Here is a 121,896-nt window from a genome sequence, read left to right as displayed (position 1 = left end):
GCCTTTGTTTCCAGAAAGTCTCACAAATATATTTCCTCAGATGAACTGCTAAGAGAAATGGAAAAATATAGGAGAGGAATTGCTGGATGGCAACTACATTAAAGCTGCTCCCAAAAAATAAACTTTCTCTGAAAAATACTAAGAGCAACATGAAATCAGTTCAAAAAAACCTTTTATTGCTTTCAGCCAATGGCTATTGCAACTTTCCAGAAAATAAAAATAATGTTCAGAGATACAACTCCCAAAGATTCAATTCCAAGATGAAAGCCTGAAATTTATAATTTAAAACAGTACATAGCATATTAACCAGATATCCCAATGGATTTGTTAGATTAAACCATCACCATGGCCATTAACTGCTGAGGTGGAAATAATTTTTGCACAAATTCTTGAGGCTACCAAAGCATAAAGAGAAACCTTATGGACCATATAAGCATCACCATAAGATAATGATAATTAAGTTTTCTGGAAGAGAACTCAATTGTAAATGGGCTAAAATAGCAACCAAGACATTTAGAATGTGGCTCAGACGATAAAGGGTGAATAAAATATAATGTTTGTGAACCTCAAACTTGGAAACTTCACAGATTTGCTGTGTTTGCAGAATCCAGTTGTATCTGCCAACAATCATGGTCGTTAGCATGGTTTGAAAGCAAACAGCCATAAAGAGTTTGTGAAAAGTAACAGTAGTCCAATAGGGGGTTCTGTTATGAGCATTTTGATATTTCTTATATTGATATTTCCTATTCCAGCTGGAGGAAAATGAATGTAAAGTAATTTGCCTATTGAATAGGTTGTCTTGAACAAAAAGCCAATCTCATAGTTTAATACCAGTTTGGGGAAGAGCCTGGAGATCTATTGGAACACAGTCCAGTCAAAGTAACTTGGAAAGCCCATGTGGAAATAACAAAGTGAAATGTTCCTAGAACTTTGGTGCTATACTAAGAGCAACATAGAGAAGTGGGAAGTGATGATGATTAAAATAAGGGCAATTTTATTTTTGTCTTGCAAGATGACAGATCAAAGAATATATGTTATTAAACAAATTTACACAGTAGACTAGTTCATACAATGCACTTTTGTTTCATTGGGAAATGGAATTGTAACCAAAACATATAGTGGGATCCTTTGGAGAAGGAAGTTTAGCAAAGCTCCTTGTTTTAGTTTTATTTACCATTCATACAAAAGAATGCGAAGGGTTAAAAAATGTTATTTATTTCAACTTTTATACAACCAGAGATAAGATCTTTTAAAATAAATAAACTCAGCTATAAATCTTAGCTGTTCCCAAAGTTTAAAATTCCCTTACCAGTGGCTTTTTGACCTCTTTGTTTGATTTCAGACAGATGGATACATGCTAGAGCTGTTGATGGGTCACATTAAACAGAATTCAGTACATGGAGCAGGAAAAAAACCTTTGTGTAAAGATTATTTCACATCATATATTACTGGTCACATGGCATGTTTTTATTTGGCAGCTATGTCTATACATTTGAAATCACAGTGACAGGTAAACATGGGATGAGCCTGGTTGGCTAACTTACAGCACCTATGTATGGGATGGGATGGGATGGGATGGGATGGGGGGGGCATGTAAACATTCATAACTTATTTTACAAATGTATTGGACAATACAGCTAAATTATGCCATTCTCTCTGATGCTGCAATACAGCACAATATGAACAGGGGGAAAGGGTTAAGAATAGTATTTGGGAAGAAGTCTTCTAAAGAATTACACAGCTGCCTTTCGCCACAATAACAAGGAAAAGCCATCTGGTATCACTTTGTAAGCACCATTTTTAAAAAATATTTGGTTGCCGTGTACTGTTTATACAAGTTGGAGAATGGGACAACCAGTGCATTTTAAGTCTGTCAAGCCTTTGATAGGATTCTCTGTGTTTTTTACAGTATGTTTCTCCTCTGCGATTTTTTCTCCGTTGTTAGATGTACATGCAGATAGTACATTGTTTCCAATAACTCGTGTCGTGGACTTTTGCACTTTTCACGGCCCTTTCACATTGTCAGCTCTCAGTCCGGCTTGCACAGTACAAGCTGATGGTTCACAATATCCGGAAGGGCCTGGAGGACCAGGAGGACCTGGAACCCCTGGCTGACCAGCTATTCCAGGTGGGCCTCGATCACCATCTCGCCCATTCGTGCCATAACTGGGCTTGCCTGGTTCTCCTGCAAAGGCAGATACAGTGTGCGGGTCATGAGAGTTCAGCACACTTTGGAGGAGAATCGTGAAAAACTGTTCCTCCAAAGGATCTCAATCTGACATTCAGGTCTTCCCTTCTCTACCATCAATGTAAATGAAGGCAGTCAACATGAACATAAAAAAAGTTGCCTTATACCAAGTCAGACTATTGGTCTATTGAACCCAGGGGGGTAGTACCCAATGTTTGTCCTACACAGAGTAGCCCCATTGAAATGAGTGAGACTTACGTTAGTCGCAACTAATGCCCCATTCATTCCAAATATTTTATGCACAGAAATGTGCGGTCATACAGTCTTTAGAACCTACAGTCAAACTAGCTTTTTAATACAGCAAATTATTTGTCCCAGAATAACCACTAGAGGGCACTTGTGCTGCATTTATAAGTAAGGATTTCTGTCTGTAGCGCTTCACATTGGCACAGCAATAAAGTGGATTTTAAAGTGCTGTGCAGCCAAAATCAGATTTCAAGCATTTGCAAATCCTCACACGTATCACATATTCTGGTGTTAAGTGGGAAAGGCACTTGCTATTTTTAATTTACTCACTGTGTGCTTTATCCTGACCTGATGCAAGTTTGCCATACCATGCAGTGATGACGTATTACTTCTTTTGGAGATGACTTCTTTCCTTTTTTTTATGTTTTGATTTTTTAAATTTATTATTTAACAACACATTTTTTAAAAATATTATTTAATATTTAAAAAAACCACATAATAAATAATATACATAAATAACAATAAGGTTCCTCTTCATTTTTTTGCTATACATTCTACTTCTTGAACTAACTCACATTAATAAGTGCCCCCCACCCTCGGGATCTTATTCTAGTTTCCAAAATTGCATTGAGTCTTCTGGAGGTGTTCTTCCTCTCCCTTTTGACAATACATGTTCTAGGAACAATTTCAATAGGAGATGACTTATAATAACTTTCTTTCATGGCTTCTTGAGTTGCAAACTGGCTGTTATTAATATGTAAACCCACATAGTTTTGAAGATGTAAAATAAAAAGCACTGGGACAAAATAATGCTTAGATAAATGCATGGGACTACTAGTCCTAGTTTGGAATCGGAGTTGGCAGTCTTAAGAGGTATATACTGCCTGTAGCATATACAGTACACAGTACAGCAAAAGAGAAGAATGAAACTAACAGGGGACCTGGGCAGATCATACGTTCAAAAAAATGCAACACAGAAAACTTCTAGTAAAACTGGAAGTTTTGTATTTATGAAACATTCACCTCCTAGCGAGCACCTATATTTCCAGGATTGTTGTTTAATATAGTTTTTCATGCACAACTGCATAAGCACGTATTGGATGTCCTAGAGGCAATATTCAATATTTACCTGGGAGTCCTGTTGTTCCTGGTAAGCCTTTGGGGCCTCGGCCTGGGAGTCCTCTCTCCCCCTTTTCACCTGTTTCACCTAAAACAGATTCAAGAAAACTTATTTATTTTATTTTTGATTTGCCTATTTAAAACATTTACAGACTGCCTTTCACCCTATTTAGGATTTCAGGGGAATATACAACCAAAATCTTTAACACAACTAAAAGTACATCAAGTACAAATGTTTGCATGAATCGAGATGTTTTTGCCTGGCTCTGAAAAGTCTGTAATGTGGGCACTAGGTACCTTTTTAGATCCCATTGCTGAGAAAGACCTTACCTTTGTTGTTAAATAGGGTACCTCTGATCAAGGAGGCATCCGGCGAAAGTCCTCAGCAAAAGATCTTAAAAGCATGAGCAGAATGATCTGGGAAGAGCAGATATTTGACCCCCACAAGATATATAGGGTGAATACCAACAGCTTGAATTGAGCCTGGAATCCGGTGAAGTCATGTTAAAATTGTTGTGATGTGCATAAATGTGGCCATACCAGTCAAACTTCTGCACCAATTGAAGCTTCTATGTTATCCTAAAGGGCACCCCCACATATACACATTGCAATAATCCAGCCAGGAGTTTTCTAAAGCATGGATTACCACAGTCATACCATCCTTGTTCAGAAGTAACTAAAGTTTGTGAAAAGCACACTGTGACAAGGCCCTAGAAGTACCACCAGACTGCACACCTGATTTTTCCGAGGAACTGCAATCCCATTCAAATCGAGCTGAACACCAATTACCCAAACCCTAGAACCATCAGACCACAGTGCTTCCATCATCTAGGGATTCAATTTCAATTTATTGGCCCTCATCCAGCCCATTACCACATCCAGGCACAAGTTCATCAGTCTGCATAAAGAAACGTTCTGTACCCACAATTATTCAAAATCAGTTGGCGCTATTAATGATCTCCACCTCAAACAATAAAGGAGATACGCACTGCTGATGCCCTCCGTGGGTAAACTGACAGCTATCTCCATGATCACAGGAGTACTTTCCCCAGAATTACAGACATGTACGGCCCAGATCACAAGAACGTTTCTCCCAAGTCATGCTTATCCACATGCTCAGATGGACAGGTGTGGTCATGCAGATTATCCCAAGATATGAAAATAATTTAAATGTACATAGACCTATCCTCCAGTCTCAGGACTTTGCCTTTCTATAGCTAGTGTTCCCTTTCCATTAATCTCTCCCCTTCTTCCTTTACTTTTCTACAATACATCACTGCACAGAGCGGACAATATATCTTTCATGGCAGTAAGTAAATATGGATAGTTAGTACTGCTCACCTTCTGAAACATAAAATATGCTTAGAATATTATCAGGAACAATTAAGTAGTAACAGATCAATCGGTCTGGCTCTGTAACAGCTGATTTTACAGATCACCTGCACTATGCAACCTTGACAAGCCAGAAAAGGCATGTTCAATTAGCCATACCAGAATATTTTTGTCTAGCTTTTGGGCACACTGTCATCTTTGTAGGAAATGAAATTGAAGCCACTATGCTGTTCTCAGAGCCTCCTCCCTCCCCAGTTCCCAGTGTGGGATTTGTCCTAATTGAACCTGAGCACATTCCCTGAGGCAGTTCCCTTGGTTTCCTACCTCTGTTAGAATTTCCTTCGTCATGGGCTGATTTGGGAAATTGGCAGTAATGTAGCCGCAATGCCATATTTTGTGCTGTGATGTGGGCATGATTCTTGCTACGCCACATCCTAATGCAGGACTGATGAACCTTGTTCAGTCCCAGGGCCAAATTCCATTTTGAAGAATTCCCCATTCCTGTGCTGGCTGGGGCAGGGTGAAAATACCAACAATTCCAGTGTTGTCTTTAGCTCTGAGCTCTAATTGCCAATAACTACACCTTAGGAGAGGCAGTTAAACCTTTCAAAATGAGGGAATAGCTGGGGGAGCGAGAAGCTGGAAAATCATTCAACAATTATTAGTTGGGGAAAGGGGTGTGTGGCCATCAGAAAAACTGGATTGTGTGCTGGCCCTAAAAGCCTTAAATTCTGATTGTTACCTATTCCTGCTTTTTGTAGTATTGGAGCACAGACTAGAGACTTTGCGTTCTCCCTTTGCACAGGCTAATTAGCCGCTGCTATCATTTATTTTATTTTTATTTTTATTTATTACATTTCTATACCGCCCAATAGCCGGAGCTCTTTTTCGTTCTGTACCCTTTTTCCTTTCTCGTTCCTTCTTCGTTCTGTACCCTTATTCACCATGTGACTGCATTTAGATATAGTGTGCTTTCAGGTACTGATTACCATATGCCAGAGTAATTATCTCGTTAGCTTGTCAGAGAGCAAGTTATTTTCCTTTAAGCTTTGTTAATTTTCACTTCCTTTATACTCTTTCAGCTGCCTCTTTTCTTAAGAGTATGAAAGCCAATTCACACGATTACTCTGTCAAACAGTTCTATATTCATGTTGAGCCAGTAGCCTGAACTACTCATTCCATTTCCAGATATCAGTTTCTCACATGACACTGTTACTGTCAGTTTAGAAAAAAAGTTTACACTAATAAGTCTTTCAGGCTGGACCAACCTAACGGTTTACCAGCCCTACAGAGGCAAAGGGATGCTGTCTGTCAAAACCACATCAAATGGTCTGACCATAGAATCATAGAATCATAGAATAGCAGAGTTGGAAGGGCCATCGAGGCCCTTCCAAGGCCATCGAGTCCAACCCCCTGCTCAATGCAGGAATCCACCCTAAAGCATCCCCGACAGATGGTTGTCCAGGTGCCTCTTGAATGCCTCTAGTGTGGGAGAGCCCACAACCTCCCTAGGTAACTGATTCCACCGTCGCACTGCTCTAACAGTTAGGAAGTTTTTCCTGATGTCCAGGAAACAGGGCCACAGAAATCCAGGGATGCCCTGAGCGCCCAACTGGCTCCAGCAGACCCACCCCCACATCCAGCCCCCTGGACCCAGTTGGGCTGCTACCTACCATGCACCAAAATCATGCACTTCCCCTTCCTGCATCAATGGTGGCCACCACTGATGCACAGGGGAAATTGCGCAGTTTTGGGAGCCTCTGTAAATTGCACACTTCCCCCCACCCCACACCAATGGTGGCCTTAAAGGCCACACTGATGCCAAGGGTAAAGGCAGCGCATGGGCTCGCCAAGCTGAGCCCCAAAAAAGCACAGGCGAGTTCGCCCCACCCTCGCACGAAATCCAAATCGTTTCCCTCCATGGCTTAATTATAATCCAAAAATTTAGTATTATTAGTCTTTTTCATAAAAGTCTTATTACATAGTTTTTAGAAATAATTTGGGGTTAAATAATTGGGGGTGTGTGTGTGAAAACTGTCCTTGGAAAAAAATGAAAAAAGCTTGGGTGTCCCCCACACACAATTTTTCCATTCCCCACCCCCACCCCAGGCCTTCACATCTCTAATCTGTACCCTCATGTGCTGTCCTTGATTGTAACTGGAATACGCAAGAGGTTAAAAGAAGGGGGGATTTCATTGGGGCTGTTTGCATGACAGAACAGCCCACTGTGGGCTACTATTTAATGCAGTGTGCGTGCAGCTGCCATTTTGAATACCCAATCCCTGCTTGGGGTTGTCATATCATACCAACCCTCCGAGCGTGGGTTATGTGAGGGTTAAATAACCATGGTCTATTTTAGGGTTATGCAAAAGTTGTTTAAGCCTCATATAACCCATAATCACAGGTTTCACATGACAGGACAACACCTGAGTAGGGTTGGATGTGCAACTTGGCATCTGCAGGCGCTGAACTTCATCATGGGTAAAATAACTCATAACGAGCCATGACATGTCATCTGAACCGGATCATTGACTCCAACAGAACTTACTCAGAAGTGTGTATAGAATCACAACATGAGTTTCTTACCTTTGGGGCCTTTCCGCCCAATTTCACCAGGAGGGCCCTTAAGGCCAGGCAGACCTCGAGATCCAAGCTGCCCTGGGAAGCCATTTTCTCCAGGAGATCCAGGGGAACCAGGTGGCCCAGGACGGCCGGGGAGGCCTGGAGCACCAAATTCCGGCCTCCGAAGGCTGGCAGCCAACTGAGCCAGTTGTTCTATTCAAGGAGAAAAATGATGAAGAGCCACAAATTAAGTTGACTCTAAATTATTTATTAATTGCAAAGCTTATCACCTGTTTCTTATCCTCCAGCAGTGGCCAACATATTTTCAAACTCACCTTTGCAGCCATTAGGACTGTGTATCTCTTTTCTTTCCTATTTCAATTTTTAAAAATGGGGTTCTTATTATTCTGGAGACCCAGTGGTCTACTCAGATGTTCCAAAGACTCTCTCTCTCTCTCTCTCTCTCTCTCTCTCTCTCTCTCTCTCTGTGTGTGTGTGTGTGTGTGTGTGTGTGTTTTAAATGCTACCACCCCCTAGCTTAGGTATTTTCCGGAAATTATGCGTAGACAATTTCCATGATGGAAGGTGTGAAAGATAGCTGTTAGCATGCATTTTTAACAGTTGCCTCCAGGTGAAAGGGATACAATATTCAAATGGATAATAGTAAGGGAACGGCATTACTTGGTGCACTTGTTTTTCAATTCCCATTTAAAACATTCTGTGAGAATGCTGTAATGGCTGCATACTGGCATTTGTGAAGGATGCACATTTTACTTGGGATAATGTTGAGATGAGTACAGATTATTCCAATACAATTTCCTCCTTCCTTCACTAGTTTAAGGGCCTGCAACTACATCCCTTCAAATGCTGTATCCCCAAACCACATTCAAAGCCAGTACAATCGGTCTTGCACAATTTATCATTCCTGTGTCCCCTTTCTTTAGGAACATAGGAAGGTTCCCAAGAGCCGTGCTGGTTCAGACCAAAGGCCTATAGACCATCTTTCTGTTCCCACAGTGTTAAACACAGCAGGATATGAATGATATGGGACCCCCAGCCCACTCTCATTTCTGTCCCCCATCTACTGGTGTATACTGCATTTGATACTGGTAATATAAAACCTTATCTTCCATGAATTTGTCTAATCCTCCTTAGAAGTTTTCCAAATTAGTGGCCATCATTACATCTTGTGATAGACAATTCCATAGTTCGACTGCACTGAGTGAAGAAGTACTTCCTTTTACCTGTCCAGAATCTCTCATCATTAAGCTTCACGGGATGACCCCGGGTTCTAGTATTATGACAGAGAGAACATTCTCCCTATCCACTTTCTCCATGCCATGCATAATTTTACCTACCTTTATCATGAGGTGTGCATTCCCCTACCCCAGCGTACGTGCCTTTTTACTAAGCTCAAGGGACCAAATGTTGTAGTCTTTCCTCATAAGGGAGCTGCTTCAGCCCCTTGATACTCTGAGTTACTCTTTTCTGCATCTTTTCCAGCTCTATAGTGTCATTTTTGAGGTATGGCAATCAAAACTGTAAACAGTCACACCATAGATTTGTTGAAAGGCAGTATCACATTGGCAATTTTATTTTTTATTTCTTTCCTAATGATCCTCAACACGGCATTTGTCTTTTTCGCAGCAGTCATACAAATGGGTTGACGTTTTCATCAAACTATCCACTACAATCGCAAGATCCTTTTCTTGGTCAGTTGCCACCAGCTCAGACCCCATAAGGATATATGTGAACTTAAGATTTTTTTTGCCCCAGTGTACATCACTTTACACTTACTTACATTGAACCACATTTGCCATTTTAATGCTCATTTCCCAAGTTTGGAGAGATTCTTTTGGAACTCTTCACATGCTTTTCTACTTTAATTACCCTCAATGATTTGGTGTGGTCAGCAAACAAGGCCATCTCACCACTCCCTCTCCCTCAATACTAGAACCCGGGTTCATCCCATGAAGCTGACTGGTGGGAGATTCAGGACAGATAAAAGAAGTATTTCTTCACACAGAGCATAGTTAAACTATGAAATTCACTACTCCAAAATGTGGTGATGGCCACCAATTTGGATGGCTTTAAAAGGGTGTTGGATAAATTCTTGGAGGAGAAGGCTAGCAATGGCAACTATTCCTGATGGCTATGTGCTACCTCCAGGATCAGAGGTAGAAAGCCTGTGTACACCAGTGGCTGGAGAATATGGCTGGGAGGGTGCTGTTTTACCATGCCCTGCTTATGGGTCCCTGGTCTACAGCTGGTTGGCCACTGTGTGAACAGAGTGCTGGACTAGATGGACCCTTGGTCTGATCCAGCATGGCTCTTCTTATGTACTTACTCATCCTCAACTCCAGATCATTTAGGAACAAGTTGAAAAACATTGATCCATCTACTGCATTATTGTCTATACCGATTGACAGTAGGTCTCCAGAGCTTTAAGCAGGAGTCTTCCCCAGCCATAACAGCCAATGCCAGAGATCAATTCTGGGACGTTCTGCATGCAAAACAGGTGCTCTACTCCTAAGCTATGGCCTTTCCCTTTAGGAGCACTTTATACTGATAAAGGCAGAAAGAAACATTTATCTTGATAGTGACGGTAAATCTGAAGTGGAAAGCAATGTTGCGGCCTGTTGGGCAGTTTAAAATATAGTAGTTGCACTGAGAAGATCTCAAATTAAATCAGAGAGCAATAAAGCTGCTTAATCTCCTGAAATACAACAGTGTAACATCCCAGAGGCTCTCAGCAGCAAACACCAGCAGAGTGTGTGTGTGTGTGTGTGTCCCCAACACAATAAATCTCAAACCAGAAATATAATGTATACAGCAAGAATAAAGTCAGTATTAGTAAAATGTTCACATGTACTGTATTACTAAATGAAAGAACAAAGTTCTCATTAGCTGCCCATCATCTATAGTTTATCATAGCCTTTTCCAAACTAGTGCCCTCCAGATGTTCTGGACTACAACTCCTAGGATTCCTCCCCATTGGCTTTGCTGGTTGGGCTGATGGGACTTGAAGTCTGAAACTTCTAGGGTCATAGGAAGCTGCTTTATACTAACTCAGTCCCATGGTCTATTAAGCCCAGTATGGTCAACACTGACTGGCAGCAGCTCTCCAGGGTTTCAGGTAGTTTTTTCCAGCCCTACCAGGAGATGCTAGGGATTGAAGTTGCAACCTTCTGTGTGCAAAGCAGGTGCTCTAGTACTGAGCTACGGTCCCATTCTGTAGGGCACTAGGATGAGGAAGACTACTTTAGCATGTTTTATCTTATCTTAAAATCAGCTATTCTGGGGCTGAGCCCTGCCACCCTCTGTGAATTTCTGTTTTTGACAAAACTATACTTTGAATTATTCAACTATACTTTGAATAATTTTCTAAACCTTTACAAAAGGAACTTCTTGAGCACCACAACATGCAACCACAACATGCACCACAACATTGCAACATGCAATGATTTGCTAAACTAATTTGTGATCGTTAACTGTTGTGGTCATTTTGGACTACACCTCCCACCATTCCTGTCCATTGGTCATGCTGGCTGGGGCACATGCAAGTTGAAGTCCAAAACATCTGGAGAGCACCAGGTTGGGGAAAGCTGGCCTACATGTTACAGGGGAGAAATAGCACAGAGAGCACAGGTGTCTCTTCCTCCCCTGTCTGGCTGTCCACTGGGTGCTGTGCCAAAAGTCTGCTGCCAGGAGCTGGGGCAAAAATTATACTCAAGAATTTCTTTCCTGTGAAAAAGGAAAGCTGTTACTGATCCATTGTTTGGAATCTATCTCTTTCTGAAAAGAAAATGTGAGTAGGGACAACAACAATGAAATGCAAAGTTTCTCATTTCAATTGTTTTGTGCCATTTTTTTAAAAAAAATTAACACTTGACATAAGAAAAGAGCAGACCACACATATGCAGTTAATTTCCCAACTGTAAATGACCCCTGTGGCCCTCAAGCTGCTCACATGAAATTCAGTGTTTTGTTTTTTTAAAGGGGAAAACTCACATCCAAAGTTACAAAATATGAATGTGTAAAAATGTACCTTGCATTACTCTCATGCAAACCTGCTTGATGTGTGCATCAGTTGGCTCTCTGCCCTGAAACAAATAGAGTATTAAAGCATTTTGATCAGCATTTAGTCACATTATGAGGGTACTGCAGATAGGACTGTGCTGATGGATCAAGAAAGCCAAGACAGAAAGTGAAGGTGGGGCAATCATTCCCATGCTCAGACATACAATCTTGAAGCACCTCCTCCCTGTGTTTTCTAGCGCTCTACATCAAAACGGAAGCCACAGATATAATGGAGGGAAGAAGCAGCCACACAGGAGGCATGGGGTGGGGGTGGGGGTAGGGGTGAAAGGAAGCGTGAGAAAAGAAGCTGAACGTTGGGCTAAGCCTCTCTTCAGACCCTGCCATTTTGGGTCCTTCCAAGTATGTCTAATACAAATACTGAAAAGACTCTGAAGTGGAAGTGGGCAATAGGACCTTCTGCTAGCACAACAGGAACTAGCAGTTCCTGAAACAACCAGAAATGAGCAGAAATGTGAGTTTCACAGAAGGGAGCTCCGCTGACCTATCCCAATCCAGAAATGAGTGTTTCCACGAATTTCTGGAACTGTTTCAGTAGCTGCTAATTCCTGTTCTACTGGCGCAACAGAACAGGTGGAGGCACAGCAGCTGCATCGGATACTGCCCAAGGACAATAACCAAGCTGACACCATGATCTTCAACATAGTTACCAGAAGCTTGAATTCTTCGGAGGATGCATAAGAATTCAAGACAGAAATGGACACACTTCCTGTTTTGGCTGAGGCATCTAAACTGAAATTTTGGGGGTTAGAACAAAACCCACAAGATTTATGTAGAACTAGTGAAAAAGCCTGTCATATGACAGATGTATTTATTTTGTTAGCACTTCTTTGAATACAATATTTTTGGTATACACTTTTTAAAAAATTTGAATCTACTTCCCCTGTTCTTTCCCATCAATAATTTTTAACTTTATGTCCTCAGACCATCGGACTCTGGACATTGCCACATACAGTTGTCCATGGGTAAATACCAGTCACGATGGCGAAGGCAGTCACGTTCTCTTTGTATATCAGACCAATTTGCACGTTGGGCTTTGTTTCGCTCTGCCTTTTGCCTTTTAGCCATTTCCCTCATTGCTGCATCTTCCACAACAGTTTGTTTACGTTTTGGGGGCATATTCACAATTTTCTAATTGTGAGGAGGAGCAGTCTGGTGAGGGGTTTAGTGGGTTTTGGCCCTTCTGCTAGGCTGGAAGTTACTGGCAGTTATTTTTCTTGAAACTTCCATAGAAGGCCGCAGTTCTGAGAAACATCGCTAGATGGCTCCAGAGGGCAAAACCTAGAAGTGGCTTGGAGGAGCCCTCTGGCCTTCTATCTTGGAACTTCCCTAGATGGCAGTTATTTTTTTGGTAGATGGCAGTTATTTTTCTTGGAACTTCTATAGAAGGCCCTGTGAGCTCAGAATTTTTAAACATGCAAATAGGAGAGAAGGCAGAGGCAGTGGATTGGCCTACTGGTTGGCAATGTCATTGTGACATCACCGACAAGTAGGCCAATCCACTGCCTCTGCCTTCTCTCCTATTTGCATAAGTGGCTTGGAGGAGGCCTCTAGGCTTTTATATATAGATAGATTAAACAGGGACAAAGGATTCCCTACCCAAAACTACCAGTTTCAGCACATACTGAAATCATTATACAGGCTGTAATTTATGAGTTTGGCTTTTATAATAGTCTTTAATTACCTCTCTAGATTAGGTTGTTGTTTATAGGACACACTTAGAAAGAAGTGGGCAAGCAGATCATAGACACTCCAGGCTCCACTGAGGTAGCAGCTCATGGGGTTACAAGGAAGGGTCACATGGCCAGTACAAATGTTTTATGTGCTTTGGGACGCGGCTTTAGTCTGGTAATGATACATTGCCAGCTGAACCCTGACAAAATTTCAAACCTTGGCAGGGAGCGGGCTTGTCCACAGCACCTTGCATGGGATACAGAAGGCCCCTGGAGACAGTTTCTGTGCTTTGGGGACACAACGGCTGGTAAGCATCCAAATTAGACCCCCAAAGGAGAGTAACATCTCAGGATGCAAGCTTGTATTTGTGAAAGCCCACAATAATAATAATAATAATAATAATAATAATAATAATAATAATAATAATAATAATAATAAAAAAAATCTTTGCTTCCTGAGACATTTCTCCTCTTGGGATTTTGTGCTACATCAAGGATTTGTAAGAGGGCAAGATGTCTCAGCCTCACTTGCCTTTTGTAAGTTGCTGCTTTAGCAACAACAGCATAGATACTCAGCTAAAGCCAAGGGATCAAGCTGTAAACATCCTGCAAACAGGATAAAATGAGGAGCATTACACCCTACAGCAAAGATACCAAACTTTATTGCTCATGGGCCACAGTGGCAGCACAGGAAGCATCAGAGGTAGCCTTCCAGTTCTAATACAATCATAAACCCTGCCACGGACAAAAATATGTGTGTAACTATTACTTACAGCTGGACCCTCACTACCAGGCAGACCTGGAGATCCTTGTTCACCTTGCAAACCACGTGGACCAGGTGGTCCCCGTAATCCTTCTATTCCAGGCAAACCACGGCTTCCTTCAGGCCCACGTGAGCCATGTTCACCTGGATTCCCAACCTAAAAAAAATGGCATGATGTGAGCATACTACTTTTTGCAGAGCAAGATACTCTTCCACATTGTTCCACATACCCCCATACAATAACACTCTTCTGCATACAATATGCTTGGGTTTCCACCTCATTCTTTATGGAATTCATTATGGAGAACTATGATTTGGCATTTGCAGACTTGCACCTTGCTGGATGTTAACATGATGCTTGGAAAATGGAAAAGCTGTTCAGTAAATAACAGTGCAATCTCATATGGGGCTACTCAGTTCTGAGATATTCTCAGACGTAAGCGCCCAGAAGTAATAACGGTTCCAGGCTTTTGAAGGCTCCTGGGCAAAGCCTCCTCCCTCAGTGAGCCTACCTTTTCACTGCCTTTGTCACCAGTTTCTATTGCTCCTCATCCACTTTCTCAGCATTGCTACCATGTAAGCAAGTAAGAACGGGCACCTACTGCTCGTCTTTCTCACCACCACCACCACCACCACTGTCTGAGTTAGAGGGAGAGGGAGGTGAACAAGCAGGTTGCCATGGTTATGAGGAACGTCAAGACCAGGAGGCTCTTGTCAGTGGGCCCCTGCTGAAGTGTGGGCCCTTTGCATGGTGCCTGGCCATGCCCACCTTGACCAGGTATATAGGTATATAGGCTTGGAGCCAGAAGGTATGGAGCCAGATATGCCTTTTCCTAATATGGATGCTATGACACCACAGCACTCCAAATGGATTCTGATCTCAGGCCCTGGCTAGAACTTCTACTGGAGAGGAGAGGACACAGAAATAGCACTTCCAATGTCTCATGTAAGACTGTAGATTTGGGGTTCCCTTTGTTTTGGTCAAAGAGACTGAGGTTTTATTCTAGGGGGGCTCTATTTACGCATCACAGTAAATAAACAGATAGGGAACAGGCTGCTGCACAGCAAGAGCCATTTTGCTGTCTCGTGTCCCCACAGGCACTTCCACAGTGATACATTACTTAAGCAAGATGAATCCCTGAAGCAATTCTAAACTTTTTCCCTTTGCACAAATCCTATGAATATATTAAATATTTAAAAACAGCTTAACTACCAAGAAGGCCATAAACCATGAGAGCTTTTAAGCTCCCCGTTTTTATATTCTATAAATATAACTGCAGAGGAAATAAATATTAGATAAGCTAGAAATTGGTAATACAAGCATTTGCAAACTGCTGCTTTGAAACCACTGAGGGAGGGAGGGGAACTAACTTCAACTATTTCTCTTCCTACAGAAACAGGGAAACTATGAGGCCAATGTTTCTAGACACAGCACTTTTCATTGCTGGATTTTTTTTTAAAAAATGGGGTGGGGGTAATATTTAGGGTCTGAAACCGAAGAAGTTGACAATGAACTTTCCTAGTGTCCTACATCTTCTCCTGAAGCTGCATTTTCTGCATCATATGGGGATCCTGACAGTGTATTATGGGCTGTCAGATTTCTTTTCTGGATGCTGTTCTGTGATACTTCATAGAGAGGAGAAGTCATGGGGACAGTGGCAAACTTACACTATTAATTTGAAATGCTAAAACCAGGTGTATTTATGTTCAATGTCTACATATCCAATAAAATGTAAAGTTAATCCACATTTTCAGAATAATCCATTGTATGTAACCTTCAGGTATTCAATAGCAGACGATGTTCAATAGCAGGGATACCCATTTTTAGTTTTCTGTTTTAGGGTAGCCCTTCTAATCTTTGTGGTCCACAGAAACACATAGATAAGCTCCTTTTTCCTTTCTAAGCCATCAAGCACACAGTGGCCACGTTTAGACAATCATTAAGCTAAAACATGAACAAGCCTCACCTTGCTCCTCCCTTTGTGTGAGGGAACAAGCCAGGAAGTCTTCAGTTAACTATACCTTCCCATTACATCTTAAGCCATGATTAATGGCTTCCAAACAAGCCAGGTTATTAAGCCAGCTTTAACACTGGTTTTATTTCCTGGCTTGTTTGGAAGTCAATAAATATGGTTTCCCACTGCAGATGCTATGAAGCTCAGATATAATTGTCCATATACATCCAATCCATATCTCTGCATGTATGAAAGCTTGAAAGTGCTTATGTGTGTGTTTAAAGGAAAATAATTTGAGATACTTGGGGATCAAAGTACACATTATTTTAAAAGAGTAGCTAGCAGTAAAATCTTAATATTGTCCTACTCAAACTAGATCAAATTCTGCATCCTGATTAACACCTCAATATTATACATTCGACACAGGAATAAGTTCAATTGAGCTCAATGGGACTTACTGCCTCATAAGTATGAAAAGGACTGCAACTTCAGAGTCTGTGCTATGTGACATGCATAGAAGATGCTCAGCCTTGTATGTGACCTGTATAAAAATTCAGTTCACAGGGACTTTTTTGCTACTCTGTTGTGAAGTCTCTATTCCCTTCTCACACTGACTCATTAATTTACCTCTCTCATCACCCATACACAAAACCTCTCCATTCGCCACACACCAAGAGGTCACATTTCTCACTTTAAGAAACCCTCTAGGTAATCTACAACTTTAAAATAAAAATGATGAATGATGGCTTACATTTGCCTTAAACTTCCTTGCTTAGGGAACTAAATGTTTAAACTCTGTTTGTGAAGCTAAACCAGCCCTCTCTTATTTGAAATATTCTGATGATTTATTATGCTTTTGATTTTCTGTAACAATGCAGTTCATCATACTTACAGATCCTTTAGGGCCTGGCAAACCCATGTCACCCTAACAAAACAAGATGAATTATGTCAGCATGGTATATGCCTGTGCATTTTAAAATATAATGGATTTCATACTATTCTCTAAATGTTTCCAAATTATACTGCTATTAGGGAAAATGAGACTTTTTGGTATACTTAGGGATAAGCTTAAAGCAACAATATAACATAGAAATGAAAAGTTTTACAAGCTTGAAGATACTAGTAGGATTAGGAGTTTTTGTTTGCGATAAGGTTTCTCCTAGAAAGCATTTATATGCCACATTCAAGATTCACCTCTGGAGCATCCCTGCATTCATTCATATTGTCTTTCCCAATAAATATGTTTATAAAAATTTAGTGTCAAGTTTTTGCATTGAAATAACTAGGATTGATCTGGGTAAAATTTTCAATGGAAAAACCAAGCTAAATATTGTACACCAGTAATCATGATCACCGGAACCAGTCTTTACAAGCAGAGTGACTCCCCAATCACAATATGTATGCCTCTCAACACAGAATTCAGAGTACAATGGAACTGGCCCACAAACTTTCCTGAAATGTATTTTGTAATCTAGCACACAACAGAAAAACTGTGAATGCTAAATGAGTTATCCTTGCTCTCCTCCATTGCAAAGCCGCTTCATGAATTGTTCGCAAGTGAGGAAGAAGAGGAGTATCCACTTTTGTGCATTGCCAGAAATAACACTTCCAGTCCAGCTGACAAAGTGAGCAAGTGAGCTACTGTTATGTGGATTGCAGCTTTTAGAGCCATTTGTCCCTAATCAGCAATCTGCTGCAACATACAGAACTGCTGCATTGGCAATAGTTATTCCCAGCCTGTGATATGGTACAGCAATGTCATACTGCTAGTCTTGAGAACACAATGGTGTACTATTCTCAGAGATTTATTGGCCTACCCAATTCTGGGAAGACCGGTGCAATCAGTGAAATGTGGAGACATTTGCTTTGTGAATGTCCAATATCTAGAGGTTGGCAAAAGACCTGAATTTTAGAATCCTTCCTAACCGTTCATAATATTACGCAAATGTCTCCTTTTCAGTCATGTTAAATGTGCATCTCTTGCACTAGCAAGTTCCATGATCTATATGTCCATGTTACAGGAAACAAAAACTAGCTTTGTCAGTTTTAGATCTGAGTGTGTGAAAGTGAGTGAATTGAAAAACAGATCTTACAAGGTCGCCTCTTTGTCCAGACTCTCCCTCTCCACCGGCAGCTCCCTGTGTTATGACAAGACACATATTATAAATAGGCATCATACATTTTCCAGAGTTTTAAAAATGTTGACAATTTAAGAGGCAATGTGAATATGTTTACTCACTTGTTCTCCCTTAGGCCCTGGTTCACCAACTGAACCCTAGATGCAAATCAAAAATGATGGTTAAAAACTAACAACCCTCCAAATTGGTGAGTGTAGAAACAGTTAAACATGGCCTAAACAATTAACCAGTGAACCATAAGCTTCCATTTAGAAACCATGCAATACATGATTTTAAAATGTAAGATGCCCTCCTTGTATATCTTAATGAATTAAATTAACATTAATTAATGAAACATTCAAACAACTAAATGTACCCATGTGATTAATACACAGAATTCCCTCATCTAAATCTGGATCCCCATATGTGAAAGTTCTAATGCACACTGGGAGTTCCTCTGAAAGCAACCTCCCCATTCAATTAAATGTGAAGAAGCAGTTCCAAGGAGGTGTCCTTTGTGCACCCGGAGCTGTCCCCTTTACAGCAGTGACATGGAAAACCACTGATGGGGCTGCTCTGTGAATTTTAGAATTCCTGCATCTGCAAAGAGTCACTGGTTTGAGCTAATATCATTACACCAACATCTTAAGCACTATTGATTTTCTCTTTTGGCGAGTTGTGATATGGCTGCATTGCAATTTTCATTATTCATTTATAAAATGCTTAACCCCTCTTTTTCTTTAAGAATATCTGAAGATAAAAAAACAACAGTATTTTGAAACAATTTTAACCATATAGAAAGAAAACCCAATTATAGCAGTGGAGCAATGCTTCGGGCTTGAGGAAATCCCGTGTTTCAGTCAAGGAGTCTTATGGCTGCTAGTAAGACAGACCTTTACACTGCTGCTGCTGCTGCTACTTTCCTTTCTGTTTACAATAGTAGATCCATCAGACCATTTCAATTCTCATTGCTGATGGTGTTCCATTTAAGCATAAACCAGTGAAGGCATAACATCACAGAGAGAGCAAAGGTGGGTAATTAATGCACTCAAAATCTGCCTTGCCCATCCATTGTGCACCCTTAGTTGGCAGAGAACTAATATCTGTTTCCTCCACTGCAATATTCCCTCCTCTGACTTCAATTTATTGCTCTCATGGCCTGCCTTCTAATCTGGGATGTTATGAAATCCCTAGCTCTACAGCAATTCAGGATCTTCAAAGGTTTGACTGCAGGACTGAGAGCAAAATGTGCATCTCTAACAGGGTAGTTAGGTCTTCTAGGTTGAATTCTGAGTAAAACAATGTGAACTTGTGTACAAATGATTTTTTCCCTGCCTTTTCAATGCAAATGTTAACCCTCACTCCTCATTCCATCATCTTCATTTTCATGTCGAGGCTCTCTCTCTCTCCCCCCCTCCTTCCCTCCCTTTTTAATAAATTGTATCCGAAATACCCTTATGTCTTCACTTGTCCTGCTGACCTGGGGTGCACTGATTGGGCCATTTACTGTGGTCTAAACCAGTGGTCATCAACTGGTCCACCTCAGACTCCCAACCTACAGTATGGGACCCACTTTCACAATTGGCCAAAATGGCAGCAACAACTTTGCCATGACCCACCTGGACTGATCTCATGACTCAGTTTGGGTTGTGACCCACCGGTTTAAGACCACTGTATGGAACCACCTCTAATGAAACATGTTATTTGTGAATGCTTTGTTTCTTCTTTCAGGACTCCCAACACCTTTAACAGTTTCATAGTAGACATGAAATTCACACGGAGACAAGATTCTCCTGTTAAATTTCTGCCATGCTTTTCATTAAAGGGAAGCCTTTCCACCTGTACAAGATCTATTTCTACAAGAATGATCAGGAAGGCTTCCCATTATTGCACTCTATTTAAAAAAAAAAGTGGAAGGGGGAGGAGAAAGATTTGGATTTTAACATCACCTAGAGCTTACCACTAAATCAAACAGCAAAACTTAAATTAGGATTTTAATTAAGGCTGCACTTCTAAATATACTTCTTGGTTGTAAATCTGGTTAAAATAGCATAACTTAATTCTGAGTAAATATGCTGAAAATCAGAGCACTAATGTGTGACAAGACATGTTTCTTTATGGGAAGGATTAATAGGCAGTGAGGCAGAGTTTTCTCTCTCACAGTGACTTTACCCTGTCTTTGCCACCTCCACACTGGCTGGTGTTTGTTTGTTTGTTTCAATATATCAAAGCATTTTGGAGTCCTTTATAGTAAAGACATACACGGATGTACAATACTCTTTCATCTACCCTTCTTACTTTCATACACAGCAACACACCTGCTGATCCACAAGAAGATACAAAGACAGGGGACAGTGGGGAAATAACGACAGAAGCAAACCAAATGGAAATATTCAGTACTTGCTACGAGATAAGATCTCTGAAAGGTACATTTTGTATTGCATTTAAAAATAAAGTAACAGTGGCAATGCTTTCATATAACACATTGCTCTTTAGCCAAAAGAAGACGCCTACTGCAACAAGGTGGGCATGAATGCCATTGCAACAGTAGGCTACGCTGAGACTTTTATGTCAAAAAACTGAGCAGGCCCCATTTCCGAAGGCGAGCCCTGGATGCTGATGCATCACAGTATCCTGCACAGCTTGTTCTTCACGTACAGGGAAATAGTCTGCTGTGGCTACTTTTATGCTCCTATTGTATAACTACAATATTGTGTGTTTGTGCTTTATTCTCGGAACATCTGGCTTGTCCTGGTTGCGGACAGGGCTAGGGAGGCGGGTTGCCTGGGAGTTTGGGACGCTTGGTCCAGGATCCTACCTTGCAGGGATGTCAGGTGGACCCTGACTTCCATTACAAGGGCGTTGAATCGCCCCTGAAGAAACAGGAAATGTGTCGCCAAAGAAGAGGGTAATGATTTACATAAAATTGGCATGAGCTGATTTATATGCATAAATGCACATTTAGAATAATTATTATAATGGAAATAGAAACACAGTATATCTTACCACAGTATGGAATACTGTGACCACGTAACCTGTGCTGTTCTGTATGCTGTCCAGTCAGCTAACTGTTGATGGGGAAAAGTTCTTATGGATCTTTATCTTTAAACCAAAAATGGACAGAGCAGCTTTTCAAATAGAGGCCACCTTCAAATAGAGGATGGTCCTCTGGGAGCTCTTCAAACAGAGAACCGTCCTCTGTAAAAGAGGACACCTGACCCCCTACAAGAAGTGCAGGAAGTATTCCTGGAAAAGGCAGGTATTTCCTCACCCTCACACAGAATGGCTCTGCAGGCATGCTAGTCCCAGGTTGGTCATGGACCAGAATGGGTGGAAACCCCTAGCCTATGCAGACTGTGGGGATCAGATCAGATATACTGAATTAGCAGATCTGGTCCTAGATGTAAGCAACATCCAGGTCACATGTCCATTACAAATCTATATTGGTTCTATGCCAGTTGGAGGTGACATGGCTACCCACCCCCATCCCAAAGAACCCTGGACATTGCAATTCGGTACAGTTGCCAAGAATTCTCTTTTAGAAATCCTTAGCCCATCTCTTACAGAACTATGTAACCAGAGTTTCTAGGAGAAGAGATTAACTATTAAGCCACCTTAATCCTGAAATATAGATACACCCCTAGATACAGCTACTATCTGTAATTAATGTACTATCCATTACAGCTGGTATGACTTCTACGGAATATGTAGGTCCATTGTCCATTATAGCCATGCTGTGCAAGGGTTGAGAGTGGGGACTTTGGAATAGTGACATCAGTGGCAACTGCAACAATGTTCAGGTCCAGAAGAAATGCAACAGGTCAACTCTACAGCCTTCAAACTGGATTCGAGACACTGCATGCTAGTCATCACTCCCAATCAAGAGAAAATGCGACAAATGCAGGGAGAGCACAACTGGTGTCCAACCAAGCTAAGTCACATATCACTGTCTGCTTAGGGTTCAGTAAAACTTTTGCTTGTCCCACCTGACTGGAACTGCAAAAAAGGAGCACCAATCAAACCCTCGGCATGCAGCAACAACCTATAGATGCGCTGTATCTGGCTTAGTGGTGAGTTACAAAAGCTTCCAGGCATTTTATGAAATGTAAAAGGACATCAGCATTTGTACCTCTGTAGCCATTCCCTCTTCCAGCAATGATCCTTCTCCAGTCCCATGCTGCTATTGCCATCATAAGTACTTCCTGCTTCCACATTTTAGATATAATTATCCTACGAATTTAAGTGGAGAAAACAGGACTTAAAAAGGGAACAAGCAACATTTTCTCCATATTATTTAATGGGCCATGGGCAGCTTGCCTTTAATGTGGAGATAGGAAGAATTCATGACTTGGAAAGCAGGCTCAAAAAGTCTTTGCATGGTCATTGCTGGAAAAAGAGAAAGGACTCGGCCTAATTATGAATCTCCATCAGAATGGAATGTATTATCTAGAATTTAAGCAGGGGTGAGCAACTGGTAGCCCTCCAGATGTTTTGGCCTATAATTCCCCTCAGCCTTAGCCAGCATAGTGAGGGATCATTAAAGTTGTGGGATCTCTGGAGGGCCATAAGTTGCCCATCCCTGCCTTAAGTAAAGCATGCATGACACTACTATGCTAGGCACACTGCAACAATGCACGCACCCATTCACATGGAATGGAGGCCCTTGTGTGCCTCACATTGCTGCACTCACTGGCTGACTCATCTCCAACTCTCCACTGTAGAGATCACTAGCAAGAGGAGTACAAAATAACGAGAGCGCTGAGGACTTGGGGGGAAAGCCAGCCACTGGATGCAACAAGGTGAAGTTTGGGAGGGTTGGGCACAGTGCACACTCCAGCAAGTTTAACGCATTTATGCTGATCTCCATCAGCAAAAGCATGGAGAATTGCATCCTTCATGTTGTCCAGGAACGTATTTTCATTCACGGGAATAAACACTGAAGGCAAAGGATCCCTGGAGGAATTCCAAAACTGTAAGCATATAAGAAGAGCTATGCTGGGTCTAACCAAAGATCCATCTAGTCCAGCATTCTGTTCACACAATGGCCAACCAGTCTACAAGTAGGATATGAGTGCAATAACACCCACCCACCTATGTTCCCCAGCAACCGGGTGTACATAGGCATACCACCTCTAACACTGGAAGTAATATCTAACCATCATGTCTAGCAGCCATTGATAGCCTTCTCTTCCATGAATTTGTCTAATCATCTTTTTAAGCCACCCAAAGCAGATGACCCGCACTACATCTTGAGAAAGTTAATTCCGTAGTTTAAATGTGTGGTGTGAAGAAGGATGTCTCCTTTTATCTGTCCTGAATCTCCCATCATTCAGCTGCATGAGATGGCCCCAGGTTCTAGTATTATGAGAGAAGGAGAAAAACATTTCTCTATTCACTTTCTCCACACCATGTATAATTTTGTACACCTCTATCACGTCTCCCTTTACTCTACTTTTTTCTAAGCTAAGCCTGAGGTTTAGTTGCAAAATATTGCAAGAATAATTTCCATGAATGATTGTTATTTGAACTTGGGAGAGTATATCAATAGGTAAGCACCTCAAAAGTTGAAGAGGAAATATAGATTCTGCTTTAAACGTAGAGAAGAAGTTGCAGAAAAGGGCAACTGGAGTGTCCCCCCTATGAGGAAAGGTTACAACAGCTGGGTTGTTTACCTTGCGGTGTGGGGTGGATAAGGGGAGACATGATAGAGGTGTACACAATTATGCATGGTGTGGAGAATTTGGATAGGGAGTCATTTCCCACCCTCTCTCATAGTACTAGAACCAGGGGTCAAGCAGATTCGCAGGAGATTCAGGACAGATAAAAGGAAGTTCTTATTCACACAGCACACAGTTAAACTATGGAATTTACTATCACAAGTTGTGGTGATGGCCACCAATTTAGATGGCTTTAAAAGGGGGTTGGATAAATTCCTGTTAGAGAAGGCTAGCAATGGCTACTAGTGCTGAGGGCTATGTGTTACCTCCAGTATCAGAGGCAGTAAGCCTGTGTGCACCAGTTGCTGGGGAACATGGGTGGGAGGGTGCTGTTGCACCATGTCCTGCTTGTTCATACCTGGCCAATGACTGGTTGGCCACTGTGTGAACAGAGTGCTGGACTAGATGGATCCTTGGTCTGATCCAGCATGGCTCTTCTTATGTTCTTCATAGCATGCTCCAGATGCCATTGTTACAGTGAAAAGTCCTAGCCAGCACTCGCAAATAGCAAAGACTAGCTATTATTTGTCTTCCCTTGGGAACAAACCATTTCCAAATTAATTCCTTGGAACTGATTGCTACAGCACTCTGCCAACTAAGCTAAAGCCGTAATGATCAACACTGCTTGTCAGAGCATCAAATCTCCCCCAGCACAGATGAGGCAAAGAGTGTTAAGAAAGCAAGCTCTGAAGTTAAGAAGCCTTTTCAGAGAGAGGAATTCTCTTTGACTATCAATTCAGAGCTAGGATCTTTTCTAAAGTTGCTGACAAAGCAACCAGCCACTGTGAATTTCAAAACAGTCATCTAAAGTTACTAGGAGTGCAAAAAGAAACTATGTGGCTGCCTTCAGAAGACTGGAAGCCTGGGACAAGGAAGAGAGACCTCCCCCTTGTAAGCAGAAAAGAAAAACAGGACAGTGTCCACATAGAAATTACCTGAAAAAATGTCTGAGCAGCAATCCAAGTGGTAGTAATGCACAAGCAGTACAGAAGATAAAGAGATGTGTCCCAAAGATTCACACTAGTTTGAAACTATCACTTTTCAGGATGGGATGGACCTAAACAAGATCAAAGGATTCTAGTGCTAGGCTAAAAATCTAATCAGGCAGCCAAAGTTTTATGTAGGATGTAGAGCACAGGTGGTTAACCTAGGGGCCTTCAGATTTTGTTGAACAGCAACCTCCATCATCCTTCACTAGTCGCTATGCTGGGTAAAGCTAACTGGAGTTGCAGTCCAACAACATCTGGAGGGGCCCAGGTTGCCCACTCCTGATGTAAGGGGTAGGAAGGGCAAAAAAAAAAGTTATATACAATTACAACTTTAATTGCTGCAAGGATTTCAGTGAAGATACTTGCAGTGACAGCAAGGCAGGATCTACACTACTGCTTTAAAGCGCTTTATAACAGTTTTAACAACTGTTGGGGCCCAGGACACACTCCATATAATGTTTTCAAAACTGTTGCTTTTTATCCGGCCCATTCTCTTGGTCTGGATCAAAACTGTGTAAATCCGGCCCAAGAGAATTATTTTGTGGACATAAGCAAAGGAGAGGTAGAAACGTAAAAACTAAGTGGGGAGGGAGACTTGTGGTTATACAGCACAATAGCTTTCAAGGGCCCTAGAATTATTATTTTTTAAAGGATATGCAATCATTAGCTGGTGGTCACTTTCAGCCTTTTCCCCCTCTTAGTCAGATTCAACAACTTGGTGTGAAGCAAAAAGCTCAAAACTGTTTGTCCTCCATTAAAAGGTGTAGACCAGAACGAAGGTACAGTCATTCCTACCAGTAAACTGAATGCTTACCCTGTCACCTCTTGGACCAAGGAATCCTGGAGGCCCAGGTACACCCGGGAGGCCTATGTCACCCTCAGCACCCTGTGGAAACAATCAAAGATGGCAACAATCAAAGATGGCAGAACGTTAGAGCTACTTCAGGACTAATGAAAGGTGATAGTTGGAAAGACAACCAAACTTTGAGAAGCGGGTTGCACCTTCCTTATGGAGAGTAATAAGCAAGGCTGATTGTGTATCTTCCTTCTAAACTGTAGATTGCTGTTGCTGACAGTTTTGTATAATCTATTGCAGTCAGAAAACAGCAGTTCCTAGGTTTTTAAACCTTCTGCTAAAATGTTTGTGCTCCTATAGTGAGGGGAATGCTGCAATCTGTCAACCCTATGGTGTGAGCATTCCATTCCAACAGGGAGCTCTTTCAGACCCTGAGTATTGAGACTGCACTTCTAGCAGGAACCATGTAAATGAAGTATGAATCATTTCAAAGAAGCCATTCATGCTCACTATTTATTAATGCCAGGTAGCTGCTAACATTTTTTTTTAATCTGTCCCTTTAGCATTCCTGCTTCTCGTAAATTAATATCACAAGTAACAGCGAACATCACTATCTTAAGGCAATTCACCAAGAGGGACTTCCGCTTTTCTCCCAAATTGTAATGCATAAAAATGATGTGCTCCCAATAGAGTTCTATGGACTTCAAATAACAAAATGTGTTTTTTAGTAAAGTGACAAGCTGAGATGGGGAAAGCCAACAATGACCCTATTCATGTTTCATTTTTAACTTCTTGTATAAATGAAAAGGTTGCTACAGATCATGAGGGGAGCCATACGCTCTTGGAAAAATAAACATATAAACTGGATAGAAGTAGACATTGGCTGCTTACCATTTTACCTGGTGGACCTGGAGGGCCTGCAGGACCTGGCTCACCTCTGCCACCCTTTTAGGGAACAAGAAGGCATTGTTAAAGCAGAGATGCATTTTCTGAAAGCAAAACTAACTGCTATATGCTTTTTATTAATGTCTAATAATTTTTTTAAAATCAACTAATTTTAACAATCTGCTAATAGCAAAACAAAGAGGGATGCATACAAAACCGCAGTGACTTGCTTTCTGAGAGCCCTTTTCCATGACCGGTGAGTATGCGAATTGCGGGGAATCTGTGCAGAGTTCTCCTGCACTGTCTACAGTGGCTTGCCGTATAGATGGCTGCCATTGCATAGAGTTTCCATAACGTCCTTGGGCATCCCTGGCAGTGCCTAACTGAGGCATGGGAAAACTCCACATGGCAAGATTCATGGTGATCCACCTGGCAAGTTGTTCTACATGTTAGTTACCATGCGAAGCAGCCACTGCACGTTGGGTTGGATCCAGATTTAGTCATACTTAGAGTAGACCCACTGAAATCAATGGGACTAAAATTATTCATAACTTATGTAAGCCCAATTGATTTCAATGGGTCTACTCTAAGTATAATTTAAGTATGACACAACACATAGTTAAACCATGGGATTTGCTGTCACAAGATGTAGCGATATTGCCACCAATTTGGATAGCTTTAAAAGGGGATTAGACCAATTCATGGAGGATAGGGCTATCAATGGCTATGAGTCCTCCAGTGTCAAAGACAGTGGCTCATGTACACCACATGCTGGAGAGTACAACTGGGAGGGTGGAATCATACTCATGTCCTCCTTGTGGGCTTCCCACAGGCAGCTGTTGACCACTGTGTGAACAGAATGCTGAACAGAATGTGGACCTTTGGTTTGATCCAGCATAGCTCTTCTTATGTTCTTCTTATTAAATCTGGATCCAACCCAGAGGCTATTCCATTTGGTTTCCATTTGGGATCCATAATATTTATGAATTAAATAAACGACAGTTTGCTTTACTATTATTCCATAAACGTCATCTGGCCAAAAGGCTGGTTGTCAATTTCTTTCTTCTATCTCAAAAGGACTTTGTGTTTGTCAGCATTTCAAAGAATCACAGAACGCTTTTGAGTACATAGCTTGCATACCCTAACCTGGAAACATTGCCAAGTGTGTTTCTAAGTCTTGTAAAACATTCTTTGCATGGAGACATTAATAGAAGCCTTTAGGAAATTTGAGGAAAGTAAAACCCAACATAAAGCATGTAACAAATCAATAATTTGCTTTTTAATACTGCATTGTATCACTTCTGAAGATAGATTATCAGCCAATTATATAAGGGGTTATATAATCTAATAAGAAAGAAGCATAATAAGAACTGAATTGACATAAAACACAGAAGTTAAGTTTAAGGCTAGCTTTTACTACTTATTCTAGTAAATAAACTGTAACACAACTGGATGTGGAACAATGAACAGAGAAAACATACATATAAAGTATGTTTCATACCACATCTCAAAATTGCGTGAAATCACTTTTCAAGCAAGGCTCAGCCTGGAAATTTACTGAAAATAATTAGGTATCCTGGAGGGATCAAAAGAACTTAGAATGAGGATAAGTTTCCAGTTGTTGCTTTTAGAAAATTCTTATGCTGTTAGCATGAGAAAAGGCTTTCACAGACTGATGCAAATGCTTTTTTTAAAAAAAACTTTTTGTGACCCAGAAAATTCATTAATCTTTTCCATAACTTTAGCTGCTCTTGTAACAGATTCGTAAAAAGCTTGGAAGCCATTTCACAGCACAATTCTACACATGTTTACTCATGTTGTTTACTATGTTAAATGAGGCTGGATATTTTTTTTTGGGGGGGGGGAATAAAGATCTTCAGGTTGTACTAGTTTAAGACGTTTTTTAAAAAGCTCGTTATTTACTAGCACCTTCTAATGTTTCAAAAAGACTGAAATGAAGTAAAGGAGAAATCTGCTTTTATAACGTTGTGCATTATGTGAACTTATTTATTTATTTATATTTTGATGCTCTAAGAAAGAGCCTGTAACTAGTCTGAGGTGTTTACTCTCCTTCCTCTCCTTGCACACTGTAAATCCCTTCTTTCCTGATTTGTGTCAAACAGTAGTTTGCCATTACCTCCAACATAGCAAACCATGGATTGCACTTGCCCTGCAAATCATAATTATAAACCAGTGCAAGCACAAACCATAATTTGCTGTTTCAGAAGCAATGGCAAACTACAGTTTAACACAAACCAGGGAGGGGGGAATCACAGCACTCAAGAGGAGGAGGGAGCATATGAGCCCAAAGTCTATTCTAGCAGGTTTATTCATAGCATCAATCAATCACAAGTTGGCCTTACATCTCAACTAAGTCATTGAATTCTGAGCGACTCTTCTGTTCTTCAGATCATAGAATCATAGAGTTGGAAGGGGCCTATAAGGCCATCATGTCCAACCCCCTGCAGGAATCAATGCAGGAATCCACCCTAAAGCATACCTGACAGATGGTTGTCCAGCTGCCCCTTGAATGCCTCTAGTGTGGGAGAGCCCACAACCTCCCTAGGTAACTGGTTCCATTGTCATACTGCTCTAACAGTCAGGAAGTTTTTCCTGATGTCCAGCCAGAATCTGGCTTCCTGTAACTTGAGCCTGTTATTCCATGTCCTGCACTCTGGGAGGATCGAGAAGAGATCCTGGCCCTGCTCTGTGTGACAACCTTTTAAGTATTTGAAGAGTGCTATCATGTCCCCCCTCAATCTTATCTTCTCCAGGATAAACATGCCCAGTTGTTTCAGTCTCTCTTCATAGGGTTTTGTTTCCAGAGTCCTGATCATCCTGGTTGCCCTCCTCTGAACACGCTCCAGCTTGTCTGCATCCTTCTTGAATTGTGTAGCCCAGAACTGGACACAATACTCTAGATGAGGCCTAACCAGGGCCGAATAGAGAGGAACCAGTACCTCACACAATTTGGAAGCTATACTTCTATTAATACAGCCCAAAATAGCATTTGCCTGTTTTGCAGCCATGTCGCACTGTTGGCTCATATTCAGCTTGTGATCTACAACAATTCCAAGATCCTTCTCGTTTGTAGTATTGCTGAGCCAAGTATCCCCCATCTTGTAACTGTGCATTTGGTTTCTATTTCCTAGGTGTAGAACTTGGCATTTATCCCTATTAAATTTCATTCTGTTGTTTTCAGCCCAGCACTCCAGCCTATCAAGATCACCTTGAAGTTTGTTTCTGTCTTCCAGGGTATTAGCTATCCCACCCAATTTTGTGTCATCTGCAAATTTGATAAGCGTTCCCTGTACCTCCTCGTCCAAATCATTAATAAAAAATACTGAAGAGCACTGGGCCCAGGACTGAGCCCTGCAGTACCCACTCATTACCTCCCCCCAGTTTGAGACGGTTCCATTGATAAGCACTCTTTGAGTCCGATTCTGTAGCCAACTGTGAATCCACCTAATAGTTGTTTCATCTAGCCCACTTTTAGCAAGTTTATTAATCAGAATATCATGGGGCACTTTGTCAAAAGCTTTGCTGAAGTCAAGATATATGACATCCACAGCATTCCCACAGTCCACAAGGGAGGTTACCCAATCAAAAAATGAGATCAAATTAGTCTGGCAAGATTTGTTCCTGACAAATCCATGTTGGCTTCTAGTAATCACTGCATTGTTTTCAAGGTGCTTATAGATTGACTTCTTTATAATCTGCTCCAAAAATTTCCCAGGGATGGATGTCAGATGTTAAAGTCTACATAGTTGCCCTACTGCAGAGAGAAGCAATCTTTTCTTCCCCATCCAATGAGGATATGGATGCACATTTAGATGTGCAGCTGCATCATCAAGCACATCTAGCCACAACTGAAATGGTGGGTTGTATCTTTTTGATACATCAGGAATCTGGGGCTACTAAATAATGCATGAGTAGTTGCATGCAACTCAGGCTGGGTTTTCCTCAGAATCTACTTGAGCCTCAGTCCACATGTGTTTTTGAGGTGGTGGTGAATTCAGCATTTCATTTCCATGGAGAGAGACATTTGTGTGAAATACCTATGAAAATTTTCAAAAATTGCCACCATCTGGAGATGTGTCAAAGTCCAAATTAAAGCACTGTTCCTAAATATTCTAAAATCCCTCCATATTGAGGGAATAGGTATGTTACTTCTTTAGGGAGGGATCATACATCAGTTAGTGCACATACCATGCCCGATATATAGAAATGCAAGATTCAATCGTCTGCATTGCTATTAAAAAAGAGAGAGTGCTATCAGCAGCAGAGCAGGGAACACACCTCTGCTTCAGAAATGCTGTCAGTCAAGACCAGCAGGGATGGACGAAATGGGCCACGGTGTCTGATTCTGTACAGAGCATCCACTTAGAACACTCCATCTTCTAAGAAAGTACATTGATTATGTCTGACCCTTTGAAATTTAAAAATGGATACTTTGGAGCAATTTAGCATGCTGGCAATTCTTAAAAGATTTAAACCACAAATGAAGTATGATAATAATTTAGAGCAATTTCCATAATGTATGTGAAGCAAAGCTTACAGACAACTGGGGAAAGAATTATGAAACAGGTTTTTATTTACAGCATTACGAAATAAATTCCACTGTACTGTTTTGACAAATGGGAACCCATGATTTCCTCCATTTTTCTATTGAAAATGGAAAGAGTTCATACAACAAATGTGTCGTTGTTGTTGTTAATATTATTATTCCTTAGCACAAACAAAAGATTCTTTAAAAGAGTAAATACATGTAATATAATCCTTTTTAATACAATCAAGAGTTTGAATGACTCTGGTGTTAATTAGCAAATAAGGTGATAGGCAGCCCGTTGCTATAGATGCCTGCTCTTACCAAAGCCCCCTCTCTTGCTGCAAAGTTTCCGGCATCCTGTTGACTGTGATAGACTGGTGTTTGCTGTACGGGCCCTTGGGTTACCATGTTTTTCATTCACTGGTTCAGACCTTAAGTTGCTTCTCCATTCATATGCAGAAGCATCTTCTCCATCTGCAGCCTTCTATATCATATCCTATACCTCACTCAAAGGTCCCCCAAGATCCAGGGGCAGATTTTGGGGTGGGGGGCTGCAGAGGGAAACGGAGGTGGAGAAGGCCCTTTCCATGAAAGTGAACTTTGTTCCGTTAACAGAAGGAAAGTTAGGATCCAAGCCACTGTCTTTTGTCTGCCCTCTACTCTTTGTGGTTCATGGACATGAAGATGTCATCAAGAAGATGTGGTAGTGTGTCATGTGGTGTTTGTCCTAAGAACTATCTGTGTTTGTTGGTGTTTGTCCTAAGAACTTGGGACTCGTGCTTTTAAAATAACCTAACACTAATATTTTGCAATCATGTCACACAAGTTGCAATGGTAGTGGATGCTTAGGGTCACCAGTCCTACATCCTGCCCCCCCACCCCCCACCCCCCCACACACACCACCCTCTTCAAAACCCACATCTGACTCATGCAAGACCTTGCAACATGGAAGTGCTCTTCCCAGTGCAGGGCTGAGTGGCTTTGCACACCACCCCTGTCAAGGGTCAAGTCAAAGACTAGCTGCTCGGGGTCAGCTCGAGGTCATCCCTGTGCATCCAAATGATGCACAGGGAATCCTGGGGTCTAGCGGGAATTATATTATTTATTTATTACATTTATATACCGCCCTATAGCCAACCACTCACTTTCCCAAAGATAAAATGGACTACTTTTATCACGATTTCTCCCATGGTCCTGGGATAACCCCAAGGACAATGTATCCTTGGGTATAAGTATGATAAATAAATAAATAAATAAAATAAAATGTAGCGCAGGCTCCCAGGTCCTCCCTCCTCCTCATGAGTAGGGCCTCAGCAAACAGGAATGGAGCTGGGGGAAGGCTCCGTGCCCATCAGGGGTCGGGAGGAGCACTTTCACCATCCCCGGGATGGCTGCCTGTGCTTTTCAGCACAGAGTTATTATTTTGTTATTTATTTTGTACTTACATTTTGCACAGGACCATAGTGTCACACTTCTGAGCAAACAAGCATAAGATTGGGCTGCATGGTTACAATTCTATGCCATCATAGGATGCAATCCTATGCACATTTAGAATGAAAAAGTCATACAACTCCCAATATTCCCCAGCCAGCATGCTGGGAGTTGTAGGACTTTTTTCAGTTTAAAGATGCATAGAATTGCACCCTTAATTATTTGGGAGTTGGTCCCATTGAAATAATGACTTATTTCCAAGGATACATGATTAAGACTGATTTGTAAATCAAGATATACAGGAACAATCTTAAGTTTATCAGACAAGCGTTTTATCACTCGTCTGATGAACCTTTAGATGGCGACATCCACATCCTGTGCACCTCCCATGCCTTCTGCTCGTTTTTCCATCGCAAAATAGACCCCTTTTAATCTTTTTTTTAAAAATGGAATGTGCCATGATCTCCTGCTGTGTGCAGGGAAAGCGGCGCCATAAAAGCAGGCTCTGAATTGGCCACGTGGTCTTTCTTTACTTCCTTTTTCCACCCAGGCCGAGAGAGGAAGTAATGAGGGACAAAAGCAGGGGTGGAGAAGCAACGGTAAAGAAACGTGATTTACCCCCGTATGATAATGCTCTCAGTGTAAAATGGAGTTTTAAAAAATAATAGTAGTGCTTTCCCCACATTTTTCATGAAAAGTACAAGACAGAATTGTAGAATATTTTGCACTTTTGTCAGCTTACACAAAACAAGAGAATTACCTGTTAGATATCTTGCTGGTCACTTGGAAAACAGACCGGGGGTGGGGGGGGAGCTCAAAGCGTAATCTAAATACACTGTTCCCAGCATTTACAGTGGGGGGTTGCTAATAATTAACCCAGCATGACAGCTCTGGTTTCTATGGACTGCTGATTTTTATAAACCTTTTCTTGCATTTTATGGGATTAAAAACATAGTTTAGAAGATTATCTTGCATGATCCAGTCAGGAAACTGCTCAGTTTTTAATTAACCAGCAAACTGTCCAAAAACACACACCCTCTCTCAGTACAGAGAGAGGGATTTGGGGAAAAGTCAATTATATCCAAATGAGTCGTTCGCAAAGCTACTAATGGTTGCTAATTGTTGTAAATAATGTAGAGCATATCTGAAGAAATATCAAGCTGTTGTGCTATTAAACTAGAGCTTGAGGAAGAAAAGAGGAAGCAAATAAATGTTCCCTTGGCGGTATAAGATCGTTTCTACAAAATCCACTTCTGCATGGGTCACTCTGTAAGGCACAGGGCTTTTCAGATGGGTGGCAGGCAAATTCCAGCCTCTAGCTCCCCACAACTTTCTAGCATAGCCTTCCCTAACCTGGAGCCCTCCAGACATGTTGGATTACAAGTCCCATAATCTCCATCAACACAGCTAATGGTTGGAGGTGATGGGAATTGTAGTCTGGAGCACCAGGTTGGGGCAATCTGGCCTAGAAGAATCCCTACTGCAGGCCTGTATTAGGAGTTCTATCTGGGAAAAGCATACAACACTGTTTAATACATCGGTTGTATATTCTAACCTTGGCATGGAGCTTGAATGAGAAACCAAGGCACCCAGAAAGTGTTCTGTTAGTACAACACTGGCGTACTAGGTTGAAAATGTACAAGGCACGGGCTTCTAAGTCAAGGAAATTATCAGAGACACAGATTAGAGAAGCAGAATAAGTAAGAAGAACTGCAACAATGGTTCTCTTTGAAGGACCACGTGCTCCCAACCGAACCTTCTGGTGAGTCCCTTCTCTCCACTTACTGAGAACTGCTGAGTGTGGACTGGAGAATAGGCCTTTTCTGTGGCGACACCCCAGTGGTAGAATCCCCTCCTTAGCTTGGTATGCCTGATGCCTGAGCTCACATTCTTTCAGAGCCAAGCAAAGACAATGCTATTCACCCAGACTTTTAACTTGGTATTTTAAGGTATTTTATTGCTGTAGTTGTACTGGAATTTCATTGATGTTTCAGCCAGTTTTATTGTTTTCTGTTGCTGGGTGTCTTACTTTAAAGGTGGCACATTTTATTACGCATTGTCTAGAGAAGTGGAGAAAGGAAGGGCAGAGCAATCCTAAGTGGAGTGGGAAGTAAACGGACAGACCATCCACCACAGTCAAAGCTCTGCCAGCTTATACTGGCCAAGGTACAAGGGGGTTGGATTTTTTTGTAAAACTGTGAGCTTCTTTAAACTAGCATTTTATAGCACACTCGTTACTGGTCACTCACTGATGTTTGCAGGTCATTCTGATGACACTGTTAGCCTCCTGTGCCTCTCCCACTCCTTTCCCCCATTCTAGAGCTAAAAATAAAACCTCAGAAAACCCGACTCTTCTGGGATAAATCTATATTTGTTGGGGTTTCCTGCCATGTGCAGACAAAGCTGCACTATGAAATGCCCACTAGAGGGTGCTGTCCCATTCAACTGCATTGAGGCTGTACAAGCCACGTGCTCGCTGCTCTCTTCCTTGGGCAATTACAGCTCGTTGCAGAAGCGGAAGAAATGCAGAAAGCAGAGCCACGGTAAAGGAACACAATTTTTCCCCATCTGAAGGAGCTTCATATCTGGCAGATCTTCCATTTTTAGAAACTCCCCTCCCCATAGGGGGAGGTAACTATGCCAACTCCAGGCAGGTGTGCTTACCAGGCATGATCCTCAGGCCCTTCAGAGGAGTGAAGGGCTTTGAACCTAGGAGATCCAAGACTGCCCTTATCTTTTCCCAAGAATGCCTTATTTCGGGGCCTACCATCAATGGAAATGCTGCAGCATTAGGACTAAGCTCATGGAGATTTCCACAGGCGGAGCGCCATTCCACCAGCAAAGAGGATGCCACAATAATCTTTTGTACAGACATTATTTCCTCCATTGTCAGCCTGAAAATCAGAGCCTAAATACCAACAACTGATAGCAGAACAAGTGGACTTACTGGTGGGCCTCTGGGTCCGTTGGGTCCTTGTACTCCCTGTGGCCCTTGATCTCCCTGTTGGCAGGGATAGAAGAACAGGACATACTTGAAACCTGTTTCTGCACAAAATACAGACATTTCAGTAAAAATAAAAAGAGGAAACTTGAAATAGAAATGATCTTACAGGTTTACCCGAATTCCCCATCAAGCCAGGTATCCCAGGAGGACCCCCATTACCCTGTTGTGAGAGAAAGGAGGTTAGCCAAATTAAAGTAGGTACCACTTTCATGCCATTTTAGTAGAGTTACATGAAAATGAACAAGCTAAAATACATTAAAAAGAATACACTACACACTTCAATCTCTCTCTCTCTCTCTCTCTCTCTCTCTCTCACACACACACACACACACACACTACTTCATTCTTCCCTCACCCCTTTTTATCTTTGACAACATCTTGAACACTTTTACCAAACACTGACCCATTTTCTGCTCCCACTCCTGACATCTCCTTCATCTCTGCTCACTAATAGCAATGCTAGCAAATTAATCCTCTGCTTCTGACTTTCCTGAACTCTTTTCCAATCCGTCCACATGATAATAAGTCCTATACTTTCTTTCCAATCCAGTCCTGTGGTAAAATCCAGCAGAACGCACCTTTAAAAATTCCTTTTATTTCTACACGTCCTTCTTTCTTCTTAGATAGACATGACCCATTCTTTTCATTTTTCTTTGTATGTTATACGAGCTGATATACCCAGCATTGCTTGGGCCCCCTAAGATATATGTCTGTGAGGTAATCATCTTAAAGTAGTAGGCCAGTGAGTTAACTTTTAAATGAATTAAATTGCCCAAGGCATGCTGGGAGTGGAATGGTGGGTGGGGTTAATGGCAGTTGGAAAAAATGGGTAGAAGAACAAAGACAGTTAGTGAGAGATCAGGAAAGTGGGAGCAGGGTTAGGATTGAGAGGTAGTGACCTGGTTTGCTAATTCATGCTTTATTTAAAATCAGCCACTATACATGTCAGTACCATACTTTCCAACATGCCTTCGCGGCCCATGGGTGCCCGTGTCCTCTGATAGGGTCTTCGCACCTCTTGCTGCTGATGCTGCTCCTTGATAGAGCATTGAGGAGGAGGCACCACAAATGGACTCCCCCCATTTATGTGGGTTGTTCCCTTTTATGTGGAATTGGGCTGACTACTTAGGAGTCTAGGTAGTGAAAGGCATGCAGCGGCCACCCATCCATGCACTCACAATGGCCGCCAAAGGCCAGTAAGTCTGGCCTCCCATGCAAGGTATGCTAGGAGTTCTGCCCAAGGCATGCTGGGAGTTGTAGGCATAGCCTAGTTGTTTTTTATTAAATTCTTTTTTAAAAAAAGACTTAAACCCCCCAAATTGTGTGTTTTTAGATTTTTCTGGTACATTGTTCAGCCAGACCTATCAGCATGCCAAATATCAAGTTTCTAACTTATCTGGAAGTGGGTAAACATTTCCGGACATACATCCCACACAAATACTTTCAGCTTTATGTGCAGAGATATCTTACGACCCATAAGACATCCTCTGTATCTGTTTCTGAGCAAGTATGCCAAGCTTCTAAGTATGTTGCCTTTTACTTTTGTTGTCCCTACTAGTCAGCATTAAATACAGTTTTCTCAAAGTCTTCTTTCTCCTCACTTTACTTCCATCCCCTTCCCACCATCCCTTTTCCTTCCCAACCAACAGAGGAGAACCTCCTTTGTTTGATATCTATGTTGGCCTCTTATCACTAAATCAGTAAAATTTGCACCTCAAGACAGAGGTAAATTGGTGTCAGGGAGAGCACTATGGCTCAGGAAGGGTTTTATATCACAGCTGGAGTCATGATAACTTCTGATATCTTCATTACATTTGGCCTGTTCTGACATCAGTTCCAAATGGAAGCACAAAATCAGGTACAGGTACTGTTTGTATTGATTGTATTTCTGAGATTATGGCAGCAATAATAATAGTTTGTACTAAGGGTGATCTCAGAAATAGTTCCTTTAATAATGGAAGCAGGATAGTATTGTGTCTAGCATGTTGGATTTGGACATGGAGGCATGGGTCCAAATCTGTGCTCAGACATGGAGCTTCCTGGACTAATCTCTCTCTCTCTCTCTCTCTCAATATCAATCTCTCTCAATATCAATTTCTCTCTCTCTCTCTCTCTCTCTCTCTCTCTCTGTGTGTGTGTGTGTGTGTGTGTGTCTCTCTGTCTCTCTCCTTAACTTTTATCACAGGGTTGTTGTGAGGATAAAATGGGATAAGCTCATGTAGGCTGTTCTCAACTCCATGCAGAAAGAGTGGAATACAAAATCCACCTGAAACAGAGTAGAATATTTCCCATATTGACTGGAACACTTTACCTTTAGCCCAGCAACACCTTTTGGTCCAGGAGAGCCAGGTAAACCCTAAAAAAAAAAACATACACTTTTTAAATGTTTGAAATGTTATACAGACATTTGCAAATATTTCTTGCTGCAAAGGTTTTAAAGCTATTTACACTCTAACCATTTTCGGATACACTACAAAGACTCATTAACAAAGACTCAGAACCCCAACTCACCAGCAGTAAAAGAAAAACGATTCATTACCTCCAATAAAATAAGCAAAAACAGAACAAAAGGTTACATGGGATGTTAACCTGCTTGCCCTAATGTAGCTCTAGCCGCACATACTGATGCCTGACTAACACTGCCAAGGAGAGAATGGGGATGTGCATTCAGATGATATTCAACTAAGATGTGTTGAATCTTGTACTAATGTTGTTCCTCACCTCGATCTAAAGGGAGAGGCAGGTAAGAAATAAAATTATCATCATTATTATTATTATTATTATTATTATTATTATTATTATTAAAGTAATGCTGAGCAGTTAGATGTCACCTGCATCTGCACATGCACAAGAAGTCTATACACACTACGATACTCTCAGTTCGATGTGTATCCATATTCCTGTGCTACAACTAGGACCTGCAACAAACTGCTGCAGTGCATAGTGCTCCTGTTCAGGGCTCCAGCTAGGCAGCCATGCCTTTTTCCAGGATACTCCATTCCAGTCACTGTAATTTTCCATTTTTTAATCCCCAACAGTCACACTCTGTGGGCACTGAGGGTGCTCAGTCCCCATTGGACTAGTGTGTGTGTGTGTGTGTGTGTGTGTGTGTGTGTGTGTAGGGGGTGGGGTGTTTCCTACAGTTTTTTGTACTTCTGCAACTCTTGGACTTCCCCTACCCTTGCTGATACCTCCCTTTTGTGCACTGGTAATGTCATTTTGGGTACATAACAAGAAGCTCTCATACAATGAATTCTGTACTAGTGTAGAGGATTAATCACAAATAAAAGAGTACAACCTTAGCTCCACTACAAAAAGAGGGAGTACGAACTCACTGTTAGGCTATGGTCCTTTACAGCCCTGAATTCCAACAGTTCCTATAAGCACGGTCCCACTCCATCTAATAATTTATTTATTTATTTATTTATTACATTTTTATACTGCCCAATAGCCGAAGCTCTCTGGGCGGTTCACAAAAGTTAAAACCATCATAAAACAACCAACAGGTTAAAAGCACAACCAGGATAAAACCACGCAACAAAATTGATATAAGATTAAAATACAGAGTTAGAACAGTAAAATTTAAATTTAAGTTAAAATTAAGTGTTAAAATACTGAGAGAACAAAAAGGTCTTCAGCTGGCGACGAAAGCAGTACATGTAGGCGCCAGGCGGACCTCTCTGGAATAATTTCAAATATATGCATGCTAAGCAATATACACATATTTCCCCTGTTGAAAGGAATAGGGAAATCCTTATAGATGGGGAGGGGGGTCTCCCGTAGCACTGGGCCCTTTTGTGTGTGCAAAATTATGTCAGAAAAAGGCTCAATAAATCCATGGGGGAGGGAAACCAACCAACACTCATGTCATTAACCACCCCTCTCCCGTTCAAAAAAAAAAGCAATGTGATACACATTCTTAAGTTGATTCCTGATCATAAAATTTCAAAAGCATGTATGAAATTGCATCAGTTTTATTGCATTTTTTTTTCTAGCTAAGCTAGCAGCTACAAGCAGAGGCCAGTTTTGAGTGGCAGCAACTATCACGCGATTTGCAGGCATTGAATCAGCTCAAAGTTGATCTAGAGCTGCCTTCCTCAACCGGGTGCCTTCCAGATGTGTTGGGATGCAACTCCCATTCTTCCCAGCCAGCATGGCCATTGGCCATGTGGGAAAGCATCAGGATCAACAAAAATCCTTGACATGCACTTCACACGTTTTTTGAATCACTGCTGTAATATGTTGGAACTTACCCTCATCATATGCAAGCAACATTATCCTAACAGCATTTAATCACCCTGTCTATGACCTTTTCTACAGGAGGCTGTTAAACTTCTTTCAGTTTCGTCACAGAATTGAGATCCAAGCACTACACAAGGAGCATTTCCTTTCCTGCTTTTCCGCTGCATAACCTCTAAGTGGCACTGTGGCATAGCAGAATAACACAAATACAGAAGAGGAAATAGCACTTCCTTTCGTTCACAATTAAATGCTGCATTTTCCTTGCTCTAAAAAAATCCTCACCGAAAGTACCAATTTGACTCAGATTGGAGGGTCATGGCATCATCTACAGAACTCATAAACAACTGTGAGAAGGGAATGATGAGTGCACAAAAAATGCCTCGTATAGAAAAGCCCTTAAAGATCCCACTCTTCAAGGCTTCCCTGGTCTCTCACTACTATGTACAAGCTCATATTCCTGTCATTACAGAAAATGTAGGCTCAGTCACAAAGCACCTGGCTTCAGCTTGTCCTGCAAATGTAATTATGTTTCAATTTTAAGTTCAGAAGACACTTACCGGCAGTCCCTGAGCTCCTATATCACCTGGAGGGCCTGGTTTGCCTGGTTCACCCTGAAAGAAAATGCTTGTATTAATCCAATGAAAATTGTTTTATAGAAGCTCTTTTTTTCTGAACAGCAAAAGCTAGAATATTTTTAGTAAATACGTAGCCACCTAATACAGAACCATGTAAGGGTTATGCTAGGTGATGGGTGGGTAGCCATCCAATGTGTATAAATGCCACTGATAAGAAAGAAGGGGGCAGCATTAATATAAGTGAGTCCAATATCTATTTGCGGTGCTTGAAATGTGTCAGGCAAAACAAACAATTTAGCATTTTGAGCACCTGTACATATACCTACAATACAGCATTTTTGAGCACCTGTACAGCCCAGGGCTTACCAAAGGGAAGGCAGGGGCTCCAGAGTGTATTATTATTATTATTATTATTATTATTATTATTATTATTATTATTATTATTATTATTTTGCACTTAAGATAGTATTTGGTACCTAAATAAGAGGTTCTAGCCAGAACAGGTGCCCGGATTATGCTGGACAGCCACATGGGTGTCTGTGTTGTTCTTCATGAAGAAGGGGTAGGAGCAGAAGCAGACTGGATCACTGACATGGATGACTCATTGGACAACAGCTGCCCATTAATGTCCTTTTACACCTTGCTTAGTCCAAATCTCATTTCTTTGGTAAATTGCTAGCCAGTTAGGTATCTTGCACAGCACCTGTGGCAGTGTTTGACACTGACCATTGACATTGACTCACCATTTCCCTCCACACTTACAACCCCCCAAAGAATGAAGAAGTGTCATGATTGATTGAGGTAAGAAAAATCAAGGGAAATTAATGTTTGAGTAGAATTAATTGAATGGGAAATGAAAGGGTGGGTTCATTGGTGGAATCTCTGTGGGACTCAAGTGGTCATTCAGCATTTGGCTGTTGCTATAGAACATAAGAAGATCCACGTTGGGTCAGACCCAAGTGCCATCAGGTTCAGCATTCATTTTTCAACAGGGTCAGCCAGATCCTTCCAGAAAAGCCACAAAGTGGTCATGATTGCTCTCCCCTGTTGTCTCTCCCCAGAATCATCTCTTATTCAGCTTACTACCTCTAAAGAGGGCAATTCAATTCAGCTATCATAGCGACTGATCTAAGAAAACCTATTTTCCAGGGACTTATCAAATTCTTTTGATGGCTTTTTAGCAGATAAGGCAGTCTATAATTGTTTAAATAAAATAAATAGTGGGCATCATCACACCTTGTGATATGAGTTGCGCAAGTTAATTGTGTGTTGTGTGATGAAGAAGCCATGTTTGCCGTACTCCTTTATGAGGCTGCTGGAATTCTCTGCATACATGGGAAGTCCGGAGGTGGGGTTACAGAAAGAGCCATTCAGAGCATGGAGCAATTGAGAGGAAGTCCCACCACAATACTGCAGCAACTGTTGAGTCAATGGGTCAACTGCTAATTCTTGGAAGAGGTAATTATTTTGAGTGTGTGCTATCTGTGGCTCAAGGCCCTGCCTCTGCTCCATACTCAGTTTCTGACTCTCATATCCATCTTGTTCAGCATTGTTTCCAACAGTTTCTGGTCAGATGCCTCTAAGAAATTTACAGACATGGAGATAATAATCGTCCCCCATTGCCTGCCCCAGCATCTGGTATTCAGAGGAATACTTTTTCTGAACATGGCAGTTCAAGCCATTCAGCTATCACAGCTGGCAGGAGGGCATTCCATTGGCAGAGCTGGCACGAGGGAGGGAGGGAGGGAGGGAGGGAGGGAGGAAGGAAGGAAGGAAGGAAGGAAGGAAGGAAGGAAGGAAGGAAGGAAGGAGCTCTGGGTGGGTAGGGCCAAGGGAAGGTGACTTTACAAAGTGGATGAGACTTGTAACGTTCTCACTTTTTGGAGACACCACTCATGCCTTTGAATATGGAGGATCTGTTCAACTAATATGCCTAATAATGATTGATCACAGTATTCTCGACAAATTCTTCTAATATACACCCATTCTCCATGGCTTCTTTTCCTAATCCACACAATATGTTGATTTAGAAAAATATGAATTAAACAGCAATGGTAAATTAACTTCAAGTACCTTTTTTCCTGGCATGGCAGGGATCCCTTCACGGCCATTCACTCCAGGTAAGCCCTTGAGGAAGAAATAGCATCTTATGTAACACATTGGTATTATGTAAATCACACCGCTTTCATAATGTCTTTCCCCTAGAAACATGATAGCAATACAAATTACAAATGCTACTCTTAATAATTATAATAATAATTGAACTATACATACACTTTCTCCTTTAGGCCCAGGAAGGCCAGTAATTCCTCTGTCACCTTCAGGACCCTATTAAAATAACAGAGAAAGAAATGAAGTATGCCAGACATATTAATGGATGCACATCTGAAAAAAGCAAGGAAAATGCCTCCGCCCAAATAACTTAAGACAGGATATCATCATTAAACTAAGGGCTCATCTACACCAAGCTGGATATTCCACTATGAAAGTGGTATGAAAGCGATATATACAAAGCACTGCAGTGGCTGCACAGAGACAGGTGATGCGGACAATGACGCATCCTTCCCCAGGAGGTGGATCTTGTCCCCTGACACGTGAGGATACTGTTCCCCAGCCTCTTGCTTCTTCTGCAGCGGTCATGGCATGCGTTACTCCACACACAACCCTGCAGAAGGAACAAGCTGTGGAGCAGTTTTCTTGCATGTCAGGGGACAAGATCCATCTGCCGGCGAAGGACACATCGTTTCCGAGCCATCTGATCCCCTGGCAGGGATGGCATCACTCAGCACTGATGTGCCCTTCCCCATCAAGGCCACAGCAACACGGAAGTGGGCGACTACAGCAACGCTGCAGAAGGCTCTGTCCTGCAGATGTCACGAGATCTTTTACTACGTATAGCGCCATGTACATTGATGGTGGTATATTAATAAATAAATAAATAATCCCTCCCCATGCACCAGAAGAGAAGGGTCATCCTTTGCAGCGGTAGGAGAGATGCTTGTGCAGCCGATTCCCCTTCTCTTCTGGTGAATGGGGGACGGGATGTGCCAAGATCTCTCCTGCTCATGACAGCTGCAGGACAGACTTTGCCCCCTACCCCACCCCAATATTGGCTGAAGGATTTCTCCTACAATTTGATGTTACACGTCCAGTCATAGGAGACATCCTTCACCACCCCCACCCCCACCACCCACTCTGCAATCAATTTGGGGATCGGCTCAAGCCTTCCATCACCTCGAGCCGATCATCAGATGGATTGCAGGGTGAGGGCAACGGACATGCACGTCCCTGGGAACACATGGGGTGCCGCAATTGGCAGCGCCCCACCCAGGGATGGTATGTGCCCATCCTGGGAAGCACGTGGGGAGCCCCCAATCGCTCTGCCCCACCAAGCGACGGCATGATCGGAGGCTGCCCAAGTGCTTCACAGGATGAGATTATTTCCCATGCTGATAGAGGTGCACTGGGCAAGAGCAGCAGGGGTTTCCGTCTGACACTCTTGCCTCATGATTCTGTAAACACAGAAAATAATCCACGTAGCCCGCCACATGACATGATAAGCAACAGTTGTTCAGAGAAACAACGTTGCAAACTGTTGGTTATCTCCATTGGTTATTTCTGGAAAATAACTAACCATGGCTTGATTTCCCCCCGACAGTCGACACATTAGTCAATGGGGGATTATTTAAGCAACTGTTGCTGAAATAGTCCACCGTTAACATGTCCGAACTGACCCAATTACTTGGGAGTAAGCCCCACCGAACACAGTAGGATTTCCTTCCAAGTAAACATGCATAGTATTGGGCTGTTAGCCTTGGGACATTAATGGTACATAATTACTTGGTCAATTATTTTAAAAAATAATAACTTACTCTTTCTCCTTTGGGACCTGCCTCTCCCAGTGAGCCCCGTTGTCCTTGATCACCCTGCAAAGAATTATCATCATCATCATCATCATTTATTACACACTAATCAGCAAAACCCACATGCAATTCCTTACAGCAATGAAATAAAGTGATGTGAGTGATTACTAAAGGCAAGGGAAATTCCCAAAGACTCATTGAAATTGCATATTACCACATAAGCCTCAAAATAATGGCCAGGATGACTGTTTCATAGATAATGGGGAATCAATTGGCTGGGATGCTAACACTGCTCCCGCTAGCAGGAGTACATCTTGAGCACAGGTTGCTTCCACCAGTAGAAGGGGAGAAGTCATGTTTATTGAAGCCCTCTGCAGCCCTCTGAGCCCCCGGAAAATCTGCTCCAGGGGGTTGGGAGATCCTATGGAACAGTTTGGGGAAGCTACAGGAGATGGAAGGAATTGGCAAAAATTGCCTCCACACCCTTCAGCTGGCATGCCCTTCTGCTGGATCTCCTGTGGATAGAAGGAGACCTTCCATTTGTAGAAGGATCCAAGCTATTGTGTGTTGTCATTGCCATTCTTTGAATCTAGGGGAGCCTCAAGAAAAGTCAGTCCTCAGTGTACTGCCAATCGAAGAGTTTACAAATGCATACATGGAAGCAAACTTAAGCCCTCTCCAGGGAAGCTCCCCTGGCACCAAATCTCTTGTACTTTGGGCATCAAGCAAAAACATTTTTATTTGCCCAGGTATTTCAGCATATTTTATAACTGCTTTTAGTTTTATGGTATACCTCTGAACAATTTTACCTATTTTATGGCTGCTGTTTCTGTGCTTTTATCTTTGCTTTGTCTGCTGCTTTATTGTAATTTTATTATCAATGTTATGCTACCCTGGGAGTTTAATACTGAAAGGCAGCCTAGAAATTATCCAATGGCTCTGAAACCCTACGGTTCCTTAGCTATCTGTCAACTGCTCCAGGGATTGTATTGCAGCTTCAGTAAGGATGGCCTGGATCCAATGGGGCTCATCCTATAAAATGCAACTGAAACCACAAGCCTAGTCATGAAATGAAATGGTCATGTTTAATTATTATATGTGCTTCAGGGACAATTTTATCTTAAAATAACAGAATAATCAAACCACTTTATGCAAATATATACATACAATGTATAAAAATCCCTTTGCAAGAGCAGCAACACGGTGTAGGAATGCACATCTTACCAGAGTTAATGATGCCAAAAATTAAGACCAGTAGGGGATGTGGGACATGCTAATGTGTATACCCTTGTGTTTCTCTGTGAGATACTGATCTGAGAGTAACCCCTGATTGAACGGAGATACCCCCGGAGTAGCAGCATTCAGATATGCAACACGCAGTCCTCCTCTGAGGGTGGAAAGTTCTGTTGCATCTCTACATCAGGAATATCTGAATGATCCAACTGCTGCAGCGGGAGCACAACATTAGAGCTCAACAGAGGCTTCCAGGAGAGAGACAAAGCAAAAGTAAGTAACCATACAGAGATGCAGCAGGCAGCCTCATTTGTGGGTGCGCAGTTCTTTAAGCTCCCAGAGGTATATAGATCGTTTGACTAACCATTTTTTCATAGCACCTTAGGGGTGCCTGGGCACAGAGTCCTGGAATTACTGGGCTAGATGGGGATTCTTTAAATGGAGCTCCAGAGCAGCTGGCTTTATGTTTCACTCTGAATCCTACTGTTAGGTTAACAGAAGTCTAAGGGATTTGCTGACATACTTACAGGTGCCCCAGGAAGACCTCGAGGACCTGGCTCTCCATCAAGACCCCGACCACCCTATATTAAAAACAAAAATACGTATAGGATTATTAGGAATTGCAATCTAAAAATACTCTGCATATTTATTAACTGCCACTGAAGTCAATGGGGAAGACAGCAAGTTTGCCCTGACAGTATTTGACTCTGACATCCCTCATCCCAAAGTCCCCGGCTGGATGAGTGGGCCTGGCTGGTTACATTTGGCCCAGGGGTCAGAGGGTCCCCATCCTGGATCTAAGTATCTTTCCTTGTAAGCCAGTGCTGTCTTTAACTAATTCCCTGTGCCCTGTATATACGAGTATGCTATTCTACAGCATAGCAGCCAATTGAACTAAAACATACTGTCCTTTGTTGAACTGTTGCAAAAGTCTTTTACAAATGAGACAATTACAAGCAAAAAGAAACAGCAATGCTATCAAAGAAAATGTAAAGTAATCAAGAAGCTGTACCTTGGAGAAAGTTTATATGCATTTCAACTGATGGGGCAACATGAGTAACTATTTAAGTGTATTGGTAAGTAACCATTCTGATGAGTCAAGAAAATAAGTGTCCCAGCTATAGCAACAGAGTTTCATTCTCGATCAATAAAAGATGCAGAGAGTTCAAGATGAGCCTGGTGAAGCACAGCTTTGCAAATTAGAAGGGTAATTTTGAGTTTAGTTCTGACAATACAGAGGATGAGTGCACATGGCATTAAAAAAAGGGTTAACATCAATAAAGTAAAAGGAACATCAAAAGGTAGCTTGCTCATGCCATGATACCTCCCTGATGTTTAGATTTTAGACAACAAGAGTGCTAATTTCGAACACGTTATGATTCAATGCTACAGAAATTATCAAGAATCTAGGCCCACAACAATTATATGTCAACAACAGTGGTGAGAAACGTATAAGAAATAATAAATCACAGTAGTAGTAAACTTTCTTGGATTTTTCTGCTCAGGAAATAGCGAGTCCTATTCAGAGCCCGCCAATCAATATATACATGACGATAGGGGTGCACAGTCGATTACATGATGCAAAAGCCACTGCGCAGGCATCCCAGGGCTTTCCCCGAAGCTCCAAAGCAAAAAAGTTGGGGATTTCCCCCAGCATTTTTGTCTGACACGCAGCAAGGACAGCACATCTCTGTCTGTTGCTGCTGCTCTGGGGTCATGTTGGAGGTGTGGCCGCGCAGATGGTGACCCCTCATTGGTCACTGTCCGCCTGGGCAGGGAGGAGGGCCCGAGGCGAATGGCCGCTGGAACGCCCCTGTGCTGCCTCCATGGGGGAGGGGGGGAAGGTTCTCCTTTTCCCTGGCTTCAATCCCCACAAGGATAAAAAGCCAAGAAGGGACAGCAGTGGCTCCTCCCTCCTGGATCCATATAAACCCCGCGCTCTCTCCTTTGCGTGGGGATAATGGGGTGCAACCCCGCAGGAGTGAAAATGTGGCATTTGGGGGAACTGTGGTGCCAACTCAGCACAGTGAAGATACACCCCAGGAGGTGAAATTCTCAGAAAGCAGGTAATTCCCCCTCCAACCAGGCTTTACTATTTTTAATCTCAATATAAGACTGCAATCCTATACATGTTTATATAGACGAAAAAGTCCTACAGCTCCCAGCATTCCCCAAGGCTGGCTGGAGAATGCTGGAACTTGTAGGACTTTTTTTCTGTTTAGACATGCATATGATTGCGCCTTTTTAACCTCTTCTACTGAGATTGGTACAAATTCTAGATTTCATTCTAAAAATCTCCTTTCTAGATCCCTGACAATACATTGAAACCAACTGTTAAATAATTTCCCACAATGTTTTTCCCCCATGTCCATTGTCACATAGGAGTCCAAAACAGAGGATAACCTGGCCTCTATTTTCACCATCACAACCCAAAATTTCCCCAGTTCTTTCTGAGCCACAGCCAGATCGCTCCACTGTTCTCTAAAATACTGGGATTTCTTACAGGATATAATCTATTTATATGTTCTCTGAAAATTTTAGAAGGATTGAGGCACCTCAGGTGCACCTACATAGACTGACCAATTTCCCTAGTGCATTCTTTGGTTGTTAGCAGTCTTTATCATACCAGCCATATCTGACTGAAAATAAATTTCTTGAGGTTTGCTCAACACCATGCAAAATTATGACTAGTACAAATATACAGCACAGTGGGCTACTGATAGACAACAGATAAGTAAGGATTTCTTGTAGTCAGTTTTGAAATTGACAAATGAACAAATGAGGATATAGCATGAGTCCTATGTAAACCATCAAGGCTGTGCTAAATGCTTTTATTGATAGCTATTGCAGTGAACATTTACATACACAAGGAAACAAGGTTGTCTCCTTGTTGTGTGATTGTAACGTACTTTGAAGACAACCTAGTTTTCATATGCAAGATCATAATCATTCTATTATTTACATGTCACATGATCCAGCCAAAGTTAAGCACTTTTTAAGTTCTGTTGATTTATTTTGGAGAATTGAGTATATGTTGAAATACTACTGAATTTAAACTACTGAAACAAATGGGACTTAAAAGTGCTTAAACTTTGGCTGGGTCATTCCCACAGTGATTTATTCAAAGATGAAACATAAGCAAGTCAAGAACGAGGAATATTCTCTTCCCATCCAGTCAGTTTCAACCTCTAATTGACTCTTTGAACAAATTAGAGACTGAAATGAATTACGCCTATCAGACTCTGAGGTTAATTCAAAATAGAAATGTGGGAGAAATCAATAGGACACACACAAAATACAGCATTGCATCATCAAGACAAACTTGGTCTCTGCATCTAGAAATGTGGCTCAGAAGACCTGTACTCTCCCTATAAGCTACAAAATGTAAACTCAGAGAGATCCATGTGCTCAAGAGAGTGGAAGTTGAAGAGGAAGTTCTCATATGAACGTTCAAGTATTCTGCATTCCATTCATAAAGACACAGTTCAGATCATTCTTACATATTTATATATATAAAAAACAAGTATCATATGAGTTTTCCCCAACCTGGTGCCCTCCAGATGTTTTTTGGACTTAAATCCCATCAACCCCAGCCAGCTTGGCCAATGGTGAGGAATGTTGGAAGTTGTGGTCAAGAACATCTGGAGTGCACCACCAGGTTGGGGAAGAGTGAATTAGAGGCATACATACATAAAGCCAGAAAGGAAACATGTAAGTAAACAGGGTCTGCCAACTGGCAGAAATGCACGTGTGTAGCCTCAGACAGGTAATCAGCACTCGAACCAAACAGCTGCCCAAGACAGTGTGGAGCAGGGAACTGGACTGTCCCGTCATGGCTCCCCACCATGGTAAGAAAAATGGAGGTACATCTAACAAACAAGCTAAACTACTAGAGAAATGAAGAGGTGCCACGTAAGGAAGACAAGACTGACGAAAGTATCGATTATGCATTGTTCCACAGATATCAGTTCTTCCATGAAATAACTCACCTCATAACCAAACATCAGAAAAATGTTTTAAAATGATAAACATACCATTGCTTTTACTTACTTTATCACCTTTGGGTCCCATTATGCCGGTTATACCTCTTAACCCTGAAGGTCCCTAAAAGGCAAATTTTCCTGTAAGCACATAGTTTATGCACCTGATTTATCGTGTGTGTGTGTGTGTGTGTGTGTGTGTGTGGTTTCGTCCTCATCCATCTCCATCCACTTGTCAGACACTCTGTTCCTACCATGAATGTCATCCTTGACCCTTTTTGGCCCCACTTCCTGGGTTGAGGTTAGGGGAAAATATATGAGATTTCTTTTGGTCCACTTGGTGGTCTTGGTGCTGGTTCCTAAATCCCCAATGGTCCTACTGCTTTAAAGTTAGGTCTTTGAAAGGGTTTTTCGAAATACAGGGTGTGACAAAATCACAATGCTTGGGTTAATTATATGGTATGAGTAAATGGAAGGCGGAAGGGGCCTGTGTGGGGGTGAGGAGACTGAGAGCTTTTCTACATAAGCGATTTATTGGATGCTCATGATTGGCTGCTCATGGAAGTTTGTGGGTTCTTCACATGATGCCGTCAACCTCCAGAACGTCTCCGATATCTTTCCCCGGTAATCTTGCTTTAAAAAACCCAGAGATAATGCACTATTTAAAATTATCATGGGATATCACTGGCCACTAAATGGCACTGCTTCATTTAACTTTACGAATTCAATTACAAATCATGTGGTTGTCGTTGGTCGCCATTTAAAGGAGCAGTAGATAATATGGAAAGACCCCAGAAGAAGAAAACATGTAAACCGCCCAGAGAGCTGTAAACCGCCCAGAGAGCCCCGGCTATGGGAGCAGTATATAAGTGTAATAAAATAAAGAAAGAAAGAAAGAAAGAAAGAAAGAAAGAAAGAAAGAAAGAAAGAAGGAAGGAAGCAGGATTTTCCTTAATGTAAAGATGCTTTGAGTTTATATAAGGGGAGATCAGAGAGTTAGTTGGGGGATAGGGCCTTATGGACTGATGAAGCTACATCTAGGTAGTGGGAGTTAGAAGAGGTAGAGTAGACAGGGTATACCCAAGAACTGAGTGCTTAATTATAAAGATCTAAACAACACCTCTTGTGTTGTTCATCTTTCTGCACGACTAATAGTGTACATATTTCCTGGGTACTTCCCCTATGTGGGTAAAGAGAACCAATTGGGCGTATTGGGTGTCTCTCTTTTACCTAGAGAATATAGGGCCTGAAGCTTTTGGTTAGTGAGGACAGCTGACCCAAAGCGGAGGCAGACGGACCTGGCGGCAGGGTCACACAGGGTCAAAGTCTTAAATCACCAACAGCAAGGCTAGACTGTCACCAGTCTTACAAAAAAATTATTAACAAATTCCAGAAGGAAAATTTAGCAAAAGTTAATTGTGATTAAGTCCTACTGAAAGCAACAGGATTTAACTTTCTTGCAAATGCTGTCTCACATTGCTTTCAGTGGAATGTTACTCACAAGCAATTACAGCTGGGTCTTTTTGAATTGGATGGATGGATGTCTTTTTGAATTGGATGGATGGATATAACTTTATTTCTGACATATGTATATTATATTCACTAGAAATAATAAATGGAAAGCAACTAAAAAGTTAATTAAAAGGAAATACTTTACTGGAGGGCCTTGAGTTCCGATATCACCTAGTCCTCCTTGTTCACCTTCCTCTCCCTAAATAAGCATAATGCACAATACATTAGTTCATAAAACACTCTTAAGCCTGTAAGAGTTGATAGGTATTGTTTATTGGTGTATAGATACATATCATCTGGCGTATATTTGCCACACATTACAGTATACATGCAGTATACATGAAGTTCCCTCTTACAGAAGTGATATCCATGCAGGAACTGTCATGTGTTATTTTTTTAAATGTTTTTATTTAATTTCTGTGTGTAATAAAATATTTAAAACAACAAGAAGTACACTAAACAATACAAACAAAAAACCATGTCTCTTTGTTCTGTTTTGTTTGTGTTGCTCTGGTTTTCAACACACTTGTCAATATCTTCTGTCCATATCAAACCTACTTTTACTTTATAAGATTGCTTCAGAATGATTTGTAGGGTACTAGGGGGTTTGTGGTCAGTTACACCTTTGTTTACAAAAGTGATCATGTATACTCGGCTGTGATGGATTAATCTCACAATTTTCCAGATCTTAGAGATCCAAGCCTTGAATCTAGAAGTTAGGGCATCGGGCAACTATTCACATAAATACAATTTGCTTTCTGTGTGGTAGAAACCCTTGCACATTGTCAGGTATGGAAAGAAGTATAAGCAGAGGTTACTACTATACATGAGACTATGTCTGGTATAATTTCAAAGACCCCTGTCCAAAACGTTTGGACTTGAGGCACAACAAAAGTAAATAATCATCCACCAAGCATTGCCCTTCTAAATAATTTTAACCTAGCAACATTCTGTTTTCTCTTACCTTATGGCCTTGTTTTCCTGGTTCACCAGAGTCTCCTGATACTCCCTTGTGACCCTAAAATGTAACAGCAAGATCCAGAGCATAAGTATTTAAAGTGCACCCTCATTTTACATTTGGGTGCATATCAAGCAAGGGACAAATGCTGTGAATACATGCTTATAGCTTTGAAGGTGCTGTGAAAAACACATGCTTACAACTTAAGAGTTATAGGGTTGTACCCAATGTTAGTCTTACTTTGAATAGCCTCTTTGAAATGAATGAGACTTAAGTCAGACTAACACTGGATACAGCCAGTGCCTGTTCCAGATCTTTGAGCGGCCTTGGGCAACACCCCCCCCAATGGGGTCCCCTCCCTCAGTGGGACTTCCTTCTCACTGCCATTGTCACAAGCTGTTGCTCCTCCTCCTCTTTCTCATCATTGCTACCACCTGCTTGCTTGACAGGCAGAGAGCCACTGACCAAGTAGGCAGTGGCATCTGCTGCTCCTCCATCTCACCACCTTCGTTGTCTGATCTAGAATGAAAAGCAGGTGAACAAGCAGGTTGCCATGGGGAAGAGGAGCAGCAGCTCCTGGGGGCTTTTGTCACTGGGTCCCTGCTGGTGTGTGATCCTCGGGCAGGTGCCCAACAAAGCCTATTATTATTAATTTATATAGCACCATCAGTGTACATGGTGCTGTACAGAGTAAAACAATAAAATAGCAAAACCCTGCCACACAGGCTTACATTCTAGCCTACCCTTGACAATGACCCTGAATATATCCCATAATTCCCCTTCCATTTTTTTTCTTTTCTAATTGGGCAAAGAACAATTATTATTATTATTATTATTATTATTTCTGTCTGTCTGTCTGTCTTTCCATGGCACTTCACAAAGTACAAGAGGATAAGTCCTCCCCACAAGGAACTTACAATCTCAAATTCAACAAAAGGAAAATAACAGAAGAAGTGGAGAGAAGGGAAGGCAAAGATGAACAGGGAAGGGATATGCCATTGTTTCAATTACATCTACTTAGACTTAGGACTCATCTACACCAAGCAGGATATTCCACTATGAAAGCGGTATATAAAAGGCAGGAGCCACACTACTGCTTCATAGCGGTATTGAAGTGCACTGACAACTGTTGGGGCCCATTGACACATACCACATACTGCTTTCATACCGCTATATCCTGCTTGGTGTGGCTCCTGCCTTTTATATAACGCTTTCTTACCACTTTCATACTGCAATATCCTGCTTGGTGTAGATGAGCCCTTAGTTACAGAACTACAAAGAACCAGAGAGATTACTTAACAGCAGCAAATAGAACCCATTTCTCAATCTTCTTGAAATTTTAGCAGCCAATGTGGTAGTTGCTCTGCAGCTTCCTAACACTAATTTAATGTGGGGAAATGCCTGAAGTCATTAAACTCTTTATGAATAGATATAACAAGACACAGCTTGGCAAAGCCATGTTTAAAAAATTGCCTATGGACCTTTAAGTCACTTTCTTAACACTCTACTACATGAGCCACATTCTCTAATAGCCACTTTTTCAACCATAGAAGGAAGGATAAATAGCACTTAAAAGGAATCTTTTGTGGGGTTCACAAGCCACAAAAAGATGGATTCGCAGAGACCTTCAAGTCATAGAGCTTCAATTGTGTTCTGGTCATGATTTCAATATTTTTTCCTACTATGAGGCCCTCTCTGGGATTCATGTTCTAACAATGTGATGGATTACTAAGTACCACTCCTGAGCTGCATCCTCATGCCATTTGATATCCAATCACACCTACAACATATTTAAGCACACTGATCCTCTTACCTTCATGCCCATTAGCCCAGCGTGCCCTGGTCGGCCAGGTGGACAAGCATTGGGACACTGAAAAAGAAGCCACCAGCTAAGTTAAATCAGGATAAGAACCTTTTAAAAGGAAAGGTTTTATCTTTGTCTCCAAAGGGGAAGGTAGATATCTCACCAGTGGATCTCCATCACGAAGCCCAACTGTTCCCTGGAGAAGATTAACAACAGTTTTAAAATGGAGTCACATGACAGCAAAACTATCACAATACAGAATCAACTAAGTTTCCTGCAAACCCCAATTTTCTATTTTCACCAATCCACATTGTTTCCCTTGCCCCAGGAAGCCATCAGTATTTTCTGCTGAAGATGGGAAGAGGAGTGAGGCCGAAGTACAGTCTGCTTGGACTTCATTGACCTGGTTCGCACAACACAATAAGCGTAGTCACCGTGGATTGATTCAGGATAGGTTGTCGTGACATCTGAACCCAGAGCAGTTTTGGTATCATCAGTTGTTTTTCATGAACACACTAACCTGAATACCTATGGCTTGTTGTTGGGCTGTTCAGGGTGGCTTAGCCTGACGTCTTAACCCTGCAGAATGACTTGATCATGGGTTGTCAGGAGCAGCTAGAGACCCTGCTGCTCCTCGCAATCCCTCTCTCTGTCTCATATAAATACACTTATACACACCTAGAGATCTACACTAGTCAAGTTAGCACGTGTCTTACCGTTTTTAAGTGTGCGTTTCGTAGTATTACGCCACATGACGTATAGTTTGTGACGTTTTATTGTTGTCTGTTCTCCGGTTTTTATTTTGAACTTCTCTGAAATAAGTTGTTCTATTTGGTATGATGTGGCCGATTTCATCGTATTAAATGGGTTTCCTGTATATCTTAATTAGCCAATCGCATTTCTGGGGGATGTTTATGTAATTTCCGTGACTAAAGTTGGAGCTGTTTTTTTTCTTTCAAGCTTCTTTTTTGCAGCCACTTCCAGTTTCACTTTTGGGAGGCATCTTGGTGGATTGTTTGTAGGTGGAGGGGCAATTGAAGCAGAGAGAAGAGGAAGTGGGAGGGGAAATTGGCAGATGGGGAAATAGAACAAACGGGTTTATTTTCTTAGTGTGGCCAAAAAGAATGCATTCCCACGGAAAGAGAAAACGTAAGTAAACGATTTAAAACCCGCTACGTTTTAAATTGTTCAAAAACAAAACGTTCAATGATGGTAAAAACAACGTTTCATATACTAGTTTAGATCCCCTCCAGATTTCTTTTTCGCATGCAATACGTCAAATGCACTGTACTTAAAGGAGGACAGGTCTTCATTTGTGTTTCTTTCCTACACTGAAGTGGCACCCTGCAGGGATGCACTTAGAATGTGATCTTATAAAAGAACTCAGCCTATTTCTTTTTTAATCCTTGCCATGAATATTGCCAAGGATGAGACCAACTTTTCTTAATAAGCCTGGGATTCATATGGTTTGCATATCCTATTGAGATTCCAAGCAGACCTGCAAATCCACCCTAAGTAACCTTTACATAGTTAGGGAATTAATCAGCACTTGATGGAAGGTAGAGTGGATGTTGAGGAAGTTGGGACCTTTCCTCAAATGAAATAAGGATTCACCTCAGGAATCCTTTGAAACAGCTCACACAGCTCTGTTCATGTTGGGCATCTGCCATACCAGAAACAGGGCAAGATCCCAGACTTCACTGCTGCTTCCAGCATAAATGACACTAAAAGTGAAAACGGGCATTTTGTATGCCTGCTTATTTATTATTCACAAAGCATGAAAATTCAGTACAGTATCAACTCAACTGGTACCACTTGAGGAAATGCCACAGCCAAATGCATCTAGAACATTGCACAAATTAATGTTACTTCTAAACCACAGAAACATCCCATCACACATAAAGGCACGTTGATACAGTTGAGAGAACAGAACAAATCGCGAGCCATTTCTTATTCTAATTAATTTAATATTAATCTTGCAAACCTACCCTGGGGCCTGGAGGTCCTGGTACTCCCGGAGGGCCTCTCTTCCCAGGGTCACCCTAAACAGTTTAGAGGTGTCATTATTGCATATTAAAGTACTATAAAATACTCATATGTTCATCAGGTCTCTTTTAAGCACGGCTGAAGCAACTACAGAGGAGAACAATAACACTGTAGTTAAGTTCAAAATTCAAGACAATTCTGGTTGCACAGAATATAAAGTCCCTGTTACACAAACATAGAGATGATCACTTGCGACACAACCATGTAATTTAGATCCTCACATGGGGATCAGCTTCATTACAAAATGGAGAACTTTAACCATGTTAAATGTTTCTTTGTCCTATGGGAGAGTTGTGCCAATGTGCTGAGATCCTTCTAAATCACATGAGGGAGACACTCACACAAGCAACTTGCCATGTGGAGTTTACTCCGCATGGTTTTGTTGCAAGCCATCATCCATCTAAGTGTTTGGATTATGAAATAGTCATAATTTGACATGGCTCAATTGAGGACTTCTGTCTGCTATGGTAAGTTGTTGAAACAGGAACATGAGAATAATTTCAAACAAATGTCTTCCTACATAAAAGCGGGAGAAGCACAATGTTTGTATGAGGAATGTACCGACTCGTGAGGGCTGACAATAGGGGTTGGCTTAGTTGGGTAGCTGCTATAGGGCCAAGGGCTCAGAAGGGTCCATCCATTCCCCAACTCTGCCAACGATGCAGCATGGGCAGGTTTCCCTGGCAGGTGGCAGGGTCTTTGTAGAACCCAAGGCACGCCACCTGAGCGCCAAACACGAAGCTGAGCCAAGTGCTGACTCAGGCCCATTCAAAAGTGCTGCTGCTTGTTGCAGTAGCCAGCCATTCATCTCCCCATTTACATCTTTCCTTGGCAGGCAGTGCTTCTAAATGGGAGCCAGGCCGACACTTGGGTCCACTGCCATTTAAAAGCATGATCAGGTTGGGAAGGCTTGTTTGTTAGTGTTGCAACATTGGGCAGGAGCAGACCTTCGGTATTGAGGGGGGAGAAATTTGATTGTGGGCAGCAGGGGCTAATCACCACTGAAGCCTGGCACCAGCCCTACAATTAATGCATAATTCATCCCTAAGAGCATCCATATACAACTATAGCCCTAAAATACCATAATAACAATTAAAACAAAAGGACATTGTGGATTACCCAGCTTGATTGCATCCCAGAAAACAAGTGCAAATTTCACGCCATTTGTAAGAAACTCAACATTGGTGGTTATATGAATTATGAGGAATGTAATATGAAATTATGTAGAAATTAAAACATAAGAAGAGTCTTGTTAAATTAAACCCAGGGTCCCTAAATACAGCAACCTGGTGCCTAAAGTGGCCAACCAGAGGAGTCTTGGAAGACCACAAGCAGGACCATGAAGGAAATGCCGTTCCCCACTACTGCTCCCTATCAGCTGAGTTTCTGAGGACCACAGCTTCTGAGTATGGAGGAGGTTCCATTTAGCCTTCCTAGCTAAGACCTGTTGACCAACCTGTCCTCTATGGATTTGTCTAATCTTCCTTTAAAGCCATTAAAGTTAATGGCCATCAACATATTTTGTAGCAGTGAATTATTTATGCCTTGTGTGAAATGCTTTCTTTGATGTCTCCTGAATCTACAGCCAATCATTTCCCTGGGTGACCCCCATTTCTAATATTAAGGGAGATGGGAAGGGAAATGTTGTCTCTATCCACTTTCTTCACCCCATGCAAAATAATGTCCATAAATGGGGGTGTCCTTCAATAAATCCTTCTATTTTTAATCCTGTGGGGTAAAGCCTGTGGCTTGGATCCTGAAAGTAGTGGATGTATAGAAGGAAATTCATGGAAAGAAAATTTCTCATGTGCTCATCCCCCCCCATAGCTGTTTGAACCTGCTATAATCCTCTCCAGGAAGCTATAGGGCCTTCCTGAACAATGTGGGATAGGGCATGACGAACACTGGGAGAGGGGGAAATGACCAAAAAAACTGGTTTAAGGTCCACCCAACTCTAGGCGATTCTCCCCTCCTGCAGTAGATCTTCCACACCCCATCCCATATTGTTCAGGAGGACCCTGCAACCTTCTGGAGAGGTTTTAGGGAGTCCAGTCAATTGCAGTGGGAGATGAGCAGGGAAAACTTCCTTCCATGAACATCCTTGTATTCACTCATCTTAAGATCCTAGACTTTGAAAAAAGAACTCCAGTAGTATATGCAGCAGCCAATCACAGACATCAACATGCCAAATGATTGTATACAATATAGCCACAGCTAGGATAACTTGCCATGGGCAAACCATAATTGGCAGCACCCACATGATGACTGTAATGACTCATTTCTTGGTAAATGTGCATAGAATCAGTACGTAATTCAATTCATTCATTCCAGTTCTATACTGCCCAATAGCCAAAACTCTCTGGGCAGTTCACAGCATGTGTCAGCCACTGTTGAGGCACATCCATCCTAAACATCTAAAAATATCGCAGACATTTAGCCAACAAGCAAATATAATATAGACCAGTGGTTTATAGGAATGTGCAGTGAAGTACTCACAGGTGGCCCAACTCTGCCCACTTCTCCAGGAAGTCCTGCTATCCCAGGAGGACCCTGCATTAGAAAAGGTATTATCTCATTCAGTGAAACTCCTTATAGTTCAAGGGATAAGTAGTTTTCTAAACAGAGGAGATGGCTCAAGAACCTACTTGACCTGAAGAGTTACATGCTTTAAAAAATGCTACAAATAAAAAGACCCATGGCATGGCGTGAATATAAAGCACATTAGGGGCACAACCTTATTGGGTCGACACCTGCTCCAATCCTGGAGGCTTCTGAGCATCTTATGCTCTGCTGGGCTGCTGCCCACTGGGCCAGAGGAACACCGGAGGTGATGTTTGTCTCTCCGTCCTCTTTTAGATTGCTAGGGGTAGGGCAGGGCGTGAAGAGGCCATAGCATTTTGCATATCTTGACTTCTCCTCCCCTCTCACCACACATAGGACTTCCCCCTTTTCTATACCTGCGAGGCCATCTGGGACTGCTTTTGAGACCTTGGAAAGCAGGCGCTGCAGCTCTTTCCATGCAGCAGGGAGGAGCTGGGGGGAGGGAAGGAAGGAGAGGATACATCTAGAAGTCCCCCTCCCGAAGTCGTAGAAGAGTCAAGAGCTTCAGGAGGGGGATCTGAAAAATCCTGTGGTCCCTGGGACCATAGGGCTGTGCCCTAAGTCATTTCACTGATATGCTTTGATCAATTGTACAATTTAACTATTGGTAGTTGATTAAATTCTACTTACAGGTGATCCAAGAATCCCTTTTCCCTGAAAGAAAAAAGAGAAGAGTTTATTACATTTCTGTGTTTTTGTATACTCAGACTCGATTGCTCGCCAACAATAGGAGCATTTGGAATGGAAAAAGAAACTTCAAGGTGACATTTTTAAAAACCTGCAGATTAATAAAGTATTTTTTCTCGGAGTATTTGAGATGGCTAGCTATTTCAAGCAGGTTTAACTGATTATCTCTGAGGTAGGTGCTGTATGTTTTGGAGCAATCATTATTTAGAGAAACTTTTATTAGCAGAACAGCACAAGCAATTTTCTTTGGAGATTCATCTAACCTTTACAGTACAACTTAACATTTTGAAGTGGAACCTGCAACGCAATTGCCACAATGGTCCTAGAAACTCAAGTGTGTGCAAGTTTTCAGGGGGAGAGACACAAAGAGGAAGAAGCTCACATTCAGGGTTATATGGTTTCAAGTAGATGAGTAAGGGAAACTATAAACCGCTGGGCTGAAAGTAGGGAGGGAGGCCTGATCAAGGGCCTTTGGGTGCCCCCCCCTTGTTTCACCCTGGTGAGGCCCCCCAAAATTTACCAAGGGATTGAGGGCTAAGCGGGGGTGGGGAGGAAGCAGACAGTGACAGAGACAGGCAGTGGCATTGAAAGCCATGCAACTTTAGCCACACAATACCCTGGCACTGTGATGGGAAGTGTCAGGTGAGGGAGCTACAGCTGCCATTTTCATTATCCTCAATGCCTCTGGGCCTTGCCTGACGTAGGGTGTGTTCGCATCATAGCAGTGGGGAAAGAAGCCATCTTGGCTGCTCCCACTCCCCCCAGGCATGCTGCGTGCAGAACCACCATTTGCATTATTCCCTGCACTACAGCGTGGGTTGGCGTGTCATCCGAACCCTGGTGTGCGATGCAGCGGGGAGTGGGGCTTTGTACCCACCCTATAACATCTACTGCAATTCATGAGTTGTAGCATAGATACGAAGCCTTCTCACCGTGCCACCATTTCCAGAATAGCATCCAATGCAAGTAAAGACGACCCAACTGGTTGTGCTCTGCTACATGGCAGTTCTCATATCACTGTAACAGATTCATGCCATATCTTGGGTGTGTCAACACCTGTGTCAACACAGGGGGAGTCAAGCCTCAGTTCATCACACCACATGTTGTTGCTTTTTCCACCATGTTGTGCTTTGTAGCAGCTTTGCTCAAAGGTCACCATGCAACAGTCTGCTAATGGCAACGGTTCCCATCATAATGATGATGATGCATCATGTTGTCTCAACATGAGCCAGGTTGGCTTGAGCTTCCTACACCATACAATGGCGTGAGATGCTGTGCTTCAAGAGCCTCAGAGTTATATTCATCTCCAACGTTTGTTTGTTTTTAACTCTGATACTCCAAATAACACAGTTATGATACTCCAAGTAACACAGTTATGAAACTCAAGGTGACTTTCTTCTATTCAGTCTGCTTAAATTGCAGCTATTGAAAGTTATTCTGAGCAATCATTCACCACATGCGCTGTTAAATCACTCCACTGGGAAACCAGCATCTGCAAAAACCTTCTCATCAGCCATCATAGCTTTTCCTTCTGTCAAACTACAGTAATTTGCTTTCATTATGGATAACGAACATTGTAGGTAAGTACTACTGTGACTGCTCTTAACACTCATTTCCCAGCAACAGCACCGTTTCCTATTTATCCTAAGATCCACATATCTTTTCATTCCTTTTAAGAAAATACAAACAAACAAACAAACAAAGGCCCAGAAGGAATGTTGTAATACCATCTGGAACCATTTTGAGGAAGGAAACTTAAGGTTCTCTGCCATCATCTAGGTTATTTTCTGAGCTTCTGGCTACTTCGGGGGGGAAATATTGCTTATCCTCTTGTAATATTTTATTGTACTAATGTTTTTTGGTAAACCACCTTGAAAATGCTGTTATGTAAATAATAATAATAACAACAACAACAACAACAGTAAGAACAGAACAACAACACAGATAAGTCATACAAAGTCACACGGTTTGGGACTCTGCTGTGATATTTGAGGGCCAAACAAGAGGTGATGTTAAATGCATTATTGCACTTTTTTTCTTATGCAAATACCTTCTGTGGGGGATCATGAGCAGGATCGGTGCTGCATCAGATTGGAAGACAGAGTTTAACCCTTCCACCTGCCATGATCCCCACAAAACTCAGGCACACACTTCTATTTGCATTGAGAAGAAAGATCCCGTGGGTTTGAACAATGAACACGCAGGAAGGCCCTGTGATGTTCAGCTGCCTTATATGATGTATATGTAAATATATATATATAAAGTTATTGTTTATATGCATAAGGTTCAGGAAATAAGTAGGCCTCAAGGTACTTACAATTTTTAGAGGGGGGGGGTTGAATGCCCGAGTGTTGATTGGATGGTTGAGGGGGAATGCAGATTGGCTGAGTAAGAGTGGGAGGAGCTAGAGAAATGTATCTATATATAGTTAAGTGAGTGGTAGAAGTGTCAGTGTGAGATGAGTCAGTAGAATATGAGAGTTTGAGTGTTAGGAGATGTTCTGTGAAGAGAGAGTGAGAGATACAGTGTGTAGGTTAGAATTCTGTGAGGTAGAGAGAAGTAGAAGATTTTAGGATATATAGTGGAACCTAGTAAATAAAGAAGTGACTGGAAACCAATACGCTTTGAACCTTGTAACCATATGCATTTGAACTGAGGAAACCATTAAGCTTATAAACACATTTACTTGAGTTAATAAATTCCAATTATATTTACAAACAACTGGTGTGGTCTGTGGAGGTGTCTGAGGAGAAAACAATTAATAGTGGCAGCAGAATGGGAAACTGAGGGCTAGGTTGCTGGGTTGTGGAGCCTGAAGAATAAAGGCGAGACAGGAGCGGCGGCAGCAGGCCTAAACCTTCACACATGTCATTAGCACCAGTGTGTGTGTGTGTGTGATTGAAGTGGTCCTGTGTGCTAGAGGCGTGGATAGTCCTGTCAGGTGCTTGTGAGTGTCTTAGGTGAAGCCAAGTTGACACAGGTGGGCAGGGTGTCACAGGCCCTCTCATTGGAGGCTGCTAAGCTTCATTAGCTTTTCTCCTGCACACCTTTCAGGGACAATACAAGATCTGCCTGTTTACACAAGAATTCATCTTCTAGAAATACTTTAATGGGTCTTAAGGTAAGAAAAAGAATGTAAAGGATAAGATTTTTAAGTCTCCAGCAAAATCCCTTAAACTGTTAAGAAGCTATTATCAAGCCTTATTTTTAGATTGATAACAAAAGCAACATATTATTATTATTATTATTATTATTATTATTATTATTATTATTATTATTATTATTATTATTATCCCTCACCATAACCCTGTGAGGTAGGTTAGGTTGAGAGATGGTGAATGTCCAAGATCTCATGGCTGGGTAGGGATCTGAACCTGAATCTCCCCATCTGACACCTTAACTACTAGACCGCATTAACTACTAGACCACATCATACAAGGCTGTTCCTTGCCACAGCCTTGTATCTACCATGTACAGCCTTCAAACTGTACATCGAAATCGAAAACTGAAATCGAAAGAGCTCTGTGTGAGCAGAAAGTGCTGCACACAGGAGAAGGGATTGCCAATTTTCCTTTCAAGTGTAGCCCCCTTCAGGCTGAACTGAATCCCCCTCTGGAGGGTTTCCCTGACCTTCAGATACAGTTTTCTGGTGAATGTCAAGGGCTAGAGCAGGGCTGGGACAGAAAAATGTGTAGAGCTTCATATGTGGCCCTTTGGATCCTTTTCAGAAAGTCTTCAATAACATCAGTATAAGCCACCACTTTTTACCATTAAAGAGACTTGTTTTAAGGGCCAGTTTTTACAGTTGAGTTAGAAAGGCTAAGAAGTCTGTGAGAAATCAAATCTGTTCCCTACTGATTTCAAGATAGAAGTCCTATTTTTTTGTGCTCTGCTGTTATTTCAGATTGACTGGAAATTCCCTCATGGATTTATGAAAGAAGAAGGTTTTTTCCTGACTTTTTTTTATATATAGTTCTAGCAAAAAGTAATTTATAGTATTGATTTTGAAATAAATGCCATATAAAAATCTATCACTTACAGGAAGTCCACGGCCTCCAGGCAGCCCAGGTTCACCCTGCAAAAAATAAATTTTATGTTATTTTGAAGAATCAAAAAGATGCAATGAACAACAGAACCTTTTTTTGTTGGGAGTGAGTAAAGAACATAGCGATGGATTTATGTCAGCATTAGATTCTCTAATAATAAAACCATGAATTAAAATCTAGTAGGTATCTTGGATACTTATGATTGTATGAAAGAGCTTTGAAGCCATGAAATGGAAAGACTGTCATTGGTTGCCATTATTATTATTATTTTCAGAAAGGTGAAATATAAAATTAATTAATTAATAAGAAGAACTAATAACAGGGGGAGGGGTTAGTCTTACCTTTTGTCCTTTTGGACCAGCTGGGCCTAGTGATCCATCAGGGCCTGTCAATCCCTTTTGAAACAAAGCAAATAGATTTTTAGTGCAATAGTAATTACCTTTTTGTTCGCCGGAAGGAACTGTTCATAAAATGTTCATAAAATGCTAAAAATATCAAGTAAGATTATCACCTGAGTGTTATAGGAATAGTAAATCAAACCCTGAACAAAAAATTATGTTTGAATCCGAAGATTATTTTTTCTCAAATAGAAATTGTTCTTCACTCAGAGGAAGAGAAACTTTGGATTCAACTCTTAATGAGGAGCATGAAAAAATGTTCCAGAAAAGCAATAAAATATTATCCAAATTCAAGCTTATTTGAAACTTGCACTTGTCCAAAGTCTGGATTTTATGTTTTGTCTCTTTTTACCACAGACTAGGCCACAATTCAACAATTCAAGCATGCTTAAAACTCACTGAAATTAATGGGCTTAAATACACATGTCTTATGTTGGATTGACGCCTCAGTCATTACTGGATTGTGGACTCACAGCAATTAACTTCCAATCATATATAATAGAGCAGTATTTAATTTTAGTTATGCTAGAATACATAGTTCTGTGGTCTGAAGAATATCACTAACAGTGAGTGGAATAAGTTAATAAAATAAAACTTCAGTTCTTTTATAAAATCACTGGCACTGATGAAACAAAAAAATCTTAATGAAAACTATTATTACTATTGCTTGACTCTCACAGATCATCCACGTGCTAGTTCTTTATTGCTTAGCCTCATACTTTTCCGGCTTTTCTGCAGGTGCCTGGAAAAGCAGGTGTGAGCCCAACTGGGAGTCCAGTCATTCCCGCCACTGCTTCACAACTACTCCCCTCTCTCTCTCTCCTAGTCGCTCCCCCCGCACACACACACACTTGCCTGCCCACCGACCTGTGGGATTTACTGGAGGCCCCCACTGCACGAACCGCTTCAGCAATGATATGTTTCAATGTCGCCGCCCCCTCCCCCGCTCCCAGCTGTGTTTACATATCCTGTTGCTTAGCAACACAAAGTTCTTCTCATAGCTCAGAACCTCCAGCATGCTATGCATTCCTCCATGCATAGCTGTGTATTCACTGTTACACCTATGAATACACATGCAAGGTGGTCGTAGTTTGTCTATTGCACTCACATAAGGCCATATTGCAGCTCAATGACCCAAACCAGATCAAGTTCAATGATGGCACAAACAGTAATCCCAAATAAAGACTTTTTGCTGATTATATCTTTAGCATGGCTTATGATGCAAAGAGAGCAAAACCCATGTCTGAGGGATGCACCTACCATTTACTACTACAGACACTGAGCTGAATAGTATCAAAGTAGATATGGAAGAGTGACAATGGAACGAAAGCCAGCAGAGTGTGAGAGCTTGACTATGGGAGACTTCCTTTTATCTCCGCTGGGTCAGCTTGACTTATTGTGTGGCCTTGAGTAAATCAGCATCTCTCTACTTCAGCTCTCTTTCAATAGTGACTCAGCTCACTAGGCTGTTCTGAGGGGGAAAAAACCTTTTCAAAATTATATGTACAAGAGAGGGGGGGAGATTTTTTGCTCATTTGTCAAGTAATATTGCTAAAAAGAAGAGAAAAACACAGTTATTGCAGAGAATGTTATCACCGTAAATCAGGAGAGGGCAATGTGAGGTCTTCCAGATGTTGTTCGACTGCAATTCCCATAATTCCTCACCATTAGCTAGGAGTTGCAGTCCAACAACATCTGGAAGGCCACAAGTTGCCCACCCCTGTCATAGATAATCAGGAAAAGTGTTAAAAAGAAAAGTTAAAAGCTCTAACTAAAAGCCAACTTGCTTGTTACATTTTTAGATGCAATATGACTCCTATGAATCAATCCTATGCCTGATTAAAGCCAATCAAGGAACTTTATGCACCACAGGCAGCATTTATGCATATCATAGACACACACCATTTCTTACCACACCTGTGTACAATAGTAATGCACTGTGTACATAATGTTGAAGTGCAACAATTTTTGGGAAATGACTTGCATGTATGGCACTTTTTAAAAAAAACTCCTTTTTTTCCAATTAGCTAACGGCAGCATACATCGTTTCCTCATCTTTTATCTCCACAACAGCCTTTGAGGTAGGTTAAGCAGAATGAGTGGCCTAGCGAGCTTCAGAGGATATGAATCCTGATCTCCCCAGTCCTAATCCGTCACTCTTCCAGGCCAAAGGCTCCTAGCACTAACAATCCAAAGGGATTGCACAGCTATTCTGTCATTATGATCAAATTCTGAATTATAATTATGCTATGGGTGTATTATTACATTACAGACAAGCTAAAGGCCTAGATACATACATATGGCACAATGCAATCACCTGCTGCAACCTCTCCACCCACTTTCATGTGAAGGAGTTTTCTATGTCTGACACACACACCCCACCAACACACCACCATTGGCTGCCATCAAGGCTAGTCCAAGACATTTTACTCCTGAACTGAAGAACAACATGGCACCATCCCCCATTCCATGTACAAAAGCAAACCAGACTGACAGTTGAATCTAACTTCAGCACGTTAGGGTGACCAGATGACCCGGAAAACCCCGGAGACCTCCGGAAAAATGCGGATCTCTGGGGGCAACTGGGACTGGGCCACAATTTACCAGGAAAAAGGGCCAGAGGATGCATTCCCAGACTTCTGGGAATGCATCCTCCAGCCCCCTCAGTGCTGATCTGGCCTTCCCGTTGGCTGGTGCCTGAATTCGCCCTGGGGGGCTGGAGGACGCATTTCCGGACTTACATGATTTATATGTTTTAATCAGTTTTATGTATTTTATGGTATTTGTATCTAATGTGGTTCCCCGCCTCGATCCAGAGGGAGAGGCAGGTAAGAAATAAATATTATGTTATATTTATTATTATTATTATTATTATTATTATTATTATTATTATTATTTTCATCCATTTGGGAAGCATTTAATTCTCCATAAAGGTTCCTTTCAAAACTCACAAATGTCCTATGAAATGTGGAAAGGTGGGGCGGAATACCCTTCTCCAAAACCACAACAACAATCATTTGGGTATAAATGGGACTTAAATTAGTCTTGACTAATTAAATTAGTCTTGACTTAAGCACCATTCATTTCAGTGGGTCTACTCCAAGTTGGATTTTACATATTATTTTGCTTTCTCAGAAACAATTCTCGGAGGGACAAATCTGTAAGCAGTAAAAATCAACACCCTTGAAGAAAATGTGATTTTAACTTAGCTTCCCCCAAGCTGGTGCCATCCAGATGTCATGGGCTACAACTCCTAGGCATCTGGATGGCACCAGCTTGGTGGAAGCAGTTTTAAAATCACATTTGCTTCAAGGGTATTGATTTTTACTGGTTTACAAATTTGTCTGTCCCCTCCCCACGAGAGAATTTTTGTCCAAACATTTGAAGCAGACAATCTAATCCACCTTGAATCCCCAGAACAACCATGCTCCCCCTTCCCACAAATTTAGATCGCAATCACTGTCAGGGCATGTCTACACCAGTCTTTATCCCAGGGATTGTCCCTGTGCATCCACATGAGCAGGGAGGGACGATCCCTCCATTTCCCTGGGATATCTGGGAATACTTTATTTTAGTATTACCCGAAGCCCACGGGTGGTGTGGGCACCTGTCCTGGCTTCTTCCCTCCTCCCCACGAGTAGCAGGGGTCAGCAGAGGGAAGGAGCTGGGATAGGGGGAGCCCAAGGATATCGGGGGTGGGTGGGGAGTGGAGTTCGGGCTTTTTTTCTTCTTTTTTCTTTTTTGCTGGAGAGCAAGTGTGCTCCAGCTACTGCCTTTTTAAAAAAAGAAAATAGTGGGTGCAACATCTTGCTTCCTCCCTGGACCCAGGGGGAGGATCACATGATCAGCATATCACAAGATCCTCCCCGCTCCCTCCTCAAGTGTAGACATGCCCTCAGAGTCTAGCATCTCGAGTGTCAGTGTATATATGTACACCTGAATGAAGTAGTAAAGCTTTCTTGGACTGTGTGGAAGGCTGCTGAGAGAAGGGGGAATCCATCCCAATAATGGCATCCATTTTGCTGTGGATAGCCACTACTGGATTTCATTCAGCATATTTGAATGCTTCTTGACCTTTAAAAAATATTCCCTGCACATAGAAATCCAGTATTTCAGGGAGCTATGTTCAATGTAGCCTTCTTTCTGACATGCTATTTTTCAATGTTGGGGAAGTTTTTCCCTCCATGGGAAGCATTCAAACATGCAACCAGACAGCGACCACACACACACACACACACACACACACGGCAGAGCCTCATTGTCTTGCCAAGCTTTTTTCTCTTTCCTACATATACTTTAAAAGGGGGAGTTTAGAAGGTGCATTCAGCTGAATATCTTTATCATCTTTATGCAGGCACCTACTTTAGAATAAAGTATATTGAAGTGGTGCTTACTTCTGAGGAAAAATGCATAAGATCAGGTTTGCACCACACAGGCTTATCTGTAGAGGTGGTGGGGATCATAGTGTGTTTTGCAACTGAAGTTTAAAAAAAAACACCCCCTGCAAAAAAATTAAGTTCGGTGACTAAAATTACCGTGGTGCCCCACTGAAGATGGATCAGAGCCAGACGCTGATTCAGCCCAAACAATTGCCGGATCGCCGCTTTGCAACATGGACCAGTCTCAGTAAACTTCTTTCTACAGGTGCTTCCTCCCTATCTTGGCATTTCCCTTTCTACTGTTATGCCCTGCCCCAAGTTAAGGGCGGGCGGAAGCAGCAGCGCATACTTCCTTCTCTGTCTGAATACAAGGGAATTCTGGGAAGAAGCAACTCTTTCCAGGGGTTCTACCTCGTCAGCTTCTATGCTCATTTCCTGCCTTTAGCCCTCCCCTAAAAATGTTCAATCCTTGCCTGGCTCTGGGCCATAAGGGATTTTTCCCTACTTGGAAATATCTCATTCAAAATTGTGTTATAATGGCGAATGCCCTGTATTGTACGCCAAATGCTTTTCAGATATCGTCATTTCATGGACAGAGGCTCTGCCTGGTTCAAGAGAAGTAAAATTCTACTCACATCAGCTCCTGGTATTCCTGGCAATCCAGGGACACCTGCTTTACCTGGTTCACCATCTGAACCCTGCAGGAATGAGTCAGATACAGACAAATTGAGACAGTAGATGTAGGCAGAAAAGGTACAACATGACCAATGCAAGGTTATCTATTACATATCAGCTACTTACCGGAGGGCCTGGGGGCCCATTAGGACCTCTGTCCCCCTAGTGGAATAGAAGAGGGAAACAGAAAAGTAAGGTACATTTTAAGTCTTATGATAACATTCACAATTCCACATGTAAAAACCTGGTTGCTAGTAGATATGATTACTACTAATTTTATTTAAATTAAAGATTATAAATACTAAATCCCACATAATCCCTATTACGATTTAGAACAATCTCATTATAGGTCTAATACCATTTACGCATAAAATAAAATTTCCCTCACGCCACTAACCCTTGCAATACGTGACTTGGAATGCACCTCCAGGATTTTTGGCAAGAATACCAGTAAATAATTTCTACTGCCGGTTAACACGGCACCACGGAGAGTTGCCAAAGTCCAGTGTCGCATGTTAAATATACTCAGAGATACAGCAGTGCTATTGTATATCTACAGGGAGGAATTCCTGAAGCACCTGCTGTGTCACGCTGCGCAGTTTAGGCCATGCACAAGATACACTTACGTCAATGCCATCGATGCCAGGAACTCCCGGTGGGCCTGGTGGGCCTGGGGGCCCTTGTGGACCAGCAGGCCCTCTCTGGCAGGGAACAAAAAAGATCACTTAAAACAGCGAAGGAGACGACATATGAAAACGTGCTATAAATAGGGCGAAGGAGAAGATGTCAGAGCAACTGCCCAAAGGATACTTCTGACTGACAATACCTATAGGCAGAGTTCAGCTTCCTTGTCCCAGATAATTCTAACTGTGTTACTGAATAGTATTCCTTGTTTGTTTAAGACCTTTTAAGCCCCACCAGACCTTATTTCTTCCTATTTTAATCTACATGATAGGCAATGAAAGACAAATGCAATCACAGCCTGCTTTCTATACAACGTAATTACCATCTGATATTTGGAGATTAAAAGGTGCCATTTTGTCTAGCACTGTGGCAAGTGATGTGTATTGAGGTGAGGAGGGGGGAGACCCCTGTATTTTGCAAATATCCCTAAGGGGATGCAAAGTACGTGCTTTGCCATAGCAGTGCATTTCAGGACAATAGCTGGGGGGCAAGGGAGACTAATATTCTTTAGATTTCCCATATTTTCTGTAGAGGAAACCTTATTCTTATTTATTATTTATTTCATTTCTATACCACCCAACGGCCAAAGCTCTCTGGGCGGTTCACAACAACGAAGTCTTTCCCCCAGCTACTCTAATGCTTTTTGGAGCATTGCTGTTCAGAATAAAATAATGCTTCTTGGATCCACTAACATCCTTCCCTTTGTAAAATCAATAATCGATTTGTGAGAGAAAAACAGACCTTCGCAAAGAAGCACCGATATTCACTATGCTTTGCACAATCACTGTTATATCTCAATATCCCCACAGGCCTTCCGAGAGACATATATAATGAATAAGTGTTTAGAAATACTCCCCACTATGGGCTTCTATAAAATGTTTCCCCCTGTAAAAGTTTTCTTTTTAAAACAGGCCCTTCTTTCTTATTTTCCTTTTTTCACCCACTCTAAACCCCTTCCAAAAATGCTACATTTTTGTGAAACCCCAGGGGGTTCATAGTGACTCATTTTTCAAAATACATTTGGGGAGGGCCCTCGGCTTCTACAACATAGTCCACTGTTTTCTTTTTATGACTAAATTCCAGCTGCCAGGCAGGGTTAATGTCACAATAGGTGCTTTGTGAAGGCAGCCTCTACCAGGCCCCTTTCTCTACCCTTACACCTCTCACAGAGAAGGTGAACTTCTGATGCTGAAAGCAGTTTCAGGGGAATGTATTTGCCAGGCTGTGAGAACCATAATTCTCTCAGCCATCATTTAAAAAGACCACTTTTTCTTCAGCGAGATTGTAAAAGAGTAGCTGTTTTAGCCAGTAGTGTATGCTGTTGCATGCCATAGTAGTCTCTTGGGCACTACAGTATTTGTTTTCTTGTGAAGCCATTCATAATTACTGATTTTTCTTATATCTGGCAAAGCAGACTCTACCCTATAAAAGTTTGTGTTACAATAAGTTTGTTATCCTTTAGAGTTCCATGGGATAGTTTGCTAGTCTGTGCTACTTACCAATAGACTAGCATGGTTACCTTTTGGGAGAGTATTATGATATTTTTCTGACACTCTTTGGAGATTTCATCCTATTTCCATCTCACTGGAAATGTGTATTGCATATTACAGTGCAGGGATCTATAAGGCACTGCCTTATATCACATTAATTTCTATAGAACAGTTTCATAAAAAAAAACCTGGGTGTCTATTATAGGAAAACATGGTGTCTTCATAGGACCCTCATGAACTAATTGGTTTGTATGAAGTTAATTTGATGAAAATGCCCCCATCCCCTTCTCTGTCCCCCCATTACCCCCAACTCACCCACAGCCCCACCCCAGATTGTTCAGGACACCCTCTAGAGAGTCTTTTCAGTGGGTTAAGGCCAATTTCAGGGCAGAGCACAGGATGGGGAACTTTCTTTCCATGAACTTCCTTCCATTAATTAATTAATTAATCAATCCAGAATAACTACCACCTCTTGGCTCTATAAGTCACAACTAATAACATGGATTGGAAACTCCACATCATGCATAAACATGGGTGAAAAGTCCTACATTTGCTTCATGAACTTAAGGGATAACTAATCAGTACTCATTCAATTTGGGTATGTGTCCATAATGACTTATTGAACTGAGCTGAATACAAATAGTTTACTGAAATAAAAATTATATTCAAAGCAGCAAGCATTCCAAATTTCAATGGTGATGAGGGTGGGGTAGGGTGAGGAATTGTTTGAATATTTGGCATACAGAATCAATGAGCTGGATCCAGACTTAGTCATACTTAGGGTAGGTCCGTTGATTTCACTGGGTTTAGTCTGAGTAAGTCTGGATCTAGCCCACTGTATAGGTCAGAGATATAGGCACTCCTGAAGTCAGATGGCTCAACAGTGGGAGAGATAGCCTCCCTCTACCTCCTTTCTGCGTAAATTGAAGCAGTCTCAACCACAGTAAAGAAAACAAGAAGTGTATTGCTTGCAAGGTCAAAGCAAAAGTCCATCTAGAGAAGCATTACAGCCCTGACAGTGGCCAGCTAGATGCCCCCAGAAAGCTCACCAGGGCTTCTGTATGTTTTCTGACATTGTTATAATTTGTACACAATATTCCCCTGATTGCCAACCAAAGAGCAAAGTAAAGAGCACAGGAGTTAGAACAGAGGAAGGAGCATACAAGAAACACTTTACCCTCTACACTGAACAAGCAACCTGCCTTTCAAACTTACCTTGATGGTTGTCTGGCTTATCTGAAAAGAACAAGAAAAAGTCAGGCAAAACTTACTTGAGACAGGCAAAGGCAAATGACTTGCAGCAAAACCCCTAGGAGGCAGGAAAACCTCTTGCCTGGAACGGAGCTAGCCATGGACGCTTCTCCTATTGCCACAGATGGATCTTTGGATGTAAAAATCGCCCCCAGAAAGACCCCCTCCAGAAGCCCTAGAAAGTCACAGCCTGGAATAGGCACACTTATTCTGCTTAATGAATGGCTGTGGAGGAGGGTAGCAGAGATTGGAGGAAACCTGATGGCTAGAAAGGAGGGATTGAATGACACCGGCAGCACTTTAACCCTTTGCCCTGCAGTTAGTACTGTGCACCTCGCAGCAACTTTTGCCTTGATCGGTGCTGTGAACAGAATTGTCAGACAATGAAACAGCCCCCCACCCCATATTCCCCCCACCCCCACCCCACTCCAGTCTCTCTGCTTTAATAACTTTGGAAAGGAAATACATTAAGGCATTTTGAATATCCACCCCAAATGTACTACAGTTTAGCATTGATCTTGAGCGGTTTTCTTACCGAGCTACGGGCTGTAAGTTCACTGCAAGTTTCTCTCTGGGGTCGTTGAGGGTCACAATGAATCATCATCCACTGGATCTCAAACTAAGAACAGAGACCAAAAAAAGACAGATTATTTGGTAGTGATTTAGCAACAGAGCCATTTTAAGCAGCTATCCATGCATCATGGTGTCATCTGCTCAGTCAAATATTCTAATGCAAATCCATATTATTTCTTTGAAAGAGAGAATCATTTATGTTTCTAAATCATACTTTTTTCATATTTTCCCCAGGTTTGACAAATGTTTTCCCAATGCAGATCATTCTAGCATTACCTATATTCCCAAAATAATCCAGTAAATAACATTTCAAACCTTATTGACATCCTCTCTTATCCTTCATGTCACATACTTCACTATCTCATAATTTGCCCATGGTCTAGACCGTTGCTTCACATTCTGAGAACCATAATATTTTGTCTTGTTCCTTAAATAGTAGTGACACATTTATTTCTACATTATTCATACAATCAATAGGACTTTCAGATTTGAACTCCTTTAAGATGACATGACATGAAAAATCATTATTATTCTCAGACATGACTATGCCTTACTCTGAGACATTTCATAAATTCTTCTTTGTCTCCCACCTCTTATAGCAGGAATGGGCAACTTGTGGCCCTCCAATTGTTTTGACCTACACTTCCCATCAGCCCTAGGCAGGATAGCCAGTGGTGAGGGAGTTGCAGGCCAAAACATCTGGAGGGCCACAAGCTGCCACCTGTTTTATAGTCATTGAAAGGGATTCTGCTTTTATTTATTTATAGTTAAAAGTTTTTTTAACCCACCTCTCAGGACTCACAAAGAAGCTTATATTACAAAAAACATTAATATAATATACAAATTACAACATGCATGCGCGCGCGCACACACACGCACACACACACACACAAACCAATAGCATCAGCTAATGATTTTTAAGCACCAAGTGCAGATAGAACAAATGTATCTTCATGTGTTCTTCTTAAAACCCAGCAGTGAGAAGGCCTGGCATATCTCATTGGGAAAGGAATTCCAAACGTATGGAGCCACCACTAAGAAAGCCCTATCCCTAGAACCTGCTACCCCAATGGCTCTTGATGGTGAGACAGAAAGTAGGGCCTTTGGCATGGATGTTAATGCTTGGGCTAGCTCATATAGGTGTAGATAGTCATTTGGAAAATATAGTCCCAAACCATTTAGGTGCCAAAAACAACGCCTTGAATTGAGCCCAGGCATCCTCCATAGACAGTGCTGTGTCCAGAAATGTCCAGACTACCTGCCTAGCCCTCCAGGGGGAGTGTGACCCCATCCAGAGTTAACAATTTACTCCCCATATTCTGGAGTTTTCAGATTTCTACCATTTACACTATGTTTGTTTTCCCAGTCTTTCATTCCCTCTTACGTACTGATTGTACATTACACATGCAGAATCTGATTGCAAATTGTCTGGAACTGCCACTAATGTCAATAGGACTTACTTCCAAGTATGTGTTTTAATGATCGGTGTGTTATTTACATTCAACTCTCCTGTATATCATTGGATCTAATTTGAAATTCTCCTCTTTGTTTTCAGAAATCTTCAGACAGGCAAGCAATCAAGCAAATGTGTGCCCTTGATTTCCATGCCTGCATTATAAGATTATAATTGTGTGATAAAAGCAATTTAACATGGCTTAGTTTATCATGTCTAGGATCTGTTTAATTCCTTTATGATAAATTGCAAAACAAGCCACCTATTTATATATTTAAAATTACTGTTGACAACTATTTCCAAAAGGGTAGCTGTATTTATATTGCAGCAAAAATAACAAAGAGTCTCTGGGGGCCCTTAAGAACTAACCTTTTATTATGGCATAAGCTTTCATGGAACAGAGTCTAGATGTATCCTGACACCTATAATTTTGATGAGCTGCTTTGCACAATACAGTGGGCTACTGCAAACATAATACAGCCCATCTCTTAACTATGGTTAAACATTGTTAGAGCTAAACACCAAAGAGCTAATCAGGGTAACCAAAGTTTGGAAAGCAACTTCAAAAGCTGCTCAGTGCTTCTCCCTCAAAACAAGTGAAATCTCCAAGGGACCAATGGGCTTTAATGCAATACCTCTAATAGCATACATATTTATTTATTTATTACATTTCTATCCCGCCTTTTTTCCTCCAAGGAACCCTATATACTTTTTGAGACTTTTCCAATTGAGGGCCATTTCATATTTTGGCATGAAGTATGGGAGTGGGGGGAACAACACGATTTTATTTCACAGTCTGAACATGCCTCAGGAGCCCAGAGCTGTTTTCAACTCCTCACAATACGTACATAATTTTCATGCTGTGGTGGAAAAAGCCAAGTTTGTCTGTTACATATTACAGGAAACACTACAGGTATGTGCAAAATACAGGTGTGCATCTGCTTCTTCTCCCACCCCCTCAATGCTTAGGATCTGAATGTTCAACATCTTCAACTATCATTTGAATTGCCTATGCAGAGAGCCCTTGGGCTTAATTGATTAGATCGCCACCTAGTGGCTGAATTCAAGGGTTTCTTCTACAGTTCTTGCAATGAGTAGAAGACCAGGTTCCTTGGTTTATGTAAATAGTTAGGTGGCCTCGGCCATGCAGGTCAGTGTTTTCAAGCGAGCTAGTTGTTACATTGCATGAAACAGGATGTGATGTTTGCAGATACCCACCTACTTTTTTGGAGTGATTATCTTGTGGTTTATAAACTTCAAATAACGAATAAGATCTCTGCAGGAAAGAATGTTTGCAAAAAGCAGAGGGGATGTAACAAAAAGGTTGCCAGCCAACACCAGTGGAGATTAACTACAACTGCCAACAAATCTATGAAGCCAAAGTCCTCGACTATATGCCAGTTTAGTCCCATTAAGTTCAATTCATGTAGATGGTTAATCAAAATGCAATAATGCTAGAGCAATTTTCTTGATCTGCGGACAGACAATGCAAATATTAATGGAGCAGCAAAGCCTAAGCAAGATGGGCAGCCCAGTCCTAAGTGGCTGCTTTTGTTACAATAGCAAGTAGAGCTGTGCCCTAGTACATCAAAGTGGATTCCAACTGAGATAGAGCCATCCAGCTCTGTTCCTGCTTGTAATTTCTTCCAGCTATTAAAGAGGGGCCTTTAATAGCAGATAAATCCTCGACAACTTCATAATGGTGAAGAGTCAGAACACTCCAATGGCTCTTTGAGTTCTGTTCAAAGAAGTCTCATCCCCACGGCTTCAAAACCTTTCCTTGCCTCAGCATATCTCTTGCACAGCATAGCTGAATCACGTATGAACAACCGAAACTGAGCTATGCAAAACATACAGCTGAGAATTATCTTTCTGCTTCACTTGATGAGTTCTGCCCCAGCTGAAGTAGCAAATGCTTTGCTACATCTAAAGCGGAATCTGAATGAGAGACCAGTGAATTCAGAAGCCCACCTGCTCTTCCATTAACTGAAGTTAGCAAAATAAAGGACATTTACTTTGTTTGTTGAGTCAGGACAAGTGCAGCCATCTGTTTTAAACTAGATCTAGGTATCATTTGTTTTTCTTAAATAATGTATTCAATAGCTTCAGATAAATTTAAGAGATTTACATGTGGGATTATTTTATGATCCTGTTCCTTCAAGGGACAGGAGAATTACTACTATAGTGACTTGCACCAAGTACGAGTGAGTTACTGGTTGCCTGCATGAAATTTATATCACATCTCTAGTTTGGTATCAAAGCAAGGTAAGTTAAACCCCCTGTTCTTTTAAGGATGTAGAATTGAGTCCAACTCCACCCACATGAGCTCATGACAAATATGGTATTTAATCCCAGAATCCCCAGTTTCAAGGTCTCTTCAGGCGTTATCCATGCAATTGTAATCACGTGGAGAAAGAGAGTGTTGTTGAACCTGGTGGCCTCACCCACCGGCACATCCCTGCCAGCCTGAGCCCTCCTGTACATGCATGGAGGAAGATCTGTAGAGGGAATCAATCAATCTGTCAAGGTTGCTTTAGAGTGGATTCCTGCATTGACCAGGGGGTTGGACTCGATGGCCTTGTAGGCCCCTTCCAACTCTGCTATTCTATGATTCTAGGGAGCCACCTCTACATGTGTCGATTCTCCCTGTGACTTAAAAGCCTGATCATGCAAGGTTTCTACAGCATGGGAGGGGCTTATTACAGCATGGGGGCAGGCTCCCCTCTTCAGACCTTCCCCCCTACATGTGGATGAAAGGGGGTATGGCCAGAAGGAGGGCATTAGCACAGGTTGGCCAGAGGACACAGGCCTGCTGTCTTCCTCCATGGAATTTGATCATGTAGAGGTAATGCCTAATGGGGATGGTACAATGCTCACTAACTCACCAGTGAGCAGCAATACGAATGGAGCAGAAGGCAGCAATATGCTTTAAGTAACATTCCTAATCTAGCCAATGAAACTCATTCATCCCTGTGTCTTGTGAATCAATACAGGGCTTTCTCCTCCAATGTTAACTACCTAGTTCATAGTTAATCTTTCTTACATTTATACTGCATTGTAGAAGTAAACGTTTTTGGAAGAACCAGTTAATCACAGTTTAAATCAAAGTTGCATATTGTTCCTGCTTTCAATAATAGGGCTAAAACCTGCCCATCCAACTGAGTGCCACCTGGCTTTTTAGGAACAATATATATTATTCCTGTAGCCAGGTTAGGTACATGCAACCCCATTTACTCACAGTCATAGGGACACAGGAACATAGGAAGCCGCCTCATACAGACAAGACCATTGATCCATCTAGCCCAGTACTGTCGACACTGGCTGACAGCAGCTCCCCAGGGTTTCAGGCAGGAGTTTTTTCTGCTCTACCTGGGGGGGATCTACACTACTGCTTTAAAGCGCTTTATAACAGTTTTGATAACTGTTGGGGCCCAGGACACACTGCATATACAGGTTTCAAGCGCTTTAAAGGGCTTTAAAAGCAGTAGTGTAGATCCCCCCCTGGAGATGCCAAGAATTGAACCTGAGACCTTCTCTACTTTTGTCTTTCTCTCCCGGTCCATCTCTGCTTTCTTCCCTATTGTCTATTTTAGAATTAAAGTTCCTTGAAGCTGGGGCCTTTCTCTTTGTTGTTGTTGTTGCTTGTGAAAGTACAATATAATAATAATAATAATAATAATAATAATAATAATAATAATAATAATAGGCAAACCATAAACTGATATAAATCATCTTTGTCTCATCCTATCAAGTAAGATTATATAGTCACCAGTGAGAAGGAATCCACATCATAGGTACTCAGGGATGTTCTTGGATTGCAATTCCCATCATCCCTCATGATGGCCAGGGCTCTTGGGAGTTCCAATCTAACAGCATCTGGAGGACTGCAAGTCACTCAACACTTCATCAGTCCTCATCCACACACTAACCTATAGCTATTTCAAAGCTGCATACTTGCCCACAATCTGGGAAAAAAGCGTGCATATTATGCCCACAAAACTCAGCAGCCAGACTTTGCGCTAGCCCAATGGATTCATTTTGAAAACCCTGATGGCGTATCACAAACTGGTTTTTGAAACCAAAGGGAGCTTGCCATGTGGCACTGCAGGAGGAGGCGGCGGCTGTGCTTCAAAGAAGCCAATCTAAGGCCCCCTTAGCTTCATGAAACTCGTTTCAAGATAGGGGAGTCTGTGATGATATACATAGAGTAGTCCTATTGAAAGGAATGAGAACGAAGTTAGTTGTGACTAACAAGTCTCATTCATTTCAGTGGGTCTCCTCTACGTAGGGCTAATATTGGATACTACTCCATATCTCCCACATGTGTGAAAGCAAGCCTAGGGTGGCGGTTGAGCATACAAATGCCAGGAAGAGAAAGAGTAAAGCAGCTTCTCTTCCTTCTGCTCTCCCAACATTTTATTAAAAATCACCACTACAACAACAAAAGCGGGGCAGAGTGGGAAGAATCACACAATGGCACATCAAGCATAGTTGTTCCCTGATGGATCCATCTAATCCCTGGTAGGATCTTATCCTCTATTTCAGGAAGGCAGGATGAGGATAACAGGCAGTTTTCAACTGAGAGAAAATTGAAAAACTAGTTAATTCGAATCAACTACACTGCATATTTAGTGACATCGGCTAAACTGGCAGTGAATAAGAGGACTTTACAGAGCCAACATGTAAAGAATGCATGTGGCACACATGCATTCTTTAATTCCTCTCCTCTCTTTCTCTGGAGCAAGGCTTTATTACAATATTAGAGAAAAGGCACTGTGTGGGTCATTATCCAAGAGAGTACTCTAGTGTATCCAAGTCTGCATGGAGATAGATAGATAGATAGATAGATAGATAGATAGATAGATAGATAGATATGGTAGGTTCAGATCGTTTTCTATACATCTCATAGGTGCTTCACAATTCCTTTGCATACTTCACACCAAGCACAATTCATCTCGAAAACAAAAAAGCTCATCACAACGTGTTACAGCTGAAGTTCTTGAAGTCCATCTTTCTTGGCAAAGGAGCACAGAAGAAAGGTCTTCAGAAATTACCATGAACAGAGTCGTTTCTTATACAAACCAACTGTTGTACTTGAGTTGCGATGTCATAAGCAAGTTGCCTAGACTATGCCTGAGGATTCAAATTCTCTTGCTTTACTGCAGCATAAATTCCAAAACAAAGCAGTGTTTTTATTCTTTAAAATGTTCCCCTTTATAGAAACAAGTAGCTCAACTCCTAAATCTAAATTGTGAGTTTTCTAGGACTGTTCCATTTAGGCCAGGTGCAGCTTCTATTCTGGGATGTGAAGTAGGCTATAGTTAAAAAAATAAACACTACATTCAAAGGCCATCCTACATAAATCAGTTGGATTTTTTTTATCTCATTGTCAGCACCATTAATTTTGATAAGCTGCTGAAACCATAATGTAGTTCAAAGATGGTCATGTTCATTTCTACTTTGTAAAGGACTGATGGCTTTTAATTATGCTTTTTAATTAACTGAAGACTTGTATTTAAATCTTCAGTAGATTCATCAATTTTAGTCTGATCTATTAAATAATCTTTTATTTTCAGAACTGTTTTTCCCTGCAGTATCTGCATGGTTCTTGTAAAAGCAAATTCCAGATATTCAGTTATAATGAGGATTTCATGTTTACAGCTTGTTAAGAGATCATCATTGTTTCTTTACAATATCAAAGTCACAGGTCCATTTCTTGCTGCTCCATGTGGAACAAAATATATAAGGATACCTCAACTCCACACCCCAAAAAATTAAAAGCAAAAAGACAAGCACTTTCTTTGTGAAAGAAAATATTTAAAAACTTACCGGAACAGATATTTGAGGATTTGTTTTCAGTTTTCCCAGCATGGTAAAGCCATCAGCACTGATCTTTCCCCTTGGTTTTATGGTTAAAGTTTGTATCATAGTGCAGTCAACATAAAGAGTAACAGTGCTCTTTTCTATTCCAACCATAACCTTATGCCACTGGGAATCAAATAGATATGGCAAATCCAGAAATGTTGCTGTCTGGAGACTTCCATCAATTCCTTTATATGAGTATTCAACAGACTTGGCTTGTCCATTGAATGCCAGTCCAACTTGTTCTTTTCCAGAAGAATCCAGAACCTGCCAAATGCTCCAGTATTTCTGAAGTGTATTTCCAGTCATCCGAAAAGTAGTCAAAATGGAATACTCGTCAGGTAATCCATTAGGATACAAAGATCTGTATAGGATGAAAATAAAGGAGGCTTGCTGTTCTTGTTTATTAGCAGGTTTGACTTAGCAATGGGATAAATGGTCACTTCAGAGAAAAAATGAGAGACTACAACTTCAAGGAAACCATCACTCTACTGACAGTTATATCCCAATCTGAGTCATTAGCTCAGCTTTCTTACTAGCCAGAGAAATGATCACTCAACAGTATTAGCCCCTCATGTGTCACGAACAACTCAAGACAAGGCCTCAAGCTTATGACCTTTCAGCCAGTAACACAACTGTACTTTGAACTAAACTAAAGCAATTCTATAAGATCCATAACAGGCCTATTTATTTCGGCAACTTTGATTGCAGTTACACCTGGCTTGTGTTCTGTTGAATTGCCTGTAAAGTCACGGGCTAAATTCAGTGTTACACTATTGATTTTAAGCCTACAACTGAGATCTGCTTCATCAGTCTCAGTTTGGTGAGGGTATCTACTCAGGTACCACCCACTATCTGAACATCTGTCTACTATGCCTTATGTCAGCAGACAATAACATCTTTGATATGTTAGACTTCTCAGTATAGAACTGGATCCTTCCTTTGTTCTGCTGTTACAGCTGTGTCAACCTGTGGTAAGAGGATCATGCGCATCCCAAAAGCATGTGCCATTGATTCCAACCAGATTGGCTTCTGGTGCAGCACTGTGACTGCTGTGGTTTTTTTTAGCATATTCAGTGCTATGCCACAAACCAATCTGGTCTGAATCCTGTGCATTGGACACATACAATGACTTTGCCACAAGTGACATAGTTGGAAGTTAACTCAGGTAGGTTTCATCCTTTGAAATGGTTGTATGAAGAACCCCTTAATTTCATTTCCTGAGAAATCCCACTTCAACCTGTTGAGCAGTAAAACGGCATTCATGTTATATATTCTGCCAATGAGAAAGAACTCACTTTGTGTTATTTATTGGGATGAGGAAAAATTGCTGAAACAAAACAGATAATCCCCTGATTTTATTAGTTTCCAAGGTTTCCTTGGAGATATGCAAATTGGAACCACTGAATAATAATGAAAATTTTCTTTATCCTATAAAGGAACCTTGCCAAAGAATACAGAATTTGCATGCTAGAATTTGCTTAGCTTAGTACTGGTGCTGCAATTGCAGACATAATTTTCTTCTTGGCCAGAATATTTCTAATATTTCATGTCAAAGTAAGGTATAAGAGGTGAAATATACATGAGGATACTGTAGGCTACTTTTATAAATAGTAGACTTTGAATCCTCTTGGCCTGCTTTTATATTTTCCTTAATTCCCCTAAACTCCCCCCCTCTTAGAAAACACCTCTAATGGGCTCATTAATCCTAGAAATACTTGAAAGGTAATAATAAAAATAGATGGCATCAAATCAGCCCCTCCTGCTGAAGGAAGAGTTTCTCTCAGTAGAATGAAGAGAAGAGCAACACACACACCCGATACTGTGCTGTGTGACCTCAACGCTGCAAGCAAGTGTATATTTTTCCGCATCAGTCACTGTCTTACTACCCTGGCAGGAAAAATCTACTGACAACCAATACCCAGAGTACTAAATTATTTGGGTAACATCACTCTGCTCTTAAGATTGTGCATTCAAGAATGTAGGGCTCATCTAGTGTTTTGTAACTAAACTCATAGCAGAAAACATTCCCTACACTAACTTTGATGCTTTTAAAAACAATAACAGCACTTAAGGCCCATAATCCCTGCCCAAGGAAAAGAGGAGTCAGTTGAGGTTGTTAGCACATATTGCAATGAGATGAAAAATCAATCTGCTTAAGCCCAATGTATTGTATACATCTATAATAACTCAATGGTTTTTCAGCACCAGTTTTGGTGAACAGCACCGCTGTAACCCCTTATAGCCACCAGGTGGCAATAGCTTCAATCATTGCTTTTAAGTGCTACATGCTTAAGAAAAGGCAGTGAATCTTTTCAAACATACCCAGACAAATTACAGGAAAGCAAACACATTTCCTGCATAATAGCTAGCTGCTGTTGTGGCCCGGACTAATATTAAAAATAATTACATGCTTCATATATGAATAAACGATAGTGTAGGGCGGTGAGGTATAACGGCTTTATTAGCAGGATTCTGGAACAGCTGTATTACTCACAACTGGGTTAAGCAAGATGCATAAAATATGCTCCAGTCTCATCTAAGGTGGCCTCTGCAATTCTCTCATGGATTGAACACCTGTGTTTAATTTCTGCACCCAGAATGCATGCTGGTAAACATACAGTCTGCTATGCTTCACTAAGCTGCAGTCCCATGTCCTCTCCCAGCTCACACAGTATTCCAAATGCAGCAGAACATAAGAATATAAGAAGCACCATGCTGGATCAGACCAAGGGTCCACCTAGTCCTGCACTCTGTTCACACAGTGGCTAACCAGCCATCAGCCAGGGATGAACAAGCAGGACATGGTGCAACAGCACTCTCCTGCCCATGTTCCCCAGCAAATGGTGCACACATGCTTACTGCCTCAAATACTGGAGATAGCACACAACCATCAGGGCTAGTAGCCATTGATAGCCTTTGCCTCCTGGAATGGAGGGCACAGATTTACTGTTGCAAGATGGGTGACCAGCTACGTAAGCAGACAGTTGTGCATTTAAACGTAGTTGGAAAAGAAATAATAAAAAGCAACATCATATGTTACCTAGTTGGAATCCTGAAGTCTACATTTGTGCCTAATTTGTAAGCCACTTGTAAAGCTGTGGAGCCCACCACACGCTGGATAATGCCTCTGGAAGCAGCTTTATCAAGTTGGAACTGAGAAATCAGATCGTATCCTAAAAGAAAAAAGTACGCATATTTGAACATTTTAGCTTGAGAAATCATATAGCTAGATAACATTAATATGTTTCCCCCCTTTGGTCTCTCTTTGATGCGAGCTGTGTAGCTCTAACTGTTGCTGCTGTTTTAAAGTAATAAAAATATTTAACTCATTCTTTTTTCTTTAAAATAATGCTTGCAAATCATCATTGACATCAATATTTTAAATAAATAGTTAATATATATATATAGCTGCTTTTTTGAGCCAGCTGTGATTTTGCAAAGCAAAGAGGCAGTCCTCAAAAAAAAAAAATCCCCTAAAACAGTTCATTTGAAAAAAGTGAGCATGTAGTAGCTTGCATATACTTGCCTGGTAGGTCATCTTGGCCAATCCTACTTAGTGGGCAGAGGTATGTCTTTGTGTCTGAATTGAATGTTTCTGGAAATCCTGAAAGGAACATTGGACATGTTATCTCTGTCCATTATACTGTTGGATAGTCAATGACCTTCAGCCATTTTCTGGTAGATGACTTCTATAGAAACAAATGGTTCTTATGTCAAAGTACATGGATTTAGGACAGAGGTGGGCAACTTCACAGAGTCAGGGGGCACTTTTGTCATGGGAAAACAACTCCTGTTGTTATGGCATTGCCAAATCCAGCAGCGGCAACTACAAAAACATGGCCAATTTGCTGCTGCTGTAGCTCACAGGCCATGGGTCGTCCACTTGATTTAGGATCAGTATAGAAAAAGCTCAGAAGCAGAAATGAAGGAAAGTCACAACAGAAAAACAAGGTCAAACTCTGGGGCAGCTGAAGTCCATGGACTAAAACAAATGGGACTCTGCCACCATATCCAGGCCAGATGGTGGTAGATACAATGTTAGAATTCTTGTGAAATGTATATACCCTATTTCTTCGATTCTAAGACGCACTTTTTTTCCCATATAAACATCTCTAAAAATGGGGTGCGTCTTAGAATCACGGGTGTGTCTTAGGGTTTTTTTTTTCTGTTGATGGTACTGAAATTAGTGTGCGTCTTACAATCAATGGTGTCTTACAATCAAAGAAATACGGTAATAAGAGACAGTGTGGGGCATCAGTTCTCTTCTCTGCTACTTCTGAAGATCAGCTACCTCCCTTGACATAGGCTTGTAATATAAAGACCTCCATAGTGCAGAGCTATGTGTGGTTTGGACAACTTTTAAAAATTCCTAGCTTGCTAGTAGCTAAGTCAACACCTACACTTAATTCAAAATAAACACACACCAAGTCTGCTCAAGCTCAACCCACAGTGGGAATCCAAGCTCTTGGCTTCCTTCCCTTCGCCTTTGATATTTCAGATGTTCCCACTCCTTCCTCTCCCATGTTTGATCACACAACACGCCCTGTAAGGTGAGGGCAAGTGTGGGGAGGGAGGGGTTGTGGTCCAGAACATAGAAGGCAGCCTCTTGCAAGAACAAGTAGCCATTTCACTGTTTGAAACACCCAATCTCTAAAGAACCACTGTGAGCACTTGGAAAGGAAAAATATCCCAGCCCATTCATATACCAACCTAGCCCCTCCCTAAAGAACCAAAAAGGAAAGTTAAACATTGGTTTGAGTTAGCTTTAGGGATTCTGCCTATGCAACATTTCATGTCAAGCTGGAAAATCTCTTGGGAGGATGGAAGAAAGACTTACACAATTTGAAAGGAGACATCTTTCCACCCTACAGAGACCATCATGTCTATTTTAAGGACTGAGACTTAAATGAAGATTTCCATTCTATTTCCCTAACCTAAACAATAGAATGTAGAAAATCTATTGCGACTTCTAGTGCAGTGGCCACAATCACATTCATGTGCTTAAACATTTATATCTTTTTATTGGACCAACTTCTGTTAGTTTAGGAGTTTTCGTGTTTTTTCAGGCTATACAGAACTCCATTCCATTCATATCTAGAAAAGTTGGGTGCAATAAAATGCCTCATGATACTTATTTCTAGATATTTAATTTTAGAAATGTTATACTTTTTCACTCCTTTTTCTTTAGTTGGCATTAAAAAAGTATCAAATTTAAGAGAGAGGTTTTAAATATCAAAAGGTACAATCTTTCAAAAATTCTAGTTCTCTTCCTTTCTCATTCTCTTATCCTCATTCTCATACATACATAAGAACTTAATCCCATGAATAATGGCTTTAGGCTTTTACATATGGCGAAGTATGACAGAACCACTTTGACTGCCAACATCTTTACTAAGTGCAATAAATTAGACTCTTACGTGTCTGCTGTTGAGTAGTAGCTGATGTCAGAAACCCCAGAAAACAGCACATATAACATAAAAATCGATATTGCCTGCAACGAAATAAAGACAATTTAAACATGAATGTACACCGCCTAATAATGTCATCCACTTTCATCTTGTACTCATGCATATTAAATACATAAAAGTGTGACTTAAATTTTCGATAGCACAGTTGGCAAGCAAAGCTCTTTAAAACTTCAGGTTTGCTGTTTATTTTATTTTATTATAAAAGTACAACAAAATGCCCGATTCTGAACAGCTGTCTCAGGCACCCGCCCTTACATACATAACTGTCATAGGATAAGGAAAAGAAGCAAAGGACTGAGCTAGGAAAGACCATTTAAAATACAATCAATTAATCTTTCTTCCTGTTTGGAGCTTGCTCTGATTTAGAAATACGCTGTATTGCTTACCTGTTGGTCTTCATTTTCCCACCCCGTCCTGGCCTTTAGGTAGCTATGTGACTGAACTTTTTGACTTTGGTTCCCATCAAAGGCAGTGTGGAAGTATCCCAGGATCAACCTTCTCTGCCCCTTGCAGAGTGTCGGAGGGGGAATGAAACTTGAACTGCAGAGAATGTTTTAATAATCCTGACGCGAAGTGGAGGTGGGCAGTAGGCAGGGTTCTGAGGGAGAAATTTGGCTGAGATATAAGAAGGTGGGAAGGAGCACCAGGGAGGGGTGTGAATATAAGTAGGAACTCCTGAGTTGAACAGTGCTGCACAGTGAGTGAGTAAGATGGTTGGAGCAGGGAGGGATGAGGGGTAAGAAGCTGAAGGAAGAGAAACATGGTAGCTAGAGTCTGGAGATGACCCAGTAAGACTATGATTCTTTTGGCAAATGTACCAATCGGGAGAAGTTCAAATGCTAGGCAAAAGGAACCTTTCATTCCTCACTGACTTCCTAATGAGGCAGTCTCTCAGCCATCGGTCCTGTGGTAGAGGAATTCTGCCGAACAGAAGCAGGCAATTTATGTCGGGTTCACTGCTTAACTAGGAATCTTGCCAAAAAGTACAGATTACCTAGTTACATTTTCTGCTCCAGACGGCTAATGAGTCTACCAGTTGCTTTAGTTTAGATCTATTTGAAGCACACAAAACCACACATGCAGATATGCTGATGCCGATGGCCAGAAAGCAAGAAACTCTAAAGCTCATGAGCCCACTATGCCCTGGTCTTGGATAGAAAGTCTCGGACATCTTGGATCTAGGAGAGGCAGGTCAGCGTTGTTATTCCCATGCTACAGATGTGGGACTATGACAGAGAGAACAGTGACGTGCCTAAAGCCACCCTGTGGGTTCATGGCTGAAGCATACAGGCCATAGGGTGCAGTTTTATATGGAGTCCCTAGGATTGTCTGCTGTGACTGGCAGGGGCCTTCTGGGTTCAGGGCAGAGAGGTCTTTCTCAGTGCTAATACCTGAGGGCCAGACTAGAGGAAATGTTAAATGTGTCTTTGCATTTACTATGCGTTTTTAAAATGCAAAGAGCAGCAGCTTGGGGGCGGAGCAGTGCTCATTAGTGGGACTGCAGTGAGAGGGGAGCGAGCTTGATGAACATCACTCCTCTGGAGCTGCTCTTTGCATTGGGAGGAAGGTTCCTGTTGTTACCCAAGACAAACGAGACTCAGGTTTGGTCCTAAGATTCTCTGACTGGAGATGTCGAGAACTGGATCTGAGGTCTTCTGACAAGGCAAGCATGCACTCTTCCACTTATCAATGGCCCCTCCCTGAAAGATATGAATCTAGACTCCATGACCTATCTTTGGTTCAATCAGTTACCCAGTGGACCACACCAGCAGTCACATGAAATGATTTGATAGGCAAAGGCATGCAGAGCAGTGGCTGTTCAAGTGTATTGAGGGGAGGGGGAATACTCAAAGCTGAGGATCCAAAAGAAGATCATACTTTTTATAAGACTCCCCTTTGGGGAACGCTATGGTATTGATGGAATGGGATGCATCTTCACCCAGTACAATGAGCTGCTCTAAATGAATAGCACACTCGTGATGGCCACTCATGGCAGTTTGCGGGTCCATTACACAATGTCATCAACAGCCAGGACATCTCCTGCGATATTCCCTGGAAATTGCACATTTGAAAAACACACAGATAATGTGATATTATTTGGATATCGCAGGATCTCTCTGCCACCAGATGGTGCTGTCTCATTAAAACACAATGGAGTCTTTCCAAGAAGGGAACAAATCAAGTGACTACATATGAAGGAGAGGCTCAATGGATATTGTTATCCTGTGGTATCTGCAACACAACCTGGAAAGCCTCTGGGGATTATGAGATCTGTAGATATGTTCCTGATGTACTACATGTCCATGCAAGGTAGGACATGTAGTACATGTTAAGGAGACAGGAAAGTCTACCACTGGCTTTCTGACAGGATCAGGCATACCTTTAGCCAAAATGAGGTGGATGCAAATTGCTAGTTAGTTAATTTATTATTGTTATATTTTAACTTCATCAGGTGAGGCTGTGGATGTGCTGAACTAGTGCCTGGCTGCGACAATGGACTGGATGAGGGCTAATAAACTGAAACTCAATCCAGACAAGACTGAGATGCTGCTGGTGGGTGGTTCTTCTGACCGGATGCGGGGTGTTCAACCGGTTCTGGATGGGGTTGCACTCCCTCTGAAGGAGCAGGTTTGTAGCTTGGGAGTTCTAGGAGAACTCTGTCACTTGAGGCTCAGGTGGCCTCGGTGGCACGGAGTGCTTTCTACCAACTCCGGTTAGTGGCCAAGCTACGCCCCTATCTGGACATGGACAACCTAGCTTCAGTTATCCATACTCTGGCAACCTCCAAATTAGATTACTGCAATGCCCTCTACATGGGGCAGCCTTTGAAGATGGTTCAAAAGCTGCAGCTTGTGCAAAATGCAGCGGCCAGATTGATAGCTGGGACAGGGAGGTTCAAGCATATAACACCGATTCTGGCCTGCTTACATTGGCTGCCTATACGTTTCCGAGCCCAATTCAAGGTGCTAGTTTTAACCTATAAAGCCCTAAATGGCTTGGGACTGCAATACCTGATGGAACACCTCTCCAGACATGAACCTACCCGTACACTGCACTTAACATCTAAGGTCCACCTCCGAGTGCCTACTCCGAGGGATGCTTGGAGGATGGCAACAAGGGAGAGGACCTTTTCGGTGGTGCCCCCCCCAACTGTGCAATGATCTCCCTGATGAGGCTCGCCTGGCACCAACACTGTTATCTTTCAGGCGCCAGGTTAAGACTTTTCTCTTCTCCCAGGCATTTAACAGCATTTAACAACACTAAGTTTGTTTTCTAACGGACCCCAGAATTGTTTTTTTAATGGATACTGTTGTTTTTATATTGTTGTTTTTATGTTTCTGATTATTCTTAAATTTTGTATACTTTTTTAATGTTTAATGTTTTAACTTTTGTAAACTGCCCGGAGAGCTTCGGCTATAGGGTGGTATATAAATGTAATAAATAAATAAATAAATACTTTCGAGGACATGTGCTTATGGGATATTTTGTCTCAGGTTTCAAAATAAATTGGCCCATCTTAGATATATGCACCTTTCGGTGTGTGGGTGGGGGCGAGACATTTGTGCCTGTGTGAAACATTGGTCTTAAATCATAGCAGGAGTATTTCAATAAAGGCATCAAGAGATTATAAGCCAGCAGAAATCAAAGGCCTCAGTGTAAGAGCCCCCAAACTACACAGCAGAAAAAGACTCCTCTGTTAAAATCCAGGCAGAACATAATAAAATGTGGTTGGAACACTCCGTTCCTGACTTGCATGCTCTGTTTGAAATGTAAAACATCAGGTATTGTTACTTTACTTAGAAAGAGACCTTTGGGGGGTAGTAGTATAAATTTACTCCCCCACCCACATTAAAGTAATGTGAGTGCCTGGGAACAGGAAACAAGAGGTCTCCTTTGGGGCCAGAATCATAACACATAAAAATTCTTAAAAGCCTAATTTTCCTATTAATAAATTGGCTTGGAGCACATTATTGCTGATGGATGAACAGAATGGCTGTTAACTGAACCTTCTCTGCAACTACACTGTCTTTCTGCTACTTTGCCTGAAGTGCCACCCTGAATGACATCCATTGAATTCAATGACCCTGTTCAGACAACACACTAAGCAATGGTAGTTAAGCATTTTGAGCTAAACTTTATGGCTTAGTGGGTTGTGTGAACCATGACTTAATGTGTCGTGTGAACCATTCCTAACCATGGTGGCTACATAACCATGGTTTAAACACACTCAGTAACCATTTGGTGCAAAGGAGTTAGCGGCCTAACTATGGCTTAGCAGGGTGCCTGAACAGGCCCAGTGGGTTGTATTAAACACTGGCTTTGTGTGGGCAAAAAGCATTTCCACTTGCAGAAGGTGGGGTACCTGATTTTCACTGATTCCCCCTATACCCACTGCAGCTGCTGTGCTCCCTGAAAAGCTGCTCCAGGGTCTTGAAGGGCACTCGGGAACTCATGGGAACATCATGCAGAGGCCAGCAGTACATAGTGGGAGATTGGAGAAAAATGGATACCCTGTTTGCCCAAGCACTTTCTCCTTACATGAAGCCACCATTAGATACAACCCATTATAGAACAATATAACATTATTCTAGCAGAAGCCAGCAAGGCTGAATCATAGGCGGGGCCCATAAGGCCTTTGAGTCCCACTCCCTGCTCAATGCAGGAATCCACCTTAAAGCATCCCTGACAGATCATTAGAGGGTTAATCTTCCAGTAGTGAAATTTCAGATTCACTCTATAGCAGCTAGTGCCAATTATTGTAGGAACCGTAGTATCTGAGACAAAGGCGCTGGAGTGGAAACATAGCAGGGATGGGCTTGGAGGTGTCGGGTCAACAAAATTGAATTGTTACGTCAAATTGAATAGTCTTGTAACAGACAATAAATCAACAGCCTAACTCATGGATGGAGAACTTGTGGCCCTTCAGTGGTTGTTTGACTGCAGCTCCCACGAACCTGTGCCCTTGAAAATGCTGCTAGGGCTGATGGGAGTTGGAGTCCAACAACATCTGAAGCACCACATGTTCCCCACTCCCTAGCCTAACTGGATAGTCAAATCATTATGGTTGAGTCAGTAAATCTCTCACTGAGTTCGGACAATCAGCAGAGGAAAAGATGCCACTGTGGCTTCTTTTCCCCACCCTGCATGTGCTGCCTGAATGCCTGCCATTTCCCTAATTACCTGCACTGTGGCGTGAGTTGTGGTGTCCTCCAAACATTTATTTATTTATTTAAAACATTTGTATCCCGCCCTATATCATTAAGATCTCGGAGCAGCGTACAGATAAAAGCATACAGTATAAAACAATAAATATGCACAGTTAAAAACAAATTAAATCATGAACCAAGTTAAAACAATATATAATTTAAAAGCAGTAAAAGCAGTTAAAATAGTTAAAACAATGTGCCAGTGAGTTTAACCATCAAAGGCTTTGTTTAAAAGCCACGTTTTTACTTGGCGCCAAAATAAAATCAGTGTTGGTGCCAATCGAGCGTCCAGGGGCAGGGCATTCCACAGTTGGGATGCCACAGCAGAGAAAACCCTGGTGAGTTGTGTGACGGAAGTGGCCTACAATGAGCCATGGATTGCAGGGTGGTTTGGAAGTCATCTCCTCCATGCATCTCGTTGGGTTTGGACAACATGGCAACCCACACCACAGTGAGGGTAATTAGAGAAATAGTGGGGCAGGGAAAAGAAGCCATCATGGCTTCTTTTCCCCACTGATCATCCAGACTTGGCCTGTGTATGTGTGTGTAAATTTGCATCATGCAGGCGCAACAGCACTTCCTGAGAAATCAGGGGAGCGACTCAAGGTCCTATTTCTAGTTGACTGTATTGCCCAACTGCTGCCCCACACACAGCTCCAGTTTCTTCCCACATTACAACTCTTAAGATAACTCTTTTCTTAGATAAATTACTTGAAATAAAAAATAAATCATCCCTTAAGTTTCACCGCTGAAACTGCATTTATGCTGCCGTGGAGCTTTTAAGACACAGATGAGCAGAAGGGAAAGTTATCTATGGCTGCTGGGAAGTACAGTGAGGTAATATAGAATACATTAATCCCTTGCTGAGGGTGACAGCAGGGCTCTGTAGATGCCTTCTCTGCAACCAGTCCAATGAATCCTTGCAGGACGGTGCATCCCAAAGCACATATGGTGCTCCCTCAGCCACAATTTTAGTGGAGGGAACAGCTCCTTGGAGGCATTCCCTATTTGTGTCAACACTATTTTCATTTCAGAGGAGTTTAGAAAGTACATTATTCGTGTTTATGATAGGTGTCAGCAACTAGCAGCTTGTAGGCTGAATATAGTTTCCAGAAGGTGCCATCTGGCTTCCCTGTTGCTCCCTCCCTCCTTAAACCTCCACACTTGTCTTGAAACAACTCAGAGGAAGGAAGAGATGGTGAAGGAGGGAGAGGGGGGAATTCTCTCTCTATTGTACTCTGGAGTTTGTATGTGGTACAATCAAATCATCGTTGTTCAAAGAACACATATCCATATATACATTTTCTTTGTTCTGCTTCACCATGGTCTCTGCAGGTCTTGCAAGCTTTAAAAAATTGCAAAATCTCTTTGACCAGGGACAATAGCAGGGCAGAAAACATGAATGTCTGTAGTTCAGGCAACAATTGATCTGCCAAGTGCTTACAGTCTTATTGGCACACAGACCTAGTGTGTTCCTTCGTTTCCACCTCCCCTTTGAAAGAGGTAAGACAGGTAGGAAGGGAAATTCAGAATAGGCCACATCAGGCAGAAGATAAACAGTAATCATCACTTGCTGTTGTTATTTTTTAAGAGATGTTGAAGGTGTGGGGAGAAACGTTCAGAACATAATCAAAGCTATGCTAAGACTACAGGAAGAATATAAAGTTCACTCAAAAGCTGGAAATGTTTTTCATGGCTGTCTAATTCAATTGAGAATTCACCCTGAAACGAATTATTATTTTGCTGTTTCAGACTTGCTGTGATTTTGCTTCTATTTATGCTACCTCCGGTGCTATGTTCCCATGCAAGCTGTCCCTTCCTTTATTCCACGCACTCACTCACTCACTCACTCACTCTCTTCTCTGTCTTTCTATCTCTGCATTTCATATGTAGCTGTGTGAAATGAAATATCAACAAGATATTGAGATCTCCCTCTGTTTCCCAACATAGGACATTCCTTTTGATGTCACTGCATGCTGTGAAGTAATTAAGTTTTTAGTAAAAGAGATACCGTATTTCTTCGATTGTAAGATGCCATTGATTGTAAGACACACACTAATTTCAGTACCACCAACAGAAAAAAAAACCTAAGACACACCCGCGATTCTAAGACGCTCCCCATTTTTAGAGATGTTTATATGGGGAAAAAAGTGTGTCTTAGAATCAAAGAAATAGGGTCTTAATTGGGAGCTGGATATGTTTCCTTCTTCTAATGATGCATTCAGCTGCTTGAATATTATTATTTTTTTGCAGGTTGTTTTGGCTCAATATACCTTCTCAGCCCACAAAGACAATTTTAAGTATACTACTAAAAATCACCCTTAGTTATCCCTGAACACTATACCAAACAAAAAGACCTTAAAGCCCCTTGAAAAAAATGTTCAAGTTCAAGCTTGAGTGAACCACAGGAAGAACATAGTTTGAAAACCAGCAAGGAATAACCAAAATACCTTGTTACATATAATTGTTCTAATCTATAATATAGACGGCAAGTTTAAGATTGCAACTTGAAATGCACACCAGTTTGTTATCAGGCTGGTTAAAAAGAATTCTTTTGGACAATGTCTGATCGAATATATATATATATATATATATATATATATATATATATATGATCCCATTTCAAATGTTGTTCCTGCTGTGTTCCTGATAATATAGTGTCATGGCACAAAAGTCTCCATGCCACTACCCCTTAACTTGCGCCTTAAGGGGATGCTGTCCTCTTTCCCCAAACTTAACCAGACTAGGGGCAGTAGCAGGGATGGCCTCAGGATTAATGTCTGAATGAGGCCACAAAGCATTTATAGCGTAATGCATGCGTACCAGGAAACATGGGAAATATATTTATTCTTACTGTCCTTCCTCCAAACAGCTGAGGGTGGAGCATGTGGTTCTGCCCCATGACATCCCCACAATCCTGCAAAGTAGGTTAGGCTGAGAGAGTGACTGGCCCAACATTCCCCTAGTAAGCTCATGGCTGAGCATGGCCTAAGTTTCCTTCAGCCTAGTGTAACAGTCTAACCCTGGAGTGGGGGACTTGTGGCCCTCGACCTAGTTTCATATAGTCCTCAGCATCATGACCATGATAGTGAGGATGATGGGAGTTGTAGTCCAACACAGACTGACCTAGGATATAGTCCATCTCTTCCCTTGCCTATGTGCCAAGCTGCAAATGTAAGGAGGGATCCCCCTATGGTACCTGTCGATCTATTCCTTCACATACAGCATCCCCACTGAATAGACACAGTAGTCATGCTCTTTGTGGTTGTATCTTGCATAGGAGTGCGCTACGGCATAGCACTCTATGAGCTTCTCTACACGAGCAATTTATTGCATGTTTGTGATTGGCCACTCACAGAAGTTTGTGAGTCCTTAGGAAGACATTATCAACCTCCAGGAAGTCTCCCACACTTTCCCCCAGTAATTTCACTTTTTTAAAAAAAATCAGAGATAATGCAGTATTTAAAATTATCATGCAGTATTCCCAGTGTGTAAAGCCAGTGCTATAATTCCGCTACTAGATGGTGCTGTTTCATTGAACACAATAGCATTGCTGAGAGGGGACGTTTTCAGCTCAAAACCACATGGTCATCGTCAAAAGGAGCCAGTCATAAACATGGAAAGACTCTAGAAGAAGAAACCCTGGTAACGGTGCAGAGTTTTTTTCCTTAATACAGAGACACCCTATGAGATGTGGTCCCCCTCCCCCGTTCAAGAGAACAGCCAGGCATTTTGTGATATCTTTAGAAAAATGCACACCCAGTTGGATAAAAGTTGAAGAAGACAGGGAAAGGGCTTCCTAGAGACCATATGGGGATCTGCTCTCTGAGCTGCTCACATAGGAGGGAATGGATTATACCATCTAGTAGTGGAATTATAGCGCTGTGCAGTTAAGTCAAGCCAAGTTAAATGTTACAGCCAGTATTTCTTGATGCTCTCATCCTCCTGATCACATACTCAATCTGTTTTTAAAAAAAAAAAACAGAAAAAGATGCCCACCTTTTAAAATAAATAAATAAATTGTTACTTATGGTCAGCATTACTGGAATGTATAACTATTTTGGTGTGTTTGTGTGCTTATTTATTTATATCAAAATCTATAATCCACTTTCTAATTTAAAAAAAATCTCAAAGACGAGTATAGTCAACTAAAATACAATTTAAAGCAATAATAATAATAAAAATCTAACAAGAGTCAAACTAGCAATTTCTCAGTAAGCAGGAGAAATACAATCCATAGTACCATCTGCAGTCCTGCTGTCTTTCAAGGTTAAGAGCCTGTCTGAAAAGAGCATGCCTAAATAGCTTTGATTGACAAAGAGTACCATAGGCATGAGGTCACTACTAGAAAAACAAGGCAGTACTAGCTGCACCCAAAAGCCAAGGCTCTTCAAGCTGCTGAAATGCAGTTCTGCTGCTTATTGCTGATGCTACGCATCAATGGATAGAAAGGAACAAATGGGAGAAGATGCTCTCTCATGTATCCCAAACCAAACTGTACAGGACTTTAAAGGTTCACGAACAGCACTTTGAATTGGCTGGATGCTAATTGGTAACTCTTGTGATATTGGGGTTAGATACTCCTGGCCAGTGCTGGCCCCAGGTTATTGAAGGCTTTTGAGCAAGACACCCAATGGGTCCCCTTCCTCAGAGAGTCTACCTTCTCACTGCCATTATCACCAGCAATTGCTCCTCATCCTCTTTGTCTGCTTGACAGGCAGAAAGCCAGTGAGCAAATGAGCAGGTAGCACTTAGCCTCCTCCTTCCCACCACCGCCATTGTCTGGGCCCGGGTGAGAGGCTGGTGAATAAGCAGGTTGCCGTGGTGAAGAGGAGACACAACTCTTGAGGCTTATGTCAGTGGTCCGTGGGAAGTTGGCCCTAGCCAAGTGCCACACTATGCCTACCTTTGCCACTGGCCCTCTCCTGGCAACTAACTGCCACATTCTGGCCAAGCTGAAGTTTGTCCAGCCTATCTTCAAGGTCAGCCCTCCATGTAGCACATTAAAGTGCTCTAGTTGAAAGGTTAAGAGGGCATGCAGAGCTATGGCAAGTTCATTTTGTTCTAAAAAGGACCGCTGTTGGTGTGTCAATCAAAGCTAATAAAATATGCTCTGGGCCACAGCCTCCACCTGAAAATCCAGGAGGAGAACCAAATTAAAGAGTATCTACAAATTGCAAACCAGTTCTTTTAGGCAGAGGAATGTGACTCATCTAGAATGGGGATTTCAATTATTAATCCAGTTCCAGGACCTCCCACCATGAGCAACTCTATCTTGTCTTCAAGATATCAGTGTATTCATCCCTATTAACAAACGTTCAAAGATGAAACTGCCACGCCTGGTTCAGATGGAAAGGAGCAATAAAGATGAATATCATGAGCAGACTAATGGCATCCCACTCAAACCCTCTGCAAAATTTATCCCAGCGATTTCATATAGATGTTAAAAAGCATGGGAGAAAGAATAGATCTGTGTGGCATTCCACAAGAGATGCATTTGTTCTGTAATTACAGTTTCTGGGAGTTGTTTTTGTTCTCATTGGATGTTCCCTTAAACTTTGTATAATCCTGTTGAACAATTGCCAAAACTGGAAATTTATGCAAGCTGCAGCTGTAACATCAACACATAGGAATCTTTTTAGCTATGCAGTACAAAAACATTTGTGACTATACAGAAGTGTACCTCACAGCCCAAAGATTCCACAAATATTGTAAATATGGGTGAAAATAAAATAGGAGAGAAATTGCTTTTTCAAAAATGCTGAATACTGTCCTTCGTTGAGTTTTTAGAAATCATAACAAGGTAGTCTCTGCTCAAGTATAGATTATTCTATTTTTATTTATGGAGGCCATTTCTATCCCTGGGACTCTAGTTCAATGGTCGAGCACCTGCTTTGCCTGCAGAAGGTCCCAGGTTCAATTCCCAGCATCTCCTGGTAAGGCTGGAAAAACTCCTGACTTAAACCTCGGAGAGCTGCTGCCAGTCAGTGTCATGAATACTGGACTAGATGGACAATTGGTCTGACTCAGTATGGGGTAGTTTCTGATGTTCCTATTGAGGAAACAATTACACTGTATTACTGTTAATGATGATTTCGAAGTTGGATACGTCACCCTTGACTAAACTAAGACAAGGGTGTCCAGCATCCTGAACATGATCTGCCAGGACATAATTGTCTTTCCTTTTGACACTTATATAAGCTGGCCAGCTCAGGCTGTAAATATTCTAACCTGAAAGCTATGCCTGCTACTGTCAGTCTTATATCAAGGACCTAGAAAAGATAGCCTCCACTCCCTCAAATACTTAGTTAAAGCTTTTTTTTAAAAAAAAAAAACCCCATAAAATTAGCATTTGTAACCATGTAAATGCCTATCCAGACACTCCTGTGTCTATATAATGTTTTTGTAAATAAGAACAAGGAAAGGAGCTCTCAATCCACACTGGGTGGCTGTGAGTCACCATTTTAATTCCCCACAATGCACCGAATGTAGAGTTGCTCCAGGGCATTGGGGTAAATTAAAATAGTGGTTCTCAGACCCAACGGGTTTTAGGGAGGCTGGGGGGTAAGCCAGATGTTAGTGGCATTAGAGCCCTGGCATCTGTCCAAAGACGCCATGTGCTGATTCTGGGTCTGATGTCAGTACTAGTAGGTGGATGAGTATCTGTGCTTGTGAATGTGTGCAAAGCTATGGTCAGGATTTTATGTAATGAATTATATTTTTTACAGAGAATCTTCAAAATAAGAGACATGGCATGGTTATTGTTTGTGTGCTTACTTCCAGTTATGCTTAGGATTGGTGCCTTAATTTACTATTCCTAGCCATTAATCTTGGTTGTAATTATCCATTTCAAATATAGTTGCTAATGTTTCTGAGATTTCCCCAGCTAGTTTTTCAAAATGTTTAGAAAACATATCATGCAGAAGCTCCAGGTGTTCTTTTATATGCTCCTTTGTTATCCTATTCTTTTATCTGTCAATACTGATAAGAATGATCATACTTTCAACTTCTTCATAGAGACCAAATCAACACAGGTACTTAGCAGCTCATATTGCTTTCTCATCTCATTGTATCATAATTTGCAGCCAAGGTAGTTTTATGACTGTTCATGCTGAGATTACCTGTATTTGTAGTTGTTGAGAGCCTAGGATATTTGGGTACCAGGTTTCACAGAAATTACAGAAAATGCAAACTTCCCTATATTCTAATCCAATGACATATGCCCAATATCAGACATGATACTTTCAGAATGACTCATCTTGGTGACTTAAATTCTGAATACTTTTTTTTAAAAAATCACACTCCAAAGGGACTGGCAGATGCATATTTCAAGCATCTAGCCCCTTTTATAAATCTTAACTTTAGATTTAATCCAGGTGTAGAGTTACCAACTGCCCCTCAAAATGGCCTATCCCACCCTTTTGTCCTCAATAGCATGTGAAACTTTTCACAAAGATGATCACCTGCTAATCTCTGCAGACAAGCTGTTGTTAAAAGCTCAGGAGCCAGGGTCTGTATAGAATCTGGCAACCCTGTCTCCATGTCAACTAAATATTATATTTTAATTATTTTCATATTGTCAGCGGAAAACTGCAGTGTGCCATGCAGTCAAATCCGAACTCGGTTTACACTGAAATTGAATTACGCACATTTAGGATTGTAGCCTTAATGTTTCTTAACAAGTTAAACCTGCTTATGTAACATTAATTAAACGCACATTGCCCCGCAGGTGTTTTCAGTGTAAATTGGCCAAGCACAAGACTTTGAACCTCAGTCTGAATGCAGCCTAATGATATCCTTGACAGACACGTGAAGATAGTATACAGGAAATGATGAATCAAAGAACAAAACTGATTATGGATGTATGAAACAAAACATAATTATTCAATTAGTAATAATGTAATGGAAGAAGAATGAAAGGCGACTCCCAACATAGCAACAAAATCATCTAAAAGAATCAGGTGATACTCAAAGAGAAAAGCTGGCTGGTTTCTCCCCCTATTGAGAAGTGGCTAAGGGAATGTTCAAATGCTTTTATTTAATTTGTTCTCTGAATAAATTGATTCTGCCAGAAGTCAGAAATTTTTGACACTTCTCACAAATTGCTTTAAAATGGGGTTCTAACTTTTTTCAATTTCATGTTACACATTAGAGCAGGCCTATAGCCTGGGAAGTTAGGGGGTTAACCCTAAATTTTCTCTGCCCCCTCTAATGTTTTTACCATAACAAATTAAATTATGGAAATTTTAGAAAAATATTGTCACACAGAAGAGGGCCGCAATCTATTCTCTGTCATCAAAGACTTTAGGACCTGAAATAACATACTTAAAGTTACGGGAAGGCAGATTCCAGTTGAACAACAGGAAAAACTTCCTAATGATCAGAGTAGTCAGGCAATGGAACCAACTGGCTAAGGAGATGGTGGACTCTCTGTTGCTGGGGATATTCAAGCAAAGTCTGGGCAGCCATCTGTCAGGGATGCTTTAAAATTGATTCCTGCACTGAGCACAGGGTCGGACTCAATGGCGTAAACATCCCCTTCCAATTCTATATTAAGAATCGCCCTGGTGATTTTCTACTAATGGGTTATTCTAGGTTGTTGTTGTTTTTACCTCTTTTGTTAATTTTGGTATTGTCATTCTGCAGATGGTAGCAGTTCCATAGTGGAACTGGAAGGGGATGATTCTTCCCTACCTCCATGCAACCTCAAAATCTGCTCTGGAGGGCTGGGAAACCCTTCAGAGCAAATTTTCAAGCAGCCCAAAAGGGCTGCTGGGATAATAAGAGAGGAAGAAAGTCCCATAGTGCCATGGAGCAGCACCCTGACTCCTCATCCTCAGAAGAGGCTCCAGATTCAGTAGGAGAAGACTCAGCCATAATAAGGGATAGCAAGGCTTCCAGAGCAAACAGCTGAGGCATTGTTTGATAGAACAAATAGATTGTTCTAACTTAAAATCCTCTAAAAGAATTTTGGACAGCACTGGATAGATATTTCCTCATCTCAGTGCAAAGGGTGTACATTTAGTTTCTATGACAGTGGACGGATTTGGAACAATTACAGAAAATAAATGATTACAAATTCAGAATAGTTACATAGGAGTTTTGGAAAGGCAGCATACAACTTCCTGTTTTAAAACTCATTAGTTGACTGGACAATCTCCATGGTAGGGATGGGCAACTTGTGGCCCTACAGATGTCTTGGCCTACAATTCCTATCAGCCCTAATGAGTATAGCCAATAGTGAGGGATGATAGAAATTAAAGTCCAAAACATCTGGAGGACCACAAGTTACCCACCCCTCTTCTACAAGTTTTCATACTTCATCATAAATGGAGCAACAGTATAACCTCTCTCATATTGTCGACCTGCTTCCTTAGGGGCAAATGGGAAGACTGGAAAAACATACTTTTTCACCATTGTGCTGTTATACATACTTATGTCTTGATATATATAAAAAATATTTTTAGCTGTATTGTGTTAATTGTAAAATTCCTTGTTGCTTACTCACTGGTTTTACATAAAGAGGTGCTAGTTTGACAGTCTTGATGTTCACTGCTCATTAAGTAAAGTGTTTCATCTACTCAATGGGTATGTAAATATTTCCTAAAATACTTCCTGGTAACTCTTCATCAGTTCCTACCTGAAAAGTATGGCTGAGGTTAGCTATCAGTCTGATGAGTAAGCTGAAGTTTAAATGTCATGTGCTAATTGGTTTCTAAAAATATTGACATCACTCTTAATACTGAGAATTATCCTATTGATGAAAGCTTTAGTTTTCTTCTGAGGAAGTTGCATCACAAAAGTTTGTTGTGAGGGGAACCTAATACATACAGTCTTGTAAAAGCACGCTGACGTGTATTCTCTACCTAAAGGAACAAACGTCTGCCTGAAATGAATTAATAGGATCGAAGACTACCTAAGAATCATGTCCTGTTCTTTAGGCATCAATATATCAACTAGGCCAGTGTAGTCATTAGGAGGCTATTTTTGAGTATCACATGTGCCCAATTTTTTTTGGTTTTTTTCCCCCTTAATGAGTCTTTATGGTGCTTCAGAATATTCATGTTATTTGCCTTAGTCAATTCAAAATTTCTGGACTAACCCACATGTCTCATCATGCTTAGTTCTACAGTAGTTGGGTCCTATCCATGTTATAATTTGGGTGTGGAAGTTGCTTCCATGTAATGCAGTTTCAAGCTGTGCCATTAACATCTGTAAACAGAAGCTGCATACATCAGGAAACTAATATGGTTATGTCCTATGCAGGTGCTCTTTCCCCCACTCCATTTTCCCTCCCGCTACTGAGGAAAATGGTTCAAAAGCGTTTGGCATGGAAATCATGTTTGTTAAAGGCCTCAAAGGGTTTTCAGTAACTTGAATCCGCTCGTCTGCAAGGCGGCAAAATGTGAATTGGTCACTGAATTTGGATTGTGACTCTTTTTGCAATTGATGTAAATTATAACTGATGTGTAGTATAAATCATTTAACACCACCCCAGGGCTAGAATTCAATGTTTTATGCCTTATTTAGACCATAGCTCTATATTGTAGGTGTAGGATAATCAATAAATAATTCTAATAGGTATGTTTACCTCCACAGAGTGCTTTTAATGCTCTTGCTTAATCTAAGGGAGTGTTATATAGTCAGAGAATAGTAAGGGCAGTGGTTTTTTGGAAGGATGCTTTTGTCTACTTAGAATTATATACCCCCATATCCATGTCAACCCAAAGTACTCCAGGTTTGTGGGTTCTCACAGCCCTGACACGCTGCAAGAAATAAATGAACAGATTATTCCATCTCCTGCATTAAAAGACCTGACAGAGTGGTAATGCTGAATCATACTATTTTTATAGTGTATTTATTGCACAGTAAATTTAAACCACTGTAGATCATTCCTGAGACCTAGCTGAATGTTGAATAGTGAAACAACTGATGGGATAACCAGGAAGGGGGCGATAAAAGTCTAGTGTATTTCACAAGCTGTGCCCTTGTTGCTGATAATATGAATAAAAAGTTGAAGAAAAATTATTGACCCTACTGAACAAAAACTGACTCCTTTGCTAAAGGCAAGACTACAAATTTATTTTAAACAATTCCAAACTATGCTTATTTTATTAAATTCTGTCAAAAACTATTTTTAGTTTAGCCAAACGTGAAGCTGTCTTCTTGTTTTTCAAAATCAAGCAAAAGAATGGATCATGGTGTGCCTCAAATATTTACAGCCCCCTTCAGGTAAGGGCCACTGGGTAGTCTTGGACAGGTCTCTGTTTCTCATCCTAATTTCTTTTTTGTACAAAGGGAATAATGATTACCTACTTCTGTGAAGTATCCTAAGTATTTAATGAGACGGACTGTTCATAGCAATAAATCTGTCAAATTTATAAAAATATTAACAATAATAAGCAATAGCTTACAGATGAAGGATAAGAATAGAAAGAAATTTTGGGAATTGTATTGCAAATAATGGCACCTATACACAGTAGCTTTTAAAAAAGCATTTGTTAGCAATCAAACACTGAATTCTAAAGAGTGACACAATTCTTATGAAGCAAGTTCAAGCTATGCATGACAAATCAAAATAATATATAATTACATGCTTATTCATTCTGTGGATATTGCCTCATACTTTTTATAATTTTAACCACTTATTATATGGTTCCTGGCAAGACAGGTTCAGACATAGAACAGAACAAGTTCCTGAATACCTATATTGCTATGTTGTGGAAAAATAACTTAGGCTGCAATCCTATACAAAGACATAATTTTTTCACTGAACTCAGTAGAGTTGACTTCTGAATAGAGATGCACAGGATTGCAGTTTTAAACCTTAACTTGGATACTATTTACTTCCAAGTAAACCCCATCTATTTGGGTGGAATTTAAGTAAGAGTGCTAAGGAGTCCAGATTTCGTAATAAAAAGATGAGATCACACTTCTCCCCTCAAAGGCTAATATTCCATCTCATGTGTGACTTGACTTGGGAGATGTCTGTACCACGCCGCTTTGGTAGCTACTTCCCTCAAACCCCTGCAGCATTGCTGCTGCAAGGAAGAATCGATGAAGTTACACGGCAGGAGGGAGCGAGAAAAACCGACCCAGAAAAACCGCAGCACTGGCGGCCATTTGGCTTGTCAAGCCCACTCCCTGCCCTGTGTTCCTGTGCTTGGATCCACCCCCTAGCATTGCCCACTTGCTTCACCTGAACCAAAGCCACCACTGACAGACAAAGAAACAATGTGGTGACCTTGGAGCAACAGAAAAGGTTGCAGTAAAATGACCCTGCAAAAAAGTGCAGGTTTTTTGGGGGGGAGGGAAGCCTGATGTGACTGAAAGTTGGCAGCTGTTTCATATAAACAATGCAGCGCCAGACTAGTTGGGAATTATGCACAGCCACGACAGGGTATACAGGGTGTATAGACAAGCAGTTGCTCTGTGCAAAAGTACTGACCTCTATTATGAGGCGAAGCCACTTTGTGATGTAGAACAGCCTTCCCCAATGTAGTGCTCTCCAGATGTGTTCGAGTACAACTCTCAACATCCCCCAGCCAGCATAGGTCCAACGCATCGGGAGGACACCAAGTTGAGGATGACTAATGTAGAGTATTAGGTGTACTAATTCATAATCTATTTCATGAGAATCCATCTACCTGGCTAATGTAAAAAAAAATCAACCATTTTGTGGTAACATGTGCACCATTTGAAATCCAGTTTATTGTATTTATTTATTGCATTTTTATACCGCCCAATAGCCAAAGCTCTCTGGGCGGTTTATACTCTTTACAGCTGAGCAGGATATCCTTTGGAACTTTTTAAAATGAAACACATAATCAGAATATTTGCTGACTTCTGTGAGAGGCCTTGAACAGTCCTTTATGCCAGTGGTTCCCTATCTAAGGCCTTAGCTAGACTGGGCGAAATCCCGGGGCAAACCACGGGAACATCCCTGTGCGTCCACATGATGCACAGGGGATCCCGGGACCAGGGAGGGATGATCCTTCCCTTGCCCTGGGATCTCGCCCTCCCCTTTGGGCCCGCTTTTTCCGCAGTCCCGGGCTGAGCACAAGACTGAGGAACGTCTGGCCCGTTTCCGCAGCTTGACCCCGCTCCGTGTGATTACTCGTGCGGAGCCGGGAGCTGTGCACGGAGCACAGCACTCCTCAGGAGTGCTGTGCCCACCAGGGTTAGGGTGGGGGGAGCGGGGAAAGTAATTAATTTTTTTTTAAAAAAACTTACCTTTAGTACACGAGCGTTCGTGCGCTCCTTCCTCTTTAAAAAAATGGCAGGTACAACGCCACTCCTCTTGAGGTCATCGCGCCTCACATGTAAACGAAGGAGGGATCTCACATTAATCACAATGTGAGATCTTCCCTCCTCCATCGCGAACTATGAGGTAGGTCTAGCTAAGGCCTGAGAGTAGCATGAAACCAATATACACTAAAGCCAGTTACTTTGCTTTGATAGGCACTAAAATGATGAGGAATTTAAAACAGAACCTTTATATCCAAGAACTATTTTAAATACCACTTTTGTTAGGAGTCTAAATATTAAATCATCATTTAATATTCCCCCCTTTGTTTCTGACACTAGTATGAAGCGACTCCAGGAAGAGGCAGAGAATCAGTGCTTTATGGAACCTCTTGAGTGCCATCGGATTGGCCCTGCTTCAACTGCATAGATGCAACTGACTGCCTAGAAATGTTTTAGATTACACAGCGTTTAGGGAGATTTAATGGCAGAAAGAAAAGAACTGGCTGCAGGGTTTGTTTGTGCCAATGCAGCTAAGGAAAGCTCTAATTACAAGGCTGCCAAGCTGGAATCCTGCACAGAGGTACATGTGCAGAAGTCTCATTTATACATAATGGTGCAGGATTATAGTGAGCACAACCTATACCGAGATCTGTCAGACTAGTCAATCAAAATGATGATGTCATTCTGAGGTGGGGTGGTGATCTATCATTAGTTTTATTTTTGACTTCAGAAAGGGGATTAAATTTAATTCTAATTGTCTATGAACTAAAACCATAAGAACATCAGACGACCCACACTGGATCAGACCAAGGGTCCATCTAGTTCAGCATTCTGGCCACACAGTGACCAGGAAACCCACAAGCAGAACATGAATGCAACAGCACCCTCCCACCCATGTTCCCCAGCAATTGGGGTACATAGGCATACTACCTCTGATATTGGAGGTGGCATATCGCTGTCAAGACTAGTAGCCACTAATAGCCTTCTCCTCCAGGAATTTGTCTAACCCTATTTTAAAGCCGTCCATCGCTACATCTTATAGTAGTGAGATGCATAGTTTAACTATGCACTATGTAAAGAATTACTTTATTTTATCTGTCCTGGATCTCCCTCCAATCAGCTTCAAGGGATGGCTATTAAGGATTGCTGGCTTCTATCTGTTAAATATACTTACCAAAACTTAAGAATGTTTACTTTGAATGCAACTACTGTGACTGGGAGACTGTAACTAGATTAATTGGAATGCATGTCCTAGTTCTTATAGAAAACATTGCTGATATGTTTAACAAGTACTTTGCAAAAAGAAAAATGTGTTTTGTTTGAAAATGTGTTAAAGCGTGTCTAGTAGTGTTGTGGAAGGCTTTGAACTATATGTCACTATTCACAGAAATAGCTAAAGAATTTTGCTTTCCCATTTAAACAATTACTGACCTATTTTGTTGGTGTTCTCTTAAGCAAAACTGATGGAAAAAATTGTGCAGTGTCAGTAACTTGGTGAGAGTTTTCTAAATAAAATGTACTGATTACATCTAAGCCAAGTAAAAATAGATGCAGTTTAAAGGTGAGTGTCAAAAATGCTTGCAGGCACAGGAAGACTTCCCTATGAAGAAAGACTGTTGAGGAAGATACCTGCTGAGCAATCATAGTTGAAAATCTAAAATAGTAATACAGAAGAGGTAGAGATGGAGATTTGCGAATTGCAATCTTTCAATCAAATGCTATTCTGTTCTTTCTCTCTTTCCCGTGCTTCCTCAACTGTCTTTGGCCCTTATCTTTCCTCTTGATGTCCTTTCCTGTTGTCTCATTTTTCTTTCTCTTGCCATTTCCAGTCATTTTTATGCTGATGACTTGTAGCTCCACTTTTCTTATTCTCTGATTTTTCTCTTCACAGAAGGCTGAAGTGGTAGATTGAATACTTCAGACCGCAAGGGCATGTAACATTTTTAAAGCACCCACACATTAAACTAACAAGTAAAAAATATCCTCCTCAACCACCACCACATCACAAATAAAGATTCTGGCCCAATCCATTCCATGACGTGCTAGCTGTTATTGTATTTTCCCACAAAGAGACCATTCAAAATTGTGGTCCCCACCTGCAATCTGAAGTTGCCTAATTCATTCTGCCACCTCATTTTGTTGCATGTTATCAGCTCAAGCAAGCTTTATTGTAAAGGGAGAATGAGTGCTAGGGCAGATTCCCTCAACCTGGTGCCTTCCAGATGTTAGACCAGCTGGGAATTATGGGACTTGCAGTCCAACACATCTGGAGGGCACCAGGTCAGGGAAAGCTGGATTAGAGCTAGGGATGTATTTAACAAACGCAACAGCAAAATGTATGTGTTTGTATATAAACGGTTTTTATATTATATTCAATGTTGTATTTTAAGGTTTTTAGAGAGAGCAATCCTATGGTCCCTGGGTAAGTGTCCCAGGGACGATCCCATTGCTCGGATTCCCCCTTCTGAGGTCAGTGACAGCACTCCGAACTTGGAAGGGGGCGTTGGAGATCTGACCCTCCTCCCCCACCCCCTAACAGTAGGCATGGAAAGAACCGCACCTGTTGCCCTCTGAGGTTGGAAAAGCAACTTCAGAGGAGGAACAAAGGGGGCCTTCTGGTGGGTGGAGAAACCAGAGAGGCCAGGATACAAGTTATCTTGAGCCTCCTCCAGCCTCCTCCCCTCTCTTAAGTGCCCTTGCCAGACAGGCTAGTAAAAACTGCCTATCTAGCAACATCTACAGAGCAGGAGGGTGGGGAAGTAAAGATTGTCTCGGCCGCTCCTCCTACCCTTCACTGGATGGTCGGACACCTCTGAGTTTGGGGGCTTCTGATCACCAAGAGCACAATCAATAGAATTGCGCCATTAATCTTTGACAATTGTCCAGAGCGCTTTGGCTATTGGGCAGTATAGAAATGAAATGAAAATGCCCAGACACTACCATAAGAAGTATGTGTATACTCCTCAATAGTGTAGGTTTTCTGGAATAAATTCTATGTAAATAAGGTTAACTTGAATAGGGTAATTTGCATGGGTAATTTTCAGTTTGCATAGGAACATTTTTGGATGCCCTAGAAAGTGAATAATGTAGCACGTTTATTTTACTTGCATTTAGTAAACAACAAAATACAAATTTACTTTTTGCCTTATTATAGTCCAAGTATTTGACCTGAAATAATCTGAGGAGGTGGAATTAAAGCACACTTAACCTGATTTAGATGTTATATTAAATATAATTATAATCTGCCTGGTTAGTTCTCTGAGGAAGCAGTAAGTAGCTCCCTTCCAGGACCTGAAAGGACAAAACAAGTCCTCCTCCAGAATCTCCTCTCAGCATTCTTCACAAAACATGGAAGCTAGCTAGGTCTTAGAGGAGTCCACTGACTTTCTCCTCTCAGCATTCCCACTGGTCCACCACAGTGTCTGATTGGACAGCATGATTAATAGCAGCTTTCCCTTAATTGGCATCCTAGAGAGTTATTCATAGTTTTTGTACAATTCTGCTGTAATTCTCATAAATTCATGTTTCAAGGCACAAGATCCGTCTTTTCTGCCAGTAGCAGTTAGGAAAAATATGCTTTTCGTTTATGCCACCAGCCTTAGTTGAGTAAAGTTGTCAAGTTTGAATTCAGCTAAAAGCCTTTGGAGAGATTTGCTGTCACATTATTTTTGGCATGAAAATAAAAGCTAAACACATTCTGCGCAGGTACTGTAATCCAGCAAATCTGGAAGTTTTCTGCCATCTCTTCACAAGCATCATTTAGATCAGCAATAATATCTGCCCAGTACAAGCCGGAATTCCAGGAACCAATTTTTATTTATTTATTTATTTATACACTCTATGGAGAAAAATACAGAAATGACAAAGTACACAGACTTCCAAGAATGTGCTATGTTGAATGGCAGAGCTTAACTTTGCTACCCAGCCTTTTTTAAGACTACTGCCTTGAGTACCATTTTCTTGGTAGAAAGGAAGGGTAAAATTCAAATCAAACCAATAAATAAAATAAACCTATAAGACAATGCCAATGGAATTTTGCTATTCACCAGGAGAAATAATTTAGCTTGTAATGACCTTGATAGCTAGAGATAAATATGACAGTGTTTTCTTCTTGCTACTACATCTGAAAAATAGAATAAAATATGTTATAACCAGATTGCAAGGAGTTTGCTTTTGTACCTTAGTATATAAATTTATGTATGTGGAATATTTCTCCATCTGAGTCAAAATTGCACCCTAGACTGCCAATATCCTACCACTTTCCTCCTGAAGACCAACTTCCTAAGCAATCCTATGCCTGAATTATGCTGCGAAGGGAAATAGCTATTGCTACACTAGTGGATTGGTTGTGGTATCTATTGCCAAGCAGTCAAAGGGAGGTGCGAGGAAAAAGAATAAGGAGGACTACAGATGCAAACTCACAACAACAGCATACAGAACATGGGGTTGGGAAAGGAGATCAAGCTCCACCGGGGGAAAGGGTGAATATGGCCCGCTCACTATTTGCATGTCTGACCAAAAACAGTTACGTTGGAGGCAAAATAGAGGGATTCAAACCAGGGCTGGTCCTACTGAGCCATAATGAGCCACATGGTTCCATCTACTACTTGCAAGGTTGCCCCATCACTGCCACCATCGACACTGTGCCTGCCTGCCCCTTGCCCACCTGTGCAAGCTCCTGCCTGCCTGCCTGCCATGGAGCACCATGGCACCACTTTGCTGCTGCAGCAAAGTGTCAACAGTACTCCAGCAAGACTCTCTGGAGCATCATGCCTCACTCTGAGGAAAGGGTCCTTCGTTAGTGAGGCATTGTGGGTGAGGTGGAAAACAAAAACCATGTCTTATGACTCTGGCTTGTTTGGGTAGAGACAAGATAGACTCTCCTGTTTGGATGTCATGATAAACAAACCACAGATGTAGGGCCCCGTGGTTTGTTTAATTAGATGCTCCTGCTAACAAGCCAAGCAGGCGCAATTGGGCAGTGTGCACCAGCGCACTTGCTCAATCGTGCTAAGTCACGATTCCATACAATCCTGGCTTCTTGTGATGTGTGAACTGGGCCTCTGACTCACCTCTATAATAATGACATCTTCTCACATATCAGTAATATTCAGGATTAACGTTGAATATTAGGTTTCATTAGGTATCTTTATTGCCAGGAAAAGAAAAAGCTAGAGAAAAATGACTGCAGCATCAAACTTCAAACCAAAAAACCAAAGTGGTGAACCTCAGAAGATTCTCAACGACTTGGCCTTATTTATTTGCAGAAGCATCCATTAATTATTTATAAAAGGAACAAGAATATTAAGGATCAAAACAATACACATTTAAAACCACAAAGACCAAAATGATTACGAGGGATATCTTTCCCACAGAGATATTTTCCCTTTGTGTATTGGATTTACTGTAAATACCCAGGTTGGAAAATATTTTTCCATAGCCATCTAATAACTGTTAGATATGTTCTCAGATGTTTTACAACACGTAGTAGCACCAATGCTACCTGTGCCATTTGAGTGTCCTTATAAACAGCAGAATATATGACAAACACTATGAGAAATCTTTAAAAATGCACTGGAGAGCATAAATGCAATATTTAGAACAATAGGGCTGGAGAACAGTTGGCTGAGCACTTCTTAGCACTCAGTCTGAAGTCCACTAATTTTGGAGAGGGGCAGCATTGGAGAAGATTTATGGTCAGAATAACAAACCTTTAATGAAATGTGGGGCAAATGAACCGTATAAAATGGGTTAGCAGACCAGTTTCCCATTGAGCTGTTACTTGGGCAGCAGATGAAAAATCAAGCTGCCTGGCATGGTTCCTCTTAGCCAAAATCTATATACCCTTATTTTATTAATGAATCATTGCAACAATCCTGTAAAGTAGATTCTTAATGAGTCATAGCTCAAGCAGCCGCTGCCAGAAGCAGATATGTGGCTCCTGCCAGGCCATAATGAAAAAGGGAAGTAGGCTTGCTTTGTGTAGTACTGGAGCTGTAGTGCTGCACCTAAGTCGAGTATCTAACTTGGTAAGAGGCAATAGAATTGCCAGAGCCCATCCACTGGAGGATGCTTTGCATGTTATGGCTTGAGGAGACAAAAGGTTGTTTGAGTGGACTCACACTTCAGCTTCCCAACACCATGTAATATACTGCAAAGAATTCACACATCTCTCCCATAAAGAGATGAACAAGCGCTTCCCACATCTGGAAACCTGAGTCCAGGACTAAACTGGAATTTTTACGCCCAGGTGTTGCAACTCCAAATCCACTAGATCTTTCCACTAGTATTTCTGGACTCATCAGAAAGTTTGTGAAAGGAAGCATCCATAGGAATTATGAGTGTAAATCACCCTTAGAGCATAGATCATTTCTGAGTTGGGCATTATATAAATCTAATAAACAAATAGGAAAAATAGAAATTTCTGTAAATATTAATAGAGATAGCGACATTATTTCTATTAGTACTATCCCCAGCAACATCTATTCTTCCTCTGTGTTAGATTTGAAGGTGAAACTCCTGGGCTCAAATCCTACCTTAGTTCTGGCTTTAGGTTCCCAGATATTTGAAGAGCTCCATGGATTGCCCCACCCCCTCTCTGTGCCCCATACACTCTCCCCACTGGTAGTATTTGGATCAACCTCTATTTTTGTGAGCTTTCCACCCACAAGGCTGATTTATTTCACTGATATGCAAAGTATACACAGAATCATCAAGTGATTACTAGAATCTATAGTATCAGTAACACACTAATATATAACTACATCTCATTAAGATATCACCAGAACCAATATGGAGATATGACAGCATCTTTTGGGGATAAGATATATAGCTAAACAATAACCAGACCAAATTAGTCGAGAAGAAGCAGATGTTATGCAAATGGGCTTTATTGACACAGAACTAGGGATGCTAGAATTTAAAAACAAATAAAATACAAGAGAGATCATCAGGTGGAAGGTTCAAATGAAATCAGGATTTGATCAGAGTAGGTATGTTACACACCTGCTGTGGCCAGAGGGCACAGAATGCATCAAGCTCACAGCAGTTAGTTACATGGCAACATGTTACATTTTTGGAGTACTTGAATTATATTTGACTTTTGATAGAAACACTGAGGTGTTTTCTATAGCTTTTCTTCAACCTATCATTTGGTACAACTGCATAAAACAGTAGGAAGTAAACCTTGTGATATATCATTATTACCTTTTAGCTATGGATTATAACATTTATTACAACAAGACTTCAGCGAAAAAAGGCAATATTATGTTAATTATAGGACAGAGAACTCAATAAAGGACAAATTAAGCAGGATGTTAGTAAATAGCAAACCTTTGAGTTAAAAATAACAAATCTTTGAGTTCACACTAAATCTAGAAACTTAGGGCATGTCTACACCACAAGGGTGTAGGGGGAGGATCGCGGACTTACCGGCTTCCGTGATCCTTCCTGGGAGTCTAGATGGCCGCATGATGTCCTGGAAAGATGTTGCGGTTGCCATTTTTTAAAGCAACAACAACAAGAGGGGTGCATTCGTGCTCCAGCGCCAAAGGTAAGGGGGGAAATGACCCCACTCCCCATCCCCCACCCCCGATGGGCACAGACTGCTACCATGACAGCTGATTTTGTGATGGGGCACAGTGGCCGATTTCCAAAATAAGCTACTGTGTAGGTTATTAAACCACCATGAGCTAAAGTGACATGTGAACACCCCTAAGCGTCCATTTCTTTGAATCATTCTGATAGCAAATAAATATTTAGGACTGGAATGAATTAATGCTCTACTAATATAATTTTATTTCTTATTTTATGTATTTCTCCCCTACTCGTAAAGCTTTCCAAAGATTAATGCTTATTCCAGGTTGCTGTAACAGCAAAATTTTGTGATGCAACTTTAGCACTGAAGACTTGCATTATCATCTACACACACACACACATAGAGCCACTGTGGTGTGGTGTTGGGCTGGGAGCTGGAAGATCTGGGTTCTAGTCCCCGCTCGGCTACGAAGCTCACTGGGTGACTTTGGGCCAGACACAGACTTTCAGCCCAGCCTACCTCACAGGATTGTTGTTGTGAGGATAAAGTGGAGAGGAGAAGGATCATGTGAGCCATCTTGGGTTCCAAAAGAAGGGGAAAAGGTGGGATATAAATGTACTAAATAAATTATACATGGGGCTAACTAGATTTTATAGAAAAAACACAGCTCCTCCAACAACCTGTGTCTCCTTTAAACAGCTCCCTGATTATGAAGAATGATGGATAGCCTTCCTACGAATACAAGAAACATATTCCATCACTATTTTGTTGACTTGATTGACTGCTATTAACAGTATAAATCATCAGGAAGTACTAGGGTATATATGGAACTGTATCTCCAAGTGGCAGAGAGGAGATAGAGACCACAATGGCTATAGGATTTGAATGTGGGGAACTCAGGTGTTCTGAATGATATCACTCAGCCTAATCCATCTCATAGAGTCATTGTCATCCTATAGACATATACTAAAATAATTCCTACTGAGTTCAATACCCACCCAGATAAGTGGGTATAGCATGACAGCATAAAGGCATAATCCTATGCATGTTTAGACAGAAAAAGGTCCTACAACTCCCAGCATTCCCCATCCTATTACAATCCAAAGCATAGGATTGCATCCTAAATCACGGATGCTTGGAGATGGGGAGGTTGGGATACAATTGAAATAAATAGATGTGCTTAGTCGATGTGACACTATCCAAAGTTCTACACATGGTAACTGGATTTAGAAGAAATTGGGCTGAGCAAGTCAATTGTTTCTCAGTTTAAAAAGCTAGTGAATGAAAATAAAATGAAAGTATATGAACCACTTCATATGTACTAGTCACTAAAGAACCTTGGAATCATTCTAGCTGATTCCACCACTATGGTTTCAACATTTTGACTGGAATAGATTTACCAGCTTTAAAATGTGTTTTTGTGGCAACTGTTAGAATATTGTAGATACTTTCTGGCTGATGCAGAAAATGTGTAATTTATTGCATTATACCTCAAAGCCTGGGCCCATTTCCTCTTACAGAACTATTTTTTCCCTCCATAAAAGACTGAGGGTTTTTTCATATACGTAACTATCATTGTCTCTCTCACACACAGAGAAAATATGTGCAAATTAGGATGTGCATGTGAAAAAACATTGGGAAATGTGTAAGCACACTCTAGGTGGTTTGTCTGGGTATTTAAAGATTGTAGCCCTCCCAGGCTCCTCACCCTGGCTTTCAAAAAGGCTGAGTGTGGGAATGGAAGTCGTCTGCACAGAGAGGAATGGGGTTGAAATAAAACACTCCTGTTTTAAACTTTAGGTTTATATATTATGTTGTGTGTTAGGGATTTACGTTTGTTTCGTGAAATGCCCAGAGTACTTCTGCTAATAGGTGGTATAGAAATGTAATAAATAAATAAATAAACAATTAAATGGTAGCACATTTGGAAGAGTCAAGAAGTTTGTTAAATTTTGTCTTTCAGTGTAGAAAACAGTAAAATTGTTGAACCAACAAAGAAGTGCACTTGCAGATATATAGTAGAAAAAATGTTTACTTCTATTTTCCTCCATTTTGACATTTAGCTTTAGGTGTGAAAAGTGAGATCTCAAACAAAACGCTGCAGAAAGGAGTGGTCATGTTCAGGGCTTCAACCAGCCTGAAACAGAAACTCTATAGTGATGTTCAGGCATTTGGTAAGGTGGTTTGTTTGGTTTTTTTTTTTTTTTTTTTAAATACCAACTTACATACTTCATATCTAGAAAGTCCATCTCCCCCTTTCCCCCAGTATATAAACTACTTCCTTATTTTTGTGTGGCCTCATTTAACTTCGACTTGAGTTTGCTATTAGAGGAAGAGATCAATATTTAATATAGACATTATATATTCAATAAGATAGGGTGACCATATTTGGGAAACCAAAAAAGAGGACACCTAGTGTGTGTGGGGGGGAAGCAGCTTTCTGAGTCCTGCAGAAAGTACGTTATTCCCCCGCCACCTTAAAGAACCCAATTGGAGTGGAGGAGGGGAAAGGATTTCATTCTGCACCACCACCATCCACTCTAATTGGGGCCTTTTCTATAATGTCCACGAATGACCCACTTTCCCCTTTAAGACCTCAATTGGAGCTCAGGGTGGGGGGATGATGTGCCTCAAGAAAGCATGTCATTCCCTCCTGCCATGCTAATGGCAACCTTAAAGAGGAAGGTGTGTCATTCCAGGACATTATTGAAAATTATAGAAAATCCCCCCTGACACCATGGAAAGAACAAAAACCAGGACAAATCCGGGGAAATCCTGACAGTTGGTCACCCTAAATAAGAAGCCTATAGCTGGCACTTTGTATGGACTTTTAAGGAGAAATTAACGTGTGTTTGTACAATATATGGGACAACATGCATGTATCATGTCTTTAGGGCTATTCACTAATTTGCATTCAATATCTAAAGGATGAAAGCTGGGCTGCTGAAGACAAACTACACACCATTTCTGTTCCTTACTTCCTCTTGTCCCAGTGAAAAGTTTGTTTCCAAAACTAGGAGCCTTAATAATCAGAGGAACAGATCAGTGGGGCTCAACCTTGGTCATGTAAGGATGCTACTGATTAATGTGACTCAGATTTCAATGTGTATATGTAAAAATAAACAACATTTATTAGTTAATGTATTTTATGAATAGATTTATACACCATCTTTCAGATCAAAAATCCACCCAAGGCAGCCTACATTTAAACACACACACACACACACACACACACACACACAGAAATACAATTTTAGTTCAACCATATTATTTGTTCCAGGGCAACAGATGTTAGACCCTGTTTAACATCTGCTGAGGTTAATTGGTGAAAACGCATTATTAAAGACGAATTTACAAAGCATATAGAATACCAAGTCTTGCTGAAGAAGAATGAACAGTTATCTTCTGCCTTTTAGAGCAGGGCTCTTAAGTTTTTGTGTTGAAAGGCTATTGTTTGCTTTTGGGTTTACACATTGTTATTGTTATTTATTGATATCCTGCCCCAAAGGTTTCCCAGAGTGGCTGACAAAGTTTAATTAAAATGCAACTAAAATATCCATAAAAAACTACAGAGATGGCTCACTTAAATTCCAGTTAAGATGTAGAATTGCAGAGTAGCTGAAGGTCCTATTAATGTCTCTCAACTGGGACTCAATCCTAAATAAATCAGAGAATATAGATAGGGTCAGGATGTCCATGTGGCTAAAGAGAATAGGGCCTTGGGGACCTGCCCCAACAGCTGGCTGGCAAGTGATGTGTGAGTGAAGCTGCTCAGGCATTGTTGGCATTAATTAAATAATTTATAATACTTTTTCACTGCTTAATATATTAAAATCCCTATGCTGTTCGCTTTAATATAAAATATTCAATAAACAAGGTATAAATAATAATTAGTTAAAACATGTATAAACATTACAACACCATAACAATAAAACAGGGTGGTAAGAGAGTCCCTCATAGGTCAAGGAAAGCCTGCGAAAAGAGGTACGTTTTTGAGAAGTGTTTAACGCCTCTTGAATCACATGTGGGACAGTGTTCCAAAGGCTGAGTGCCATCACTGAGAAGGCCCCCCTAGGTACCACTAAAATAAACCTTAAACAATACTTTAAAAATATTGTGTGAAAAAAGAGTGTATTGAACTAGGTATAATAATTACCTACTACTGATATCAAAACAAAATTAGAATAACTACAGACAAAGCAATTTTGGGATAACGTGAACCGCCCAGAGAGCTTCGGCTATTGGGCGGTATAAAAATGTAATAAATAAATAAATAAATAAATAAATAACGTTTGAATCTACTGCAGAGAAAAGCACAGGAAAACTTTTCAGGGAGATCTGTAATCCACACAATTTGTTGAAAGACACTCCCATGAATTGAATCTATTCCCAAATTCAGAAGGGTTTTCTTTGAATATGTTACAGCCTGATCCTATGCGTATTGACTGAGAAGCAAGTCTCATTGAATTAAACAATCCAAAGTAATTGTGTATAGGACCACAGTCTTGCGTACTTATCCTTGAGAATCATTCAGAAAACAAATAATCCCAAATACCTGAGATGTAAAACACTATGTCAAACAGCTCTAAGGCTGCAATTCTAGGAGAAATCCAGTTAACTCAATAGGAAAGTTCAGAGTAAACATACAGAGGATCAGGCATTAAGCCCTAACATTAAATTCTGAATAGATCAAAGGGATTCCCCCCACAAACTGGAATACCACACAGAAGTCTCTGTAGCATAAGTATTATACCAATGATGTGTGAAAGTATTAAATGAACTCCGTTATTGTTCCTCAATTATAATTTTCCAGGTGAACATCAAGCCTTCATAGCAAACAATAGCCACAGTTTCAAGATAATGCTAAAGATTTTGGCACCATCTTTCTCCATTTCATGGGGAAATAGAGTAAGATAAGAGGCAGAAGGGGGTGATGAGCTCTTCATAAGGATGGGGCTTTTTTCTCTACCATCTATTTTCTGTTGTTAAGGCAAGGCAGGGGGAGGGTAAAAGGCAGGAAGTTGAATTCATATAAAGATGGATGAGTCACTTCCTCAAACATTCCCTTTCTCCTCTTTTGAGGCAAGGGATACAGGGTGGATAAAGAAGAGCCCTCCAGCATGCATTGGCACTTTCTGCCACTAATGTGTTATAAAGTTTAAATCCGTTGCTGAGGAATTTCTGAATGGATACAAAGATGATTATGCAAGTTATTCTATTAATGAAAAGAAAAGTTCAGAACAAAGGAGTCAGTATAAAATTAATGTGTCTTGCTTTGTGCCCTGAAGGTCATTAGACTCTGGCTCTGATGGCCTGCCAAGAATAGTGAATTCCAGAGGAAGGGGGGCTTAACAGAGAAAGTTCTGACACAAGACAAGCAATGTTCTGCATAATAGTTAGCAACAAGAATTGTCCAGTTGAATTTGATATTATGTCAGTGAAAATCTTTCTCTCAGTAACCACTGTGGCCTTTTCCCAATTAAAACCTGGCAAGGTCCATCCCCTGCTCTAAAAAGGACAATCCATCACTATATCAGACCCTTTGGAATTAATGAGTGATATTATTGCATTAGTTGAAAAGCTACATAAAATTTTAAAAGTTTCAGCATGCCCACTGGAATTCTTTATTCTCCTCCCATTCCTTGAAATGAGTCACATCATATCATAAACTGCATGTAAGGCTGCAATCTTACGCAGTTACCTGACAATAAGCCTCAAAGAGCACATATCTGAGTAAACAAGTATAAGATTGCACAGTGAAACTCCCTTCACTTTTAAAAGAAGTTTGCCCTGTGGCATGGGGTGTTGGTGTTTGCGAAACACATATCCAAAACTCTCTTGGGTGTGTACAACTAATTACTATGATCTTTGTTTCTAGTTAGCATATAGATTACCATTATACTAAAGCCCACATCGTCATTACATCTACAGATTTTGTATAAATATGAAGATGTGATTAAACAAACGACATCAACAAAAACTCAACTTCGGGATTCCAAATATGACAACCCAAGGGGAAAAAATGTGCACATCTACTGATCAATTTTCTTAAAGGAAATGAAGAACCATGATCCTAAGTATGTTTACTGGGATGTAATGCCCACTGAAGTCATGGGGATTCACTCCCTAGTGTTGGGAATTGCAGCCCAAGAATCATTCAAGCCACTTGTTAATAATTTCTGAATTATCAGAGGTAGATGATCCTAACAGTTTAAGCCCAAATGTTTTAAATGCACTATGTATGAATGGTCAAGAGGCTGCAATCTTCTCTCAAATGCACATCACTGCATTTGGTGGGTAAGAACATCTTCTAATGCAGGGTGCCCATACTAAGTGACAGAGGGTTTTGGTTCAAACTATGAGACTGCCACCCTCTGCATACTTACCTGGGATTTGGGACACAGCTCCTTTTGAACACAATAGGACTGAACTTTAAATAAAAATTCATGGGATTGCATTGTAAATGTCCTGAGGTTATCAGGCAGACCTTCTACTGTACAGCATGACATTTCTGAACCTATTGCGCTTCTCTTGTGGCAATTCCAAATATCATTGTTTGCAGCCCTTTCCCACCTCTGTGGCTACATCAAATGCATGTTTCACTGTGTTTGTGTTGTTTCTCCTTCTCCCTGAATTGAATCCAGAGGTTTGTGGTGGAGTTGACTCCAGTTTTTCCAGCCTGTTCCAGTCAGCCAGTCATACTGCATGCTTCAACTGAATCGCTATTGGTGGAAGCGTTAAACCCCTTGTATGCTGTTCTGTTCCACTGAACTCAGCAAGGAGTAAACTTTATTCAATAATAATAATAATAATAATAATAATATATTTATTTATTTATTTGTTACCCGCCTCTCCCTCTGGATTGAGGCAGGGTACAACACAAATGCAAAACACCATACATCACATATAATTGATTAAAACATATAAAATTAATACATTATTAAAAAGCAGCACATTATTAAAAGGCATCTGAAAATTCAATTGCATAGGCCTGCCGGAAGAGATCAGTCGTTATGGCTTTCTTAAATTCCAGAAGACTCTTTAAGCTGACGAATCTCTCCAGGCAAGCCATTCAACAATCTGGGAGCGGCAGTAAAGATAAACGGGGCAGGGGAGAGAAATACACCAAGGGGAAAAAGGTGACTCAGTGATAGAGGTACAAAGAGAAGTAGGAGGAGGAGAAAAAAGAGGGAGGTAAACAGAAATGAAAATACAGAGTGTGTGTGACAAGGTGCACAGAGTAAAACTGGTAACATGGCATGCAGAGAGATTTGCTAGATAGGGAAACAGAAAACTGAGAGTACCAGAGGTGGGACCATATAGAAAAGGGCTGAGAAAAAGAGAGCTTGCAATGAAGTGGAACAGGAAGGAGATTTAACATTGACCTGATTTGAACATAACTCTAACCCATGGTTTATTGCCCTATTCAAGGTTTTCTAGCAGATGGTTGAGCAAACTGTGGTTTGTTTTCTCCGTCCCTAGGTTGTTTGTTTCCCTCCTTCATCCGTTCTCTATCTCGCTCTCTGTATCCCAACTGCCTTTGTGGCACTGCAATATGGACATGTAAAGAAGCTTTTTTTGTTTTTAACATGCTTGCCTGCTGCCTGTGTTGCCTGGTGAAACAACCCATGAACCCACAATTAGAGGTTTGTACATAATGATAACTCATGATTTAAACAATCCAGAGTTTACAATCCACAACAAACTATGGGTTATCTTCAGGGCTTGTTTGTGGTTAACCCATAGCTCTGGGTTTGCTCATAACAACAACCCACAGTTGTCATTAAGTGCAAATCAGCTCAAAGAGACAGGTTGAGAGAGAAGTGTAGTAGAGAAGAGTACATTGCAGGTTAAAAAGTAAACACTGCATAGTTAACATAACAAAAAAAATCCATTGTTACCTCAGAGATGCAAGCCTCTTAATAATAATAATAATAATAATAATAATAATAATAATAATAATGGTTCTTGGTGACCTGGAGTTGGATCATACAACCACATTCTATGTGCTTATTCTTGCTCTTTCATACATATACAAGATCACTAATTTGCACACGTTATAACCCACTCTAATCACAATTAACAGCCCAATCTTATGTAGAATTAACCACAGCAAATCCCATTGAACTCAAGGTGCTTGTGCATGCTGAATTCTGCATAGGGTGGGGCTGTAAACTGGTTGAATAAAAAGGTATGCTATATTTACTAATCTGCTTTTATTTAAGCCAATGAAGTAGAGATTAAGGCTGCAACCCTAAACACACTTTCTAGGAGTAAACCCCAATAAACGCAAAGGCACTTACTTCAAAATGAACATGCATAGGATTGCACTGTTATTCTTTAAAAGAACCATATTCAGGGGTTCTCCTTGTTCCTTTTTGAAAACTGACAAAGATTTAACTCAGTCAATACAAAACCTGCATGACCCATTTCAAAGAACCACTAATAGGTCTTTAAATAAATTGGCACAGATTTAAGTTACGCCTGAATCATCTCTGCTAGAGTACTTTGTTACATCATCCCCTCTGGAAAGAAAACAAACAAGAAAAGGCATGGCAGACTTAATTCAACTACAGTATTGTAGCATGGGAGACAGTAGTTCATACAATAACTTGACCTACTTCACGTTCTCTTTATCAGCTGCTCTTTGTATTGTAATACTAGAGGCTAGAACACGTATTACCTCTTTCCCTTCCACTGTCCCATTTTTTTGTTTTATAGTAAAATGTAGAAAGTACTTTGCTAAGATGGAATCATGGGAGGCTGATGAGAAAGGGCTATTCTCTGTGCAGAGGTTCAGTGGGGATGCAACCCAACTGAGAAGCCACACATCTGTTATATGTGCATTCAAGGACATATAAGAAGAAAAATGTCTTGTCATGGAATGCACATATACTGATGCCCAGACAACTGCTCCAGTTGGCCAACCCCAGGATACATGTCCGGGTTAATGGGGATGGCAGTCATAAGCATAGCTAATACCATCTGCAGTTGGATTTTTGATCACTAGCACTAGGGCCAGCCCTTGGAAGAAGTGTTCCTTTCATTAGTTGTAACCAACCCTCTGGCACCCACTAGGCCAAGATTGTCGAAGGGCGGGGGGGCAGATGCATTTCAACCAGATGGGCATGGTATCAGGACTGGCTCAACTACTAGTAGTAAGAACAGATTGATTTGGGTTTTCTGAATTGATACAATTGACTCAAAACTCCATTATGAGTATGAGGCTTCAGATGACCTCAAGGTTCTGATAAAAGGTGTGATAAGAACCCATTGTGTGGATTATGAACAAGATGCCAACTTGCACATTTAGGGGTATAATTTTGAGTAAGAAAAGGATTTATTATATTTAATACAATGAGGCAATTCCCAGTCCCCAGAACAAAATGTTGGTGATTCCCATCCCTTTATGACAGAAGATACTGGAGGTGAGCCATTTGACACTAGAATATTTTTTTTTTTGATCACCTGATTCAAAGTACTATTGGCCAGGAATATATGAACATATTGCACCCCAAGTCCCAAAAATTAAAAAGTAAGGCAAGAATTACTGTGCTGGACTTTTAATTCAATTAATTATAATTGATAACCCTTTGAAAGAATTTCCATACTAGGACCTTTGGAAAGATCTTGTAAGGGCCATACACATATTCTGGTACTCTGAAACCATACCTTTACATTCCATTATAGCTAGTAGTCTAATCCAAGAGTTGTTTTCCATGTTTTAATATGAAGGATTTCTTCATGAAATCCTGAGGGACCAGGATACCAATTTCAGAGAGCTCCAATAATTGTGGCATTATTAAAAAATAAGGCCTTCAGAAAATCTGTGTACCAGCTCAAGCCAATAGCTTAGTAGAAAGGTTCACTGTGGCCTTAGCTAGACCTACCTCTTGTTCCGGGGGAGAGGAGGGGAGACCTCACGTTGGGATTAACGTGAGATCTCGCCCCCGTTTACACGTAAGACACGATGAAGAGGCGTCGCGCCCGCCATTTTTTACTGTTAAAGGAAGAGGAGCGCACGTGTGCTTAAGGTAGGTGATTTTTAAAATTTCATTTCATTTCCCCGCTCCCCTCACCCTAACCCTGGTGGGCACAGCATGAGTAATCACGCGGAGTGGGGTCAAGCTGCGGAAACGGGCCAGACGTTCCGCAGTCTTGGGCTCAACCCGGGACTGCGGAAAAAGTGGCCCCATAGATGAGGATTATATCCCAGGGCAAGGGAGGGATGATCCCACCCTGATCCCGGGATCCTCTTCGCGTCATGTGGACGCACAGGGACAATTCCTGGGTTCACCCTGGAATATAGCCTGGTTTAGCTAAGGCCAGAGTGAAGTAGATGTTGGGGAAAATTGTATCCACATAATCCTACTAGTGACTTAATTGTTTGTTTCCTTTATGTTTGCAGTAAAGAAAGTATCACAAGCTTCTCTCTGTTTGAATTGCTTTTTAGGCAACACCTCGATTAACCCATAAATTACAGGGATATGCATCATGTGCAAGCCCACACACAAGCTACTTCCTGTTTCCAGTAAAAATCCTCGAATGTAGCATTCAAGGATAGTTACTGTGACATTTAAACCCAGGAACCCATGGCTTGTTCCCACAATTCATAGGTTAATTGACCCCAAAATTGCCACTGTTATATCCAAACATGGTCACTCAGTTAGTGTCCTATTTCTGGTATATTTCCATAG

The 121,896-nt window shown here is 41.2% G+C and overlaps 1 protein-coding gene across 1 annotated transcript; it reads right to left on the bottom strand.

Annotated features, from left to right (window-relative positions):
- Positions 1–1,589: 1,589 nt before the first annotated feature.
- On the bottom strand, positions 1,590–83,277 carry COL9A1 (collagen type IX alpha 1 chain). Its single transcript, XM_063125469.1, has 36 exons — positions 83,262–83,277; positions 82,780–82,912; positions 79,704–80,100; positions 72,384–72,467; positions 71,813–71,833; positions 69,050–69,124; positions 68,550–68,585; positions 68,384–68,446; positions 63,313–63,366; positions 62,965–63,000; positions 58,869–58,892; positions 58,134–58,187; positions 55,580–55,633; positions 53,755–53,787; positions 53,601–53,657; positions 51,794–51,847; positions 50,975–51,028; positions 49,388–49,441; positions 45,865–45,918; positions 44,114–44,167; positions 42,516–42,569; positions 42,315–42,368; positions 40,224–40,277; positions 37,736–37,780; positions 35,531–35,584; positions 35,368–35,421; positions 26,447–26,500; positions 25,574–25,645; positions 18,176–18,211; positions 18,030–18,074; positions 16,829–16,861; positions 13,992–14,138; positions 11,496–11,550; positions 7,472–7,660; positions 3,564–3,641; positions 1,590–2,185 (listed from the first exon to the last, which is right to left on the bottom strand). The coding sequence occupies exons 1-36, from the start codon at positions 83,275–83,277 to the stop codon at positions 2,004–2,006; spliced, it is 2,613 nt and encodes an 870-aa protein (XP_062981539.1). The 3' UTR covers positions 1,590–2,003.
- Positions 83,278–121,896: the final 38,619 nt, after the last annotated feature.

Source organism: Elgaria multicarinata, chromosome 4, assembly GCF_023053635.1.
Source record: "Elgaria multicarinata webbii isolate HBS135686 ecotype San Diego chromosome 4, rElgMul1.1.pri, whole genome shotgun sequence".
In the NCBI taxonomy this organism is placed as follows: Eukaryota; Metazoa; Chordata; class Lepidosauria; order Squamata; family Anguidae; genus Elgaria; species Elgaria multicarinata.
Note: the sequence above shows the minus strand (reverse complement) of the source record. Positions and strands in the feature narration are given on the sequence as shown.

Bases quoted from the DNA above. Each gene is read 5' to 3' on its own strand.
- COL9A1 (XM_063125469.1), bottom strand. The intron at 72,468-79,703 runs GTAAGTTTTTAA...CTCTGTTCTTAG, and splicing joins ATCCTCAAATATCTGTTCCG to TTTGAGATCCAGTGGATGAT. The intron at 14,139-16,828 runs GTAAGTATGATG...CATTTTTTTTAG, and splicing joins TGCCAGGCCCTAAAGGATCT to GTTGGGAATCCAGGTGAACA.